The sequence below is a fragment of the Perognathus longimembris genome, chromosome 12, assembly GCF_023159225.1.
Source record: "Perognathus longimembris pacificus isolate PPM17 chromosome 12, ASM2315922v1, whole genome shotgun sequence".
NCBI lineage: Eukaryota > Metazoa > Chordata > Mammalia > Rodentia > Heteromyidae > Perognathus > Perognathus longimembris.
Window position 1 is genome coordinate 33624181 of NC_063172.1, and position 144179 is coordinate 33768359.

General features: G+C 37.3%; 3 protein-coding genes and 1 pseudogene across 14 annotated transcripts; 2 read left to right on the forward strand and 2 right to left on the reverse strand.

Annotated features, from left to right (window-relative positions):
* Window positions 1-1654: 1654 nt before the first annotated feature.
* Window positions 1655-47905, reverse strand: Tmem67 (transmembrane protein 67). 3 transcript variants are annotated; one of them, XM_048359185.1, is made up of 28 exons: window positions 47679-47905; window positions 46107-46195; window positions 44001-44094; window positions 42493-42592; window positions 41061-41130; window positions 40890-40964; window positions 37828-37890; window positions 36165-36319; window positions 35947-36055; window positions 34615-34701; window positions 34250-34315; window positions 32008-32164; window positions 30857-30980; window positions 28692-28797; window positions 27922-27978; window positions 25336-25434; window positions 22020-22118; window positions 21289-21375; window positions 19610-19709; window positions 19377-19516; window positions 16210-16350; window positions 12967-13047; window positions 12129-12245; window positions 8065-8181; window positions 7869-7970; window positions 6569-6671; window positions 2806-2948; window positions 1655-1974 (listed from the first exon to the last, which is right to left on the reverse strand). In XM_048359185.1, exons 1-28 carry the CDS (start codon window positions 47899-47901, stop codon window positions 1894-1896), a joined length of 2985 nt encoding a protein of 994 aa, XP_048215142.1. In that variant the 5' UTR covers window positions 47902-47905; the 3' UTR covers window positions 1655-1893. The 3 variants fall into 3 exon arrangements, with proteins under 3 accessions (XP_048215142.1, XP_048215143.1, XP_048215144.1); XM_048359186.1 differs by lacking the exon at window positions 12129-12245; XM_048359187.1 differs by lacking the exons at window positions 1655-1974; window positions 2806-2948 and having other exon boundaries at window positions 7865-7970.
* On the forward strand, window positions 13483-13780 carry LOC125360993 (annotated as a pseudogene).
* On the reverse strand, window positions 43606-85960 carry Cibar1 (CBY1 interacting BAR domain containing 1). 5 transcript variants are annotated; one of them, XR_007212858.1, is made up of 11 exons: window positions 85260-85399; window positions 84503-84737; window positions 81298-81366; window positions 80201-80302; window positions 77670-77675; window positions 75754-75858; window positions 71323-71436; window positions 66992-67111; window positions 64884-65687; window positions 64457-64471; window positions 43606-43610 (listed from the first exon to the last, which is right to left on the reverse strand). XR_007212858.1 is itself a non-coding variant. In XM_048359192.1 (9 exons), the coding sequence occupies exons 1-9, from the start codon at window positions 85883-85885 to the stop codon at window positions 65598-65600; spliced, it is 858 nt and encodes a 285-aa protein (XP_048215149.1). In that variant the 5' UTR covers window positions 85886-85960; the 3' UTR covers window positions 64743-65597. The 5 variants fall into 5 exon arrangements, 4 of the variants coding, with proteins under 4 accessions (XP_048215152.1, XP_048215151.1, XP_048215149.1 ...); XM_048359192.1 differs by lacking the exons at window positions 43606-43610; window positions 64457-64471; window positions 85260-85399 and adding an exon at window positions 85869-85960 and having other exon boundaries at window positions 64743-65687; XM_048359191.1 differs by lacking the exons at window positions 43606-43610; window positions 64457-64471 and having other exon boundaries at window positions 64744-65687.
* Window positions 53762-71705, forward strand: Rbm12b (RNA binding motif protein 12B). Of its 6 annotated transcripts, XM_048359189.1 has the most exons (6): window positions 53766-53923; window positions 54111-54182; window positions 56825-56874; window positions 57426-57818; window positions 57849-59189; window positions 59352-61610. In XM_048359189.1, the coding sequence occupies exons 4-6, from the start codon at window positions 57454-57456 to the stop codon at window positions 60208-60210; spliced, it is 2565 nt and encodes an 854-aa protein (XP_048215146.1). In that variant the 5' UTR covers window positions 53766-53923; window positions 54111-54182; window positions 56825-56874; window positions 57426-57453; the 3' UTR covers window positions 60211-61610. The 6 variants fall into 6 exon arrangements, 2 of the variants coding, with proteins under 2 accessions (XP_048215145.1, XP_048215146.1); XR_007212856.1 differs by lacking the exons at window positions 57426-57818; window positions 57849-59189; window positions 59352-61610 and adding exons at window positions 69988-70101; window positions 71659-71705 and having other exon boundaries at window positions 53762-53923; XR_007212855.1 differs by lacking the exons at window positions 56825-56874; window positions 57426-57818; window positions 57849-59189; window positions 59352-61610 and adding exons at window positions 69988-70101; window positions 71659-71705 and having other exon boundaries at window positions 53762-53923.
* Window positions 85961-144179: the final 58219 nt, after the last annotated feature.

The window sequence follows — 144179 nt, forward strand, 5'->3', positions numbered from 1 at the left end:
ACAAAGTAATAGTGTTCAAGACTAATTTAGAATGATTTTTGAATGTCTTCTCTGCTTCAGTATATCAGCAAATGGGCCACCTAATCCTGTACTTTGAAATTTTCTGGGCCAGGAGTTTGGCCTAGTGGTAGAGGGCTTGCCTAGCATGCATGAAGCCCGGGGTTCGATTCCTCAGTCACCACATACACAGAAAAGGCCAGAAGTGGTATAGTGGCTCAGGTGGTAGAGTTGCAAGTCTTGAGAAAAACGGACAATGGCTCGGCCCTGAGTTCAGGCTCAAGGACTAGAAAAAAAAAAGCCGTTTAATAACATTCATGCCAGGTGCCAGTAGCTTATGACTGTAATTCTACTCAGGAGGCTGAGATCTAAGGATTGAGGTTCAAAGCCAGTCCAGGCAGGATAGGCCACAAGACTCTCATCTCCAGTTAACCCTCAGAAAACTGGAAGTGGTGCTATGACTCAAGTGGTAGAGCCCTAGCCTTGAGCTGAAGAGCTCAGGGACAGCGCACAGGCCCAGAGTTCAAGTCCCATGACCAACCCTCCCTGCCCCCCCCCCCAATCACACTCATAGGAAATTGTCACATATGGAAAAAGAGCTAGATTTCACGCATGTACTTCTGAGTAGATGCTTGAAAAAAAAGACTGTGATGATATACTTATTTGTCTCTGCAGAAACAAACAGATCATGTTTGGGACCCTTCAGAAACTAGAGTTTCAAAGACTCTACTGCCTCTTCCTCATTGATGTTGAGGATCTGGGGTGCAGTGACAGCTTAGCTCTGGTAATGGCTGCAGACCTGCTCTATTCCTGAATGCTAACTCATTCCTCAAACACGAAACTGAAACACCCTATGTTTTATTATGCATTTTCAATTCCTAAATATAGACTGTATTTGTATTGCATTGATTTAAGTATTGATACAGCATCAATGTAGAAAGCAGTAAGAAATGTTTTGGGAGTTCATGACCATCTTGTTGAGGGCTTTCAAGTATACATGAGACCATGAAAAGAATTATTAAAGTATATGTTGAAGAAAAATGTGAAAAATTATTAGCTCTATGATAATCATATTTTGACCCAAATTTCTGTTTTCATATAAAAAAGGAAGCCTAATGCTTTAAGTTTCCTTGTCAACCTGACATGATAATTTAGTTATCTTTAAATGTAATCGAACAGCAAAACTTTGAAAGAATATTCTTAAAATATTAAGAAATTAAAATGTGTAAAAAATACTACACGTGGAAAAAATACTACAAATTCTAGCAGAATAAATGTGTGCCATATTAGATATGCAGACATGCTTCTTGGGATGAATGGGATGAATGGCACTGTTCCTGAGATATCTGACAGAGAATCTCAGCACCGCCCAATAGACCAATATGGTGAGCAGAAAGAACGAAGTAAACTGAGTCAGCAATAACACAATTCAAACGTTCAATGCAAATTGACAATATATTTATCAATATTTATTTAACCATAAATGTAAATGGGAAATATTGAACTGAAAGCTAGTCTTAAACATAGAATCAAATAATTTTGCCAGTCAGGAAATGTAGGCAACCACCGCTTTGAAATTATCTACAGAGACAAGCAATGAGGATGAGTTTGGTTATCATGAAGCATGTTTTGCTGAAAGTGATGTTTATTTCTTTGCTCCACTGTCAGTGGTAGTTTGTTATTTAGTGAAGTAAATGCCATACAGAATGTGAAAACAATATTTTATAACATGTCACATTATATTTTTCCCCTCCCTCAGATCATATATTTACAAACTATAAAAATACATCTTTTGGTTAAAAAAATTTGTATTAAAAGTTTAAAAAATATGACAAACTAACCTGATAAGACTTTTCTTGTCACCTTATAGAGTCCTTAATTTGCCTAATCAAAAAATTAAATCAGAAATCTTTGATCCACCAGTGTCTTGTTTGCCAAATTCTTTTGTCCTACTGTGTTACGAATAAATCTAAACACCTGGAAAATTAAAACAAGTGAGAATGAAATATTTATAAAGAAAATTAAATATGTACATCACTAAAATATCTAAATTAAAATTTTTAACTATTTCATGTATCAGACATCTAGAATTCCACAGTGACATATAAACTTATCTTAAGATCTTTCATTATAGACAATGTTTTTTATAATATCAAAAGCAATGTATGTTCTTCATTTAAAGATATTTTTGAGTTACTAAGGCAACTTTTTTGGTCTTTGCCAAAACATCTGGAAAGGCAATTTTCTTCTAATTCTGTAAGCTATAAAAGCATCAAAGGAATCTACTTGGTTGGGACAGAATATGTTCATAATTCTAAATCTTTAACAAGGCAAACAAATTACATGCTACTGACTTATACACGTCTTTGACATAGTGGAGAATATTTGGGTACATTTGCAATTCAAGCCCTGAGCTGTCTTCCTTAAAATATCCATTTCAGAGATTTGATGCCTAGTTACTTATTATCCACACAGGAGGGATATGTGAGATACAAGCTAAAGGGACTTTGCAATGCTGAACTGAGCTACAACTCCAGTGATTGCTTTATGGGTATGAATGGAACTCTCATTAGTGTTCATATCTGGTATGTAGGAGACTTGCAATTAAATATCTTTCTCCCAGATTTTGTTCACTGACCATGCAATTTATGCCCTCTTCCCTAGCATTTCACTGACCCAAAGGTCAGAGTCATATTTTAAACAAATTCTTACTGTAAGTCAGTGATGTTACTCTCTGGTAGGAAAATAAATACCTATTTCTCCAATATAGTTATTTCTAAGTAAACCCGGAAGAAAGTTTAAACTTACCTCTTGTTGTAGGTATGTAAGAAAGGCTGCTAAAATAAAATTTTGGCAAGCCAAATCCACAACACAGAAGAATAACACCTCAAAAATAAGAAGGGTGGCTTCATTTCCATAATACAGCATACTGCTAAAAGAATAACTTTCATCTGTTAAAAAATTAATTATATATTAGAAATTAAAGTACAGAAATTATAAATTGCTAGTAGTGTTAAGTATATAATCGGTATCTTCCAAAGAACAGTTAGTGAATATCCTTATTTTCTTTTGCTCCTTCTCCCCTCTTTCCCTCCTCTGCTCTCCCCTTCCTTTCTTCCTTTTCATTGTTTTTTCTTTTTTGGTGTGTGTGTAAGGCACTAGGGTGTAAAATCTGGACCTTGTACATGCTAGAAAGACAATATACCACTTGAGCTATGCCCAAATCCTTTTTGCCTTAGCTATTTTTCAATGAAGTCTTGCTTTTTGCCCTGACTGACCTGGACCATGATCCTCCTAGTTATGTTTCCTGTGTAGCTGGGATGACATGTATGTTCCACTACATCTAGCTTTCATTAGTTGAGATGGGGATATGGGGGTGTCTTATGAACTTTTTTGCCCATTCTGGCCTCCAACCATCATCCTCATGATCTCAATGACATGAGTACCTAGGATTACAGGTGTGAGCCACTGTGCCAGTATCTCTATTTCTTATTTTAACTAAAAGCTCAATGAATCTCAGATTTTCTAAGAGTTAGTTTTTTGAAAAATAGCAAGGCACAGGCTACTTATATCTCAAATAGTCTCTTTCAGTTTTGCTCCAAGTCCTCTTTTCACTTAAAAAGTGGATTTTGCTCTTTCTGAAAAATGGATGCCCTTTTAGAAAGATGCAATGAGTACTATAATCCCTTTTACTAGGGAGGATATACTTATTCCGTCAGCAAGTTCTGAAGGTCTGGATGTTGCCATGAATACCCAGTGAAGGCCCCCTGTTCTATTAGAGAAGAAATCTGTGCTAGTAATGTTCTTTCATGATCTGGATGCTAACCACAGGAATATGTAGCTTATTAAGACCACTGACCTGTCCAAAATAAACTAAAAAAATACACACTCACTATGCATGTAATAGAAGCATATGTTCCATATTCTCCTGGGTGATCTTTTTCTAGTATTAATTCAGAAAAGAAAATAGGAGGAGGAAAAAGAAGGTAAAAAGGAAGAAGAGGGGAGAATATATACAGAAAATGAAATCATGGAAAAGAGTAATAAGGGGTTGGGAATGCGGCTTGGTGGTAGAGTGCTTGCCTAGCATGCACGAAGCCCTGGGTTCATTTCCTTAGCACCACATAAACAGAAAAACAGGAAATGGTGCTGTGGCTCAAGTGGTAGACTGCTAACCTTGAGCAAAAAGAAGCCAGGGACAGTGCTTAGTCCCTGAGTCCAAGCCCCAGTACTGGCAAAAAAAAAAAAAAAAGAGTAATAATATCTCTTTCCTGAGTTCATACTCACAACCCTCATTTCAAGAATTATTCTAAGTTATTTGTACATAAGCCACCAAACATTTAGAAAGTCATCTAATTTTATAGAGAAGTCTTTTAAGTTAGATTAATCAATTTTCTTAAATTGATGAAGCTAGTAAATAGTAGAGGCAGTATTCAATACCAGAAGACTTTGAAAGCTATATTCTTAAGGATTAAACTCATCTATTTAACTCAAACTATACTGCACTATCAGAATAATCCATCCAATGTATAAATCAAAGTATATCAATGATATCCCCATTCACTGGCAGTGGTTATCAAATTTTTTAGATCATGCATCCTTATCAAAATAAACTGCAGAGTTTCTACTATCCTACTGGATACATTTTATTATCATCTCTTTTCATATTATAATTTGGGGGGGACGAGTACCAGTACTGGGGCTTAAACTCAGGGTTTTGAAGTCTTATTCAGCTTTCTGGCTCATGATTGATGCTCTACCATGTGAGGCTGCCTCCACTCTGGCATTTTGCTGATTATTTTGAAGATAGAGTCTCAGATTTTTCTGCTCTGGATGGCTTCTAACTATGATACTCAAGTCAAGTCTCAGCCTCCTGGGTAGCTAGCATTATAGGCACGTGTGTGCGTGTATGTGTGTGTGTGTGTGTGTCTATAATTGATACATATATTTATATATTAAGAATGACAGAATTAGGAATATACAAAGTTATTTTAATTTGTTCTTTTAATACTTCCATGGATCAACTTACACATCTGGTGGGGCAAAAATTTCATTTTTTAAAAAAATGACTGGTTTACAAGATAAAGAATAATTCCCTAACATGTCAACAAAATGTTTGGGATATGGTATCTGTCCTCTTTACCTTTGGAGCACTGTTCTCATGCTGTGTCCCACTTCAGAGTAAGCTACATAAAGTGATTTTAACAAGTTTTCCTTATGCAAGACGAATATTTTTAAAAAAATATTTAATATTGGGGCCGGGAATATGGCCTAGTGGCAAGAGTACTTGCCTCACATACATGAAGCCCTGGATTCGATTCCTCAGCACCACATATATAGAAAATGGCCAGAAGTGGCGCTGTGGCTCAAGTGGCAGAGTGCTAGCCTTGAGCAAAAAGCCAGGGGCAGTGCTCAGGCCCTGAGTCCAAGGCCCAGGACTGGCAAAAAAAAAAAAAAAAAAAAAAAAAAAAAAATATATATATATATATATATATATATACTTAATATTTCCCTTAACCCGCTTCTTTGATAAAATAGCTCTTTATTTTTTTTCTTTAAGACTCAGTTCAAAACGTATCCATTTTGCCTTTTGTCTGTCTGGCTTGATTTGTATTCTCCTTTCTGTTCATGGCATAATCTGTACCTGCAGCCGGCTATGTCAGCACACTTGGTGTATTAAACAAGACCAAACAATGAAGGGACTGTTGGCTTGTCTCTCTCAGGACTGGCTCATCTGCCATGAAAGGCACATGGACAAAGATACCGAGAAGCCAGGACACTGTACACTAGTGTCCTTCTTACCAACCCATACAACAGGTTGCTAGTCACACTACAACTGGCATATATACTACACCTTTCTGGTAATTATAAAACCAGGTTTAATCATTATTCCTGTCAGAAATACCAGTGCTTTTGGAGAATGAGAGAGAGTAAAAAATTACATGGGACAGTGCCCAAGTCCAGAAAAAAATCAGATATTTTAAATATTAAATTTGTGTGTGTATGTGCGCACACACCTGTGCACACATGCATGATGACCTTGGGACTTGAATTCAGGGCCTGGGCACTATCTCTGAGCTTTTTTGGTCAAAGGCTAGTGTCCCACCATTTGAGCCACAGCTCTGCTTCAACCTTTTTTGGTGGTAAATTGGAGATAGTCTTGTGGACTTTCTTGCCCTGAACTTTTTTGGCTCTGTATGTGATCCTCAGATCTCAGCCTCCTGAGTAGTTCATATTACAGGCATGAGCCCTGGTGTCCAGCATCAAATATTTTTTTTTCTTTAAATGTTTCCTATCTCTTACTGAATATACATTGCAGTAAAAATCTGAATTTTATGTTATTTTACTCTTTTTGAGGTCTACTGATCATGAAATTCAGCATTCTTGTTGAATTTTTTATATTTTTTCTCCTACCTGACACAATAAAATGGAACACAGAAAACTACTAATTCTATGAGGTTATATACAATATATATATTCTATGAGGTTTCATACAAAATTATAGAAATCACAGAAAAAATAACTATAGCACTTTTCCTTCCCAAACCCTGAAAATAGTATATAAGGATACCATTGTAAAAGATGCTTTTTTCCATTGGTTCCATGAACTCCATTCCAAGAATTCTTTCAAGAAGTAATTTATCTTTTATAAAGTAATCCATTTCCTTATGAACCTAAAATGAGAAGTGTCATGTAAGAAAATAGTAAGAGCTTTCCAACTAATGAAAAATCTGAAGTTGGAAATATTAAAGTACACAAGGAAAATCTATTCTGTAAAAGGAATTTACTATACTAGGACTTATAACAAAATCTGCTTTAGGACCATCTTAACATTTAATTGCCAGCAGCAGTATTTAGTTAGGACCTGATATGCTTAAAATCATTTATATATCACTTTTGTATGCCTTTCAGGTATACAAAAAATAATACAAGGAATACAACAATAAGCAATAAAGTTATTTTGAACAAATAATAATACAGGGAAGACAATAATGAGTAATAAAGTCAGCTATATCAGTCAAGATATACCACACTATCAAAATAATAAATCCAATTAAAAATAAAAACAAATCTGCTTAGCACACTTCAATGATATCCATGTCATTAGCTTGGTATCCTGCTACCAAAACTTTAATACAGACATATTTTAGGAGAATCATAATTTACTAATAAACACATACAATCTCATTTGTCTTGTTTTGTAGTTTTTTTGGCCAGTTCTGGGGCTTGAACTCAGGGCCTGAATACTGTCCCTGGTTTCTTTTTTTGCTCAAGGCTAGCACTCTGCCAACTTAAGCCACAGCGCCACTTCTGGCACACACGCACACACACACACACACACACACACACACATATACATGTAGTGCTGAGGAATCCAACCTAGGGCTTCATGTATACAAGGCAAGCACTCTTGCCTCTAGGCCATATTCCTAGCACCTCATTTGTCTTTCATATAACCTAACTTTATCCCTAAACTAAAACTGTGGATGACTATATTGTGTGTGTGTGTGTGTGTGTGTGTGTGTGTGTGTGTGTGAGAGCACGTGCGCGTGCGCCCTTCTCCTGGGCTGGAACTCAGGACCTGGTGCTGTTCTTGAGCTTTTTTGCTCAAGGCAAGTATGCTACCACTTCACACACAGCTCCACTTTCAGCTTTTTTGCTGGTTAGCTGAAGATGAGTCTCATGGACTTTCCTGCATGGGCTAGCTTCAACTGGTGATCTTCAGATCTCTACCTCCTGAATAGATAGGACTACAGACATGAGCCATTGGCACCCAAAAAGACTATATACATAAAAAATAAAATTCCCACTTAACTTTTTAAAAAAAGTACATTTGATCCTAGCTTAAATATAAATGTTGACATACATACATGATCGATGAAAGAGCCCAGAAATTTATTCATCATATGATATGCTTTTATACTTTGATCAAAAGTACTCGATGAACTCAATAATCTAGCAGGGCCATTTTTCTAATATAAAAAGAGAAACAAAAAATCATAACATGTCTTAAATTCTTGGTATTTAATACTGGCAAAATATGTCTGAAATGTACTTTATACAAACCCTCGTTAATATCTCATGAATTCTGTCATAGTGTTGTCTCATCTGGCTAGAAACTGCAATCTGGAAAGTTTGACCATCTGTGTTGGGCACCAAACCTCTCTGGCTACACAAATTTTCCTGAAAAGATAAAAAATTTAAATTAAAATAAAAATTTAAAAACTGCCTATCTCAAAAAGAAAATGTAACAGTTTTTAGTTGTATCAAACATTATAAGATTTATAAGCCTAGTAAAATTCGGTGACACTGCATTTGAAACAAAGAGAGTCTAATATTATCCAAGGATCCCATTTCTTCCAGATTTTACTAAGTTCTATTTTATTATAATACGTCCTTCTCTTTGGGTCTTTATATCATCTCCTTCACTCTGTTCTACTTAAAAAGGGGGGAAAAAACTAAGATCATTATATATTGATATTCTTGGCTTTATGATTAGCTTTATGATTAATAAATCACTCATGTATGCTCAAAAGTCTAGTTTTAGGATTAGCTAGCTTTTATAACTGTAAATGGCCATTTCATTTTCTAAACACTTGAGTTCCCTCCCCCCCAATCTCATATATAGTGATGTATGATTGAACAGTGAATATTGTGGATCAGATATCCATTTTGGGTTACCTTTAAATACTGACCACTGCATACACATACCATTTTGCTCTACCCTATCCAACCACCTAGCCTATTGTCACTGATGCTGAACCCCTCCTCTCATGCTTTCCAAAAAGCTTGATCACTTACTGAACAACTTAATAGTCTCCTTCTTTTCCTAAGTCTAATCTGTGCTTGATCTTCTTTTATTTTAAACAATAACTTTTTAATTTTATTTTAAATATTTTTATTTGGAATAATGACTTAAAAGGGTATATGGTACTGTGGAGAATTTATGAGTCTTGGAGAGCTACAAAAACAACTATAATTTCAACACTCAGAGCTACAGTTATTTTAAGGTATTTGAGTTCCTGTCTTTTTCCTAAGGCATACACATATGCACAGAATAAAAGAAATCAAACTGATTTTAATATATCCTATAAAACAAGATTTTAACATGTAGTAATGACTAATCAATTTATTTAAGGTTCTAGAATTTACATATTCTTCTACTTAAAAACAATCTCTGTGATAAAGATCTTAAATCCAATTGGCTAATCGTATGGCTAATTTTTCTTTAAGTTAAATTCATAAAATGAATAGATCATGTATTCCTTTTGCTCAAATGCTTTCCAAAGGTTTGTAAAATTTATCCTGACAGCAATTGTTTTGAGGGCACCCATGGTGTCCTAGGTGCTTTTAAGCATTAGACAGATTATTTTTGTAACTTTTTTGTTTGTTTTTTGCCAGTCCTGGGGCTTGAACTCAGGGCCTGAGCACTGTCCCTGGCTTCTTTTTGCTTAAGGCTAGCTAGCACTCTACCACTTGACCACAGTGCCACTTCTGGCTTTTTCTATATATGTGGTGCTGAGGAATGGAACCCAGGCTTCATGTATACGAGGCGAGCACTTTACCACTAGGCCATATTCCCAGCCCTGTTTTTGCAACTTCTATGAGTTAATATTTTTACATTTACTGGTTTCTTTTGTTTCAGTCTTTATTTCTTAAAATCTTTCAGTCACTTCTCCACTGATGTTTTAGCTTAGTGTTTTCTTATTTGCTTATTTTTAACATAGCTATCAATATCTGTCATATTTGTTATTGAATATTTTTCTAATTTTTATCTTTATAATTGATATGTATGCATACTATATTAATATAGTAAAAGACAGTTACTATTCCCTTCTTGGTGCTTTCTATTTTCTATACTTTTAACATCATTGCCCAATCTGAAATACTGTTTTCTACCTAGTTTTGATTTCAATTTTTATTATTTAACTCTTCAAGCCAGAGTAATTTTTAAGTTAACCAAGCGAAATAGTACAATGTATTAAATACATTCTCTAGGGTGTTATTATTATGTATAAAATTCTCATACATATGGTCCCTTAATCACTTAATACTCTCTCTCTCTCTCTCGCTCGCTTTCTCTCTCTTTTGGTACAGGTACTAGGGCTTGAACTCAGGCCTGGTTTCTGTCTCTTAGCTTTTTTACAGCCTTAGTGCTACACCACTCAAGCCACATTTCTGTTGCCAGCTTTTTGCTGGTGAATTAGAGATAATGAGTCTCGATGAGTTTTCTGTTTGAATTGGCTTTAATCCTCAATCTTCAGGTCTCAGCTTCCTGAGTAGCTAGCATTACAGTTAAGAGCCACCAGCACCTAACTCTCTTGGCTTTTGTTTTTAAGTGTAACTTGTTCTCTTAAATTTTTTACTACAGAAATTCTCAAATGCGATACAGAAATAGTAAACTATCACTCGGTTTCAATATTATAACAATTTTGTTTCATGTATTCTCCTGAGTATTTTAAGAGCATTTAATTTTCTTTAAGGGATTTTATTTTAGAGAAACAATCATAGCTCAGGCTATAGGTACCACTATGACCCAGTTTTTGGCATAATTTTGTGTATATGTAGAGATGGGGTTCAAACTTAGTGCTGCATACTAGCCAGACAGGCACTCTAGTATTTGAGCCATGCTCCTAACCCTTTATGTCCTATTTTTTTGAATAAGGTTTTACCAAAGCTGGCCTGGACCTCAATCCTCCTAATTATGTCTATTTAGCTGAGATGACAAGTGCATGCCACCATATACAACTTATTGGTTTAAAGGGAGTGTCTCCCTAACGTTTTGCCTGGGCTAACATAGGACTGTGATCTTCTCATTTCTGCCACTTGAGGAGATAGATTCTAGGTATGAGGCATTGCACCCAACCTTAGATTTCAAAGCAGACTCCAGATCATGCCATTTCATTTGTAAATTTCTAACTAATAAGGATCATAAAATAAAATGTTTAATAAAAGCCAATTTGTTTTAGTGTAAGTCCATTATATTTTTCAGATTTTTCTCCAAAGATGTTTGTTATAGGATCTGAATCAGGATCCAATTTCTGTACACTGTATTTAACTGTTTTGCTTCTTCAGTTCCTCTTAGTATATAATAGCTCTCCTACTCTCCTAACAGAACTATCACTCCTCTTTTCATGCCACCGATTTATCTGGAGACATTGAGCTACCTGTCATATAATGCATCTGATACTCGGGATTTAGCTAAATACTTCCTACCATGCTATCCTTATATTTTCCAGAAAATGGTGGCAATGTCTAGATATATTTAGGAGCAGTTTTTTTAGGCAAGAATACTTTATGGATGATGTTGTATAATTCTTACTTTATCATATCAGAGAGTGTATGTTTTCCTTATCTTTCCTTATTAAAAAAACTGAATCAGTGTATGTAGATTATATCAACCTGATTCTTCATAAGTTCCCTACTCTCTTGTTTTAGTATCCAGATGACCTACATTCACTAATCCACAAATCATTTCAAAATGGTAATTTTCTAATTTGTAATTCCTCTTACTTTCTATAATGAAGAAATTTCATGTATTATCTGTTTGTCTTAAAACATAGTTCATATAGAAACTACTGGACATTATTAGATTCCTGTCCTTTACCAATGTCCAAGCTAATGAATTTGTACCCTGATAATTTCCAAAAGTGACCTTTCAAAAGTGAACTTTACCAGTGTTCAGGGTAATGAGTTTGTATGCTGATAATTTTCAAAAATGAGAATTAAAAAATATTTACTTATTTATTGTCAAAGTGATATACAGAGAATTTTTAAAATACTATTATAACTCTTAGATTAAGAAAAGAGAGCATCTCTCAACAAAATAAAAAAGATAAAACATTCAAGCCAGGTGGTGGTGGCTTATGTTTGTATGTCACAGCTACTCAGGAGGCTGAGCTCTGTGATTCAAAGCCAGCAGGGGAAGGAAAGTCAGTGAGACCCTTATCTCCAATTAATCACCAAAAAGCTGGAAGCAAAGCAGTGATTTGAGTGGTAGAGTGCTAGCCTGGAGCAAAAGAGCTCAGAGACAGTACCCAGGCCCTGAATTTAAGCCTCATGACTAGCAAAAAAACAAAAAAAACAAAAAAAGAAGAAGAAAAGAAAGAAAAAGAAATGAGCATTCATACCGCTTCTCTTTTAAGATTCACATTCATTTCTTCCATGTTCGTATCTGCATGCCCATGTACAGATCTACCGTGAATGTAATAGCCAAAACATCTATGGGACAATAGAAACACTGATATCTATTTTTTAAAAAAGATGAAAAAGGAGCAATCAGAAACTCATTTATAAACCAATAAAAACAAGTTTTTCTTAAAATTGCTTCCTCTCACAAACTAATGAGAACTTTTGGGAAACATAAGAAAAGATAATAAGGGTTAAGAGAACAATAAGGTTACTTTTTAGAAGTAAATATAAGTTGGGCACCAGTAGCCCACACCTGTAATCTGAGTTATTCAGAAGGTTGTGATCTGAGGATCATGGTTTGAAGCCAGCCTGGGAAAAAATATACATGGGAGTTTTATCTCCAACTAACCATCAAAAAAGCCAGAAGTAGAGCTTTGTTTCAGAGTGCTAGCTTTGAGCAATAAAGCTCAGAGACTGTGCCTAGGCACTGAGTTCAAGCCTCAGGACTGGCATAAAACAAAAAGAAATGAAAGAATTATGTAAGGGAGATTGAAGATATTTTCTCAAGAAAGGAGGAAATTTTGATACATGAAAATTTTTCAAGAGTCATAAGACAAATAAACTATTTGGCAGCATAAGAAATTCAAAATTAAGAACTGCAAGTAAAGAAGTAAAAACTAATGCAGCTCATTATAATCAACTTTGGAATTAACAGTCAGTGGAAAATTAGACTAAAAATTCAATCACACCAAATCACTTTTAAACCTTTCTTAATGTACTCATTACCCTCAAAAGGGGAAAAATAATAGTTTCAAGGTAAATTCAGAAAGTACTTACATTACTCATAGAGCACAAATCAACGAACTGTCGAATTTTATCCTCTATGAATCTCTCATAAAAAGCAGCAAAGTATACAATCTGAAACATTAAGCCAAAATCATGCTAATTACCTTCCAGATTTCAATTTTCTTTTATAGCCATACTGTTATATTCTAAGAAGAAAGAAGTTCCAAATAAGAACAGGGTGTACTTAAATGTGGGAATTAATAAGTAAGTGCATTTATAGCGGCTGATTATTGAGGATGTTTTCCTAAACACTTTAGATACTGTGTGTGTGTGTGTGTGTGTGTGTGTATACGTGTGTGTACTGAGGCTTGAATTCGGGGCATGGCACTGAACTCAAAGCTGGTGCTCTACCACTTGAGCCACAGCTCCAGTTTTGGCTTTGTGCAGTGGCATTCAATGTTTAAAAATGAAAGAATATCACCAAGAAGCTGAAAATATTAAGGTTAATGGAAATAAAAAGAATGAATAAGCTGAGCTTGTGTGCGGTGGTGTTGAGAGTTTGGCGCGATGTCTCATACCATTTTGCTGGTGCAGCCTACCAAGAGGTCAGAAGGCAGAACTTATGTTGACTATGAATCTGTGAATGAATGTAAAAATGTATGAAGAACATCTGAAGAGAATGAATGATATCAGTCAGTTGTTTGAGTTTATCCATGATCTGGCAGATCTCAGCTGCCTTATTTACCATGCTGATACCGGGCCATGCCAGTCTTATAACAACGACTGGATCAAAGAGGTCTACATGCTCCTTTGCCAGCAGGCCCAACAGGCTGGGAAATAATTGAGTTGGAAGCATTAGAGTGCAGGGGTGGGCTTGGAACACAGGTGTGTACAATGTGCTACAGTGGGAGTTTGTATTACAGTGGTGCTGTTTCCATTTTGTTATACTCTGGCCAAGAGTGAACGTTCTAGATGAAATACATAGGGATATAGGGATCTTTTTTATTGAAAGCCCTCATTGTATTTTTTCCTTTTTCTTTTTACTTAAACATTTTTATAATAATTTAGATGGAAGTTGTTCATTGTCAGTTAATGTTGGTTCCAGTCCTTCAAACTGTTCTTATCTAATTTATAACATTTATACACCAACCCTTTAAGATGGGTTAGGATGGTAACAATTCAGTTATATACTCAGATAAAGTCTTAGTGCAAAGTAAATAAATGTTCTTTAGTTATATAAAAAAAGAATGAGGGCTGGGAATATGGCCTAGTGGTATAGTGCTTGCTTCGCATACATGAAGCTCTGGGTTCAATTCCTCAGTACCATATACATAGAAAAAGCAAGAAGTAGAACTGTGGCTCCATGGTAGAGCACTAGCCTTCAGCACAAAAACTCAGGGACTGTGCTCAGGCCCTGAGTTCAAGCCCCAGGACTGGCAAAAAAAAAAAAAAAAAGGAATAATGAATAAAGCCTGACTGAATATCACAATCTAGAAGAGGTTAGACAAGACTGTGCGAATATAACTGTTGGTGTTTCCTGACTTTTTGTTACCTGCTGTGAAATGTGCCTTTCTTTCTATTTTCCTGTAACTCCCTTGAGTTTGCCCTGGGCTAATTTGAATGTATAAATCATAGGTTGGAGGTATAGCTCAAGTGATAAAGTGCCTGCTTTGCAAGCAGAAAGCCCTGAATTCAAAGCCCACTACCACCACCACCAAAAAAAAAAAAAAAAAAAGCCAGCCTTGAATTTATAAATCTGAGTTAGGGGTAGAGAATTTCGGCTTAGGCATTCTTTGCTTGATGATGATATTGTATTATTACTTATTTAATATTAAAATTACTAAACACAAGATACTACTGCTTGAGCATTTCTTCATCCATTTCCCTGGGATCTGCTGGCTAGAAGAGGTGTACCCTTTTAAGTTTGAAATAAAGAATCTCATCAATTTGTAATATATAGGATTTTCAGGCTTTGGTTGTAGCTCAGTGGTACAGTTTGCTTAGCATGACCATGGCCCAGGGTTCCATCCAATCCTAGGGATAGTCCCATCTATACCTAGCGCAGACAGTGGGGAGGGGGGTGTCAAATGTCAGTCTGTAGAATAACACCTGGATGTAACTATCCAATTCTTCATGAACCAGCTCTTTTAAGGGGATACACTAAGTGCTGGTAGCTCACACCTGTAATCCTAGCTACTCAGGAATCTGAGATCTAAGAACTGCAGTTTGAAGCCAGCCTAGGCAAGAAAGTCCCTGAGACTCCTATTTCCAGTTAACTACCAAAAAGCCAGAAGTGGAACTGTGACTCCATGGTAAAGCACTAGCCTTGAGCACAAAAGCTCAGGGACTGTGCTCAGGTTCTGAGTTCAAGCCCCAGAACTGGTACCAAAAAAAAAAAAAAAAAGAAAGAAAGAAAGAAAGAAAAGATGCAAAAGGATGTTTTAGGTAGATATTTATCAGCAAGGATACAGAAATGAAGTCTGACTCTGTACAGGTTCCATCTTCAGAAGATGATTGTGAAATTTAAGAGGATTTTAAATCAAACAAATGGCTAAAAGCAAGAGAAAGATGTGCAGATATTAGAGATAAATGTTGTCACTTCTTTATCTTTTTTCCAATCTTTTTTTTTCTTTCCCACTGGGGAGTAAGGAGGAGTAAGGATAGACAAGACCCTCTGCTAGAGCCACAGAACCCTGAAGCTGACAGGACTCTTGATTTTAGTATCTCTCAATAGGAAATAGCAATTACAGTGAGACTTAATAATAAGCTACAGCTTAAAAAGAAAAGGAAAATACTCACAGTAGTATATCTGTCCCTATAGTCATATATATACATATTTATACATATATGTATAATATCATATATGTGGTATATATACTAGACAAGGGGCTAACAAGTGACTAGAAAGCTGCAGACTCTGAAAGCTCTTTCAGAGCACACATTACTGACAATGTAAATACTTAAATCAAACTTCCTGGGTTCAAATTCTAGTTCAGCCAATTACTAGCTACATGGTTATAAGCAATCATTTAACCTTCCTGAGGCTCAAGTTTTCTCACTTGTAGATGAGGATAAACCTATCTATAAGGGCCAATGTAAAAGATAAATAGCTAATATGTATAAAGTAAATGATTAACACAATGCCTGAATTTCATACATTGTAAGTAACTATTATTACTGTTTCGGACACAATTCTGCTATAGAAATCAGAAAATAGATCAACAGTTGAAGACAATTGGTATGCCACAGAATTATAGAGAGGTATTATTAATTAAAAATACAATTTCTTCTTACCTGAATAATTCCAATGACTAGCCAAAGAGCAGTAGACACTGCATATCTCAAAATGCGGCTGTAAGGAGCTAGGTAGTCTGATGAGTTTCTAGAAAGACTAGAGGATGAGTCCATTAATGCTAAATTCTTGAATCCCACAACCTGGAGTAAGAAGAAAATATAAATAGACATCAACAACAACAACAAAAAACCTTTCCAGGCTGCAAATGGAAAGCTCTACTCCTTTACCTTGAAAAAAACTAAAATACACAAGTTCACAAACAGTAGAAAAAGCTAGATAAAAATAAATATTGACTTGACTACATAGTATTTATTATAAAATATTCAATTTACTTGGCTTTCTTCTTGGCATGACTAAGGGTCAAATATAACCTTACTCTCTTCCACACTTAAAAATTTCTGTTTATAAGAAAAAAAATTTCATAAGCAAATTAACAATTAAACTAACAGCAGTTCATGAGTACTTACCATGAGCCAGGTGCTATACTACATACTTTTCACACTTTAAAACCATATTATGCCATTGTTTTATTGATGGATGTGTCAATTTATGTCTTCTGAAAAACTTACCTTCTTGGAGGAAAGAAAGCCCTAGGCAAGTAATTTGGTCAGTACTTTACTTTCACTGCCATGCCTCCCACTCTAGAATAAAGGCTTTGAGCAGTTTTACTGTAAGGTCTCAATATGATTTTACGGAATCTAATGTTTTATAAGCGTAATTGATTACAAAACTTCTTTTTCATGTAATACCTTTAAATACACCAGTCTTTAAAAATAATACTTCCCATATGATGTATGTCATTAGCTTGATTTAGCCATTCCACAGTGTATACAAATATTACCATAAAAAAAACTCTACTTCAACTGAAGTTTGAAGTATTTTAAATTATATTTGAAATCCTTAGGGACATGCTTTTACTAAAAACAGAAAGAGGAAAAAGAAAAAGAGAAAGGAAGATGGAGAAAAGAAAGAAGGCAGAATAAGAGTTAATAATTTACACAAAACCCTATTAAGGCAAGTAGTACGTTAACCTGTCACCAATGCAAATGGGCTTTTCCCCCATATTTTTCTCCTATTCAGTACTGAATATTATTCTGAATACTATTTTTATAGTTCAAATCATATTCATCAATTAACTGTAAACATAATGATGCTTTAGTACAGAACATAGTCCAAAGTAGGTGTTCAGTAAAAATTTCTTGAAAAATATCATCCTTCTATTGATTCTAACACGGGAAAGAAAACATGGATCCTGGGGGAGGGTGTGTTGTGAAAGATCAGACACAGTAGGGTTTGGCATTTGTGGGTTCATGGTTCCAAGGGGAACACCACTGAGGAAAGATCATGAATGTTTTTTTTTAATTGTTTACATTTGATTTATTTGTTTTGTTTTTTGTTGCCAGTCCTGGGGCGTGGACTCAGGGCCTGAGCACTGTCTCTGGCTTCTTTTTGCTCAAGGCTAGCACTCTGCCACTTGAGCCACAGCGCCACTTCTGGCCATTTTCTATATATGTGGTGCTGGGGAATCAAACCCAGGGCTTCATGTTTTCGAGTCAAGAACTCTTGCCACTAAGGCCATATTCCCAGCCCCAGATCATGAATGTTTTGAGTGCACAGAGCTCAGTATTGTACTGCAGATGCTTAATTCATTTTTCCCTTGCTGCTGCTCAAATCTCTAGTGATATACTGTCCTTAACAAATCTACAATCTTCACATTATCACTACAGTTAAGCACATTAAATTTCACCATGCTTTTGGGGGAGGCATACTGTGACAAAGTCAAGGGAAGGGAATATTCAGCAGACTACACAGAGATTTAAACACAACTGACTACATAGTGGGCTTCATGGCCTTGGGTGTATAATGTGAAGGTGGGGACTTACTACTTTTGGTGGGAGAGTGCTTGTCTAGCATGCATGAGGCCCTGGGTTCGATTCCTCAGGACCACATACACAGAAAAAGCCAGAACTGGTGGTGTGGCTCAAGTGGTAGAATGCTAGTCATGAGCAAAAAGAGATAGTGCCCATGCCTTGAATTCAAGCACCAAGACTGGATATGTGTATATATATATACACACACATACATATATATGTGTGTGCACACATAAATACACATATATACATATATGTATAGGTATACACACACATAGATATGTGTGTATATATACATATATATGTAAAATGTTTTGCCTATTCTGGATGAAAGCTGCATGCCATGAAATCAATGAATAAGGCAGGTTTACTGTACTTGGCTTTACCTCAAAGGTATAAAATCAAATATAATCTCTAAGGGAGATGAGCACAGATATTTTACATATGTTGCTGAGGAGATTCTGATACAAACCAGTGGTTTCAAAGATACTCCTTATACTTAAAGAGTAGTCAGATTGGTGGTAAGGAGAAGCTGGTGGTAGGAGAAAGGAACGGTATGAAGAGATGGAAGAGAATGGTAGTGAGAGTTCTACACAGCCATTCAAATGCACAGTTATACATTTAAAAGTAGTTAAGCGGGGCAGCTTTATGTTGTGTTTTACCATGACTTACTTGTAATCTTTTTTTGCCAATCCTGGGGCTTGAACTCAAGGCTAGCACTCTACCACTTGAGCCACAGCACCATTTTTGGCTTTTTCTATATATGTGGTACTGAGGAATTGAACCCAGGGCTTCATGTATATGAGGCAAGCAATCTACCACCAGGCCATATTCCCAGCCCCACTTGTAATTTTTTGTTTTTTTATTTTTGGGAAGGAGAAGAGGGTTGAAAAGAAGGGGCATTACAATTTCCTAAAGGCATTCCTTTTTAGTGTGTGTGTGTGTGCACGTGCGCAGGCGCACACTATTTCTGAGGCACAAGCAAAGAACCTAGGTGTTCTTGCTTATAATAGTTTTCTGCTCAAGGCTGGTGCTCTACCAATTGAGCCACCTTTTTGCTGATTAATTGGAAATATGAGCTTCACAGGCAATTTTTGCTTGGATTGACTTTGAACTGCAATCTCAGTCTCCTGAGTAGCTGGATTATAGGTGCGAGCCACTAGCACCTGGCCATTTTTACAGTTTTAGTAACAAATTTCAACCTGCAGAAAACTCTTCTATGAACACTGTTGTAATTCCATGAACATTTAAAAAGTACCAGTAAGTTCCATTCAATTTTGTAAAACAATTTATACCTCCAAAAAGAAGAGGACAGTAAGGACTTGAAAAAGTGGATTAATTTTTCTCACAGTCTGAATCTCATTCCATTCATTTGCTACAAAGTATGTTCTCCAAATGCTCACAGGAACAGTGGCACTCCGAACACCACCCTCACCTGGACAGAGAGATAAAATCAGTAAAATCTTTCTTCACTTTTGTTCTATAAGGGTAGAAAAGGAATTCTGGTACAAATGTTCATTTCAATTACCTTCAACAGCCTTAAGAACTTTTCCTTTAGGTCTCTCCCAATCAATAAAGAATATATCTATGGTAATCTGGGATATGAGTTTATGCAAAAATTGCAGAGCCTGAGAATGACATGCAATAAACAAAGTATTAGCATTAAGTCTGTTATGAAATCAGTATTGATTCTTTAAGAGAGACACAGTGATAACGAGAGCACATACATTTTACAAGTGACTTCAGATGGAATTCTAATGCCATTGGAGGACCACCAGATTCTCATTATATCATCCAGAATCACCAAACTTGTAAATGTCATATGCCCAGTAATTCACCTTCCCTTTTCTTTCATTAAAACATAGATTTAAAAAAAAACAAACAGGGGCTGGGGATATAGCCTAGTGGCAAGAGTGCCTGCCTCGAATACACGAGGCCCTAGGTTCGATTCCCCAGCACCGCATATAGAGAAAACGGCCAGAAGCGGCGCTGTGGCTCAAGTGGCAGAGTGCTAGCCTTGAGCAGGAAGAAGCCAGGGACAGTGCTCAGGCCCTGAGTCCAAAGCCCAGGACTGGCCAAAAAAACAAACAAACAAACAAACAAAAAAAAAAAAACAAACAGGAGACATTCTTCCTCCTCTTCCAATCCACCAAGTCTTCAAGAACTGACTCTTCCTCCCAAGGTTTTGTAGATTATCTCACTTATTTATAAGTAAAGGTATTTTAAGTGTAATTCACTAATTTTAATTAAGGTTTTATGATGCCCTCTCTTGATTTTTTTTATGTCTGGTACAGAGATTTCTAATCTTTTAAAGATGTTGCCAAATATATGCTTGCCATTTATAGGAACATGTTTAAACTGGGGCATGTTTCCTAGGTTTGCATTATTTTAGTTAAAGGAAAAAATATCTAAGTAGGGGTCAATAACTCTCTCCCAGGAACTCCTGTTTCAATGGGAAAAGCAGAAACCTATTCATTACTGTACATTGAGATCAAAGAGGCATGGGAAGAACTTCATCTACTAGGACAGAGAACAATGAAGCTGGGAAGGAGTTGCCAGAGGAATAAGACAATGAAAAGATTATGGAAACAAACAAAATTTCTAAGATTTTGGTACTTTACCTGGAGTGTTACCTTTTTACCCATGAAGAACAGAGAAAAATTGATGCCTGAAGGCATTTTGTCCCATTAAGAATGCATCATTACACTTTAAAGAAGAAAATTATATACTAAAGTATCTTTTTATCAAAGTAGCTACAATTCATGAAAGTTGGAACATGTCTACAGCTTCTCTGAAAAAAATTATTTCAGAATTTTTTTTTTTTTTTTTTGCCAGTTGTGGGCCTTGGATTCAGGGCCTAAGCACTGTCCCTGGCTTCTTTTTGCTCAAGACTAGCACTCTGCCACTTGAGCCACAACACCACTTCTGGCCATTTTCTATATATGTGGTGCTGGGGAATTGAACCCAGGGCTTCATGTATACAAGGCAAGCACTCTTGCCATTAGGTCATATTCCCAGCCCTCAGACAATTTTTTGAATAATATATGTAAGGACATATTTTCCCTTGTAAAGTACAATAATTCATGCTTTCTTTGAAAACTAAAGTTATATTTTGTCATAAAGATTTTAAAATATATTTTAATGTTAAATATTTAGTAGTTTATTAGCAGATCTTTTACATCTGGTAAACGTTCCTTTGAAACTTACTTTCAGAGCAAAAGCACATCCCACATAAGTAACAAAACGTTCTTCTTGAATTGATATTGGTAGCAAAACAGAGACAGACTTTTGTGCCTATAATAAAAAAGTACTTGGTTAATAAAACCACATGAGATTTTTGTTAAACACAATTTATAAACCAAAGAAAGTATAAAATAGGGAGCTGGTGAAGTACTTAATAAACGGCATGCTCAGGGAATGGTGAGTTTAGGATTTGCCTTGGAATCCTTGATCAGAATATAGCTCCAAATGAACAGTTTCCTTATACCCATGTTTTCTTTCTTATTTGGAAGTCAGAGCTAATTTGTCAATAAATATGAAAACACACAAGGTCATATGTATACACACACAAACATGTTGCCTAAAGTATGAATAATTACCTTACAGTTCAACAAAATGAATACGAGGAATCGGAGACAGGTGTTGTCTGGAAGGAGGGAAGGGACAAGGGGCAATGGGGGCAGATGAATGGAGAGAGAATGGGTGAGTGAACACAGTCATAATATTTGATGTATACATGTGAACACAGAACCAAATAACTAGAGAGGATGTGTGGGGTTGGAAGACATGGGGGAGAATGATGAAAGGGGTAATACTGATCAAGATGTACTACACTCCTAAGTTGATACGTTGAACTGAAAAAAAATAGTTCTGTCATAAGCAGAGCTTGCCAGTCATTCAGATATTGCCATTTAGATTAAATTCAGAAATTCACTCACTTTGAAGAAAATAAGCCAATAAAGTCCTGTTCCCACTGTGATGATAAAAAATACATTGGCCAGATCACCAGCATAGTATACCAAGAATTTCATGACTGCCTGCAATTTAAAAAGAATTGTAACTTTTAGAGATTCTATCCATGCACCACTTTTCCAGGTATATTATTACTTTTAATATTATACTGTCCACCAATTTTCTCAAGCCTGAAGCCTTCTTTTGTGTATTTATATGTCATAATTTACACAGATCAACTGAGTCCTCTCCTACACATACATTTTGGATCCTTACTTTTCACTCAGTTCCCAGTAATCTCCTTTCATCCTTATAATCTTTCACTAAGAAAGTGGAAACTGCTTTCAAATTTTCCCTTAGATATCTCCACCACAATCTATCTTTCATATTTGTACCAGACTTGGCTTTCTAAAATTTAAATTGGATTATGTCACTTCATTTCTTAAAATATACAAAGTTTCTCTTCATTAAAATATAAATTCTTCTGCCATGAGGTCCTTTATAACATGGAACAAAATTAGCTTTTAATTTAGCTCCTTCACTCATTCTGACCACTCAGTGACTAATCACTCTATACTTAAATCTCAAATACTTTGGGGATGAAATGAGTATTATTTTCCCCTTTCCATTTCTGGGAAACTCTCATGATCTCTGAGGGCATGGACCTCAGAGATGCTGTGTTTTCTTTCTAGCACAGTGGCTGATAGGGTAGCCAGTCCCTCAGACAGTAGGTCCTCAGTGACTATCTGGGAATAAACAGATAATTCAGCATAAATGTCTGTTGTTTGGCGAGCTTTTCCTCACTATTTCAAACAGTAAGTCAAGCCCTCCTGCTCCAATTCTTTAGCACAATGGCTTTGGAGTCAATATATCCTTGTTAAAGAAGGTACCATACAGCCTTTCTCATGATTCATATAGTAACTTTTGTTGAGTTGCAAAAGCTGGGTAGAAAATTTAACCTCTGTCTTATTTCAGCATGTATAAAATGGGAGTATAAGTAATACCTAGCTTCTCATAGCACTATTTGAGGATTAAATGAATTCTACACATAAAACTTTTATAAGTCCCTGGTACATGGTTAGGCATTTTTTTTTAATTTAAGAAGACTAAATGAGTTGGGCATGGTGGCACACACATGTAATTCTAAATACTCAGGAGAATTATGCTTTGAGGTTAGCTCAGATAAGACACTTTGTAAGATCCCATCTCAAGTAATAAAAAACTGGGCATGGGAGTGAGGAAAGTGGTGACATTGTCCCAAAAGTACTCTTTACCCGACTTATGTAACTGTAACCCCTCTGTACATCATCTTCATAGGAACAATAAAAAACATATTTAAAAAGGTAGTCATGGAAACAAGCACCTATTAGCATGTCATCCCATCATCCCAGCTGTGCAGGAAGTATAAATAGGAGGATCTCAATCTATGCCAGCAGAGTCAAAAAAGACAAAAAGAGAAAATTCTATTTGAAAAATAATAAAAGCAAAAAGGACTATGTGGGATGTGTCAGGTGGTAGAGAGCCCATCAAGAAGACATACAGCCTTGAGTTCAAACACCAATACTGTGTGAGAAACAAACAAAAGATTAAGTGAGAAGTGAAGCTATAAAGTCAATACAATAAACTTGGAATCTTTGAGGGGTGCTAAGATAGGAAAGTTTTCCTTAATAAGACAGTAAAATCATAGACCATAATATAAGAAAAAAAATTCAGATATAACAATATCAAAATTAAATGTCATAAACTTGTGACACAAATTTGAAATGTGACAATTATCAAAATTTATTCTGTTAATTAAAGGGCCACATGGATAATAGGTCATCAGAGAAAATAATACCTTGGAAAAAAATATCTAAAACCAAAAAGGATTAATATTTTAAAAATAAAAGTCTTTCATATAAATAAGAAAAACTATAAACCTAATTGAAAAAATTATAAACCTAAATAGGCACTTCACACAAAGAGAAACTCCAGTGATTAAAAGTATATGAAGGGGGCTGGGGATATAGCCTAGTGGCAAGAGTGCCTGCCTCGGATACACGAGGCCCTAGGTTCGATTCCCCAGCACCACATATACAGAAAACGGCCAGAAGCGGCGCTGTGGCTCAAGTGGCAGAGTGCTAGCCTTGAGCGGGAAGAAGCCAGGGACAGTGCTCAGGCCCTGAGTCCAAGGCCCAGGACTGGCAAAAAAAAAAAAAAAAAAAAAGTATATGAAGGGCTGGGGATATAGCCTAGTGGCAAGAGTGCCTGCCTCGGATACACGAGGCCCTAGGTTCGATTCCCCAGCACCACATATACAGAAAATGGCCAGAAGCGGCGCTGTGGCTCAAGTGGCAGAGTGCTAGCCTTGAGCGGGAAGAAGCCAGGGACAGTGCTCAGGCCCTGAGTCCAAGGCCCAGGACTGGCCAAAAAAAAAAAAAAAAAAAAAAAGTATATGAAGAAGCCAGGCACTGGTGGCTCACGCCTGCAATCCTAGCTACTCAGGAAGCTGAAATCTGAGTATGGTAGTTCAAAGCCAGTCCAGGCAGGAAAGGCTGTGAGACTCGTATCTCCAATTAACCACCAAAAAACCCGAAGTGGTGCTGTGGTTCAAAATGCTAGAGCACTAGCTCTTGACCAAAAGAGCTCAGGAACAGCACCCAGGCCTAGAGTTCAAGCCCCACTACCGACAAAAAAAAACCCAAAAAGTATGTGATGAACAGCTGGGTGGCAGTGGCTCATGCTTATAATTCTAGCACTCAGGATGCTGAGTGTGGAGAATTATGGTTCAAAGCCAGCCTGGGCAGGAAAGTGTGTAAGACTCTTACGTCCAATTAACCACCCAAAAGCTGAGAGCAGAGCTGTGGCTCAAGTGGTAGAGGGATAGCCTTGAGCAAAAATGCTCAGGGACAACACTCAGTCCCTGAGTTTAAGAGGCACCAAAAAACAGTGCCCCCCAAACAGGCACCAAACACACACACACACACACACACACACACACACACACACACACACTAAGAGAAAGTAAACAATGACATAATAATTACTAGACTGGGAAAAAATGAAAAGGCTGGCAAAACATCAAGTGTTAGGATGGACAAAAACTAAAATGTATGCCAGTGGGAATATAGATTGACATACAACACAACAGGAAGAAAATGAGGTGTGTATGTATGCATACCATGATCCAGCAATATCTATGCTAATTTATACCTCTAAGAAACTTAAGGCAACTTTCTTACTCATCATCTATATCTTTTGAAAAGGGTCCAAAGGAATTTTTAGAAAAATACAAGTGTATTTTTAAAATTCCTGAGATGATACCTGTAAATCAATGATGGGACTTCCAATGCGCCTCTTCCAGCCAGCTGTCTTCAAAAGAGATGATAACACAGCTAGCCCACCTAACACACCCAAAGCAATCTAGAAAAAGGAAAAAGAACATTTTAGAATTGGTATAATCCTTCTCATCAGTACTCAAAAACACTATAAATAAAAAGTAAGACGTGCTTGCCAGGTGCTGGTAGTTTATTCCTTTAATCCTACTCAGGAGGCTGAGATCTGAGGAGCACAGTTTGAAGCCAGCTGGGCTTGTTTTTTGTTTTTTGTTTTTTTTTTTTTTGGCCAGTCCTGGGCTGTGAACTCAGGGCCTGAGCACTGTCCCTGGCTTCTTTTTTGCTCAAGGCTAGCACTCTGCCACTTGAGCCACAGTGCCACTTCTGGCCATTTTCTGTATACGTGGTGCTGGGGAATCGAACTCAGGGCCTCATGTATACGAGGCAAGCACTCTTGCCACTAGGCCATATTCCCAGCCCCCCAGCTGGGCTTTTATCTCCAAATTAAGTAGCAAAAATCCAGAACTTCGGCTCAAGTAGCAGTGTACTAGCTTTGAGCAAAAAAGCTCAGAGACTGCACCTAGGCCCCGAGTTCAAGCACCAGTACCAGCACAAGAGAGAAAAAAAAGTGCTCAAAGAATAGCAAGGGTGAGGGGACAGTTGTAAGGACATAAGATCCATGACAGAGTTTCACTGGCCAAATCTGGGAAAATTTGAGCAAGAAAATAAACAGTAATTGATTATAATCACTTAAAATAAATATCTATGAGTGTACCTTAATTAAAATGACTGAATAAATAAATTAAGCGGACAATGGGAAGGCAATAAAATTTCAATTCATAAATATAGAAGGAATTAGGAAAATTAAAAAACTCATCATCAGGCAAATATCACATAATACTTTCTGCAGGTGGAAATAATTAATGGATGCTAAAATTAGAATGCAAAATAATGAGAAGCAGGATATTTGCATAATTTCAAAGTATCTCCTGAGATACTGGCTAATTACAAATGAAATAATATGTATAAGAACCTTGCAGAAACTATCTTAGCCATAGGAACAAAATTATCACCAGTAATAAATAATAACATCAACTGTCTCCTGATGATATGTCAAAATTATGTGAATGCAATTTAATACTGGGAAAATACTTGACAAACTTAAATAGAGGGCCAAAATAATGAACAAGTACTCTTCAAAAGTGTTATGGTCTTGAAAGACAATGTAATACTGAGAAACTGTTATAAACTGGATGGTACTAATTAGAGATGACAGTTAAACACAAATTAGAAGCAGATTAGTTAATAGAAGTACACTGAAATTTTTGTGTGTGTGCGCTTGCCAGTCTGAGGCTTGAAATCAGGGCCTTGATGCTGTCCCAGAGCTTTTTTTCCTCAACTTTAATGCTCTACCACTTGAGCCACGGCTCCACTTCTGGCTTTCTTGGGGAGTTAATTGGAGATAAAAGTCTCACAGACTTTCCTGCTTGGGTTGCCTTTGAAGTGTGGTCCTCAGGTCTCAGCCTCCTCAGTAGCTAGGATTACAAGAATAGGCCACCAGTGCCTGGCTCTTTTTTTGTGTGTTTGAACCCAGCCCCTTAGTTTCTCACCCAAGGACAGGGTTCCACCATTTGAACCATAGCTCTTCTTCGCATTTTTTGCTGGATAATTAGAGAGCTGCCTTCAAACCTCAACCTTCTGAGTAGTTAGGATTATAGGCATAAGCCACTGCTACCTGGAAATACTAATTTCTTGATTATAATCACTGTATGATTATCATACAGTGTGGTTATATGGCTATATAAGATGTTTGCATTAGAGTTGGTCAGGGCAAGAGTATATGGCAAATATATACTTTTTTTCAAATTTTTATTATCAAACTGATGTACAGAGAGGTTACAGTTTCATATGTTAGGCATTGGATACATTTCTTGTACTCTTTGTTACCTTGTCCCTCATACCCCCCTCCCCCCTCCCCCTTACCCCCCCCCCCAGGTGTTCAGTTCACTTACACCAAACAGTTTTGCAAGTATTGCTTTTGTAGTTGTTTGTCTTTTTTTACCCTGTGTCTCCCAATTTTGGTATTCCCTTTCAATTTCCTAGTTCCAATACCAGTATACACAGTTTCCAATATACTCAGATAAGATTACAGAGATAGTGTAGGTACAACCACAGGAAGGTGATACAAGAACATCATCAATAATAGAAGCTACAGATACACATGGGACGTTGAAAGTAGTTACAACTGTGATATAACAATTGTCTCCATAACATGGAGTTCATTTCACTTAGCATCATCTTAGGTGTTCATAAGGGTATAGCTATTGGGCCTTGTGATGCTCAGCTATGACTTGCCTAAACTGTACTAATTATTCCCAATAAGGGAGACCATAGAGTCCATGTTTCTTTGGGTCTGGCTCACTTCACTTAGTATAAGCAAATATATACTTTGACAACTTTCTGTATATTTAAAGTTATGTCTTTTTTATTAGCTTGCATTAGTTATATGGAATTATGTCTTTTAATGAAAAAATAATGTAAACGTTTAAAAAAATATATATATATATATACTCACATCTGTCTGGACATATGCTTCCCCTTGATTCATTTCATATTTGACTGAGAAAGAAAGCTGATATTTAAAAGAAAACAAATTATCCTTACTTAAATTATATAAACAAAACATACTTTTAATATAAAAAGTAAATGTGTAGATGGATGTCTTTCTTATTTACCCTTCCTCAAAGCAGGAATGCTCTATGGAACTTGTGGAATTGAGAGGAAGATCTAAGTGAGCATAGCTAAGCCTTTTCCAGGCTCATTCAGGATCAGCCTTCAGGAGGGACAAGGTTTCTCTTTGGGATATATATGCCCTCCCAGGCATGGAAGCCCTTCTACGTTGTAGTGAATTGAGGCTGCAAGTCCAAACTTTATTATCTTTATTTACTTTAACACTACTAATTATACAGCTTGTGATGTTAATCTCATTCTGACTGTGAAGCATATCCCTACTCAATGGGCTTAAGATTGGTGAACACACACATGCCCATTTATAAATCTTTTGTTTCTAGTTTACTTATGCAAGAAGACAAGAGGCAAAGTGTCCAGAAAGGACAAGAGCAGATGTTGCAATCTTATCATGCCCTGGTCCCTAATAGATGTTCAACTACTGTGACTACTGTGACTCTTCTACTGAAAAGCTTAATTCATGCTTGTATTTTCAAATAGGACTTAACCATAGGGTTTGCTAAAACCTTTAAAAAAAGATTTGTTTGTTGACTATTATGTAAACTACATCAGCATTATGTTCACACTTAGAAGGGCACTGATCAGAAAAGAACTCACCTTCACAGACTGGCTACTGGGATCTCTGATATCAATGTCATTGTAGGCAATGGTGATTAAGGGAGGGTATATGTTTCCACTTTTTGTATTGGGTACAAGGTAGATGCTATTTATAAGAAAATACATTTATAGTTATGAATGTATCTAGGCCTGTAAACATACATTTATCATTTATTTTACATTGTCATGATGATCTCAGAACTGAGTTCTCTGAATAAGAGATTAAATGTATTACTATCACCTAATGTTAACTTTAATATTGAAGCATATTCTCTGAAACCAATTAAAAACATGTTTAAAGAATGTGTTTAGCTTGATAATAAAGTATTTGTCCTTATCAAAGAAAAAATTTAAAAATCCCAAACAAAAAACAAAGAGAATTTTTGGGGGTTCAGGTTTTATGACATTTACAAATGAAATCACTGAAACACTGTGAATCATCCTTAAAGAGTGGTGGTACATGAAGCTTATAGAAAGGCAAATGATATCCTGATTTTCAAATAAGACTCTTGAAAAAAAGTGTCATATCTAGTACCATTTGAGGCACAAAGCAGGGTACATTTTACCAAATGCAATCCCCTAGTACCATATACTAAGTGGACTCAAAGTGGAAAGTACTAGCATGATTTTATCAAGAACAAGTCAAGCCTGACTAGATTTTATCTTATTTTTACTAGATTAACAGAGTGAGGGAATATTAAAACTACAGTACATTTGGATTTCAATGACACACACAATAAAGCTGTCATTCTCATCTCATAAGATCATTTGGAGTCCAAATAACAGTGAGAAAAAGAAAAGTGTCTACTGAAGTGCTTCAAAGTGCTACATATAGGGGCTGGGGATATGGCCTAGTGGCAAGAGTGCTTGCCTCGTGTACATGAGGCCCTGGGTTCAATTCCCCAGCACCACATATACAGAAAACGGCCAGAGGGGGCGCTGTGGCTCAAGTGGCAGAGTGCTAGCCTTGAGCAAAAAAGAAGCCAGGGACAGTGCTCAGGCCCAGAGTCCAAGGCCCAGGACTGGCAAAAAAAAAAAAAAAAAAGGGCTACATATATAGGAATTCTAAGTTGCTTTTCATAAGTGTTGAAAGTACACATCATAAAGTATTAGAGGGAGAGTCAGTTATGATCTTAGTGATAGAATCTTACACTGGAAAAGACAAAAGAAGCCTGGGCTGACTGGTCTACTCGAAGACAGCATCATAGGTAAGAGTATCCTAAGAAAGGACATCAGAGAAATTACTGAACTGCTCATTAACCTGGGTCAACCTAGAACAATAGCCATGAAAGGAAATGAGGATGGGAGACTGGACTGCTAAGAATCATTCAGAAGGTTCATATTAAAATATGCACTTCAGCTCACTGGTATTTACCTTCCCTTCCTTTTTTTTCTTTTTTCAACATCTTTGTTTTGTTTTTGGTACCAGTACTAAGGCTTGAACCCAGGGCCTAGATGCTGTCCTGGAGCTTTTGTGCTCAAGACTAGTGCTCTCTACCACGTAAACACAGCTCTACTTCCAGCCTTTTACGGCTAATTGGAGATAAGAGTCTCATGGAAAGGCAGGTGCCAGTGGCTCATGCCTCTAATTCGAGCTACTCAGGAGGCTGAGATCTGAGGATCATGGTTCAAAGCCAGCTTGGGCAGAAAAGTCCCCATTGAGTCTCTTATCTCCAATTAACTACCAGAAAACCAGAAGTAGAGCTGTGGCTTAAAATAGTAGAGCACTACCTTTGACCTGAAGAGCTCAGGCCCAGAGTTCAAGCCCCAGGACCGACCAAAAAAAAAAAAAAAAAGGCTCATAGACTTCCCTGTCCAGGCAGGCTTGGAACTATAATTCTCGGATCTCAGCTTCCTGAGGAGCTAGGATTACATGTGCGAGCCACTGGCACACAGCTTCTTCCTCTTTTAACCCATGCAGTTAGGTTTAGGTGAAGTATGACCAAACTCTTCATGTTTTTATGTCGTAACACCTGTCCTCCCCATTGGCCCTTCACCTTTATTGGTCTGTACCATTCTAGAAACACCTCAGACAACCTTATGTATTATTCCAATTCACTTGTCACTTCTTTCATCTGATAATTATTGGAAAACATTTTCCACTTCCATTTATGGCATTTTCCCATATACTTCAAACTTAATTTAGTCATTAGATATCAGTTTACCTCAGTGATATTTGGGTAGCAATTCGAACTACTTTTGGCTGACTTCCTAGGTCATTTTCTCGTCCACTCACTGTATCCACTAAGAAAATGCGCCGAGTAAGAAGCCACTTGTTCGGACTACTGTCTTTTATTATAAAAAGAGAAAAAAGAAGATTGCATTAAAAAATACTCTATAATTGTTCAAGATGGATCTCAAGAAGTTTTCTGAACACATTTCAGAGAAAAAAATAAAAAGCTACTGTTATATGACATTATGTTTCTTTACCTCACTTGAATGTCTTCTAAATGTTGGAATTTTTTTTTTTTTTGTGATGGGGTTTGAACTCTGGGCATAGGCACTGTCCCTGAGCTCTTCGGCTCAAGGCTAGCACTCTACTACTTCCTGTTTTCTGGTGGTTAATTAGAGATAAGAATCTTCCTGCTCAGGCTGGCTCTGTATTTCAATCCTCAGATATCAGCCTGTGAGTAGCTAGGATTACAGGTGTGAGCCACAGGCGCCCAGCTTAAATGTTTGAATTTTTTAATCAATCAGATTTTACAGCATGACTAGCAATGAAACAACTTGGTTAGCCCAAAAAGCAGATGAAGAACAGCTTGAAGAAAAAGCCTCATTTAACAGTTCTACTAATTTTCCTTATATGTACTATTAACAGTAGTGTAGTTCTTTTTTTTTTTTTTTTTGCCAGGCCTGGGCTTTGAACTCAGGGCCTAAGCACTGTCCTTGAGCTTCTTTTGCTCAAAGCTAGCACTCTACCACTTGAGCCACAGCACCACTTCTGGCTTTTTCTGTTTATGTGGTACTGAGGAATCAAACCCAGGATTTCATGCATGCTAGGCAAGTACTCTACCAACCACTAAGCCACATTCCCAGCCCAGTAGTATAGTTCTTAACAATATGTTTGACAATGAAATTATCTTTTTTAAATCCCTAAATACACCATCACTTTTACTGTCTTGCTTTTCTGCACACTGTTTAGGAATCTGCAACCTTTCCTATAGCTAGTCATTTATTAAATTATGCTAGGTGACTTTTTTTTTAAATTTCTTTATTGTTAAAGTGAAGTACAGAGGGGTTGCAGTTTCATATGTAATGCTAGGTCACTTATTAGTGATTTGTGATCAGGGAAGGAGTAGTATGTAAGATGTCTTACCTTGGTTCACAAACATTCTGTTGTATTTCAGATTCAGATTTAACACAGGCACAGCCCAAATATTTTGTTGTTGATTTTCATCAGTATATTCAAGGTAAATATCATAAAATATAGGAGTGGGAAAGTCAGCTAAGATCTTAGACATAGGAATCTCACACTGAAAAATAAAATAAAAAATAAAAGTATCACAAATTTTAAAAAGCATATTTATTATACTTGAAATTATTATTTCAGGTTTTCAAAACAAAGTATCTATCTCTCTGTATGACTTCTAAAACATGAATTCATAAATATGATTCTTCTGAAGAGAAAAAAATCCAACACCTCCAAACCTTAATAGTACAGAACTGCTACTGATCTTAACTCTCTAACACACATGGAGAAGCTACATCTTCATTCCCAATATTAAATGTACATCAGTGCAGAGGTTTAAAAACCATTATTGTCCCATGGAATAAAGTTTCAGTTCTTTGGGTGGACAATAATGTCAATGGCTTGATTCCCTTTAGCAGAGCTAAGCTATTCTCCACAGCTTTCTACAAGTCTACAGTCAGGTATTCATAGTAATCTACTGCAGTTCCTAATTATGCCATAGCATTCTTTCTCTGATGTTACAAATGCAACTTCTGCTTGACATTTCCTTCTAGCCTGAGTTCTGATCAACTCAGAACTCTTTTAATATTCATTATAGAAGCCCAAGGCTCACTAACAATATGAGCCTTTTTGTACTTCCCAAGAATTGATACCTTATACTTACCCATGGCACAAACTTTTTACTATTTTTTTTGCCAATACAGCTGTTTTGCCTACTGGGCTATGAACTACTTGAGTTGAGGCCAGGTTTCATGCAATAACCATGGTTTCAAACCTAACAGAATATTTACTTCACAATTTATCCGATGCAAGACTGTATGAATTATCTAATCTTACTGAGCACCATTACATTATCTGTGAAGAACAGATGAGAATTTCACATAAATATTTTATGAATCAAATGGGACAATATACCCAATATTGGGTACTTAACAAGTATTGATTCTCCTAGCCCGTCATAAACATACAGTAAGTTCTTTTATAAAACAAAACAGTAACATACAAGTTATTTCTACCAAAAAAGCAAATTCATTTTCATGACAGAAAATTTAGAAACTATAAAATACAAATCATGCTAAATAAAGCCACCCAAGATAACCACTGCTAAAAGTATTTATTTTCTTCAACCTGTTTTACATGATGAAATTTAGATTGTAGTTTTATTCTATGTATGTGTATCTAGCATTTATCAAGAAACACTTTTATTCACTACTACATGTCTTTCAGATATTAAATGGATAACAGTGTTTCTTTATATTTTAATTCCAAAATGAAAAGTCATGGCAGAAAGAAGAAAGGAAGGTATAGAGAGGGGGGAAACACAGGGGGAGAGAAAAGGATCCATTTTTATTTGTTATTGGGGATTACAGTGAAAATACTAAAAATAAAGTCATTTTTAATTTTTTTATTTTTGGCCAGTCCTGGGCCTTGGACTCAGGCCCTGAGCACTGTCCCTGGCTTCTTTTTTGCTCAAGGCTAGCACTCTGCCACTTGAGCCACAGTGCCACTTCTGGCCGTTTTCTGTATATGTGGTGCTGGGGAATCAAACCCAGGGCCTCTTGTACACGAGGCGAGCTCTCTTGCCACTAAGCCATATCCCCAGCCCCATAAAGTCATATTTTTAACTATTCAAAGTGTTCAAAAGTATCATTACTTTTCTTTTTTTTTTTTCTTTGGCAGTCCTGGGCCTTGGACTCAGGGCCTGAGCACTGTCCCTGGCTTCTTTTTGCTCAAGGCTACCACTCTGCCACTTGAGCCACAGCACCACTTCTTGGCCGTTTTCTATGTCTGTGGTGCTTGGGAATCAAACCCAGGACTTCATGTATACAAGGCAAGCACTCTTGCCACTAGGCCATATTCACAGCAACTTTTCAAGACCTGTAATACTAAGAAGAGTAGATAAATAATTGACTATGAGAACCTGAGGATGTTTAGGACCCTATAGATAACAAGAAATTCTCTTCTTCCTGATTAAATTACCATTTCCTGTGAACAAATAATAAAATCTAGTTTCTTCCCCACTGAGTTCACTGGAGTAATTAATCATTATTCCAATTCCAAAAATTCATATACCATTCTAATTCTTGCTGATGTGACATTTTTTAAAATAAAGACAAAGTGCAGAATGTCCGCTGTAGTATGAACTTACATTTTGTTGATAAGTTGTTCCAAAAGAATAGGCAGCATTTAGTCTTGTCTCTGTATCTGGACAAAGCTTCAGCAAAAAAATACAAGTGATAAATATCTCTCACAAACATTTCTTTGCCTAGAGTCAAGAGTTTCCTAGATCTTGCATGGATATATGCTCTAATAATTACGTAATGTATTAAGGCTATGGAAAGTTAAGGGAAATATCTGTGTTATATTGTAAAGTGAAAACTTTAAAAAAAAAGGTTTAAGAAATTCCTATTTAAAGGATCAGAAAAAAATCATCAGTGATTTGTAACTGAGATTCTAACAATTATCTAGTCTTTTCCCTTTATGTTTGCATCAGGCTAAATTAACCACACTTACCTGTAAAACACCTCCTTCTAAACTTTGCCACTCGAGAAAATTTCCTCTTATATCATAGGAAGCAGCAACAAACTTCAATTTTGTATTCTGATTAAAGGAAAACAACAATAAAACAGTCAATCTGAAGGCAACATTATGTAAGATACTTTTGTTGTTGTTTTTTTTAATTGAAAAAAATAAATTCAATTATTATCACACCTAAAAGAACTGTACTGGGAGCTGGGGATATGGCCTAGTGGCAAGAGTGCTTGCCTCCCATACATGAAGCCCTGGGTTCGATTCCCCAGCACCACATATACAGAAAACGGCCAGAAGTGGTGCTGTGGCTCAAGTAGCAGAGTGCTAGCCTTGAGCAAAAAAGAAGCCAGGGACAGTGCTCAGGCCCTGAGTCCAAGCCCCATGACTAGCAAAAAAAAAAAGGACTGCTTTTTTTTTTTTTTTTTTTTGGCCAGTCCTGGGCCTTGGACTCAGGGCCTGAGCACTGTCCCTGGCTTCTTCCCGCTCAAGGCTAGCACTCTGCCACTTGAGCCACAGCGCCGCTTCTGGCCGTTTTCTGTATATGTGGTGCTGGGGAATCGAACCTAGGGCCTCGTGTATCCGAGGCAGGCACTCTTGCCACTAGGCTATATCCCCAGCCCAAGGACTGCTTTTTTAACTTACAAATTATTATTTCAGAATTGAGAGGCAGCACTAGTGACAGAAATTTTCTTTCAAAGCTATTCTATGACGGGGTTTCAATGTGGGGGAAAATATCATTCCTGCATTCTGGAAAGTTAAAAGGGGCAGAGGTGGCGGCTGGGCATGGTGGCTTGTTGGGAGGTAGTGAGAGAGGAGGATCAATGTTTGAAGTCAACCAGGCCAAAGTTAGTGTGAGACTCTATCTCAGAATACATTGAAAAAGCAAAAGAGCTGAGGGCATGGATCAGTGGTAAAGTGTTCACTTAATGAGCACAGGTCCTGGGAACAATCCCCAGAGTAAAAGGTTGGAGGTGGGGTTATGGCCTGTAAAGTGATGGATAATATTTTAGAGCCCCATTCAATATTAGGAAATACTTCTTAAAATTAAGAATAGAGATAAATTTTTCTTTTGGTAGTGGAAGTTCTCATCTCTATCCCACAACTCCTACTTGCGGCTATAATCCTATGCCCTGAGGTAACTACACAGTTCAGAAAGATAGCTACTTTTTAATTCTTATAATCAGTTGATATCTCTAGTTTTGTCTCTAATTTTTAAAAAAATTCCTTAAAAACTTAAGAGCTATGATTAGTAACTGAGCTTTGGAAGTTACAAATCAAAATGTAGCTATCATTTACTGATTTAGAGACTTTTACCTGGTTTTGGTCTTTAAAACTGAAATTTTTAGGAAGAGGAGTAGTACTGAGTACTTGAGGTGCCAATCCTAGCTGGTCTCCATAAAACAGCCATGGCAGATTCTGTCTCCTAAAAACAATTATATTTGTTTTAATGAGAAATATTTCTTATTATCAATATTCATAAAAGAAACTACTGCATTTGATTCAAATGGCGTTTATCAACCAAATATCCTCACCAAAATGGAATCGAATGAACAGTACTCAGTCCAGCAGTATTTTCAAAGATATACTGAAACACTCGGCATGCATCAAACATGGAAGGGTCATAAGAATTCATGTTCATCACACAAATATTTCCAAGAGCTTGACAAGATGTTAGGTTGGCATACATCTACAAAACAACCATGGCAAAGAAACACAACATGATACTAATATGTTAGCAAGAGCTGATATGAAAAACAAGCTAATTTTATTCATTATATTAATTCTTTTGTTTTTTATTTTCTTGCTTTTAAATACTATTGCAGCAGATTTGGTAGAAAAGAAATGTTCCATATGGGTAAAAGGAATACGTATTTTAATTACAAATTTTTCGTCTAAAATACAAAGACAAGTAACTGAAAGAACTTAGTAAAAAATTATAGCATGATAGTTTAAGTAACTACTAGGTAGAATATTTGCATTTCAAAGGAAAATAGTATTTGCATATTTGATTTGACAGTTATAATCAAATACATTTTGTCTAAGTAGCATGTTTTATGAACAACCAAATAAGCTTGGTTGTGTTAACCTCTCAACTTCTCCCAATTTTCCCTAGCAGGAAAAGTCAACTGCATTTTTAATTATTCAAGTACAAAACTTTAGAGGAAACTAACTTCTTTCCTTCCTCTATCCAATTCATCCTCAAATCCTATTAGCTCCAGCACTTCACTCATTTCCATGGTGCCATTTTGTTTACAGTTCTACTCCCCCTCACTCAGAGTGCTAAAATACTATACTCAACAATGGAGACTTCTATGTCCACATGCCAACAAAATCTATTCTCCATGTATAATAATACTTTCCAACCTGAAGATCATGCCTTTCTTTGCACACAATATTTCTGTCTTCAGAGGAAAACCCTTAGATCCTCCCCAAAGCCACTTGCTCCACTTCTGCACTCATCCCTTTCCACTTTCCCTGCTCAGTCTGCTTCAGCAGCTTCCCTGTTTCTGAAATATGAACACGCCAGTGAACTCTTGATCTGTCACCTTTGCTCCTGCTGTGCTGTCTGCTTAGAATATTCTTCCCCAGCACATTTCCATTTAGGTCTTTGCTCATATATCACCAGATAAACATGCCTGTCCTGACCACCCTACCTAAAAGCACCATGCTTACATTTGGTTTTTTATGTTCTTTACCCTGATTTACTGTCCCAAGAACATAGTACAATTAACTACTAACTCTGTGTGGAATTCTTTTCTATTTTCTTCTTAAGTATCTAAGCTGATAGAAAAATAAGGCCTGCCATACACTAGGAATCAATAAATGTTTACTAATCGGTAAATGTTTACTAAATGAGTTTCCTTAAACTGTCAACTTCTGCACAGAAGCCTGAAGATGCCAATTTGTATAATATGGGATAATTGTTTCTTCACATATTCAGCCCACCAAAAAGGCTTCATTCTTCTTAGAAAATATATTACGTGAATACAATACATGTACTTAGAGAGAAAACTTTTAGGCTAGGAGTATTGCTCAAGTGGTAAAGCACGTGCTTTTTAAAAATTTCCAGGTCCTGGGTTCAATCTCCAGTACAAAAGAATAGAAAAGAAAATTAAGAAAACTTTTATCTGGGTAGAAAATGGCAGCACAATTCTTCAAAGTAAAATAAGAGTGTTTTTAAAAATTCAGACTTACTGAACATGCAGATGCTGTTGATTGCAAATATTTTGCAAACCATTCTGAATTTAAAGATATGCCCTGTAAAAAAAAAAAAAGTTTAAAGTGCAAAGGACGACTCGTTAACTCTACATTGCTTAGGTGACATTAATATATATATATATATATATATATATTGCTAAATGAAAAATGACTAACTGGGGTGGGGAATGTGGCTGAGTGGTAGAGTGCTTGCCTAGATGAAGCCCTGGGTTCAATTTCTCAGCACTACATATACAGAAAAATGACTAACAATGTTTTCTTAATGCAAGTACAAAAATAGAATCTAATAGAATCCTAAGAATTAAGTCTAATTAATGCCAGTTATTATAGACTACATGTGAAATGAGAAGAAAAAAATATGGTTATAATCCAAAACAACCACACGTACTCATTTCACTTATGGAAACTAAAGTGGCAAAAAAATGAAAAGAGTAAATCTTGACTGGGCTAATATTAGTTAACATTGAGCAAACATTCTGACTACAGTTACTATAAGTACTTAATAAGATGACACATGAAAACTCAGAGAAATGATTGCTAAGAAATAGGATACTTAAGACATACAGATATACATTTACAATCTTCCAAAAGGTGCTTCTCAACCAACAGAGGACATCAGAATCACTGCTGGACCATCCTTCATTCCAAAGTGAAATCCAACAGATTCTCCAAGATAAAGGCATACAGACCCGCAAACCCAGTTATGTGGGAGGTGAAGGTCTAAGGTAAAAAGCAGTTGTCTGAGGCTGCCACAGGCAAAAAGGAATGGCTCAAGTGGTAGAGCACTTGCTCAGCAAAACCAAGGCTTTGAGTAAAAATCTCAGTAACACACACACACACACACACACACACACACACACACACACACACAGAGCTGCAGATTCTCAGGCTAAGAATAACTGCTTTAATCGGTACATCTTACTAAAAATAAAAAAAAAAACCAAAAGACAAAAACAAAAAAATGAAACACACTAAGATGCACATTAAAGTAATTAGACATGAATAGAGACACAATCAAATGATATGTAACGCAGTACCACATCAAAGAAATATAAAATAAAATTTGGAGGCAGTATTTTTTTTTCTTTTTTTGCCAGTTCTAGGGCTTGAACTCCGAGCCTGAGCACTGTCCCTGGCTTCTTTTTGCTCAACGTTAGCACTCTACCACTTGAACCATAGCGCCACTTCTGGCTTTTTCTGTTTATGTGGTGCTGAGGAATCAAACCCAGGACTTCATGCATGCTAGGCAAAAACTGTACCACTAGGCTACATTCCCAGCCCCTGGAAGCACTATTTTCATCTCTCAAGGAAATATTTCCATCTTATAAAAAGGCTAATAAATGCAAAGAAGAAATCTTGAGGATACACATCTAAACAATGGTAAAAATGGAAAAGCAATGGCAAAAGGACTCATAAATGGGGCTGGGGATATAGCCTAGTGGCAAGAGTGCCTGCCTCGTATACACGAGGCCCTAGGTTCGATTCCCCAGCACCACATATACAGAAAACGGCCAGAAGCGGCGCTGTGGCTCAAGTGGCAGAGTGCTAGCCTTGAGCGGGAAGAAGCCAGGGACAGTGCTCAGGCCCTGAGTCCAAGGCCCAGGACTGGCCAAAAAAAAAAAAAAAAAAAATACAGTGTGACTCATAAATGTATGCAAAATGGAGGCACATAAAATGAGAGGGTTAAAGCTGCCCAATCATTTTATTTATACCATAAGCCTGGAATTTGTAAATACATGGGAAAAGTCTAAGACTAAGAATCTGTACCAGACTGGAAAAGACTAAAGGGGCTTCTAAATGACTGGGTATCTCAGACCAGATAGGAAAGTAGACATTGCAGGTATTCTGTGCAAAATGATTAAACTTCAATTATTTGAAAAAGAAAAAATGTAAATTAACGACTTTCAAGTTTGATAATCATACCCTAAGAACAGGGACAAGCATTTTATTACAAATGAGCCAATTTTCAGATGATTTCAGAGTTTCCTGTGTATGCTCCTGTTTTAGCATTTATTTTGTTTTTCTGCAATTATTTGGTACTTGCTTGTCACCTCCACAAGACTCCACTTTTTTTATTTATCAAGATCCAGATTCTACCCTCGAAGTATCCTCACACTCCTCCCAATCACTCCTACTTACTTACTGATGATATTACTACCCTAATGATTGCCCCAAGTTCTGCCTAGGATTTGTGGGCCCCTCAGTTCCCATATATTTACACCCTAGAACTAGGGTGTAGTTGAATGGTAGAATGCTTGCCTAACATGCACAAGGTTCTGGGTTCGATCACCAGCATCACAAAAAAGAAAGGAAGGAAGGAAGGAAGGAAGGAAGGAAGGAAGGAAGGAAAGATGAAAGGAAGGAAGGAAGGAGGAAAGGAGGGAGGAAGGGAAAAAGGAAGGAAGGAAGGAAGGAAGGAAGGAAGGAAAGGAAGGAAGGAAGGAAGGAAGGAAGGAAGGCAGGCAGGTAAGCAATTACCTAACTCAACCACTTTTTCTTTTTTGACCTAAATTTTGTTTGTTATCATCAGTGTTTGCTGAAAAAACTCTTAACAGTTCTCAGTGCTCTCGTCTATAAAAAAGGAAGTAGGATGGATAAATAGGAATGGTCACAGTTTCTTCTAGGTACCATGTATAGGTACTGGAGTGCAAGCAATTATAGTATCTGATTTACAGATAATAAACTCAAGTTTAGAAATGGTAAGTAGCCCACAGTCCAAGGACACAAGACAAATAACTGATAAATACAAGGTTCAACTCTAGAGTCTGTGGTACTCTTATCTATATTATACTGCAATTTTTTTATAGGACCTACATTGGACATTTTCAGTTTAAACATTGAAATTCACTGGAAAAACAAGGAGCATAGACAAGATAGCACTACACTTATAAATTATAAGGCTGATCTGGAGGATTAGTATTTCTTAGGTGAATTTTGTCTTAAAGTGATATACACAGAAATGCTTTGTACTTCAGCCTGAAATTAATCAAAGTAATGCAGAGTCTTCATGATTTAACAAAAGAGTAAAGCATACTTACAAGCGTTCCTTGACGTACTGTTGAGATTATACGTTGCTGAAAATTCCCTGCAGTGCTGAAACATAATCCCCCTGTCTTTATATGGAAGGAAAAAAAAAGATAAACCTATTTATGCAAAGTTATAAGTAACTGAATTGAGACTATATACTTTATCAATGTGATTATCCTTACTAGAATGTTCGGTCCTAAACATTCACAGGACTTGCTGGTATTGATGAATGTGGAATCACATCGGACACACCTGTTTGACATTAAAATAAAATGATTTTGAATGGGAGTGTGGCTTAAGTGGTACAGCAAGTGACTAGCAAGTGAGAGGCCGAGTTCAGTCCTCAGTACTACACAAAAATTTTTTTAAGTTAGTAAACTATAACAAACATAATGTGAGAACTACAGGTTTTCCTAAATGCCAATAAAACTGAGTCATTCACTATACTGTTACTTAAATAAACAAAATAACATGGACTTAAATACTTTCATATCATTCTTTGTGTTTTATAAAACAATAAAATTAATCAATAGTAGGATTATTTCCCCAGCTACATCCATGGGAATATATAAATAAATAATACTGAAGGATATAGATGGCATGGTCAATCAAGTAACAAAAGAGCCTAGTAATCTCATATAAACTAAATCAATTTTCACAGGTAGATACATCAAATAAACTTTTCATATTTTATCAGCCACCAAGTAAAAAGGTATCATAAGCTGAAAAAATGAGTGTTATTCTCTCTTGAAAGCTACTCTTAAATATATTAGGCTTTGGGAAGTATTACAAGGGGAAAACTTAGCAGTTTTGGATACTTTTATTCTGGTCAATCTGTTGATATGTAACAATATAGTGTTACAATGTTATATTATATAATTACTATTTCTATATAACATTATTACACAAAAAGGAAGGATTCAGTACCATATTTGGGACATGATTATATTTTAGGTTATATAAAAATTAAATAATAACAAACAAAAATAACTTTTACTGAGTGGTTAATATGTTACATTGTGCTTAAGAACTTTACCTTTTTTTTTTGCGGGTCCTAGGGCTTGACCTCTGTGCCTGGGCACTGTCCCTGAGCTTCTTTTGCTCAAGGTGAGCACTCTACCACTTGAGTCACAGCACCACTTCCAGCTTTTCTGAGTAGTTTATTGAAGGTAAGAGTCTCATGGAGTTTCCTGCCCCGGCTGGCTTCAAACCATGATCTTCAGATCTCAGCCTCTTGAGTAGCTAGCATTACAACTATGAGCCACTGGTGCCTGGTTACCCATTTAGTTTTAGTTATTACTCTTCATGAAGTGGGTGGAACATTCCCACAAAGGACTGGGATTTACTGAGCTACCTAATATCAAACAACTATAAACCTAACCGAGATTTGAACCTCATTCTCCCTTGTGTTCTGGGCCTCAGATTCTTCATATGTTAATATTTACCTCTATCTTCCTTTGAATTGTGAAAAACAAGTGCTATGATAGAATACTTTTCCAAAATGCAAAAAATTCATGATGCTATTAACAAATATCAATCAATATTAATATATTGCAATAAATTACACAAATGTAAGGTAATGCTAATAAAGCCAGTTCCTAGTGCATTACTAACCTGTTTTCTAAAGTGTTAGCTTCTGTGAAAGAGTTTTCACTTTTGTCACAAAGCTCACAAGTTGCTTGAGATAACAACGTTCCATTGACATTCCTTTCCACTAAAACAATTGAGAAGTAAAATTAAGATGTCACTCATAGTAAACAGATAAATTTCTATATACTCAGAAAATAGTAAACTCACTTGTAATTATTAAAACATTGTTTGCATACTAGGCATGTCAAGCAATCACTATAATAAAAGTATAGAAAGGTAAAGAAGTCCCATTACCACTTAAGGAAATACAGAAGCTAATTTGCCAACTCATCATAACAAATCAATTAACATTTTTTTCTCAAAAAATCTCCTACAGTCATGCTGGGATGGGGAAACAGTATTTGTAGGGACTGCTAAAACTGTTGAAGGGCTTCTGATAATGCCTACTGAAATCTTAAATTCAAATATTCTATACAGCCTTACAGTTTCCTTTTCAGACATAAAACCTACAGAAACACTTGTACATATGTATAAAGATATTCATTGAGGCATTATTTTGTTAGAAAAAAACCTGAATATCTAACAATATCTCCATGCTATGAAATACTGTGGAAAAGATTGAAAAGAATGATGTAGTCATAATTGGTAGCTCATGCCTGTATTCTTAGCAGTCAGGAGGCTGTGGCAGAAGGACTGAGAATTCAAGATTTGAGGTCATCCTGGGCTATATTGTCAGAACCTATTCAAGGTTTTTCCCACTCCTAGCCTTCTCCACTCAGTTCTTGACTCTGCAGGCAACACTGTTACTAGTTTCTTATGAATCCAGAAATAGGTATGCAAATATAAGCACACATGCATGTATAGTCTGTGTAAAGTATAAATGTGAGGAACATACATATAAGCAATGTTAACCAATTGCAAGTACTCAATAAGTATTGGTGAATGAAAGAATAAATAATCCTGTCTCTTCGTTTTCTATTCAGCATATTTTGGATTTCTTTTATAGCAAGATATGAGGGCTACCTCATTATTTTCCTATGGTTGCATTATACATAATGTGCACTGTATGCACATATCATACCTCCTCCTGGTAGATTGCAACACTGTTTATAATCTTTTTAGGAATAATACTGCAACAAAACCTATGCATATCCTTCTTCAGACATACAGTTAAATTTATTTGAACAAGAAATTTCTAGATGAGCAGTGACTGAATAAAGATGATCTGAATTTTAAATGTTGGCAAATGTTGCCAATATGTTCTCCAAAAAGGTTATACCAATTTACAATTGTTCAGTAATATGTAAATGACTACCTTTACAAAAACTTTTAATAAAAGCTGATAAGTTAAAATCTAATTTCCACCAGCTATGAGAGAAAAATGCTGAGAGTCCCTGAGTTCAAACCTCAGTAGAGACACAGGTTAAAAAATTAAATAATATTGCAAATCATCAAACTATTTAATGTTCATTATAAAACAAACTCAAGTAAAAAAAATCACCACCACTATTTTATGAAAAAGTAATTCTTACCTAAAATATGTCCAGGTGGACAGTGGCATTTTCCTTCTGCAGTTAAGCCACTAGGGCAAGAAATACAGTTCCAGCCATCTTGAGTAACACCTTTCTAAATTAAAAACAACAGAAAAGTCTCCTTAATTAACTTCGGGGGGCTTCTAGTCTTGCTTTACTGTTTTTTGATCAAAACTAGTGCTTTATTACTTGAGCCATTCCTCCATTTTCTCTCTTTACTGGTTAATTGGAGATAAAAATCTTGGATTTGTCTGTCCAGGCTGGCTTTGAATCAGCACCCTTACATCTCAGCCTTCTGAATAGTTAAGATTACAGGTATGAGCCACTGCACCTGACTTTTTTTGGGGGGGGGGGTGGATGCCAGTCCTAGGGCTTGAATTCATAGTCTGGGCACTGTACTTGAGCTTTTCTGCTCAAGGCTAGGGCTCTACCACCTGAGCCGCAACTCTACTTCCAGCGTTTATGGTGGTTAACTGGAGATATGTCTCAAAGTTTCCTGCCCAGGCTGGATTTCAATTAAGTTTCCAGAAAGGCTAGGAATAAGTGTGAACCATCAGCACTTGGCAATTTTTTTCTTACTATATCATGCAAGTTCAAAAAATTTTTTTCATTCAATTTTTCATTTACTAATATAATGCATAACAAAGTTCAACAGGATTTGGCCAACAGTCACTTAATAGTTTTGTCATATCTGTTCTGAAATACTTCATATTTTAAAATTTGAGTATATTAACTTTTAAGTTTTAAGTTATGATTCACAATGAGTGAACTTTATGACCTATAAATTATACAAAAATTTGTTAAAATCAAGCTGGGTGTTGGTGACTCACACCTGTAATCCTACCTATTCAGGAGGCTGAGATCTGAGGATAGCAGTTCAAGGGCAGCAAGGGCAGGAAAGTCTCACAGACTCTTATATCCAACTAACCACCAGAAAACTGGAAGTGGCACTGTGCCTCAAGTAGTAGAACACTAACCTTGAGCTGAAGAGCTTAGGGACAGCAACCAGGCCCAGAGTTCAAGCCCCATGAGAGAAATAAAAAGGTAAAAACAATTTATGAGACTCTTTCCTTTAGCCATAAGTAAATTACATATTAAGGAAGGATTGTGGTAAAGTTGGACATCCTCAAAAACTGGGCCCCTTATATTAGGTGGTTTAGGGAAAAACCTAGAATATTATTACAGAAGCTAAAAATATGTAACTAACACAATGGTAAACACAAAATAATGCCATAAATTATTTTAAATTTTGGTTGTGGGGGAAAAAAGTAGACATGAACTTTCTTGCCTGGGTTGGCTTTGAAGCAGTATCCTCATATCTCAGCTTCCTGAGTAGTTAGGATTACAGGCATAAGCCACTGGTGCCTGGCTAGGATCATTTGTTTTTTTATTGGTAGTTATTTTGACATGTTATTCAGCTCAGACTATTATTTCCAATAACATTAAAATGACAATCAGATATAGCAATAATGAAGAGCTTTAAATTAGTCCAAATGGTAACTTTCCATTAAATTTTCAGATTTATTTTATCATGATAATGAGAGGAAACATTACTACAAAAATCAGAACTATCACTCAGCATTTCTAAAAATGTATTTCAGCTGAGAGTTATCCTATATAGTAACCACCAACTTACTAATTTTCCTCAAATTATATGACATGCTAAACAAAACAATAAGACATTAATGATTTATTGATGCAGTTGGCATTACATGAACTTATTATGCATGCCATTATGAACATCATATAAAACTGTTTGCACAGTAAGTCTATCACACTGACTTAATCTGTACCAATGAACAACCTTAGTTGTTCTACATATGTGATATTTGTCTAGTTTTCTTTATAACTGAGTTACTCTATAAGGAAAAATTAAAAATACAAATTTTCAGGCCTTGTTTTGTTTTCAGATCAAACATTAACAAAATATATTTCTGTATATTTTTTCTAAGTTTACTAGAATTTCATTGATCTCTCAAAATACATTCTAGTAATATAAAGTTAGCTTAATTATTTTAAAGTATGTGGGAAATGGAGTAAACACTATGCTGAAGTTAGAGACATTTATTACTTCTCCCCAAAAAGTAATTTTAAATTCCTTCATACCATGTTTTCTGGGCACTTTTTACAAGTAATGGCAGGTCCTCCAAGATTAGAGATCATCTGAAATCCTGGTATGCACTCACATGAAGTTCCTAAAAGGAAAAGTCAATTTTGTACTTGAGAAATAAAAAGAAACTTCAACAGAGATAACTTTCTTTGTGTGTGCCAGTCCTGGGGCTTGAACTCAGGGTCTGGGTGCTGACACTGAGCATTTCTTTTTGTTCAATGCTAGTGCTCTACCACTTGGAGCCATAGTTCCACTTTTGGCTTTTTAGTGGTTAATTGGAGATAAAAGTCTCCTGGGCTTTCTTGCCCTGGCTGGGTTTGAAAGGCAACCCTCAGATACCAACATCCTGAGTAACAAGGATCACAGGTGTGAGCTACCAAATGCCCAGCAGAACTTTTAATAATTCTTAACATCTTGAGAAGTTGTAATATATATTGGTTAACACAATTTTACCCGGTTTCAAAATTCTAAAAATTAGATTTCTTGAGTTCTATTCTTAGTTACCCTACTTAGCTGTACCACACTGAACAAGCTACTGAGTTTCTTTCTCTGTGTCTGAAGAAAGTAACAGTACCTATCACATTGAACTCTGTATTATCTATAAAAGTTACATGCTCTACAATCTATGTATTCTATACATGCTATATAAAATTTATATCTTAGAGATATATCTGGCACATAGTATCACATTGCTACTATTTAAGTACGTCATTAAACCATAAACATATATTCAATTCAATTTAATTCAATCTTATTAGGAAACCTGACTTCTCTCAAATCAACCTGTTTCCAAAAGCAGTCCGTATGTAGCATAAGATAATTACTATTCTGCTAGACAGACAAGAACAGCATTCTCTAAGGAGCTGTTTAAGTGGAAACATTACCTATGAGACGCAATGTAGTACAATACATACAATTATCCCCATTCATAAATATGAAACTAATTGTCAGGCCTTATGTGTTAGAGATTGAAATGTTTTCTCATTCATATTTCCTTACCTGGACAGTCTAATGTGTACCACTTAATGACTTCAATGGGAGTATATGGGAGTATAAAGTTGAAAAAGGTTAATCCCATGGATGACTAAATTAAGACTGAAAATATCTTAAGACTTTTATATATGGGAAAAGACATATTTTGGGAAGTTTTACTGAGAACCAGGAACACATTTTAGGAGGAAAATAAGCCTGATCGAAAGAGATTTTAGGAGCAATCATAACGTAGCGCAATAAAAGGGATAGTACTAAGGAAACATAATGGTAATAGAAAAACTATATGCAGGAAATACATGAGTTGAGACTGTGAGGGTAGACAAGTGAGTTTTCCCATTTTCCAATTGAGATGACATCGAAGATGTCACAGCTTCTCTGGGCTCGTTTCATTAAACATACAGTCAAGAGACTGGACCAGTCCTATTTAAGAGGTTGTACATTTTGGACATCTGCAAAGCAAAGTGAAGGGATGCGAACGTTTACAAATGCTAATTCCCGTGTCTTCTAATCTTTCCTGTCACTCGCACCAAGGCAGGGTGTTACTTCTGTCAAGGTCCACCCCAGAATCCTCTCACCCTGGGCGTCTGGCCTCTGGTGGGCTCCACACGGGACACAGGAGAGCGCAGAGATATCGAAATACTGATCGTGGCCGCAGGACTCCGGCTTCCGGAAAGGGAGGGAGAAGGCCTGGCCCTGGGAGACACGACCGAGGACCACGAGGAAGAACGCGGTGACAGCCCTGGCGGATAAGACCGACCAGACCGCCATGGCGACCTCAGAGCCAGCGCGCGTCTCCATGGTACCCACAACGCAACTGCGCAGTCGCCAGGTTCCCGTCAGGCTCCGCGGCGACTCCGCCGAGCTGATTGGATAATTCCGGTGCCGAAAGTTTACGCTGACAGTTTGGTTGCTAGGCTACGGGACGCGCGGGAAGGTGCTGTGCTCTAGGGACCCAGGCAGGGTGCTGTTTTAATCTCTGGGGTAAAATCATTCAGTATGCCTTGCAGTCAGTGTAGTGGCTCAGAAAACAATACTACAGCAAAGGAAATATATGATTAGAACGACTAAACCCAGACTAAGAACGGTTGTCCAGGCTCGCCGGTGACTCATGCATATTGATCCCAGCCACTCCTTGAGGCTAGCTGTAGAAAGACAGCTCTACCAGCAAATTCCTGGAGAGTTTCAACTGCAACTAAATACGCAGACGCCCACGCACACGCCGGAAGTGGGAACGAAGGTGTGAGTCAAATGGAGGGCCGCCAGCCTTGAATAGCTGGGGGGGGGGGGGCGCGCAGCACTTAAGTACTGAGTTCAAGCCCCACTACAGGAACCAAATAAAAGTACTGTTTTTGAAACTGTTAAATAATATTCACGTCAGAATATATCCAGACTATGTAGTTTTCATGGGTAAGAAATGTATGTTGACAAATCTGGCATTTAGAAAGCAAAATAAAGATCTATCAATGTTTACAAATGCCAATTCCCATTTTCTCTCTAATCTCTCCTTGTCAATTGCTGTTGCTCTTTCATCTCAGTATTACTTTTATCTTCCGTAGCCCGGCTGTCTTGACACTTCCCTAAAAGCTATCGCTTACCCTTGAGAGGTTGAGGACTGGCACTAAGAAAAGGGAATTACTAGCAACTCTTTTTTTTGGGGGGGGGGAGGGGTGGGGCTTGAACTCAAGACCTGGGCACTGTCCCTGAGCTTTTTGGTCAAGACTAGCGCTCTACCACTTTGGGCCACAGTTCCATGTCCAGTTTTCTGGTGGTTAATTGGAGATCAGCATCTCAAGGACCTTCCTGCCCAGGCTGGCTTTGAACTGAGATCCTCAGAGCTCAGCCTCCTGAGCAGCATGGCTTACAATTTTTACAGACTTCACTAAGGGCTTAGGGTAGAATTATTACCTAGCATGAGCTAGATCCTCGGTTTGATCACTGACACCACAAAACATCTCATTGATTTAAATATGCAATGCTGTAATAGTACCATAACTTAAGAACTAGAAAAAACAACACACATTGAGACCTTTGTTTTTCTTCTTCTATTGTTTTGAACATAGAAAATCATGTGCTTAAAATGAAATCATTCTAATTGTTTTTGAAGTAAATCTACATGTACCAGGATGTTGTTTAAAGGAGGCAACCTGGGAGACTTGTAAATATTTGAAATTACCTTCATACCCAATTTATGAATCCTAAAAAATGTATTATTAGTATTTAAATCTCATTTATGTTTTTGTTGTATTTTGTTCAGATGATTGTTGTGCTTTAACTCTCACTTTCTCCCCCAATAAAATCACCTGGAATATTTTGAAAGCATATTATTTATCAATATTAACTTGACTTTGCTTTCCCAAGAAAGTGCAGATTTTGCAATAATCATCATTTGTCTCTCAAAGGATTATATCCTTTTATAATCTGTGTGTGTGTGTGTGTGCTTAATACATGTGGTAAGTGTATGTAGAGAAGTTAGATAATTTATTTACCATTCGGCCTTTCTTAAAAGACCAGCATACAGTAACCACTGCTATTTATAACACAGAGATATATGCTGTGAAATCTGTCCCTCAAAGAGAAATTCTAAAACATAAATGTTTTTGAGTAATTGCTGTGTTGTTGTTACAGTGAAAAATTTAAAGAGGAAAGCACTTACCTTTCTATATGAAAGCTGTGACTATACAAGTGTTAACGAAGACTAAAAAGGGATATGGTCCAAATAGGGAATAGTCTGTAAAAGCTTTCTATGGGTAAGTATTAAATCTAGTTTTCCTTGATAAAGTATATAATGTTATATGCTCCATGGCAGGATTTAGAGCAATAATCTTTTTTATTGCCTTCTGTGTAATTAACACAATAAAAAGTTACTATTCACCATTATTTTCTTTTAGTCCCATATTCTGCACATTGCTAGGCACTTGACAATGTTAGTCTTAATGCTTCAGAGGAACATTTTAAGAAAATGCTATTCCTAATTGAGAAAAACGGGCTATCAAAAAGTTAAGTTTTAGGAGATGATGAAACTAGAATTTACTTTTATTTGGTAGTCTAAATGTGTCATCTTTCCACTGCATTAAGAAGTTACTCTATGGAATGGATATAAAAAATAGACACACTCCACAAAGTGATACTGCCATTATAAACTATATACATGTGATGGTCTAAGCTCATTCGTCATTGCACTTAGTGAAACTGAGCATTTGTTTGTCTGTAGTTCAAGGACTTGAAATAGAGAACTACAGTTAAGTTGGAGAAAATGGCAGTTATTAAAGATTGATCTGTATACACTGTAAAGACAGCAGAAAAGAATGTTAGCAAAGACTAAGGCATAATTTTGAAACTCTATCATTAGGGATATTTTTGTTGCAAGTAACAGAACACTAGACAATTTAGGCTCTTTCATAAAAGCTTACGCAAAAACAAATCTAAGTTTGAAGGTAGATGGCTGCTGGTGTTTGTGCAGTAATGTCAGATCATCATCCCTGATGTTTTCTGGCTTTCCCTCTTACAACTGCAGTGTGACTGTCATTTGCCAGACATCAACATGCAAGAAAGACAGAAGCTGAGCCAAATATGCTTCCTTTGTTTCTTTAATGAGGAAAACAAATACTTGTGCTAAACTCCTTCCATGTATCATTTTAATCTGTTAACAACTCTAGGAGCAAGAACTACAAGTACTTAGAAACATGTCCAATATTACTTAAGATTCATTTGTAAGAGTGGAAGAGATTAGGAAATATAATTTAATGGCACTTTAGAAAGAAGCAGACCAAAGACAGTGAGAGAATGGATTTAAAGAGGGTAGCACAAGATTATTGAATACCTAGTAGGAAATAGGCACTGTACGATGACTTATTTACAATATCAAAATAAATCTACTCAACAAATATGTACTGTATTGCCACCTACCTTCTATGGATGATTAAATGAAGGCACAAATTGGGATTAAAATCTTAATACTCAGCTTACAATTTGCAGAAAAAAGTGGAATTCTGTTAGTTTAGTTATAGGAGCTGCTTAAATACAATGCTGTGCCTTCTCATACTATAAATACTGCAGTAAGATCAAAGAGCTAAAAATGGAGAAAAGTCTTTTTATTTGGGCAAATGGATGATCATTAGTTAACTGTTGAAGTGCAGTTTCACAGTAATGGTTGGGATAGAAGAAAGCCATAGAGCTGTGGTGACAAAAACCAAGCACCAGATTACAAAAATTCTAAAACTATATATTGTGCAAAAGGCAAAAGAAAGAACTAAGCAAGAGAATTTTTTAAGGATAAATATGTAAGTCAAGAGAAAATGCTCAATAAAAAGACAGTCAAAAGAAAAAATAAAAACAAAATGGAAAAAATAGATTTTTCTCTCATCAGGAAGGAGCCAAGGATTTATTTAGAAGATTCATCAGAGGACACTCAAAGGGAATATTATTTTTTCTCTCAAAGTCTGAAAGACAAGAAATGAGATGAGGGGCTGAGAATATGGTCTAGTGGTAAAGTGCTGTCTCGTATACTTGAAGCCCTAGGTTCGATTCCTCAGCACCACATATATAGAAAAAGCCGGAAGTGGCACTGTGGCTCAAGTGGCAGAGTGCTAGCCTTGACCAAAAAGAATCCAGGGACAGTGCTCAGGCCCTGAGTTCAAGCCCCAGGACTGGCAACAAAAACAAAAAAAAAAAGAGATGAGTAAAGCTGTAAATAGATCTTAGGGTGGAGAGCAGATAAGCCAAGCAGGATCAGTAGTGTATTAAAGAATATGATAAGAATAAGTAATATTTTGAAAAGACACAGTGGGTAATTAGAAGGGAAATCATTTGGAGATGCAAAAATTGCAATTAGTCTTTCCTGCAAGACTAAATCATGCTGAACACAGTTGAAAGAGTAAAATGAGATAATGCACAAGGCCTGGAACATTAGTTAATTTTCAATAAATGTTATCTTTTAAGGTTAGGTTCCTGAGCCTGAAAAGGTCAGGACCAAACCCTGGATTATCAAGGTAAACAATATCTAGTCAGTGAGTCTAGCTTCCCAGTGTGACATCCTGTGCTTTGTATGGATCAATCTGACATTTGAAACAAATCAGGAGTACATAAAGTCATCTCAGATATTTACATCATCATCAATTCTCTCAACTCTAAGAGATATTAGTATTATAACTCCCATTTCAGATGAGGAAACTGAGGCACAAGGAGGCTAACTCATTAGTCTTAGTAGAAGACGGTTTTCACTCTGGTAATCATATTTTAAATTGTTATTACAAAGGTGATATACACAGGAGTTACAGTTATATAAGTCAGGTAATGTATACATTTCTTTTCAGACAATGTGACCCCTTCCCTTACTCCCAGTTTTCCCCTCCTGTCCCCACCCACAAGTTGTATAGTTCATTTTCAATGTAGTGTCTATTGAGTAGCACTGCTGCATTTATTCACCCTTTCTCCCTTCATTTCTGTGCTCCCCTTTACCTTCCGAAAGACAGATAAATGAACCAACAAGACAAAAAGAAAACAAAAACAACAATGACAAAAACCTCGTTTCCATTTCTTGGAGTTCATTTAGATAAACATTTTTTATGTCAGAGGCACATAGGCATTGCATATTTGTGTTCCTCTTGTAAGAGTATCTAGGCATTATTTTATTCTTATTTAATTACTTCTTTATTCTCACAATCTATCACTTAAGAATAGGCATTTTGAGAGAGAGATTCAAAATTCATTTCTTTCATTTACATCAATATCTTCAAAATGTAATTGCTGTTTTCTTAGTGAACTTTTAATTTAACCATAAATGCACCATATAGTTACAACGTGGGATGGGCTGCTTCCTTATTTGAAAATAATAAAATACAACCAAGCACCAAGTTGATCACCAGCTACTACAGAGAAGGCATCACAAAACATACCTGTAGTTGTACTTGACATTTCTCAATTTTCTGTACTGGTCTACTCATGTGTTGGAATAAGATTTAAAAAGGTACACTGTAAGGTGATTAATGTCTATAAGGACTGTTTAAAAATGCATGTCTTAAGCTCTTCAGCATTGGTTTTGTGCAAGGCAAACATTTAAGGTAGTGGACCTTTTGGAATTTTCAAGAGCCTTTCAGAAAATGCTTACAAACCTGTGGTAACAGCAGCACAGAAAGACAGATCACCCACTTTTTTCTTTTACATTTTTTCCCTTACCTGCTGAAAAAATTGTTCTGTGTATTACAATCTGTGTATCTACCTCAGATTTTCTTGACACCTGCCAGTTGACTCTTCTTTTATTTATTTGCCAGTATCTGAACGCGTGGGTTTTGTACTCAAGACGGGCGCTCTACCACCTGAGCCACACCATCACTTCTGGCTTTTTGCTGGTTAATTGCAGATAAGACCCTCATGCAGTTCACGGTTCAAAAGCCAGCCAGATTAAGAAGTGAGCTCTAGCCACCGAGTGGCTAGGATTACAAGTATGAGTCACCACGTCCCACAATCTAACTTTTGTCTATTTATCTGGCCTGCGCGTTGGCTGGGAACTGAGCATGCTCAGCAGCCCCGCTATTTACCCTCAAGCACCGCCTCCCTTTCCCTTGACAACGGGAAAGCGTCGCGCCTGGCGTGTGCGCGTGCGCGTGCGCGTGCGCCGCGGGAGTCGCTGAGGAGGAAGCGGGTTACGCCGGGAGAGCGCGCATGGGCAGACAAACCGTACGTCCGTTTGTCCGAGCGCGAGGGGAGAGTGGGCGCCATCTTCCTTCCCGCCGGCTGGCTGAGGGCTTTTCCTGTTCGGCGGAGGCGGCTACGACAAGGAGCGCGTCAGCCCCGGCCAGGGGTGACGGACTGGGCCGCAGCGGTGTGTGTTGTTCCCGGCAGAGGGCTCCGCAGCGTCCCCGGGGCGCCGGAGAAGGGGGACCGGGTGGGGAGTGGAGCGGCCGGCGGGGCCGCGGCGGACGCGTAGGAGGGCGGGGTCGCGGGGCGTGCGGCGTCGGGGCGCCCCCATCCGCAACTCCGTTGTACCCCGACTCTCCCTCTCCCGTCAGCCTCCCGGCGGTGGTGTGTGCGCGCGCGCTTCCCGGGGAGCTTGACAGTGAAGATCTGGAAGGATCGCCTAGGTATTTTCTTTTCCATTGCTATGTCATGGTAGGTAGGGGTGGCTGGAGAGGCGCGGGAGGCCCGACTCCTCAGGCTCCAGGAGGGCGGGGGGAGGGGAGGTCAAAGGGCGTTTCTGGTAGAATTGGGGCCGGCTGGAACCCGTGGCCAGTGAGGGTGTAACGGTGCGCCCTCGGGGCGGCTGGAATGGCAAGGCGCGGAGGTTGGGCGGTCCTGGTTAATCGGAAGGCTGGATTGCGGCTGAAGGTCCGGCGACCCCATGGGATCCCGTCGTAGTACTTGGCCTGGTGCAAAAAGGGAAGAAAGAAAGCAAAAGAAAACAGCAGCACCTCTGACCCAGGGGAGTGCGGACAAAGGCTGTGAAATCGATACCTTCGGACGACGATGGAAGTTAACGGGAAATCCTGTGCCCTCGTGGATCGGCCTTCCCCGTACAGTGTTCCTGGGACCGGTGGCTATCAGTGGTCCTGCTTTCTTTGGTTTTTAATTTTAACCATCTACGTGTCAAAAGGCAGGTGATCAGAAAGAGAGATTGTGGACTGGGGGCAGATTATTATTATATTTTTTCTGCAGGGCAACTTCTCGTCTAGAATTTGAGTATGCCTCATCGTGACTGGGTTTAAGTAGTCGCCTGGTGAAGAGTGAAAAGTTTTTACTACCTCACGACGCCTGGAAAATGACTTTTATTTGCTAGTCACTAGTCAAGTGGATCTGACATAATGCCTGTGAAATTCAGTCCCTGTGGTCCTCACGGTCTTGATTAGAAGATGCACATTTCGTATTGTTTAGCTAAATTGGTGGTCGCATTGGGTAAAAATCAGCAGTTATTTAAAACGTGCTTCCCCTTACATGAGCTTATTGTGCTCCTAAATCACAACATAAAGTCACAAAAATACTTTTGCATTCATAATGAGAAAAAACTTAAGAGGTAGTGCGTGTGTCTATTTTTGTACAGTGTAATGTGCTAATAGAATTTCTGGAGGTTTTGCTCAAGGAACGTAGCATATTGGCACTGTAAGAGAAGTATTCATTTTTGAGAGGTCTTAGAGGTGGTTTAGATGTTTGTGGGAGGATACATGATAATGGTACATTACTATTGAAAGTCACAAGTTTAAGCATTAATTATATTTACCTGGCAAATTAAACTAGTCTCGAATTGGAATTCATGAGATTTGTGGTAATGAGACTAAAATAGTTTTAGTTAAGATAAAATTTAGTTAGGGTATATGTTACTGGAGGGTTTTTGAATTTGACATAATTGTTGAAATATCTGTTTATTTGTAGGTGATTTATTAGGGAATACAAAATGGCATGTTCATTGTGTTGCTTCCCCAAATATTTTAAGAGTTAAAAAATACAGTGTATGTAGGAATATTGGAATTTCATGTGGACAAGTTTTCAAGAGAGTGTTTTTGAAACTGTTTTTGAAACTAGGCTTATACTTTATTTTCTTTTCTAGTATTGTGCAGATATTTTAATAGTGATCCACACTGATTTTGGAGGTAGCACGTGCCAAGTAAATTGATATCTTTTAAGTTTGTAGCTCAAAAAGTTTATAGATCCTTCTTAAAGCTTTTCAGATCCTACTTTGTGTGATAGTGGTACTTAGGTGTAAGTGATGGAGTTTAGCAACATTTGATCTTTAAAGCCATTTTATTTATAATTATTAGTTTGGCAAGTCATAAGTCTTATTGGGTGAGACTTCATTAAGTCTTGTTAGTTTGGGTATACATGAAAGTGTTAGGTGCAAGTTTCCTTAAATTGAGTTGAGATGTTTTAGGAGTTCATACAGGTTATCTCTGTATTTCAAGTTAATTGTATTTTTAGTATGTTTCTATTTCTCTATGTTATTTAGGTTTCCCCAGTATTGTTCAGGATAGTTGAATCGCATTAATGTTATTGGCATAATAAAATTCCATAGTTATCTTAACATTTTGTTTTGTTTGAGATGACTTTAAATAGTTATTGCTTTAAGCATATCAGGTAAAGAGTGGTGCTGAGATTTTTTGACTTAGTATTTATCGTAGTTATTTTGGAATCATAAAATTTGGTTCTTTGAAAATCCATTGGTTTGGATTTAAGAACTGATTTTTGAATTTTAAGCTTTGCTATTTTACCATTTTAAATGGATGCTTTATTAATTTTGAGTTGGTCTTATGTTTTGTAAGGGAAGAGACTGGCAAGAGAGATGCACATAAACATGAACTGGATATTTGAATTTTCACTGGGGAGTGATAGAGAAGGACTTTTTAATGTTTGTGTTTTTACACTGATATTTTACTTGTAGAAAAGTTTTTAAAAGTGGATATAAAACTTATGTACATCAAAATGCATAGACCTTAAGATATACTTGGGTGAGCTTTGGTAGTTAATACACCCTTGTTAATACCATTGCTACTTCCAATTGTGTAGTTCAATTTTCAGCAAATTTTATTTTTCAGTGTTTGCAGATACCTACTTGGGTTTTGTACTTCCTTTTCACAGAGGATAACTAATTTTCCCTTGAAACAAAACTATTTTGTTATGTCCATAATTCTAATTCTGTTTTCACTTTTGGTAGGTTATTCTGCAATGGATATCCTACTCTGGCATTGAGACCGTTATAGGGTTCAGAGATTAATTATATTTCATTTTCTTTCCACAGTTAAGTTGCTTTTACAGAATTAACAGGTCTCCAAGAAATAAAAAGAAAAGGTAAGACATCAGAGTTTAAGGCTTTTCACAGAGACTTGACAAAAGTTAACTAGATTAATATGTCTGAGTACTCATGGCTTCTGTTGTTTATGTTCGGCCAGTGATACTAGTGGTAGGCAATTTAATATAATGGGCAGAAGTTATATATACTGACCATAGAGGGCTTCTCTAATTTGTAAAATTCTTTCTGGTTGGTAAAATACTTACTTGCTCTCACATTGCATTAGGAGATGTGTTTGAGAGTCTGAAAATAGTTTGGTCTTGTGAAGTAGCATTTTGCAGATTTACAAAGGAAGATGTAGTTTTGAAGTTCCTATTGTATAGGATAGGTGATGTGAAATACCTCAAGCTGGTTTATTTGTTTGTTTAGACAGGAGAGAGTGAATTCTTTGTTTTGTTAAAAATTAGATAAGAGCAATATTTTGTGAATATGTATCTTGTTTTCATTGATCAATGCTGAAGGAAGAAGGTACCAGGTAATATTAAGCTTACTTTGGGCTAAGGTACTTCAGAAATAAGACTTGCTATTATGTGTACCTTTTTGTCTGCAGGTCATTATTGCTCTGGTTTGAGCTCAGCATGGCTGTAGTCATCCGTTTACTGGGGCTTCCTTTTATTGCGGGGCCTGTGGATATTCGTCACTTCTTCAAGGGATTGACTATTCCTGATGGAGGAGTGCATATAATTGGAGGGGAAGTTGGGGAGGCTTTTATTATATTTGCAACAGATGAAGATGCAAGACGTGCTGTAAGTCGTTCAGGAGGGTTTATCAAGGATTCATCTGTAGAGCTTTTTCTTAGTAGCAAGGCAGAAATGCAGAAGACTATAGAAATGAAAAGAACTGATCGTATAGGAAGAGGGCGACGAGGATCTGGGGCATCAGGGGTTGGAAAACGGTCTAATTTTATTGAGACAATGAAGAAAGATGAAAATAATTCTAGATATGGCTCTTCAGTTAATCAAGATGCTGGATTTCATATGAATGGTACAGGACTTGATGATTTAAGGCCAAGAAAGACAAGACCATCAAAGGCTGAGAATCCTTATTTGTTTCTACGAGGTTTGCCTTACCTAGTTAATGAAGATGATGTACGTGTCTTTTTCTCCGGTCTGTGTGTGGATGGAGTAATTTTCTTAAAACATCATGATGGCCGAAATAATGGTGATGCTATAGTAAAATTTGCTTCATGTATTGATGCTTCAGGAGGCCTTAAATGCCATAGAAGTTTTATGGGCTCAAGGTTTATAGAAGTAATGCAGGGCTCAGAACAACAGTGGATTGAGCTTGGTGGTAAGGAAATTAAGGAAGGTGTTCCTGTGAGATCTGAAGAACATTCTCCAAGAAGAATTAATAATAGACATTTTCGAAAACGGTCTCATTCAAAATCTCCCAGAAGAACACGCTCTCGCTCCCCTCTTGGATTTTATGTTCACCTAAAAAATCTGTCCCTGAGTATTGATGAAAGAGATTTGAAAAATTTCTTTAGAGATACTGATCTGACTGATGAACAAATTAGGTTTTTATATAAAGATCAAAGAAGGTCACGATATGCCTTTGTGATGTTTAAGACTGTGAAAGACTATAATACAGCATTGAGTTTACATAAAACTGTTTTACAATATCGTCCAGTTCTTATTAACCCAGTTTCTAGGAAACAAATGCTGAGGTTCATTGAATATTATGAAAAGAAGAGACGAGGATCAGTAGAGAAAGAGAGAACTGGACATGCTTCACAAAAATACTTACAAGAGGGCTACACTGGCCAGAAACTCTGTATATATATAAGAAATTTTCCATTTGATGTTACTAAAGTTGAGGTGCAAAGGTTCTTTGCAGACTTTTCCCTTGCTGAGGATGAGATTTACTTGCTTTATGATGACAAAGGAGTTGGTCTGGGAGAAGCTTTGGTGAAATTTAAATCAGAAGAACAGGCTGTGAAAGCCGAACGTTTAAATCGTCGAAGATTCTTAGGAACAGAGGTATTACTAAGACTTATAACTGAGGCACAAATGCAGGAGTTTGGTATAAACTGTTCCTTCATGTCCAGAGACAAAATGCAAGCCTGTTCCCAGTCACATGATAGAGATGACCGTTGCCATTTATTTGGCTCAAAAGACTCATCAGTATACTCATATGGCCCTTCTGATGAACGTAGATACCAGGTGGAAGAATTGAGACAACCCAGTAACTTCAGGCATCCCCAGGGACATTTCCGACAGCCTAATAGGCACCCTCCAGAAAACTTCAGGCACTCTCCAGAGGACTTCAGGCACTCCCCGGAGGATAATAGGTACCTTCGGGAGGAGCACTTCAGGCGGCCTCCTGTGGAAAACTTCCGGCGACCACAAGAGGAAGACTGGAGACAGGAGGAAGACTGGAGAAGGCCTTTTGAGGAGGACTGGAGGGGGCCACCGGAGGAGGATTTCAGACAGCCCCCAGAAGAGGACTTCAGGCGGCCTCTAGAGGAGGATTTCAGGCGGCCTTGGGAGGAGGACGACTTGAGGTGCCCTCCGGAGGATGACTTCAGGTGCCATAGGGAGGAGGACTTCAGGAGGCCCTTTGAGGAAGATTTCAGACATTCCCCTGAGGAGGACTTTAGGCGGTCACCCCCCGATCACTTCAGACGACCACCCCAGGAGCATTTCAGGCGGCCTCCCCCAGAACACTTCAAGCGGCTGCCCCCGGAGCACTTCAGGAGACCACCCCAGGAACACTTCAGGAGGCCTTCCCAAGACTTTAGGCGGCTGCCCCAGGAGCACTTCCGGCGTTCCCAAGAGGAAGATTTCAGGCATATGCCGGATGAAGACTTCAGGGGCCCCCTGGAAGATGATCTGAGATGCCCTTCTGATGAAGACTTCAGGCAGCTCCCTGCGGAGGACCTCAGGGACCATCCAGAGGAGGATCCTAGACTTCCTGACAATTTTAGACTTCCTGGAGAAGATTTTAGGGGTGCACCTGAGGATTTCAGAAGCCATCGTCCTTTAGTGAATTTTGGTCGCCCAGAAGGTGGCAAGCTTGATTTTGTAAAGCGTAATATGGGTGGTTATCCTGAGGGGAGATTTATGCCTGACCCCAAGTTAAATTGTGGTACCAGTAGAGTGACTCCTATTAAGATAATGAATCTTCCATTTAAAGCTAATGTTAATGAAATTTTAGACTTTTTCCATGGTTATAGAATCATACCTGATTCAGTCTCAATACAGTATAATGAGCAAGGATTGCCTACAGGAGAAGCCATTGTTGCTTTGATAAACTATAATGAAGCTATGGCTGCTATTAAAGATCTAAATGATAGGCCAGTTGGGCCTCGCAAAGTGAAGCTAATTTTGCTTTAGAGTGCATTTCTAAATTGTTTCCTTCCCACAGTATTGATGCAGTAAAAATGAAGTTTTTAACATAAAGTTTAAAAATTATCTAGTGAAACATTTTAATTTTGACCTGTGAACATAAAAAATGTAAATAGTGTGAATCTGGTTTTGTTTTATTTGCACATTACCGCTTTTTTTCCTAACTTATAATTACATATGCCTTACATTCTCTGATGAGATTTCCTGAGTTTTTTTTTCCATGTTATGGATAGAGTTGTATAAAATAGAAGAAAAATTTTATATTTGCTTTTATTCTGTAGCAACGTCTTTTATCAATCTGTATCCAAGGAAATGGTCAGTGACTGTTCAGGTTTGGCATTTTATTACCTGTCTGAAGAATTAATAACTTCTTGTCTGAGATATTAAATATGCTAGGTCTCCTTTTAATTATAAATAGTTCAAAATGAACAGACTGTGAACTTGAAATTTACTTATGTTAAAGAGCTTAGGAGATTCTTAAAAGTTTGTGTTCATAACCTTGCAGTTTTTTAAAAATAAAAAAATTGCAACTGAAATAGACTAATTAACTTGTATTTGTATAAAAGGGAAAAATAATTGGAGCTGGGTATTATAAAGTTTTCTACAAGTATATTAAGCTGCATTTATGATGAGAGGGACCCAATAGTTTTATGGTTTCTTGAATATTTTAATTTTAGGCCTCAGCCTTAGGAGTAGGGAATCTTATTAAATAAGATTAACACAAAATAGTCAAAAGATAATGAGAGCGGCTTATGCTTGGAAGGGTTTGATAAATGGGTATATTTTTTTCTGGGAAGAATTTGCTCAGGATTCATATACCTGTGTGTTGGTTTTCACTTTTTATGTTTGTCTCAATATAAGATTTGTGAATTTTAATTTTAATATTCAACATTCAATGTAGGCAGTTTGCAAATACTGGGTTAGATTTTTTTATCCAAGCAATATAAATGCCTGACATTTGTGGAGTACCTAATATGTACTAGGCACTGACTTTATATGCATGATCTCAATACCTATTATATAATTGTCCCACAAGTTTAATATGAAGCTAGAGAGGTTAACCTACTTGAAGCCAGTTACCCAGTCATGGAGCCAATTTCAACATAGACAGACCACAGATTCCAGTTAATGCTTAAAAGCTTTTGCTATCTCATTTTATGAAATGGCGTTTTGTTTTTTTTACTGTATTGACCATACTAAAAATATTTTCAGGGCTCAATGGTATTTTCTTACCTCTTGTTGCTTTAAAATAGTGCTAAAGATAAAAATAAAATGATCAAACATTCTTAGTAAAAGAGAAAGTGACTTTTAAGACTCTCTGATCTACGGCTGGGAATGTGGCTTAGTGATAGAGTGCTTGCCTATCACTCATGAAGCTCTGGGTTTGATTTCTCAGTACCACATAAACAGAAAAAGCCAGAAGTGGCACTGTGGCTCAAGTGGTAGAGTGCTAGTCCTGAGCAAAAGCTCAGGGATAGTGCCCATGCCCCGAGTTAAAGCCCCAGGACTGGCCAAAAAAAAGTCTGTGTTTCTAGGGGTTTCTCTTGGGATACTCCTGTTACATACTGGCGTCTATCTAAAATTGATCATTCTATCCAACATGATTTGATTGACCTAATAGATTACATAAAACATATAATATTCCTCAATTCTTTTATTCAGAGGCTTTCTATAGTGAGAATAAAATTTTTATTGATGGCTTCATTATCTAATAAGATATTACAAAAGTAGTTATTAACTGGATGACTTGATAATAGGATTAGTTTATTGCCTATTACTTGGTCAATTAGTAGTTTTAAGTATGTTGAGTTTCAGGATTTTTTTTTTTTGCCAGACCGGAGGCTTGAACTCTGGGCCTGGATGCTGTCCCAAAGTTTTATGCTCAAAGCTAGTAGTGCTCTAACCACTTGAGCCCACAGCTCCACTTCTGGCCTTTTGTAGTAAGAGTCTCATGGTTTCCCTGCTTCTGCTGGCTTTTAACTATGATCCTTAGACTGTTTCAGCCTCCTGGCTAGCTAGGATTACAGGTTCGAGCCACTGGCACTTGACAACTTTGATTAAAAAAAATCTTAAGCTTATTGAAGTTTCTATCATTATTTTTATAGTGAATGTCCTAATTACTAGTAGAATTAATATTGGTAAGTTTGGTTGAAAAAAAGCACCTTGATTTAAAGGATCTCTGTAAACTATAGAGATGTTTTAAATAATGAACAAAATAGGAAGAAATGGTATCTGGCTTCAAGATTACATAGATGGTTCATCTGATCAAACCTGGAGGAAGACTTTCAAAAAACACTTTTTAGATAGAGTGATAAAGGTAAGATGAAGCTTAAAGTACAGGATCACTGAATATGTGATTGCTTTTTACCTTGATAACAGGCTTAGTGTACTAAGTACATGCTTTGTGTTTTGACTTTAAGTAGTATGAATATTTCATCTCTGCATTTAGGTGGTATCCATCTCCTAAAATCTATGTGTCTCTATCTATCTATCTATCTATCTATCTATCTATCTATCTATCTATCTATCTATCTATCTATGTTGTTAACTGGGACTGTTATTGGGGCCTGAATTTAGGGTTTTGCAGTCTGGCTTGACTTTCACTCAAGAAATAAACTGCTTGTGCCATACCTCCATTTTTGCCTTTTTGTTGGTTCAATGGAGAAACAAGTCTCTGGGATTTTTCTGCTCAGTCTGACTCCAAACTCAGATCCTGTTTTCCCAGCTAGCCAAATAGGATTATACATGTGAGTTTAGGATTTAATATTTTTTAACTTCATTATAAAATTTTATTATAGAATATTGACCTGATTGGGAGATACTTTGCACATATCTTTCTAACTCTGACTTCATTTGGTAATTTGGTCATGGTTAAGAGTATACCATGGACATTACTTTCCCTTTGCCACTCCAGAGGACCAATTTACTAATACACCAGAATCTCAAAACACGAGAAGAATGTACTAATTAGCTTTATACACTCATATATTTTAACGTACTATCTCTTTGTACTAATTACTTTTACTCATCATGGACTTCAGTGATAATCACCTCAGAATTTGTTTTTCCTCTCAAGCCCACTGATGTATTATGTACATTGAAATGCCACTTTATACCCAGTGACATTTTGTCTTGAGGGTGTCAAAAATATTAGATCATTTTTAGAAAGTGAATCCTCTAATCAAAACATAGGTAAGAATCATAGTAGGGCTTCTCTAATGTCACTGATCTAAATTAAGCTGTGACTCTGCTCCCTTTTTCTAGGCATTAAATACTTAATTCTGAAATCCTAATGTATTCCTAGTTTGGACATAAATGAAGGCCCATATGCCATGCGTTTTTTTTGGTCAGTTGTGGGGCTTGAACTCCAGGCTTGGTGCTATCCACTTCCAGATTTCCGGTTAATTGGAGATAAGAGTCTCTGGGACTTTCCTGCTCTGGCTGGCTTTGGACCGCAATCCTCAGATCTCAGCCTCCTGAGTAGGTGTGAGCCACCAGCACCCGGCAGTGTTGTGTTGTTTTTAATAACACAAGTTATGGGGCTGGGGATATAGCCTAGCGGCAAGAGTGCTTGCCTCGTATACATGAGGCCCTGGGTTCAATTCCCCAGCACCACATATACAGAAAAAAATGGCCAGAAGTGGCGCTGTGGCTCAAGTGGCAGAGTGCTAGCCTTGAGCAAGAAGAAGCCAGGGACAGTGCTCAGGCCCTGAGTCCAAGACCCAGGACTGGCCAAAAAAAAAAAGAATAAGTTACGTTTACGTTTTTTACATTTTTTACATTTTTAAGTGTAGTTCCATCTTGCATGGTTTAGTAAGTACCCATATAATATCCTTGATTTTGCCTCGACCCCAGAGTATGTGAAATATTTGCTTTAACCTAAGTGTAGATTAAATAACAAAACTTAATGTTACATTGGTGAAATTATTTTTTTGTGTGAAATATTTCTTTGAAGTAGGAAGACCCTGTTTAGAAATATCTGTTGATTATGAATTAGGTACTATTTGAATTTTACAGGTGAGACACTGATGGTCCAGAAAGTTACTATTTAGTGAGTAACCAGAGAATTACTGTTCTTCCCTTGAACTACAATTCCAGACTTAAGTACTGGGAAAACACTCTCCTAAGCCCATTCATAGACTCAGCTTCTTTAAAATACTGATTAGAAATTGTTTTTGAATATTTTATTAAAGAATACTGAAATACTTTTATTAGTGTTCTCTGGGAGCTGTACTTTGTTAAAAAAAAACTATGACAAGTCAAAAGCTTTTTAGAAAGTCTTTATTTTTCCATGGTGAATAATTTTTTCCAGTGATCCCTTAAAATTTTAATTTTAATAATTTTTTTGTTTTTTGCCAGTTCTGGGGCTTGAACTCATGGCCCGAGCACTGTCCCTGGCTTCTTTTTGCTCAAGGCTAGCACTCTACCTCTGAGCCATAGCGCCACTTCTGGCCTTTTCTATATACGTGGTGCTGAGGAATCGAACCCAGGGCTTCATGTGTACGAGGTGAGCACTTTACCACTAGGCAATATTCTCAGCCCTGAGTTTAATAATTTTTACATGCCTAATTGGGATCTATGATAAAGTATTCCTCACCAAAAGAAAGAAAAGCATCAGATACGAAAAATCTGGCTTTTTCTTTTTTCTTCTAATAAAGTACCCATTATCTTAAGTAGATAATGTCCTGGGCATTTTTCTTTTTTAGTTTTTAATGTCCCATGATGAACATTCCAAATACTTGCCTGCCAAGTTACATTATCACATATAATGACAGCAGTTGTGTTTTAAAAAACCAGTGTCAGGTTGGATGTACTTTAGAAAGCAAAAATTAAGCTTTGTGTATATTTGTAAGACTTGATATGGTGTGTCCCATTATCCTGTTGGATTTTATTCTTGTTAAAAACAGTAGCAAATGATGTAGCATAAAGTTTTACCAAAAGTATAAAAGTAAAAGCTCTTAAGGATTAGTGGAGTAGAATTTGTTGTGTAACCAAATCTTGTGTTCAAAACATGGAATTAATTATAACCTAAAAGAAGCTAATAGGAATTATTAGATCTTTTGTTACATAACTGTTGCAACTCTAGGTATAATGAATTAATTTGAAATGTTTTGAAATTTTCTTTAAAGTGGAGCTTATACCAAAACGAAACAAAATTATCACAACTTGCCTAGGTAGGATGTTCAGATGATTGGTGTATAATATTTTTTAAAAAACATTTTGGTCATAAAGTTTCCTTTAATTGATTTTCTCATTTGTTAAGGATTTCATTTTAAGGTTTAACCCGTTAAGTGAGTTGAAGGTTTTATAATTTGGTAATACTGGATTTCAAGTCATTTTCAAGATGAAAATGGGAATGTAAAGTTTACTTAATATTAATTTTCATCTTCTGTAATATCTAAGTCTTCATCATCCTTATCATCATCATCTGCTTGTTGATCCTTTTTTAGTCGACAGGTAGATATCTGTTAAAAATAAGCACATTAAAATACTAAAGTATGTTTCATCTTGGTAAATAACTTCACATTTACTTACAAGAAAAGGCACAGAGAACAAATATTTCAAAAAAAGTCCACATGTAATAGTTTTTAATAAGTGAATTCTTGCTATGAACTAATATATCTTAAAGTGGAAAAGGTCTTCATTCATGTATCATATGTGAAATTAATTGATTCCAGTTAGCCACACTAAGTACTTCAACTAAAATTATGTATTTTTTGAATATATACAGTAATACTACAAAGTTAAAAATAAGCCAAACAATTCTGGGGCTACAAAAACAGTGCTTCAAGAATCAAAATAAATGGCCAAAAAAAAAGATCTTTCATGTTGTGGGATAGAAATAGAAATAGAAAGAAGTATGGTGGTTTAAATGGAATGGGATCAGGATCTGAATACATCAGCTGTATCTACTGACTTCACTTGGGAAATCTTGTTCAGGTCCTCTCCAAGAGTGAGCATAATCTATCGCCTTGAAGACATTTGTCAGTGCTCAGAGACCCTGGTGATCATCACCATTGTGAACGTGTTTGAGCTAGGGGCACCTTGTGGGTAGGGTCTAAGAATACTATTCAATAACTTTTACAGGATAGTACCCCAGGCTACCTGAAAAAAAAGTCAATAGAGCTAAGGTTGAAAACTCCTAAAAGAATGCATTACAAATTTCTATTATTGATAGCCAACTCAACATAATCAAAACTTCACATGTACTGTATTACTAAATTAATGGAGTCTATGAGCTTGGTACTTTGATTATGGGGAAGAAATACCTAAATATAAAGCAGAAAATGCTAATGAAAATAGGTTTTGAGCCACATTTATTTAAAAAACTTTTGAAAGTATTTTTTTACTTTAAAATTTGAAGGCTAGATATGAAGAGCTAAGTCATAGCTCTTTAGACCAGAGTTTGGTGTGAAATGGAAAAGTCCTGATCCATTTGAGGCCTGCTTACAGGAGAAATGAGGACATTTGTGCTCCAAAAAGCTGTGTTTCTGGATCTGCAATCCAGTTTTAGTATAATTTCTAGATAGCTGTTTGACTTCAGAACTTAATGTTGTTCATATTGAGATAAATCTACATTAGCATTCTTGTCTACCTGTTTTAAATGTTCTTTCTGTTCTGAGTAATGTGTGATTATAGTGTAAAAGAAATAACGAAGTGCATCATTCTACAGAAAATTATCAGGTTATATGACTGAAAGTCATGAAGTTAAGGATATTAAAAGTTTCAAAAGCAGCAGCACAAAATCCTTTAACAGAGTTTAGCTCACCTGACCTGTTCCAGATACACACTTAGCTGACAGTGATCTCTGAAGAGGTGACTTTGAATTTGCTCTTACAATATCTAAACGAGATGAGTAATCTGGTGGATACAGAGAATTTCGGAAAACCTATTTCAATGATAAAACAATGTTACAGATAAGACAGATAACCAAATCAGGTTCTTTTTAGTTAAGATATCTAAGTACCACCTCAAGGGTAAAATTTGAACTTATTAAGTAACTTTGAGGAAAAAAAATTAAAAATGTTCTTAAGTTAAAAAGTGAAGGCTAAAATTCTATTTCAGCCACGTAAGATGAAGAGATATGAAAGCAGTAATTAGTCATAGAAGAAACGCTTGTGCTTTTTCCAGGGAATTGTAAAAGTCCTGGTCCTCAAAGTGTACAAGTTAGAATGGCAGCAATGGTTCATACTTTTCGTTCTTTTTTGTTTTGTTAACACCAACTCTTATGAATGTAATGTCATTGCATTACTGCGAAGGAGAAAATACCTAAGATTACACTGGACTCAACTACAGTTCATAAATTCCAACCTCATTAGGACTAGACTGCCATGATTTGTTATTTCATTTTCTGGAAAATGACACTTTCAAATCTTACTGTCTTAGGCTTCCCTGTTTCTCTTGCATTTCTTTAATAGGTAAGAGTGTCAGATATAAATTTATTCAGTTCCTTCTTAAACTTTCACTCTGTTTTTAAAAGCATCATTCTAATTCTTTCCAATGTCCCATTTTTTTCCTTCAGCTGTAGCATCAAATGTGGAAAACTTTTTCCCAGTTTCCTTCCTTTTAGAAAACAAGTATGAGTTTGGTCATTTTTGTTTTTATTCTATTAGATGTAACTAAAAAACATCTCAAGCTTTCTACTTCATCTCCATTCAACTGTAATTGACATTTCACCCTCCTCTAAAATTGTTTTTGCCCATATCTATTTTGTCTTAATCTTCCCCAACCCCCATCCTAAACCTTTATTTTTCCATGCCATCACTAAAAAAGCTTGCATTGTGCTAGCTTACACTTTAATATTTTGTTAAATGTTTTTTTTTTTTTTTTGGCCAGTCCTGGGCCTTGGACTCAGGGCCTGAGCACTGTCCCTGGCTTCTTCCTGCTCAAGGCTAGCACTCTGCCACTTGAGCCACAGCGCCGCTTCTGGCCGTTTTCTGTATATGTGGTGTTGGGGAATCGAACCTAGGGCCTCGTATATCCGAGGCAGGCACTCTTGCCACTAGGCTATATCCCCAGCCCTTGTTAAATGTTTTTAAGGCTTTCCCCCTTAAGTCATTTTAAAATAATGACCCTTTAGTGAGCTAGTTCTGTGTATATTTCATACATTCTTCAGACAGCCATATTCATGCTCCCAAGCCACCTTTTATTTTAGACCAGCACTGTCCAATTGAAAGTTTTGCGATGATGGTAATGTTTGATGTCCCTTATTGTCCGAAAAGCTACTAGTCCTGTACTAAGGATCTGAAATGTGATTCACGTGGATAGGAAACTGAATAACCTTAAATAGCTATATATGCCTAATATCTCTTATGTTGGACAGTGCAGCTTTAAATTTAATAACTGTATTATAAAATTAGGCATTATCCCTAAATTTTTTTGCCTGAGGTACTTCTGTTTGAATATACTGATGATTACTTATCCAAATGCTTTAGGGGATTTAAGCCTTAAGGCCACGCAAGTTTATTTATCAGTCTTCACTTCTAGCCTACATGCAGATACTGTTATATTGTTTTTGTAGTGCCAGTTCCTTAGCTTGGGATACCAGCAAACTTATTCAAGAGCCAAGTCAAGTGATATCTTTTGCTTTACTCTGTTCTCCAGTCAGTAGTCCTCTTGTTGGTACCCTCAAGGACAGTTATATATCACATAGTTTGGGGGCAATGCTGGGATTTTGAACCTGGCCTCTCATGCTTGCTAGGCAAGCCTTTACCACTTCAGCTGGGCCCCAAACCATTTTTGAGATTGGATCTTGTGTTTTCCCTTGGGCTAGCCTGAACTTTAGTCCTTCTATTCATGCTTCCTGAATAGCTGAGATGCAAAGGTGCCACTGCACCCAATTTATTGAGATGGAGTTCTGATGGGCTGGCCTGAACTACAATCCTCCTGAGCTTGATCTCCACCTCCCAAGTAACTGGTTGCAAGCTTGAACCACCCTATCATTGTTTTTAATTAATTACCTGTCTCCAACAATGAATCTTGAGTACCTCTAGTGCAAGGAACCCTGCATCATCTTTGCAACTTCTAAATTGATGGTGTTAGATGCACTTTTGCAAAATTAATGGCACTACTATGAATTTAATTCCCATGTCGTGGAGGTGGGTGTAGGTAAAGGAGACCCAGACTAAGAGATGGCTCCATATACACAGTCCTTTAAACTTAAGAGAACTGAAGACACAAAAGGAATCAAAGGATGAGGTAAAACTTGTAATTTAGGGCAATTTAGATGTTAGGTTACTGAAGGAAGACCATTTATTCATGTATGTTTGTGAGCCTATATTAGAGTTTGCACTCAAGACCTCATACTTGGCTTGGCTTGCTTGCTGGGGTGGTGCTATACCACTTGAACCATGCCTCTAGCCCAATTTTTTGGTGCTTATTTTGGAGGTGAAGTCTCATGGACTTTTCTGCCTGGGCTGGCAATGAATGGTAAGCCTCCAGATCTCAGACTCTTGAGTAGCCAGGATTACAAGCATGAGCCACTGCCTTCTGGCTCAAATTCTGTTTTGAAGCCAGTGTCTTGGAATGCGGCATCTAGATGTGATATAAAAACTGGATGACTCAGTAAGCAACTACTATTTAGAAAGGATTCTATTTTTGTTTGAACATCCCTTTTTAACTTTTCTAGCAAAGATGAAATAAGTAGAAAACAGATTATACAGAGCCCTTGGGATACAAATTTAAGTTTGTTGGGTATTTCCAAAAATTTAAAAAAATTACAGAAAGAATTTATTGGCAATAATGCATTTCCAAAAACGATCTAAGATCTCTTCTAGGACTGAATGTCACGATATGGATATCTCTGAAATGACTGCACAGAATTGATTTTTGAAGGGGAAAATGGGCCTGACAATACTTTTATGTGAAGAACAAAATAAGGTAAGATGGTTTATAATTATAACTAGAGTGCTTTAACTGCACAGAGTTCACTATTGCTGGAATAAATTTTAGCATGTATTACCTAAAAGGAAGGCAAGTTATTTCTCTGTCCCTCTCAGATTATTTTCTCTTAATGTTTCCAAGAAAACTGTCCATAAGATCCTTCCTACTTTTGTGACCTCTTGAATACAATGTTACTTCCTCTGATCACACAACTTTACACTGCTCTCCTTTCTTCACTTGCTGGATGACATAGTAATAGTTTAGGTCTATTGTTGCTCAACAATTGCTTGTTCTGTATTATGACATTGCTCTTTTATTCACAACAGCCTGCCTCAGAACCTTTGTGTATCTATGCTGTCAACCTCAAAAGTTCTCCATTTCTCTTAAGCTTCTTTGATTTGAAGGATATTTGAGACCTTCCACACAAACTGGTTGCATTAAAAAATTAAAAAAAAAGAGTATTTCTAAAATATCTAAGCCCTTGATAGATTTTAAATTCCTGCTTTGACAACATGGACTACTTTCTCCATTATAATTCTGAGAACTTGAAGGAACTTATATATCATGTAACAAGTGGCACATCAAGGTGTTAGAAACGGGAGAAAGGAAATACTTGTAAAAGTGATCACTTTGTAGATTATTTAAACTTGTGCCCCAGTGCACTGGCGTTTCTTGCAAGAAACAGTCCTTACCATTTACCTAGAACTATATTTCAGGTAGTTTTATGTAGCGAGCTTTAAATACATTGTAGTCTGGAGTGGACTCCCAGAGATTACTTAATTAGCTATAGGACCTTCTGGGATATTTTTAATTTCACTGTGCTTCAGTTTTCTCACCCATAGAAATAAGGACAGTAAGTGCTTATCAATGCTACTAGGAGGATTAAAATAAGTTACAATTTATAGATGAGCTCAAGGAAATCACTATATAAGTGTTCGGTATTATACAATCAACATACAAAGGCTTGACAATCTATTTTTAAAAACATGAAAAGGAGTGAAAATTAAGAAATTTAGCTGACGTTTTTGGGGGCTAGTTATAGTAAGTTAAACTGACAAAATATAAAGGAGAAATTAGAAAAGTTCAGCTATTTGGATTTGCACACAATAATGTAAAACATTGCAGTGTTCCGGTTAAAGGTATTTTTATCCATACAGACTAAACTCTCTTAAATATTCTCCATACTAGCAGAAGAACTGAGTTTAGATATGGTCCTACCTCTAAATCTTCATCCTCATCAATCTTTTGTATATTTTGGTAGGCAGCAGTGTAGACCTCTAAAGCCTTGCCATGAAATAACATTTCGATAGTGATAAATTCGGAAAATATATTCTAAAAAAACAAAGATTTGAGTTTAAAAAATCATTTAAATCATTTTATGAGTTTAGTAAATTTATTCCCCCCCCCATAGTCTTGGTGTTTTGTGAAAAACCAAAGTAAATGTTTTTCTTTAAGACAAATGATAACTAAAATAAAAATAGTTGTAAAGATCTTTTGCAGTGAATCCTTAAAATTATATGCTAAGTGTATCTTTTTCACTTTTTTTTTTGTCAGTCAGGGCCTGGACGCTGTCCCTGAGCTCTTTTGCTCAAGGCAAGTGCTCTGTCACTTTGAGCTACAGTGCCACTTCCAGTTTTCTGGTGGTTAACTGGAGTCTCAAAGACTTTTCTGCCTAGGCTGCTTTGAACCATGATCCTCAGATCTCAGCCTCCTGAGTAGCTGGGATTATAAGTGTGAACCACCAGCAAGTCAGTTCTCTTAATACCTGGTAATTAACATTTGTGATAAAAAAATTTTGACTCAGTTATTTGGTACTATGCACTCTGATTCCACAAGTCTTATAAGTGTTTTATATAAAGTGTTTTAGTTAAATTCTGAAATTAATAACTCCCAACTGATGTGAGAGAATACTAGGCTCTGAGAGTCATATAACTATGAGCAGTAACCATACCGTCATTTGTATACATCAGAGGTATACAGTATACTGGGTTAGCACTATTCTAAAACAGAATATCAGATTTTTGTATTTGGAATCTCCAAAACACAGGATACCTTATAGTTTGAATTTTATCCCTAGAATTTTATCCCTAAGACAGTTCCTGAAGGAAAGAAATCAGGTACCCTCAAAGAGTGTGGAAGCTGTTAGTCACAAAAGTTTTTCTAGAGAAATGCTATGTAATGATAGTGGTAGAATTTGCTGCATTTGAAAAACACAACTTCCAGATAATTGTATAACTCCTTAAATATAATAAGAACTACTGATTGCATTGTTTACTTTGAAGGGCTACATTTTAGGGTATATGAATTATATCTTGAAGATATTGAAAAAATATAATCATAACAGAAATGTGTTTATAACTTTTCTTTTTTATGCCCATTAAGCCTCTGGCTCAGCTTTTTTGTTCACATTTGGTGCTCTATAACTTGGGCCATGCCTGTAGTTCTGGCTGTTGGCTGGTTAACTGGCAAAATGGTCTCTTGGATTTTTCTGCATGTGGTAGCTCCAAACCTCAATTCTCATATCTTAGTCTCCTGAACATAAAGATTATAGGTGTGAGCCACTGTTGCCTGTCTACCATATTTCTTTTGAAAGCACAATGTTTTAAAACAATATAGAACAAATACTGAGAGAAAATATGAGCAAATATTTATATATTCTTGGGTATGAAAAAAACTTGTCTGCCATAACACCAAGGTAGAAAAACAAAAAGAGGGGCAGGAATGTGGCTTGGTGGTAGAGTGCTTGCCTTACAGTATGAATGAAGCCCTGGGTTTGATTCCTTAGTACCGCATAACAGAAAAAGCTGGAAGTGGCACTGTGGCTGAAGTGGTAGAGTGTTAACCTTGAGTACAGACAGCCTAGGCTCTGAGTTCGAGCCCCAGGACTGGCAAACAACAATAACAACCAAAAAACAAATAGACCAAGCCAGGTACCAGTGGCTCAGGCCTGTAATCCTAGCTACTCAGGAGACTGAAATCTGAGGATCACAGTTCAAAGCCAGCCCAGGCAGGAAAGTCCGTGAGACTCTTATCTCCAATTAACCACCAGAAAAGTGGAAGTGGCATTGTGGCTCAAGTGGTAGAGTGCTAGCCTTGATGAGCTGAAGAGCTCAAGGATAGCACCCGGGCCCAGAGTTCAAGCCCTATATCCAACAAAATATAAATCAGTCATATAGACCAACAGATTTGGAACAAAAACAAAGCCTTAAGGGAGCAAAAAATAACACCTGCAGTATTTATACACGATTCTTTCTGTTAATATAATCACTATACATATTAGTATTATAAATTGTGTATTATGCAATTATTTAAAATATGCAACAAGCCTGTTAATTATATCATGTATTTATATAGTAATACATAATATATACGAACTCATATAAACTATATATTATTTGCAACATACCTTCTCTTAATCAAAAAGGTAATCTCAATATAAAGAATTAGGAGAAATGAGAAAAATTTTAATAACCAAGTAGAAGTGTTGGACCAAGAAATAAAATGTATCACTAGTTATATGAAACAATACTTATCCTTAACAGTACTGACAACAAAATTTGTGAAAAGAAATGTTTTTTACCCAAGAAATTGGCTGTTACTATTTATCACTGTTACACTTCCACTCGTGAAAGGACCAGTAGAGGCATACACTGGCTCATCCATTGTAGACAGAAGTTTCTAAAGCAGGTATTATAAATTGAAGTCTGTGATTTCTGAACTTAGGAATGCCTACTTATTCCAAGAGAATCACTAGATCAGCACAAATGCAAAAATAATCAAGTATGTTTAGTGACAGAATCATCTATAGATGTAAAACCACCTAAATTTCCACCAATCAAGACTTGTTACATATGTTGTGAAATATTGTGAGGATACCAAAAAGGATGATATAGCTTTTATTTCTCAATATGAATATGTTTATGTCATTAAATTTTTAAGAAATGAAACAGAGTCCTATTTATTTAAAACTATGGGCTAACAGTTATGTTTTCCTAATAGGGTGAGTGCACACAATGCACAGTCCATGCTTGAGAATATGTTTCTTACTATCACAGCTCCATGTATGTGCATAGGAAAAAGTTTGGAAGATAAGCTAAAAAGTAACATTTTTGAGTGAGGAGAGTACTGGATTTTTCTCTGTAATTTTATGAAACACTTGTATGTATAATAAAAATGAAGCAACTAAAATTAATGTTTCTTGCTCATGTCACCCAAGTTCACCTACTGAAAACCCAAACCAAAAATACTATTTAAACTTAGGTATTTCTTTCTTTTCATGGTGGTGTGAGTGGAGTTGTTTCCCTGATTTCTTTTTCAGTCATTTCATTGTTGGTGCATAGAAAAGCTACTAGTTTTTAAATGTTCAACAGACAAAGGATAGCTATAATATAAAAAATAATATATAAGATACAAAGAGCTCAAAACATTGATAAAAGAAAAACCCAATTAATAAATGGGCAAAGTGAGCAAACAGTTCGTAGAGAAGAAATAAAAAATGCTCATAGATACATGAAGAAATGTTCAATATCCTTAGCCATAAAGGAAATGCAAATCACAACTACACTATTCCATTTTGCCCTAGTGAGAATGGCAATTATTGGGAAAACAATAACAAATGCCCTGAGAATATGGGGGCTGGGAGGGAGAAGGAACCCTCTTAACACTGATGATGGGAATGTAACTAGTATAACCACCTAGGAAATCAATGAATTTCCTCAAAGAACTAAAAATAGATCTACCTATGACCCTGCTATACCACTCAATGGCATAGACTTGAGGGAAACTAAAAGAATATACAAGAAAGATACCTGAATACCTGTATTTATTGCAGCTCTGTACACAATAAAAATTCTGTAAGATGGCCACAATATTTCAGATCTTTCAAGGTGCTTAAAAATAAAATTCACGGGCTGGGAATATGGCCTAGTGGCAAGAGTGCTTGCCTCCAACACATGAAGCTCTCGGTTCGATTCCCCAGCACCACATATATGGAAAACGGCCAGGAGGGGCGTTATGGCTCAGGTGGCAGAGTGCTAGCCTTGAGCGGGAAGAAGCCAGGGACAGTGCTCAGGCCCTGAGTCCAAGGCCCAGGACGGCCAAAAAAAAAAAAAAAGAAAAAAAAAATAATAAAATAAAATAAAATTCACTTAAGACCTATGAAATTCTCTGATCATGAAAAAAAATCTCAAAGCTATTGATATAAGAAAATAAGGCAATTAACTAATTTTGTTGACTAAAGTACCTTATTGTGGTTGCAAATTATTATGGTTGGCTATTATGATCTTATTAATTTGATAAAACAGATATTAAAAACACAGATATTAGTGATATTGTATTATAATGGACAGCACAGATGAAAAATACTGGCTTATAGAACATTTCTGGCTGTGATACTCTGGGTAACACTATCACTTCCATGGGGTTGCTGTGACAGTTGAATGATAAAAACCTAATATAATAGTATTGATGATAAAAGTCTGGCATCTGGTTGAGAATATAGCCTCTTTACATACTATTGTGTTCACAGGAAAATAACATTGATATATTTTTCACTTGTATCTTTATCATAAGGATTATAGACTAAATCAGAAAATTAAAAATTTCAAATTTAAATAAAAGGTTAAAAAACATGTCTTCACAGTTACTTACCTTGATATCCTTTATTTTCTGCTTTTCAAAATTGTCAATAGTTTCCTCTAAATGACGAGTGGTTCGGGTAGCATCCATTGTAGCTCTCTGTAATTCAGTTTCTGCCTACAAAAGTATTCCCCAACCAAAGATAAAGTCAAATCAGTTTATTGGTAAATGTTCACATTCCTGGCTTTTTGGCATAACTGTAAATTACTGAACACTGTATTTTACCAGATAGAATAAAATGATCCATAGAATAAATGATGTGATTAATGATCTAAAAGAAAATAAAATCTTTCCCTTTCTATAAAAATATTTTTTCCTATCTCATAGTAAAGCCATTTTTTTATTCGCTGTCCTTTATCATAATTTTTATTCTATCTCCCCTTTTCCCTCATTCTCCTCCAAAGAAAGGGATTATGATTTATTAACCATTATTTTAATGATCTCAACTATCCCAATCTATAAAATACAATAAAGTTTATCCCATAGGAAAAAAGTTTATATCTTAATATGTGGATTAAACAAAATCTTTGTGGATTCAGAAGAGCAGACAGAAGAAAGACGTACAGTGATCCTAGTTTTCATAACTAAAAATTGCTTTTTTTTTTTTTTTTTCTGGCCATGGGGCTTGAACTCTGGCCTGGGCATTGTCCCTGTGCTTTTCAGCTCAAGGCTAGCAAGCACTCTATCACTTGAGCCACAGCGCCACTTCCAGTTTTCTGGTGGCTAAATGGAGTCTCACACACTTTTCTGCCTGGGGTGGCTTTGAACTATGATCCTCAGATCTCAGCCTCCTTGAGTAGTGAGGACTACAGGCGTGAGCCACTGGCACCCAGCTGAAGATTACTTTTTTAAGTCATTACAACACTGAAGTACGTTAGGCTAGCAAATATATAACTGAAGTCACTTCCTTTTAATATTTCAAAAGCATAGAAAATTTTAATGCATCTAAATTGGCTGGCCTTGAACTCAACAACTGTAATGCTTCCATCTCCTGAATGCTGGGATCACAAGAGTGTACCATCACATCTGGCTGCATTTATTCTTACCAAGTAGAGTTATATGTTACAAATATTTCAGCATGACATTCTACTTTAGATTCTTACAAGTCAACAATAATATACATTATTTGGTTTATGGTATACATACATACATACTCAAGTTTTTATTTACACATACTAACATACTTATCTAGATCTGTGCTGTGCAATCTATACAGTAGCCACTAATCACACATGGATATTTACATTTAAATTGTTAGAAAAAAAGTAAAAAACTGGTTCATAGGTTACTCTAATTGAATCTCAAGAAATAAACAGCTGTATACAGTAGCTATAAAACTGTTTAGTGCAGAACATTTCCCATTTACTCATATATATATATCTCCTTTTAGAACAGTAGTTGCACTAAACATTAGAATGCTTTCTTAAGCAGTAACATAGATTGTAAAAGACAGCCCAATTTTCTAATAAAATTCATTCCAAAAAATGTTTTGTTCTTTAAGCTATTATATTTGGTCAAAAATGTCATGTCTATCATTCAGTAACTAACCATGGGGAAGATTACATCATCAAAGTTCTGCAACAGGGTTGGGAATGTGGCTTAGTGGTAGAGTGCTTGCCTAGCATGCACGAAGCCCTGGGTTTGATTCCTCAGCACCACATAAGCAGAAAAAGCCAGAAGTGGTGCTGTGGCTCAAGAGGTAGAATGCTAGCCTTCAGCAAAAAGGAGCCAGGGACAGTGCTCACGCCCTCAGTCCAAGCCCCAGGACTGGCAAAAAAAAACAACCCAAACCCCAAACAAAAAGTTCTGCAACATGCAATATTCTAGCATTTGGCTACTGCTTTCTTTTTCAAGGAATATAAACGTTGAAACAAGTAAAAGGGTTTACTATTAGGATCCATGTCTTGACACTCCACGTTATTGCCCACCTGTGACTGAAATTTTTCATGAAGGAAAAGATACATTTCAAATAAAATGACTTTTTCAATAAATTAAAATCCTGTTATAGAATTATATAGTCTTACAATTAGCTTAAGCACCCAATTTCAAGATATTGAACACAAAAATATATTTTATTGTATCTACTTTTATAGGCTTGGGGTTCTTCATATCTTATAAGGAATCCAAATATAAGAGTTTGTTTCTATGTTTATTGTGAAAAAATTCCTACCAATTATCTGATGTCTGTTTACCTTTTGCAGAGACAATTGCCTATTTCTTTTTGACTCTTGTCTTCCCTCATTTATTCTCTCATTTAATATTAAACGTGTAAGCACACACAAAGTTGGCTTAAGTAGTAAAGCCTGGGGAGGCACAAGCTACAGTTGGGGATCTATGTATCTTAACCTTCGAATACCTTCCAGCAACTTTATTTCTGAAAGCTTAAAATCCCTTTGTGTAAGCATAGCAGTTGAGCCACAGTCACTCAGCTAGTTTCAGCAAAGAGCATGTGAATTTCTAATATTCCTTTTACTGAAAATTCTTCAAAATTTTAGAATGCACCAATCTAAGTAACAAATGGTATTAAAATATTAAGATATACCTCCATGAATGTAGTTATCAGTATATTCAGTGGAATTAAGAGCTTCAAATGAGTTACAAAATGGGGAACAAAACTGATTCTAGAAAACAAGAAAGCAAGGGAAGGCGTGACATCCAAAGGATGCCTGACTTATATAACTATAACCCCTAGGATTTTAGCATTTTCAAAAAGACTGGTCCTTTTCACACTGTTACAAGAAGCTTGTTCAGCAGTCACCTCTGCCCTCCTTAGGGGTGAGTAGGTAGAACCCTGAGATTCCTTTTCTTCAAGCACAGGGACTCTTTAATAAAGTTTGTCTATTGAACTTTAACATACTTTTGAATCAGTCAGTTGAATTTTAAGGGTCTGTCTTGGTAAAAATACATCCTATAGTCTCTGGTTGTCAGAACCCACAAATTGTAGACATCTTGACTAAGTGAGCAAGTCAAGTGATCTTTAACTATAGTCTCTTTGGTTGTTGCATTTATTTCCCCCTAATGAGTCCAGACCAGTTCCATACACGTTATAACACTATCTCCTCCTCCATAGCACTGTTTATAACAGAGCATCTCAGAAGTCTTTGGCTTATCAATACCTTTATTTCTGTGTTGTGTCAAAATGAACAGTCAGTCACCAACTGCTTAAGATTCCAGATGTTATGTTCTACCTGTCTTCATATACCTTTGTCCCCAGAAAAACAAACACACACTTTTTATCTCTGGCTTTTTTTTTTTTTTTTTTTTGGTTGGTCATGGGACTTTAACTCTTGGCCTGGTGCTGTCTCTGAGCTCTGTAGTTCAAGGCTAGTGCTCTACCACCTTGAGCCACAGTGCCACTTCCGATTTTCTGGTGGTTAACTGGAGATGGAGATAAGAGTCTTCATGGACTTTCCTGCCCTGGCTGGCTCTGAAGTACGTCCTCAAATCTCAGCCTCCTGAGTAATTAGGATTATAGGCCGGAGCTACTGGCCCTGCTTCTGGCTTAATTCTTAATTAATTCTCCTTTGGCTACCTCAAGATTTCTGTGTCAGTCATAAATTTTCTGGCATTCTCTGGTTTGTCTTTTATAAAAACAGACTGTAATTTCCAGTCTGAGGTTTAAAACCTCAATAATTGGCTACATAGTCATGCTGGGCCTTATAGATACCCATTTTTGTTTAGTACAAGATTGGGCTTATGTACCATTGGTCCACAGGAAGAAGGACCTGATGCAGCCCCAAAATCACTGCTCAAAGGCTCACTTCAGGAATGGAGGTGTGCTGGAACCTCAAATGTCCCCAAAGAGCAACTCCTCATATGTGGTTTCTGGCTGAACTGGGTAGTTAACAACCTTGGAAGTAGGAAGGAGATACATGTAAGGAAGAGAAAAAAAAAGAGGTAGCAGAGATGTTAGTGCTTTCTATGCAGTTGTACCTATCCTAGTTGCAATTATTCTATATTGTTAGCCATGAACAAGGCACATTCTTGTTTAAGAACTTGTGTTTAACAAAAGAACCTTATTATAGTAGATATTCCAATTTGGTCCCTTTGTGCTCTGGACTTCCTTATATTCTTAAGGATTCTATCCTTGAGGGTCTTTTTAGCCCCAAATTATAATTATGCTTTCATGTGAGTTTCCTTTAAGGTATGAAGGGAATTATTGTGAGACTTATTTCCTTTTCTCAAAAATAGAGCAGTAGACATTGATACATTAGTACTAATGGAAGGTCCTTAATTTTATAATTAATATTTGGTTAGCTACCATGAAAAAAACCCTCAATTTTGAACTGTGCAAATGTCTATTTATGGGTGGACTTTTGGGGGTAAGTTTATTGGAAAAAGAATATAAGGACATTGTGTTACATAGGATAATCACTTTACGATTACCTAACTTCCATAGTAAGGATTCCTATATATTGCATACCTTAACCTTTCTTTTAGACAAAAATTCAAAGGATACAATTACATGACGATCAGATGGGTTTCGCTGACGTGTTCTTTCTAACTGAGTTAACTGCTTAGCTTCTCGATTCCTTGCTGTTAATGTTGCTTTGAGGTCCTCCTGAAAATAGCATTTTGAAAAATAAAATGTCTGATTTAAGAAATGAAATATAATCTGTTTTAAGAATGGAAGAAAATTTCTGTTTTGATTTCTTGATTTCTCTTTTGAGTTGTCAAAGTTTAAATTTAGTTAGTGTTGCTGATCTCTCAAACTGTATGGCTGGCCTTTCCTTTTTTTTAAAATCTAGAATTATACAGTTTAAACATTTTTTGTGTAATTAAGTATAGCATCATTATGAATATCGTGTGTATGTGCTCATGTGTACGTGCATGTGCATGGGAGAGTATTACTTTAGCATTCTCTCAAATGATACCATTTCAATGTCAAACTACAACCATAAAAATATGCAGACATAGTTTTGATGATGGTGATGGTTCATTCAGATTTTTTTCCCTGAGATAGGGCCTCACTTGTAGTTCAGGCTGGTGAACTCTAAATCTGTTTCAGCCTCCTAAATACAAAAATAATAAGCAAATGCTACTATACTTATTAATAAAGATGATTTAAAAAACAAGACTTTGTCATACTCATTTAAAAATAGGTGCTTTAGAATGAAAATATGTAGACATATTCATATAACAAGATAACTTGTCTACTATAAATATTAAATATTTAAAATTTAAATAGGAATGTCCTTGCTGCTACAGAAATATACGTCTACTAAAATATGTCATTATTCTTGGGGCTTGCCTAGCATGCATGAAGCCCTGGGTTTGATTCCTCAGTACCACATAAACAGAAAAAGCCAGAAGTGGAGCTGTGGCTCAAGTGGTAGAGTGCTAGCCTTGAGCAAAAATGGAAGCTCTGGAACAGTGCCTGACCCTGAGTTCAAGCCCCAGGACTGGAAAAAAAAAAAAAATTCCATTCTCAGTGATCCAAGAAATTAAAAAAAAAAAGTATTATATGTTACTTTATAATTTTTACTGAAACTGTGGTTGAAATACTCTCAATCAACCAGAATACCTAATAATGGGATAAGAAATGGGTTTACTTACTCGTTTCATTTTTACAATGGTTCCATAAGCTTTCAAAGGTTCAACTACTTTGGCTTCAAGTCTTTCAACCTATTGGAAATTATTACAAAATATAACTGAAAAGAAACAAAGATATCAAAACTTAAAATACTGAAATAAAACCTATGCTGTTTAACATAAAATAATTACTACCCATATTACTACCCATAGCTTAGTGGTAGAGTGCTTGACTAGCATGCATGAAGCCCTGGGCTGGATTCCTCAGTACCACATAAATAGAAAAGTCCAGAAGTGGTACTGTGGCTCAAGTGGTAGAGTGCTAGCCTTGAGCAAAAGAAGCTTAGGGATAGTGTTCAGGATGTGAGTTCAAGCTCCAGGACTGGCAAACAAACAAAAAACAGAAAAGAAAGCTGGACAATGATAATACCTTATACTCAGAAGGCGGAGATTTGAAGGATTGCAGTTTGAAGCCAGCCTGGGCAAGTTTGAGAGACTCCTATCTCCAATTAACCAGAAAAATGGTTGGTGGCTAGAGTGCCAGCTAAGCAAGCAAGCAGCCCAGATACAAACCCTGGTTTCAACAGCAAAAAAGTATTTGGTATACAATATGATAAAATGCTTGAGGTTTCTGAGGAGCTCATCCTTGCTACACAATTCACATTAAACTCAAAGTATTCATTTTTTAGTAAGTTTTAAGACAAATTTTAAGGGAGGCTCAACTTTCAACATGTTTAGCACAGTGTCAGATAGTGTGTCTGAATTGTAATAGCTCAACTTTCTAGAAAAATTAAAGCTGAATGATCCAGCATACTGGAAACATAAAACAAAACAAACAACAACAACAACAACAAAAAAAACTACCACAAAACAGTCTCCAAAAGCAAAAAACAGGGCTGGGAATGTGGCTTAGTGGTAGAGTGCTTGCTTAGCATGCATGAAGTTCTGAGTTCGATTCTCAGTACCACATAAACAGAAAAAGCCAGAAGTAGTGCTGTGACTCAAGGGAGAGTACCCAGGCCCTGAGTTCAAGCCCCAAGACTGGAAAAAAAAAAAAAAGCAGAAAAGCTTCAGATTGTTGATCTCTCAAACTATATGGCTGACCTTTCCTTTTTTTAAACCTAGAATTAAGCAGTTTAAACTTGTGTGTGTGTGTGTGTGTGTGTGTGTGTGTGTGTGTGTGTGTATATGCCAGTAGTATAGCTTGGACTCAGCCTCAAATTCTTGCCTTCGTTGCTTGCCCACAACTGGCGCTCTACCACTTGAGCCATGCCTCCAATGCCTAGCTTTTTTGCTGGTTATTTTAGAGATGGAGTTTCAGGGACACTTCTGCCTGGGCTGGCTTTGAATCACAATCCTCCAAGTCTCAGTTTCCTGAGTAGGTAGGATTATTTATGTGTATGAGCCACCAACACCCAGTTTAAATAGTTTTTCTTAAGCATAATTTTTATCACAAAGTAATTAATAAAGTATCATAGAAGGCACTGAAGAAGAGCTTTTTAGACAAGTATATATTTATAGCCTAAGGAAAACAGCTGTAGATATTAACATTTTTTTCTGCCAGGATAAGTAATAAATATGAAGATGTATTGCTTAAGATAGCTAGGTGGTATTTTTATGGCAAGAAAAAGACTTTAAATGATATGTGCTTATATAGTCAATACATTTCACTTCATACTAGTTTTTAGTTTTTGTAAAAAAAACCAACGTTTCATTTTAAAAGGTTTTAGGACTATGAACAAAAATCAGGTTCACATCAAATACAAAGTAGTTGGAAGCCTAAAGTCAAAACTATAAATATCCAGTACAGTGTAGTCTGTATATAATCCATATGCCCACTTTCAGCTTAAGGGTTATTCGAAGCTGTTTTCAGTTCTCCCTTTCATTGCCTACCTTTTGTCATTGTTCATTAGCACCTCCACCATTTGGTAAGCAAGAGAAATAAAAGGAGAACAAAAAATGTAAATCAAGTCAGTTTGCTATTTGATAAATAGCATAAAAGTTTTCTAAAGGAGGGCATGGTTTGGAGGCATAGCTTAAGTTCAAAACCCAGTGCTGCCAATAAAAAAAGTGTTCTAGAAAGGATAAATCATTTGACTGAAATTGTAGAATTATCTGTGACTATAAATTAGTTTTGGAACCCTCCAGTTTTATATAGATAGATATATATATATCTATATATATATCTGAGAACTGTGTAATCAAGTGTGATAAATGCTCATAGCAGTGATAGTTTCAAAGATTAATATTCTCATTTTACATTTTGATAGCATTTGTTTTAGGCCTTAATAAAAGAACCTAAAGTCCAGAAGATTAAAGTACAAAAAGAGTAATGGAATTTTAAATGGTGTAATGCTTTAGCTGGGTGTGGTAGTACAGGCCTGTCATCCCAGTATTCTGGAAGGCTGGGGCAGGATGATGGCACGTTTGACACCACCTTAAGGTTACATGATGAGACCCTAACTCAAAACAAACCCCAAAACTGGTATCTCAAACTACAAAATAAATGTAAATGAAATTATGTAAGGGAGCCAGAGAAAAGTTAAACTTTTAGAAAGAAAACCACAAGTCCCTCCTCACACAAAACAAAAAGCACAACTCAACCTTACCTCATGGGGCCTCACTAGTAGTTTCCCTCAAGATATAAATCAGCTTCTCCATTGGTCAATTTTCCAAAGTATGACTATCTTGCCCATTTATTAATTGATTCAAAATACTGCCATTCTTAACGTTTTTCATCTGTTACACAGACCCATGCAAAGCTCACGCCATGCTTCTGTAAAGAACAGGTGTTCTTGCCAATAGGTGTTAATGCCAAATGAAGGCGGTAAGTTGGGCCCTAAGTTGGGCCCCATGTCTCACATCTGTTCTCCTAGCTACTCAGGAGGCTGAGATCTGAGGATCTTGGTTTAAAGGCAGCCCTGTGACTTATTTCCAATAAATTCTGAAAAATCCGGAAATGGCCCTGTGTGAGCAAAAGAAGTCCAATGATAGAGCCCAGGCTCAGAGTTCAAGCCCCAGGACAGGCAAAAACAACAACAACAGAAACACAAACAAAAAGAACGCCCTAAAGTTTAGTTTAGAAAGGCAAGATAAACCAGGAACGGTTTCCCTTTAAGATTGGAAAATGCCAAGTTTATTACTGTGGATTAACCCCTATGGTTTGGTAGGTTCAGCCCACTACTTCCAAGGCTGATTTATAAGTGATGTGTCCTCACTCCGTACGTACCTCAGCTTGGCGATAATCCTGAAGCTTGGCAAACTCATCAGCAAAGTTTTTCAGGCCCTGCTTTAGGTTCGGTGTCTCTGTAGAGGCATACACGTTGATCTCATTCACTAGGAGGTCTGCTTTGTCTCGCAGTCTGGCAGTTTTCCGCACATAAGCAGCAAAGATTTGGCACAGCTCTCCAAAATGCTTCTCCACATTTGTGACAGCATCTTGCAGTTGTCTGGTTTGAGCATCCCTAGAGAAAAAGGTGACACAAAAAGCAGAACATTCTCCTTAGGGTTGGGATGGCTGCACGCTAAATCTGGTAGGCAAGCAAACATTCTCAGAGTATCTCATGCAACCTCCTAAAGATCCGATCTCCAGGAGAGGGAACTGCTCTCCTCCAGGACCCCATCTAGGCCTGGTCTCGCGATGCGGGCTCAGCAGGCCCAGAACAAGGCCCACCTTGGGCCTCACCAAGGCGGATGGCGGCTGCTGGAAGCCGCCAGCCCCCTGTGTCTGCTACCTCCAGACTTCTGGGGCGCCCCGGGCAGCGTGGGTGGGGGCAGTCGGCCGGGCCCGGGCTCTCCCGGACGCGGCACTCGCTGCACCGGGGGAGGTAGGCCCCAGAGCGCTGTGGGCACCGAGCAGCCTCCAGCCCAGGGTCGGAAGCGGGTGCTGCGGCCTAGGGAAAGAGGGGAATAGAGGCTCCGCTTCGCCTACCCCAGCCCTCGCCTCACGTGTGGGCGGCCCTGGGCAGCTAGGCCCCGGCTGTTACCGGCTTTCCAGGCTGCGCCTCAACATCTTGCCTCGCGCACCGCCGGGGACCCTGGGGCTAGAGCCTAACCACTGGGGCTCGGAGACGACCAGGCGCGCGCTAGGGCGCGACCCGCCGCCGCCACCGCCGCCGCCGCCGCCGCCGCCGCTGCCGCCGGGAGCTGGGGAGCCCGCCGCGCGCGCGCGCGCGCCGCCGCGGTGTTCGCCCGGGCGTTTCTATGGAGACGCGGCGCGCGCTCCCGCAGCCCTGGCGCGTGCCCTGCCAGCGCGCGGCTAGGGCGGCGAGGCAAAGGTGGCTACGCGGCCCTCCATCCCTGCAGCAGCGCCGGCTCGCCGGCTCGCCGGCACGTCAGGGGAGCTCTTGGGCTTTCCACCCTCCGCTCCCGCTGTCCGAAGCCGGATGCCCCGTCGCTGGGCCTTCCTGGTGTCCGTGAGCAAAGCGGGGAAAGCCAGTCTGTCAGCCGGGAGGCGGAGGACGCCCGCCACTCCGCAAGTGAAGCGCTATCCTCTCCTCGCTTGCCGGTCCGCTGCCCTGGATTAAGCCGCCAAATGCGGGCTCTGGAAGTCGCCTTAAAAAGAAACCTTGGAACACGCAAGCGGTGCTTCCCACCTCATGGTTTCCTTCATCTAGCCGTCATTTATTTTGTGGGCACCGGGAATGATAGGCCCGAAGCGGGTTTCCTGTCCTGCCGGGCCGGGGGTGTGAGCACAGGGGCGCTTCAGGCGCGGCCACGCGTGAGGTCACAAGCCCGAGGCCAGCCCGGTTGCCTTGGAACACCCGTGCCCTTGACACTAGTGCACACTGCGCCTCCAAGTCATCTTGAGTTCGAAAGGCAGGCTTTGTCGGTCCCCGAGACGCCCTCGTGGGCCCCTCGCAAGCTGGGCCCGTCCAGGGAGCGCAGGAGTCCTTCCCTCACTGGGACTGGACTCTGCTCCTTTCCTGTGGCTCTTCACTTTGAGCTCTTTCAAGCCGAGGATGTGTGATGTGGGCGCATTCTTCAATGCCTCGTGCAAACCCAGGAAAGTTTATTTTGCTTAAATGTATGTCCTTTGTTACTTCTGTTTTCTGTACATGAGAGAAAATGTAATTCGTCGCTGTCTGCTTATTTCATTTCACATGATTTCTAGTTCCATCCATTTGCCTGCAAGTGACATAATTTCAGTCGTCTTTATGGCTGAATAATAATACTATATATACATACACATATGGACCTATGTATGTATAAATCACATTTTCTTTATCCACTCATCTGTTGATCGACACCCAAGCTAATCCTATAGTTTAGAAATGGCTTGGTTTTTTTTAAAATTTTATTTATTTATTTATTTATTTATCTATCTATTTATTTATTTATTTTTTAGAGCGTTCTTGCTATGTAGCCTAGGCTGGTACTTGCTGGGTAGCTCAGGCTGGCCACAAACTCTTTGTTTTTGTTTTGTTTTTTTGGCCAGTCCTGGGTTTGGACTCAGGGCCTGAGCACTGTCCCTGGCTTCTTCCCGCTCAAGGCTAGCACTCTGCCACTTGAGCCACAGCGCCACTTCTGGCCATTTTCTGTATATGTGGTGCTGGAATTGAACCTAGGACCTCCTGTATACGAGGCGAGCACTCTTGCCACTAGGCCATATCCCCAGCCCAAAGAAGACCATTTTTTTTTTTTTTTTTGGCCAGTCCTGGGCCTTGGACTCAGGGCCTGAGCCTGGACTCAGGGCCTCATGTATATGAGGCAGGCACTCTTGCCACTAGGCCATATCCCCTGGGTAGCTCAGGCTGGCCACAAACTCTTGATCCTCCTGTCTCAGCCTCCTGAGTGCTGGGGAGCCAAGGGAGAGCTCAGGTTTCTGTGAATGAGCTGGTATTCAGCTGGGCTCTTTCCTTCCTTTCTGGTTAGTGGATGCGTCTGCTGCTGGCTGGATTGTTTTGGGTGGTGGTATGGTTTGAATGTATACCCCGAGGGTTTGAGAGTTGTAGGACTGGTCCTCAGTGTGGTAGTGGGAGGTGATAGGCCTTTAAGATGTGGAACCCAGGGGGAGGACCTTGCATCACTGTTGATGCAAGGGGTGTTGCTCTTGGAAAGGGGTTAGGGATTAGAGATACTGGTTAGTTCTCTAGAAGGTTGTTACAAAACTTGAGTGTGGTCCCACTCACATAGGAGCTTTTCCTCCCTCTAGTCTACTGCTCTTGATATCATCTGCCATGAGGATCTTACTAGAGCTGAGCCAATGTTAGTACTATGCCTTCAAATTTCCAGAACTGCGAACTAAATAAACCTCTGTTTTGATTCAGTTATCCTGCCTTGGTCATTTCATTATAGCATTGCAAAGCAGACAAGTACAAATAGCCCCACATCTATGTCTTGAGATAGGCATCCTGTCACATCTATGTCTTGAGATAGGCATCCTGTCAGCAGAAGCAGCATGTTTTTTATTCTTCAGCAGATCAACTAGGCTTCTTTGTGTAGCTTGAGAGTTTCCAAACTGCAAGACTACCATGCAGTGCCTTTCAAATCTCCATTTGTGTCATGTCTGTTGATATTCTACTGGTTGATGCAAGTCATATGGACCAGACCAGAGTCAGGTAGGGGAGGTTGGTAAAGGATTAGTGACTAGTTTTGCAATCTGGTCCAGGTACTATGGGAAACTACACAGTACCAAGAGAGCACATACTTAACACAGCTTGATTTCAAGAACTTGTTCATTGAGGAAATGCCATTTGAACCAAGAGTCAAAGAATGGAAGAGTTAACTAGGCAAAGAAGGAATGACAAAAATCCAGTGAGAGGGAGCTGAGGCAACTTGTCTTCTTCATGTCCAGTTCCTTTGTCAACCCGAGTTCCATATTTCAGAAAATAACACTACCTTCTAGCTGATTATTGAAGTAAAAGCCGAGGAGTTATCTTTTCTTCTCCACCACACTGGCAGTTCCCATCTATCTGTTCTATCTTTGAAATGTGAACCAGTCAGTCCTTCCTCATTTCTTGCATATCCCTCAAACCAACCTACCTTTATTATTCAAGCTTATTGCAACCTCCCAGCCCCACTGGTCTTTCTGTGCCTGTGTTACACAGGGCAATGCATAACCAAGCATGCAAAGCAGATCATGTCAACTTGCCAAAGCTTCCAATAATCTTATAGTTTTAGATCCTTATTCCCGTTAGTAAGGCTGTATCTCCTTCCTGCACCATTTACCTTCTCTTGCCACTCCAGTCTGCATTGCCACACTCAACTCCTAGCTTATGGACCTTTCAGAGTCTATCCTATGCTTGTCATCTTCTGCCTGGAATGCTCCTCTTTCAGGTCATAATGAGGATAGTGCCCTTCTATTGTGATTAAAAAACACCTGCAGGATGAGGGTTTCTGGGATCAACAAGATACTTTCATGTCATCCCTTGAAGCTCATATCACTCTCTGCAGTTAGCCTGTTTGTGTCTATGCTATGTCTTTCTCCGATGACTAGAATATATTCCCCATGAAATTATCCTTTTATCCTGTACACATTACATACCTAGCACTACTGCTGACACATAGTAGCTACTCAGTAATTAGTTGAATTTATCAATTAATAAGTAAGTAAGTGAATGAAAACACCATGACTCAAGGAGGCTTCCCGGGTAGGGAAATGGAAGGGAGCCAGTGAAGTAGAGGAAGTAGCTATGGGATGTAGTAGGAGGGAAGGTAGAGGCCATGTCATGTAGAGCATTTTGGCCATCCTATAGAACCTGGAATTTGGTTCTTGTGTGATGTGAGAGCCCTAAAAGTCAAGTTGTGAGACATGAAAGAATTGGGAGTCTGGAAGTCGGTTCTCTCAGTCAACTCAGAACACCAGAACACTGAGGTTCCCTGGAGAGGTCAATTAGTTCTGGCTTTACAGGAATTCAGATTTCTATCCTGGGTGTGGGCTAATTTGACCCTAAACTGCCTGGGTACCTGGGAGTAGACTAAGGTTTATGCAGATTGTAAACTTGTTTACTATTCAGCTCCAGTTCCCTGGATAAGGAAGTCACTTACCACTTATATACAAAATATTGTCACATGTTGATGTTTATACCTTACTTTCTGCACATATTCCCTGTATGAAATGCAATAAGAAACTCGATGAACAGAACCTTGGGATCTCAAGCTGGTGGAGAGTTTCAGTTCCTCTGGCACCCCAGACTTCAATTCCACAGTCCTGTCTCCATTGCTGCCTTGTCCAAGGTCGTGGTTGGGTGTGGCAACCACAATGGGTTGTGACAGTGTGAGTTAGGGTTCTTCAGGGAAATAGAACCAATAGGAGTGTGTGTGTGTAATACAATATGCAGTTGTGTTGAAAGGAGTTTCCTCAAGTGATTAAGGAATCTGAGAAATCCCAAAATCTACAGTCCATAAGCTAGAGATATAGAAGAGTCAGTGTGTGTCATCTCAGTGTAAGCTTTAAAGACTTAAGAACCAAACTAGCTCTCAATGTATATGCCATTATGGAAGATGACAAGCCCTAGACACAAGAAGAGCCTAAGTTTTGTCCTATTCAGAAGGCCAGAAAAGACTAATGTCCCAGCTTAAGCCAGCAGAGCAGTTCTTCTTACTTAGACATTTTGTTTTATTCAGATTTTTAATTGATTAGATAAGGACTATTCACATTGTAGAGGGCAATTTGTTTACCTAGCCTATAGATTCAAGTCTTTATCTCATCCAGAAACACTCTCACAATCATATTTATAATGTTTAACCAAACATCAGCATCAGTGGCCCAGTCAAGTTGATTTGTAAAGGTAGCCATCACATTCCTCTTATTATTAGTGTGAAGGGATTAACATGTTAGAGGAAGGACTTATTCATCATGTAACATAAAGCTTTTAACAAGTGCCTCATGTACAGTATGCCCCACAGTATGTTGAACAAATACACATTGAATCACACTTCTTTACCCTCTGTTCATTGAGTGAATGTGCTCTAGGAATACTCCTGAGATATGGGCTCTTTAATCTTAGGCTCCTGTCGGCAGATATTTCAAGATATGCATCAGCAAAATTGTTCTCAAGTTTTTACAACTCAGAAATTCTTTCTTATAAGCTATACTTTCTCCTCGGACATATCATCTCTTTGAAGAGGAACCAGGGACCTGAACTCAAGTGCTTCAGTCAAGGTTACATGATTTGATAGTAGGAGAACGGAAATTGTTTTCTTTCTCCATTGCATTTTCTGTGGTACTTGGATACCACCACCCACCCTTTGCTCAAAATCTTCATCCCTGCCTTCCTGCCTCCCTGCCTCCCTGCTTCCTTCCCTGTCTCCCTCCCTCCTTTCTTTTCCTCCCTCCTTCCTTTTGCAAAATGCTTTTAACAAGGGTAGGCATTTCAGTGTCATGCTATCTTTGGAAGAAAGGATCAAAGGATCATCATGGAGTGTAGCATTTTAAAATCTCTCAGAATTATGATTCTGAGTTACAAGTAGTATAGATACTAACTTTTTTTTTTTTGCCGGTCCTGGGTCTTGAACTCAGGGCCTGAGCAGTGTCCCTGGCTTCTTTTCCTCAAGCCTAGCACTCAATCACTTGAGCCACCGAGTCACTTCTCACTTTTTCTATGTATGTGGTGCTGAGGAATCAAACCCAGGGCTTCATGTATGTGAGGCAAGCACTCTACCACTAGGCCATATTCCCAGCCCAGAAATTAAGTTAAAAAATTATTAGTGAGTGGTACTTGCATATAAGGAAGGTAGAGCAGTATTTTTATTTATTTATTGCCAGTTCTAGGGATTGAACTCAGGATTTCATACTCTTGTTTATTTTGTTTGCTCATGGCTACCATTTGAATCATGTCCCTAGCCTCACTTTTTGTTAGTTAATTGGAGGTGGAGTCTCTTGGACTTTTCTGCTCAGCTGGCTTCTAAGTTTGATCTTCCAGATCTCAGTCTCCTGAGTAGCTAGGATTATAGGTGTGAGCCACTGATATTCGGCTTACACTACTATTTTGTATAATACTTAATAAATTCCAATTTCTGTAGCATGCCTTAATAAAGGTGTACTGGAGGCAAAAGCTCCACTAACTTTTCATACCATGTACTCAGTATTAGTTATTGAGAACTTGTTATATACCAGGTGCTAGATACTCTACTCCTGAACTTATGTGCTCCATAGTGAAAAGAGACACCAGGCACACAATTGAATGAGTGAAAATGTTATTTTCCAGTTTTACTTCTTTGGGACTTTAGAGCTGACAGTATGGTTTAAATTAGATTCCTTTTTACTTAAAGGTTGTTATTATTTTGCTAATTTGAACTGATGTGCTGCCTGCTGCCCTAATAAGGATCTGGTTCCTAGTCCCATTTTAGAAATGAATATAAAATAGGAGCTTGGAGTGAAGGTCAGTGGTGGAGATACATATAAGGTCTTGAGTTCCATCCACAGAATCACACCAACTTAAGAAAAAGAAAAAAAGAAGCAAGAGATGATATTAAATGGATAATCATAATATATTGCATTCATTTGCTAACATGCCTAAAAATATGGCCTCAGTGCAACTGATACATGATGTTAGACAGATTAAAGCAATTGTCCTACTAAATTTTTTTTCTAACAAAAAATTTAAATATTTTGGTTGGTTTTATTTTGGTTGATCTCATTCACTCTTGGCTTTTTAAAGATTCAGTTTATGAGAGAATGTAAGGATGCCCTCTAGTGGTGAATTGCATAAATTTACTTAGACCAGTGATGGGTAGAGAATGAAACTGCCATAGACAAGTCTTTTATGATGAGTTCTTAAATATAAATCACCTATGACTGGTTTATTCTTAGTATAACACAGGCAATATTAATAGGCAATTAATTAATTAATCGCATGGGATTTGATGGGCTTTGATGTCTAGTACAAGGATTTATAGTCTGGCACCAACACTCCCAAACATTATTATGTATCAGGATCACCGGGAAGAATTAAAAAAAAATTATCTTCAAGTAGTTGTGCAGAGGTTATTCACTTTATCTTGATCATTATCACCCATTTCATAATTCTCCCCCACTCTCTCTCAGTCTCTCAGTTTTCCTAGTTCAATTTTCACCTATATACTTCAAATATTATGATTCAAATGTTATGCATTCATACACCTTGGAAGGAATCTTACAACATAGTTTTCCACGTCTCAGACTCAGAATTTCTGGTTCAGGACCTTTGGAGTAAGGACCAAGAACGTGCATTTATTGCACTTTCTTAGGTGTACTGATTTCTGGTTCAGGAACATACTTTGAGAATCATTGTCCTAGATCCTAGTGTGGTCAACCTAAGCCTTATTTTTCTCAAAGTTTGGCCACAAGATTGTTATGAAGAATAAATTGAATACTAGGAGCTAAATGCTTTAGCATTCTATCTGGCATAGAAAATGTTATTCAAAGGCTAGTTCCTATTAACATAATAGGTTTGTCAATGTTTTCCTAATTTGAAAAAAATAAAAATATAATGTAGAAAATTTTAAAGTAATTTATGTTAGATCCAGTCATTGTACAGATATATTTTTGTGTAGTGTAGAATTTTTAAAATAATGTTGGTTGAGCCAATATTGTTAGCAAAGTCATATCAGCAACTTTGCTTATCATTAATGTCTATGTTTGGCACTGCATAACCATTATTAACCTATTAACATTTCTTTGTGCATTAGTTTTGCATATTGATTTGAAAAATGGATTTGAAAACACATAGAGGTGATATTTCAAAGGAAGCAGGACAAAAATGACAACAATTTAGTTAACAATAAAGTAATAATAGATTATAACTTAAGATAAAGGTAAATATCACTAGTCCATACTGAGATAAATCATTGACTGAATACAGAAATAAAAGAAAATAGAACTGGGAATGTGGCTTGGTGGTAGAGTGCTTGCCTACCATGCATGAAGGCCTGGATTCAATTCCTCAGTACCACATAAACATAAAAAGCCAGAAGTAGCACTGTGGCTCAAGAGGTAGAGTGCTAGCCTTGAGCAAAAGAAGCCAGGGACAGTGCTCAGGCCCTGAGTTCAAGCCCCAGGACTGGCAAAAATAATTAATCCAAAAATATACATATTTAACTTCTCAAAATGTGAGAATTCCTAATACAATATAGAAAGAAAATAAATGGAGAAGAAATAACAAAATTTTCCATGAATATTCTAAATGTTTTATGTGGATACACTGGCCTGGTGTAGTAAAACAGCCCTTGAATGTGTACAAAAGTATGAAAAGAGGAAAAAAAGACTAGATTTTCAGTGCAGAAACATCACAAGCATTACCCAAGTCAGATGATCTAGGTCAATACTGACAGAAATAAGTAGTGATACTAGTATGTAACATCTGTGACCTTTGTATAACCTCATAAAAACATCTTATACCTACCTTCTTTCTCCTATCCCCTAGCCTCAGTATAATCATGATAGTCATCAAATAAATCCCAGGAATAGTGTACAAAATCTTTGACCAGTACAGAAAACCTGTCAAGGTCATCAAAAATAAAGAATGTTTGAAAGATTATAATGGCCAAGGGGATCCTAAGGAGACATGAAAAATAAATGTAATGTGAGGTGCTGGGAATATGGCCTAGTGGCAAGAGTGCTTGCCTCGTATCCATGAAGCCCTGGGTTTGATTTCTCAGCACCACATATATAGAAAAGGCCAGGGGTGGCACTGTGGCTCAAGTGGCAAAGCGCTAGACTTGAGCAAAAAGAAGCCAGGGACAGTGCTCAGGCCCTGAGTCCAAATCCCCGGACTGGCCAAAAAAAAAAAAAAAAAAAAAGTGGTGTTCTGGCTGAGATTCTGAAAAAGAAAATGCACATTAGGCTAAACCTAAGGAAATGTTAACTTAGTGTGAACAGAAGCAAAGTTCTTTGACCCTTAGAAAAAAATGGAGAGAGATCCATTATTGGAAATTCAATTAATATTTAGAGATAAAGAAAAAATGTATCATAACAAAACATATTAATACTAAGTTAATGTTCTTCTGCATTTATCTATTTTTATCTGTCTGTTGATCTCTCTATCAACCTTTTTTCTACTATGTATGTCTGTTTCTCTATCTGGGAATTGGAGGCAGAGATGCACATACACACACACACACACACACACACACACACACACACACACACACAGAGCCAACATAGCTACAGTGTTATAGAAACAGAAATTTTATGTTTCTTTTTAAATTTTCTTAGATCATTCTATACTTTTTAATATGAAATACTAAAACATATAAAATAAAATTAGCAGACATCTATATGTGAAGTGGGTAGATTTTATTATATTTTATTTCAGATATTAATAATCACAAGTGCCAGATAATCTAAAACCCAATCTATTTTTTTCTCCTGTTAAACTTACATTACACGATCATACCTATCTCCAAGGTGTATGCACTCTTTACTTGTTACTTACTTTTTATACTATAATGCTTATATATTATATAAACTATATATGCTAGTGCATACATGTGTCCTAGTGAAACTTTTTTCTAAAAAACCTTTTAAACTGGTATAATATTTTACCTTTAGAAATTTACTTCTTTTTTTTTGTGTGTGCCTGTCCTGGGACTTGAACTCAGGGCTTAGGCATTGTCCTTAAGTTTTTTTTTTTTTCCTCTACCACTTCTGGATTTGTTTTTGGTGGTTAATTGGAAATAAAAGTCTCGTAGGCTTTCCTGCCTGGGCTGGTTTTGAGCTATGACCCTCAAATCTCAGCCCCTTTAATAGCTAAGATTACAGGTATAAGCCACTAGCACCTGGCTTAGTATTGTATTAATCTATCAATTTTGTCTACCCACCTAATGAGTCCTTGGTACATTCTATGGTAACATCCTTAATTTAATTATCTATCTCTTTAGTTCTCTTTGATATGGAAAATTTCCACAACATTTCTTTTTGTCTTTCATGTAATTGATATTTTCTACTTTATATTTTGTAGTTTCCATGTTCCTTGCCCGACTTTTAGTAAAATGTTCATTGTTTGGTACTTTTCTGATGTTTTCTCATAATATATTGGCTAATATATGCATGGTTGCTGCTTTGTCAAATTCAGAATACCATGTCTATATGTTTGTTGATCACTTCTCCCTCATTAGTGGTGGCAATGTTCATATACCAAGTCTTCAATGAACTTCTTTCTATATGGCAGACATATATTAAATACTAGGTTCAAAGATGAATGAGGTAATTCCTTCATGAAGGAGATCATAGTCAAGATAGGAAGGAAAAGTACAAACAGATAAATGACAACAAACAATGAAGTAATTGAATCTATGTTCAGGAATAAATGGTCAAAGAAGTTGGGGGACGTTGCTCAAGAACAGAGGTTCATACTTATAGATATTATGGATGCTCCTGAATAACATCTTGCCTTATAGTCACAAATCAATTAAAAAATCTATGCATTTCAAAATAAAACATACATCAAAATGTGGTACATAGATGTGCTTAATTTTATGGTTTTGTGTTAGAATCATTTGGCTACAGAATTGTATGGTCCTGTATGTCTTAGATGCTGAGGAAATATACCTCCATATTAAGAAAACATGTTCCTCATAGATTATGTACAAACATGTAGTATAGTAAGTATCTAGTTAAAGTCTTCAACTAATATACCCAGTTAGAAACCTCAACCCCACAAAATTAAAATACACACAGAATCACAGATTTTAATACAAAAAGGATCTCAGAAATGTATCCATTTCATTCCCTTCTCTTTAGGCAGAAGACAGTTTTACAGTTGAAGCCAGTTCAAGCAATTTTAATGTTACCAAAAGGTCCAGGTTATATTGCTATAACACTGACACCATGCCAACCACATTCCTGGCAACAATAGCAATTTAATCCACATTTTCAGAATGAATAGTATTCTTTCCTTCTAGTACGTGCTGTTTCCCATTATTCCCTGTGGATTTTTAGGAAGTTCAACAATCACAGTTTCTATTTGTGATTTCTAAGACTCACAGTTAACCCTTCAAGGCACATAACAAGGTTACAAGTTCTGTTGGTATGAACCATTTAAAATAGCTCTTGTCTGATAAAAAATATATGACATAAGCCATGTTGGTAATTATAAGTTTTGTAGTAGCCACATTTAAAAGGAAAATGAGTGAAATTAATTTTGGTAACTTTTATTTGACAAGCCTATCTAAAATGTTAGCATTCCAAGCTGTAAATAATGTAAAAACTATTGGGATAGCTTACATTCTTTTTTCATTATATCTTAGTTCATCTTAATTTCAACTATTCAATTTCAAGTAGGCAACAGATACATGTGTCTCTATCAAGTACTTTAGTGCTCACAATTACATTATGTATGTATGACACTGAAGATTTAGAATGACCTCCATAATCTACTTTCATGTTTTTTTTTAAAAAAATTATTTCTTTTCAGTTGCCTAGGGCAAATACTTCAGAGAAGAGTTACTTCTCTCCATTAGACTTGACTTTGACCTAACCTTGGGTTGTGGGTCCACATGTTTATGATATGTTTATTAGTTAAAACAGCCTATAAAATGATTAGAAACTACCACATCCAGACATACCAATTTGCATATTTCCATTGCAGAATTGCAGAATCTTGAGGTAAATGAAAGTATAAGCACTTTTATAAAACCCCATACATACAAATAATTACTTGTTACTCAAGCTTATAGTATCAACACCTAATTGTGATGTTTTCAAAACATCAGGGATTAATGTGTTTACTTATATTTATCTCCCAAGCTCTCTTATAGATTAGTATAAAGCAAAATAACAATAAAATTGCTTTCTCTTAGGTTTGAATCAAGAGAAAGATAGATTTCTTTGATGAAAAATAACATTCAGATTCTAATTTTTTAATTTGATATGTCAATAGGGAACATTTTACTTGGCTGCTATTAATGGCAGAAGGTTTTAATAAAATAACATTTCAAATTAGTGGAAAAAGATAATGTAATAAATTATCTTAGGACAACTGAGCTCCCATCTGTGGAACTATAAAATAATAAGATTGGATCTCAAATTTACTCCTATACTAATATAATGCCATGTGGAGCTAGGACATTTTGTTTCAGATATGGGTAGTGGGGTACAAAATTGGAGGACAATTTGTCAATGTCATTTTTAATTTCTGTGTATTCCACATATTTATTCAGTGCACAAAAATAAGTAAATGTACCATTTTAATGAGTATCATAGTGAAAAGTTAGAAAACAACCAAAATATTATAGGCTTAGCTAATGTCCTAACATGATTTTATTCTAGCATACACTGGTAAGAGATACAAACAAAATTACAGTGTTGAGATCAAGTTCACAAACAGTTGAGCTTACTTCCATTTTTTTTAACAAGCAAAATTTTATTGGAATACAGCTTCTCCTGTTTGTTTATATGGACTATTTTTATACAAAACCTATGGCATTTTTTGTACTATAATAACAGAGTTGAATACTTTCTACAGAGACAGATGAACTGAAAAGCAGAAAGCAGAAAGAGAAATTGTGCTGAGCCCTGCATGGTAATATGTTTATTAGTTAAAACAGCCTAGAAAATGATCAGAAACTACCATGTCCATATATACCAGTTTGCAGTTGTAACCTGAAAATATTCTCAATAATAAACTTGTTTGAAATTCTTTGTCTTTAAGGAGGTTGAAAAATAATTATCAAGGATTATGATTTTTAACCATGTGATTTTTTAAAACTATGACCAATTTTATTTCTCTATGAGTGACACTCTATATTATAGCATGAAAAATGGCCAACATGGAAAAACTCCACAAACGAATTCATTACTTTGTATACAAAATAGATTGAAAATTTTTTTCTTACTAAGCTCATTGTAACAACCATATTGCCTGAAGGAAAGGTAGCAGAGTAGTAAGAGTTATTCATGAGAGTATAACTCACACTCCAAGTTCTTAGAGCCAGAAGAGCAGACCATTCCAAGATGAGGAAGCCCTGGGCAGTTCTAGCATTCTATGAGTGAAGAAGCCAAAGCTTCTGTTGCTGTGTTGTCATCAGGCTCACCTGGCTTTAATGCATCATCTGGCCTTTGAAGCAGGTGGTGTAACCTGGCAGGGATAGCATATTTAGAGTTTGCTGGTTTGTCCTCTTTGGACACTAAGGATAGTGACTGGGATTCAAGTTCACGTTTTTTCAATTCTAGGAAACAGTTTTAACTTGAAATTTATTTGTGGAAAAGAATGGCAAACACACTGTGAATGAATTGTACTTAGATGTACATATCTCACTCATAGTGTCCCATCATGTGCAGTGGAAAGATTCTGGATTAATGTGGAACCCTCAATCAATGGGGTTGTTCTTGTGAGGCTGCTAAGTGATGACGCTCTTCTCTGGCTGAGGGCTGAATGTTTTTCTTCTCTGCCATCCCACCTCTGGCTAGTCTCTCCATATCTGTTGTGGGTTGTTCTGACACACTGACCAGTAAAAAATTTAGCAAAAAAACCTTTATGATACTTTGAATTCACCCCGAGAAAAGCTACAGTTATCTCCTTCACATCTTCTCCTGGATTCCCTTTCACTCTTTTTCTGTATTCACCACTTCCTTGCTTGAATTGTTTGATGATATCTGGGACTCTGGCATTAGCACTTTTTAATGTACTACTTTTCAGTGCCTAGCCATGCCTGGTTTAAATCATACACAGCAAACCTAACCAAAGAATACTTGTTAAAACTTATAACCACAGCCTGGCTCTCGCATATCTACAGGTACCACCTCCAGTAATTACGGTAATCATTCTCATAGCATGTCCCTCAGATATTCTTTCATGGTTCTGTTTCAAACTGTTCCTGTACTTTAATGTAACTTGCATTTCTGTTCAGAAAATACCTCATCCTACCTCATTTGTCTCTGAATCCCTGGAAGTATTTATATTGTCCATTTTCAGTCCCCAACTTCCTTTACTCCATTATATTATTCACTTTCTTCTATTCTTTCCTCCTTTCCTTCTCCCCTTCTCCCCTCCAATCTTCCTATTCTCCCCTCCCTCCCTCTCTCCTTCCCTCCCTCCCTCTCTCCCTTCTTTCCTTCTCTCCTTCCTTGCTTCCCTTCTGTACTGGAGCTTGAATTTAGGACCTGGCACTGGTGAGGCAAATGTCATACCCTAGTTCTTTTTGCTTTTACTTTTCAGGCAGGATCTTGTACTTATTGATTAGAGCTGACCTCAAATTTTAATACTTCTACTTCTGCCTCCCACCTAGGCTAGGATTACAGGTGTGTACCATCACATTCATCTTGTTTATGATGATGATGATGTAGTGTACAAAGAGGTTTCAATTCCATAAGGTTATGAGCATAATGTATTTTGATCAATGTCACTCCTTCTACCTTGTTCTCTCTCTCTCTCTCTCTCTCTCTCTCTCTCTCTCTCTCTCTCTCTCTCTCTCTCTCTCTGTTTGTGTACAGGTCTTGAACTCAGGGCCTGTGCTTTCCTGCCCTAGCTAGCTTTGAACTGTGATCCTCAGATCTCAGCCTTCTGAGTAGTTAGGCTTATAGGCATGAGCCACCTGTACCCAGGTTCATGACACCCCCCCCCCCCACTGGTCCTGGAGCTTGAATTTAGGGCCTGGGCTCTGTCCCTGAGCCTCTCTGTGCTCAAGGCTAGCACTCTCACTTAAGCCATAGTGCTATTTCTGGCTTTTTTGAGTAGTTTACATTGGAGATAAGAGTCTTGCCAACTTTCCTGTCTGGGCTGCTAGCTTTCCTGCCTAGGCTGGCTTTGAGCTGTGACCCTCAGATCTCAGCCTGCTGAATAGTTAGGACTACAGGCATGAGCCACGAACACCCTTCATCATGTTTTTTTTTCAGGTAGTGTCTTGCTAATGTTTTTGCCTGGCTGGCCACAAACTGTGATCCTTCTATTTACAGCTACTTCCCGATTAGTCGAGGTTATAGGAATATGCCACCACACTCGACTCCTTCATTACTGTTTATTATATTTAAATGATTTTTGTTTTTTACTTGCTCCTTGATTAAAACTGAGCATTAGGTATTTTGTATATCATGCACATAAAACAGGGTAAGTTTACACAAAAGGTTTTTGAATGCCCGTATTGATCTTCAAAACTCCTGATACCCTTAAGAGCTTAAGGTTCCATGACTATCATGGAAATTATAGTAGAATTCATTCATCAACAATTATTGATAAGTACTCATTCTGTGATAAAGTGTCATATTGCTTGGGCATATATCAGTAAGCAAAAGAAGGATCTTTGTACTCTTCATGGTAATGAGATACAGACAAAGAATCACAGACACAATAACACATTCTTACAGTATGTTGGAGAGAGACCAGGAATTCTGATGTCATGATGGACACCCTGTTTCTTTTAAGGATGTGATCCATTAGTATTTGACATTTGAGGGATGCAGTCTGAGTGCTTTAAGGGCTTAAAGACCAGTCACAGGAGATGGGTATTCTTTTTCTTTTCTTTTCTTTTTTTTGCCATTCCTGAGGCTTGAACTCAGGGTCTGGGCACTGTCCCTGAGCTTCTTTTGCTCAAGGCTTGCCCTCTACCACTTGAGCCACAGCACCACTTCCAGCCTTTTCTGTTTATGTGGTACTGAGGAACAGAACCCAGGGCTTCATTCATACTAGGCAAGCACTCTACCACTAAGTCACATTCCCAGCCCCGAGGTGGGTATTATTCTTATAAGGAATGGAGATAAACAGGGTTCAGTTAAGTTGACTAAATTAACAGGTCACATGGCTGGTATATAGTAAGGCTTGGATTGAACTCAGATAGGTTGATCTAAATGCTCAGGTATCTTGTTATTTATGGGAGGTGATAAATTTACCAGAGCCTCTACTTCACATTTAAAAGACAGTTTTACTGAAGATAAGAAATCTTTATACAGCCAGGGGGCAGCAAATGATTGCTTTTGAAACATAGAGTAAATGAAAAAACAAATTCAGATAGCTTTTCTAAATGTTTCATTTTAGTCAGTGTCCCCTAAAACATGATGCTAGAAAAATTCTCCAACCTTTTCTTTATTCTTTTAGAATAAAATAACATTAAAAACGCTGATTTAAAATAGTAAATATATACACAGAATCATGTTATCCTCTCATTCTGAGTATTGATCTAAAATACCAAAATACTGATCAAAATATCAATGCAACTAGGATTTTTCATTTTTCTTTTATCTTTTAAGATGTTTATTCTTTACAAATATTTGGAATCCTGTTTATACAACTTAGAAAAATGTTTTGTATTTATGCTATGTATTAGTAATGGAATTTAAACAATTCATGCATATGAGATTTTTTTAAATATTAAAGAAAGAAAAACCATTAGATGGTTATTTTTCATTTCCTAAGCTATAAAAAACTATATTGGCTACATAATGTAATTAGAAATTTAGAGGCTATCTTTAGAGCTTTTTTTTTTTTTTTTTTGCAGTATTGGAAATTGAGCTCAGGGCTTGATTCCAAGCACTCTACCACTTGAGTCATACCTTTATAGCTTTAATTATTTTTCAGGTGGCACCTTACTTCTGCCTGGGTGAACCTCAAACATGATAGACTTAATTTAATTTAATTATCATTTTTTTGTGCTACTCCTGGGGCTTAAACTCAGGGCCTGGACAGTGTTCCTGAGCTTTTTTTGCTCAAGGCTAGTGCTCAACCATTTGAGCTACAGCTTCACTTCTGGCTCTTTTGGTGGTTAATTGGAGAAGAGAGTTTCATCTACCTTTCTGCTCGAGCTGACTTTGAACCGCCTCTGGCCCCTGGGTTGATCCTCCTATTTTAAAGGGATAATAGAATAGCAGAAGGGGGCATCCAGTCTTTAAGAAATTTTAATAGATAGCAAATCATTAATTCTTGCTTAACATGATGAGAAAACTGGGGTGTAAGTCTAATTTCCATATATCAAATGCAAAGAATTGGCATTTTATCACATTTAATGACTGTGTTAACTAAAGGTTAGGAGACTCATCCAAGGTCAGGACACTTGTCCAAAGTGAGGAATGTTAAACATTACACTCTGAAAAGAGTAGGGGTATCTGAGCTGGGGTAGCCAGAGCTTAGGGGAGGTAGACAGAGCTGGAGTGAATTGTTCAGTGGATTTGCTGACTGGGGAGTTGGGAGAAGTCTAGGCTCCTGCCTAGCACTTCTTACCTACTGTGCAGGCTTAACAAACTGGCCTCATCTCAGCCCGAGGTTCTCATAGTACCTCCCTGGAGATCCTGCTCAAAGTACCTCCTCTCACAAGCCACCACCTGGGCCATTTCTTTTATTAAGAACAAAGATTCCATAAGCTATTTCTTCATGGTTTACTCACAACCCTTTAAAATCAGGAAACATGTGAAATACCAAGAAGGAAGTGAAGGGCTGGGGATATAGCCTAGTGGCAAGAGTGCCTGCCTCATATACACGAGGCCCTAGGTTCGATTCCCCAGCACCACATATACAGAAAATGGCCAGAAGCGGCGCTGTGGCTCAAGTGGCAGAGTGCTAGCCTTGAGCGGGAAGAAGCCAGGGACAGTTCTCAGGCCCTGAGTCCAAGGCCCAGGACTGGCCAAAAAAAAAAAAAAAAAAAAAAAGAAGGAAGTGAAGATATTCTTTACTATCCAAGTTATGTGGGAAGTTCCCTAACATGTTAACTTGCCTCACAGAAGATGACCTCCAAATAGCCAAGGAAACAAAAGGAGGAAGGGCAAGAGGGAGAGGAAGAAAAAGGACGAGGGAAGAGAAGGAGAGGGAGAAAAGGAGAGAGGAGAAGAAGAAGAAGAGGAGGAGGAGGAGGAGCAAAGAAAAGAAGAAAGAGAAAAATATTACAGAGAGGGAGATATACTTGAAAGAATACCTTTATGTCCTTTATACTACAGATCATTATCACTGCTTTAAGATAATGTATGATTTTCTTGAAGCTTCTTCACAATAGGGAAGATGTAGCCTTCCCTAGTGAGCTCATTCTCTGGGTCTTAGTTCATGTCCCTTCCTCTTGGGCCCTTCCCTTTCCAGTCTGATCCTGCAGTCCTGTGGGTGATAACTATCATTCATTGCCTTATCTTTTTTTCATATTCTATAGTAATTGCCTGCTTACTTTTCTTGGCTCCATATGAGGTAAGGATATGTAGTGTTCATAGTTGAATCCCCTAGATCCAGGGCTCATGCCAGAACGGGTTGACTGACAGAAAGAAACAGAGTCCGTGAGGTAGAGAGTTGGAGAGCTGCTTGCCTGGTGAGGGCAGGAAGGCAGAGATTCCGGGGTTAAAAAAGTGTGACTGGCAAATGTAGAGGCCTAGAGCTGCGAAGGGATGTTATGTTATGCTATTGTGTCATGTTATTGCTCAAGGGTTGTCTTTTGCCAAAGTGAGAGCAAATAATTATCTGACTCTTCTGGGTAGTAAATAAACAGTTGGTGACATTTCCTAATCCCCCTGACCATTTGTGGGGCTTTACATTTGACAAAGAATTTCCTATTTCTTTTTTTCAACTAACAAATATAAGAGGAAGCCCATAAATTATATAGTAAAGAGAGTTCCATGCACAGGGAAGTATTTCTGTATTGACTTATGTATGTAAATCTATACACTTTATATAGTATAAACATAATAACATGACATCTGCTATACATGTAATAAATGTGTAATATACATTCATTTATCTGAATGCTTCTGCAAGAGATTTGATATTTACATGGCTTTCCCTCTTTGATCCTAACTCTGGTGGGTCCACTGGCCTTACTGCATTGATACACATGCTTTTGAAAGTGGATTTTTAGAGCTGAGGTCCTCTTTCTGCCTGCTGAGTCTTCCCATATTCTCACACTGTATTATTGCTTTCTTTACTGAAATGCTAGGAATCGTGTTTGTATCCTTCTTCCAGCTCTTAGAACCATCTCTTTGCTAATCAGAATACATCTGTATTCTGAGCATCTCTACTGATTATAAGATATTTGAGCTTATGTGGCTTAATACCCCTACATGCTGAGCTTTGTGTGTTGCTGGGTTCCTGCCTTAGATTTCTCATCTTGCTGTAAAATAGAAAGTTTTAAGAAGGTTCAATGAGTGAGGATTTCGTACTTCCTGGACTTTCCTTTTTTTCCAGAAGTGTCCCCCCCACCTTCAAATATCTATCTGCATGACTAGCTCCCTCAGTTTTACTTAAAAAAAAAAGTTTCTTGGTGTCTGAACTCCTCTTCCTACTGCATAGCATTTCAGATTTCCTTTTCTTCCTTTATGTGTTTATTCCCCTTAGCACAAAATACATGTTGCTTTTCATTATAATTTTTGTTCATTTGGTTTATTTATTTTCTGTCTGGATTACAAGTTCAATGAGGACAGAGATTTTTATGTTTTGTTCACAACTGTATCCTTAGTGCATAGCACACAGTAGGAGACCAATATGTATTTAATAAGTTAGGAAGTAAATAGATGGAAGCATTCAATAAACACAGAAAAAAATGAATCCTAGTACATAGGCATTGGATCTGAGCCTAGAACTTATGTCAAGGGAAATGAGTCTTTTTTCTCCTAGCATATGTAGAAAGACATTAAGTAAATTAATTCATATTTACCTGGATCTATTAGGGTTATGAAAAGATACCTAATAGTTCATTAGTATTTATGATCTTTTTTTTAAAAATAAAGAGTGGGCATATTGAGATTTCTAACCTATTTCCACATACTAAAGGGTATCTGTCTCCTGGATTGCTGGAGAAATGATTATGCTTGGAAGACATCTGTTCAGCTCATCATTTTTGTTTTCTCCTGTGGTTTATACAGTTGATCCCACTGGTATATATTTGTTTACATAATGTGGCATATGGTATTGGTCAGTTTTGTCCATAGAAATATCCTGAAGATTTGCGGTAGCACTGGGCCTCACAATGTGTTTTTTTGTCATTGAGAACTTAGATTTCTTTTCTGGTAAACAACCAAGTACTAAGGATATCGATAGGAATTTTCATTTAGGTTTTTTTTTTTTTTTTCATCCTACCATCAGATAATGAGTTTTAGGAAGATTTTGTTAAGTAAGCATGGAAGAAGTAGTTCCTTCATTCACTCAAAGTATGTTTGGATCTCTGGAAATCTGGGAAATCTGATATGTCATGATAAAATGTGCAAAATGCTGGTACTTTTGGTAAAGTTTGAAAAAGTATAAAAAATATAAAATTGTTTCTCATTCATTTGAATGAATGAAGTTATTTTTAAGTGAAGGAAAAAATGGAAGAAATAAGAATACTCTTAGGAAAATCATATGATTTGCTTTTAGAACAAGAAGACTTTAACTGTTTTGTTCTATTTTATTGTAGTCAATTTCCCTCTACTTTAATTAGAATTTTGGGTTTTGTTAAATTAAAAAATTTTGACTTAGTAGGAAGAAAGTTTACTCAAAAGGATTATTCACAAGTGGGATAAGAGACTATTGAAATATGAAGAACAAAGTCTTATCAAAGTTCTCTAGACTAGGAGACTGCAGCAAGCCATTTTGAAGAAACAAAGGGTTGAATGACTTCATTTAACTTTTAATGTCCTGGAGCACAGGGCTCAGATCAAATTCCTTACTACTGGTTCCCAAAATAAGGATGGATTTTGGAAAATTCTCTGGTCTTATTTCTGTTATAAAAGGATTCAAATGAAAACTACCTGATGGTTGTTCATTCAAAATTTTCTCTCCAGGGTGTTTCTGGAAAAAGAAAAGACAATGTATAAAGTATTTAAATAAAATAAAGTGGAGCTAAAAAGATGTTTTTGGAGCTTTATATTGGCAGTAAAGTGCATATTTGAGGTTGGTATAGGGTGATTTATCTGGGAGCTGACACCCAGAGACATTACATTTTGAAACAAAATAAGAATACTAAGTGTAGGAGAAAATCATTAAAAATACTGATTAATGAAAATGTCTATTTAGAAGATAAAGTAAGTAAATCCTAAGCTGCTTGCTTCACATCCAAAGTAAAGACTTAATTGCTGGTCTTCTCAGCAATGTGACTCCATAGCAATAATTTTTTTATGGCACAAAGTTGAATACAAATGTAAAGAATTAAAATGTTACATGCTTCACTTGTAATGTTTAAAAGGACCATGGAATTTAAAATGCATATTACTGCACTTTATTCTCTACAGAAATATTGTTATTGGGTGTCTACTTAGAAATGATTGTTGATTTTACTTTGTCTTCTAACCCCATGTTCACATTAAATTCTAACTTCCCTCAAAATATCTAAATATGGAGGAAAAGGTATAATTTTATTAAAGCTTCTGAATTTTCAAACACATGCAAAAGGGACACTGATTCGGGTTTGGGATTCTTTTAGGGGTGTTTTTTTCCTGGCAGGAAAATATATTCTTACTGAATTTAGTCTGTAAGGAAACCTACTATCCCGTTTGGGTTTTGTCTTTACAGGCTGCGTGATCCCATTTGTCACCTCAATTTTCCTATCTTCAGCGTCCTCCTCTATTAAATATGGAATAGAGGGATTATGAGGACCAGTCTAGCTTCTTGGAGCCAGAAATCCCTGGGTTCCTGAGGGAATTAAAAGTACTGGGTCATGAACAATGGCAGATTGCATACAGACAGAAAAGAGTATTTCCACATTTGTAGATTTTCAGTTTAGAAATGTTTATAGGAGCTCAAAATAAGGAGGATGATGAGATGGGAAGAGACTACAAAGATATAAAGCAAACACATAGGAGAGATTTCCTCTGAGAAGATCGAAGTGCTTAGTATCTTGTCTTCCTCCTTCTCTGCCTGGTGTCTGTTTTCTTCTCTTTCTCTTCTTCTCTGTCTCTACAGAGCACTCAGCTTCTCATCAGGCAAGCTTTGGTCTAGTTTCCAGTCTTAGCCATGCCTGTGATAACTCATCCCCCTCTTTTTTTTTTCCCCAGAAAGAGGGTTTGAAATGGCTTCCATTTGCTATATCTTCTCCAGACAGTAGATGTTGCTGGTTTACTGCTTTAAAGGGCTTCCTGGCATTCTGTTTATCAGTGTTCCTGGCTCTCATATATCAAATTCTGTGTTGAATCACCTTAGAGTTAGAAACATTTGATTTTTACTTGTCTGTAATCACATCTTCTAGGCAGTAATTTTGCAAATTTATGTAAAATACACAAACAGTGCCTCCCCATTTTAGGTATTTCTGCAGAAGAGTTATTTTCTGATTTTGATGTCACAGGGAACACCAGCTTAGAGAGTTTCATTAAATCATGCTGTCTTCCTTGAGGTACTGAGTTCCCACCTTTTAGAAATGAGATGAAAAACAAACAAATTTGCATACTTGACAATATCTTCTAGCTTTGGGATTCTAATGGTAGCATATTTTAAAGAAACTTGTATCACTCATTTGATTTTTACATTTTTTTGGTATATATTTCCCTTTCTCTTTAAGCCAGAGACATTCTTTGATCCTCAAGAATGCAACTGAGATTCGGTTTTCTGGAAAGCTTTTGCCCCTTTGTCCTAATGCTGTGGCAATAAGCCAAAGGGAACATTGTATATCAGATACACACATTTCCATGAGAGGCCATTGGAGATATCTGCCTATGTTTTGTAAAATTTTCAAGCTTTCTTGGATGGTGTTTCTAGGATTTTCATGGAAAAATATTATAGAGAATTTGAAGAAAAATAAATTGATAAATTTTGTAACAATTTTTATAACTAGTTCCCAATATGTAATTCTATTTGTTTTACTAAATGTCTATGTTAAAATATAAGTTGTTTTTTGGCCAGTGGGGTAGGGACCATATTTGGCCAAATGTATTTAAACTGAAAAGCCTAAAAGTATAAATAGCAATGAATAGTTTTAGCTTTCATTAAAGAGTTTTTAATGAGGCTGGATGCTGGTGGCTCACGCCTGTAATCCTAGCTATTCAGGAGACTGAGATCTGAGAATCTAGGTTCAAAGGTATCCCAGGAAGGCAAACCTGAGAGATTTTAAAAAAAATCTCCAATTAACTAGAAAAATGCGGAAGTAGAGATGTGCTTTAAGTGTTACTATACCAGCCTTCAATGAAAAAGCTAAATGAGAGCTCAAGTCCTTGAGTTCAAGCCCCAGTATTGGCACATATGCAAAAATGGTCTTCAAAACAAATAGTTTTCATAAAACCACGAGTCACATTAGCTTTTTCTTGAAAATGTGTTTAACTTGAAAAAAAACCCCACCCAAACAAATTCAATCAGTCTTGGGAGCTGTTTTTATTTTGGAGGGCTGTTATTTAAGAAGTTAATCTACATATGATTTAGGAGTTAGGTTAAATTTTTAAAGAGTTCTATGATTAGTGTTAAAAACACTTAAAAACCTCTCCTATATCCTCAGACCTGGTGATTTTGTGCAGGTTATAACCTAGAAATGATTTCTCACATCTTCCCACAGGAGGGTCCTGTCATTTCAGTGTCCTCCTTTTTCTCCAATTACCCGAATGTCTTGGCACTGAGCACAATGCCTCCCTGACTTGGTGATGGATTTGTGTAGCTGTCAATCTTAGATTTATTGCTATGGTTGGGAATGAGCTGTTTCAGTAGCACATGCCCTGCAGATCTTTCAGAGCTAGCGAAAAAACCCACAAACCCCCCCAGAAACCTGTACATTTGAGGCAAAGTATTAGGGTACATCTTACATGTTTGCAATCATGAGATTTTTCTCTTTAAATAAAGTTAAAGTTTCAAAATGACAACACAAATTTCTTAACTTCCTCCTAGCTCTGCTATATTACTGTCTGGCAACAGCCACAGCTAAACCCATGATTTTTATTTCAAACTTAGTAAGTGAGAAATCATCTTTGTGAGCCAGAATACACAAAGCAGCAGTTACAACAATATCCTCCTACAACACATGTTAGAAAGAACATCACAAACACATTGCCAAAATTATTAATTTTCTAGAAGAAAAACACATGAAGCAAATCTTTCTGTGGAACTAATACTACATGCCTTGAAAATTACTCTAACTCGCAATAACATATTGCTGTTGAATTATATGTTCAAGGCATCGGAATTCTTGTTAATTCATACTTTAACTGTTGCATAGCTCAATTTTCCTCAAAGAATCCAGACCTCTTTAAATGCTGAGGTTCTGAGCATGCAGAAATATTTTTTGGGAGCCAGACTCAATTTCTCATACCTTAGAATGAAACAAGGAAATGTGTAAGTAATAGTTCTTCTTTCTCATTTTCCCCTTACTGCTTTTCATAATCAGAACAATTTTGCTTAGATATTTTGTCTCCAGTTTCAATATCTTAGATATAAATCAATCTTCTTTCTTTCAAGCTGTGTGGCTTTTAATATCCTTATTTCTGTTTTCTTCCTTCAAGCTAAAGTGTTAGTGGCCATTTGGGATCTTTTCTTCCGTTGTGCCTCTTTTAAACCTCAACTGTTGATAAATTCTTTCTCCAAAGTGTTTATCTTTTTTTTGCATCATTAAACTGAATGCTGTAACTCTCTTTTTCCTAACATCAGCTTTGACAAGTCAACTTCAAACGAGTCTATCTACAACACTGCTTTCGCTCTCTTTTGTTTTGTTTTGTCTAGAACTTAAGAGTTTAGACCCAATTGCTACTAAAAGCAAATAACAGGCTTTGCTGGTAGGTTTTTAAAAACCTGACCCTGCTGGCATGGTAGTTCCTATAATGACAGTTCTGCTCCAGGCACTACATTCCTCAGGGTTCCCACCTCTTGGCCTTTCTTCCTGGTATCTTATGATATCTCTGTTTCTATTTACTTTGTGCATGTTCAAATCAGTATATTCTTCACTCTGTGTCATTGTGCCAGCTCCAAATGCAGCCATGTTTCTCAAAGTGTACCCAAGTGGTTGAGAGTTCTTTGTTGTCCCCTTTCCAGTACATTTTGTGACTTGCTTTGTTTTTTTTTTTTTGGCCGGTTTTGAGGCTTGAACTCCGGGCCTGGCTGCTGTCCCTGAGCCTCTTGGTGCTCAAGGCTGGCTCTCTACCATTTGAGCCATAGCGTGACTTACGTCTTTTTTCTGAGTAGCTTATTGGAGATAAGAATCTCACGGACCTTCCTGTCTGGGCTGGCTTCAAACCATGATCCTCAGCCTCCTGAGTAGCTAGGCTTATAGGCCTCAGCCACTAGTACCTAGCCTTAAAAATATTATCTTTTAGTAGTTGTACAAGGGAGGTGTCATTTAACAGAGCACTATATGATTATAATGCATCTTGATCTGTGCCACCCCCTTCTAGAGTCTCATCCCCCCTCTCGACCCACCCCTTTTCTTGACTGCCTCCTCCTTTCACTTCTTCCCTTCATTGTTTACTCCTCTCCTTTTGCACTCCCCCAATTTGCAAGTACCCATTTCTCAGTTCTTATTTTGCTGGACTTTGACTTAGTCTTTCTAAGGAATTGCGCTATTTGAGCTCTTCAAAGTGTCTATTATAATTCAGTTAGTTCCTTTGGAATTGCTTGCATGCCACCCAGAATGTTTACTTATAGATATATAGGCACATTAAAAATTTTTTTTTCTTATTTATTGTCAAGGTGATGTACAGAGAGGTTACAGTTTCATACATTAGGTCTTGGGTACATTTCTTGTACTATTTGTTACCTCCTCCCTCATTCTCCCCTCCCCCCTCCCCTTTTCCCTCTTCCCTCATGAGTTGTTCAGTTGGTTTACACCAAATGGTTTTGCAAGTATTGCTTTTGGAGTCGTTTGTCTTTTTATCCTTTGTCTCTCGATTTTGATATTCTCTTTCACTTTCCTAGTTCTAATACCAGTATATACAGTTTCCAATGTACCAGATAAGATACAGTGACACAACCACAGGAAGGGAATACAAGAGGATCATCAACAATAGAAGCTACAGTTTCACATGGCATGTTGAAAGTATTTACAACAGGGATGTAGGAACATTCTATCTATCACTAATGAAAGAAACTATGCAACTTTTGTTTCTCTGGGTCTAGTTTGCTTAATATAGAATACTCTCTAAGTCTTTCCATTTCCTTAGGAATGGTACAATATCATTCTTTCTAAAAAGTGTGACATATATACATAATGGAATTTTACTCATTCATTAGAAAGAATAATATTGCCTTGTGTTCATACTTTCAGGGTCTCATATGACTAACTACTATTTTTCAAACTCCAGAAGGATAAGGAGAGTATTGATCCTCTTTTGCCCATTACTCCCTATGTTTTAATTGTTGTTGCTGTTGATGACATTTGTTGTGTAAGAACTGTGGAGACTGCTCCCTGCCCTGCTGCTTGTATATGACACCATGGAGGTTATGCATCTGAAGGCTCTTTTTTTTTTTTCCTTCAGAGAAAGACTGGCATGTCTTTGAAACAAATGTCTTTGAATATTGTTTCTGCAAATTACCTTTATTGGCATTGTTGACATATCCTATAAGCAGAACTACTATTTTATTTCCATCACCTCTCAAAGGAGTATCATACCAATTTTCCATCATTCCACCATTGGCTGGCACTTTTTAACACCAAGATTTTAAAGGAGTGAATGTTTTTGAACATCTCTTTAAAGGTACAGCCATTGAGTTACATCAGGTAGGAAAACTATGCCTCCCTTGTCTCTATGATTTGCTGGCCCCCACAAAAACAAAGAAAGAGTAGAAAAAGAGAACTCATAGTTCAAGAAAAATTAAAATGAAAGAAATTAAAGTATTTATAGGTTGGCAAGGAAGTAAAGGAAGAATATGAAATAGTTATAGCAGAGCTGACATAAATCACCAGATAGTTTTCTATGTAAACATCAGATCCTCTAGGAGAAGTTATTTCCTTCCAAACTATCTTGGGGTTTTAAATTATAGATGCCAATAACTGTTTTACAAAATATCCACTTGATTTGTTTTTAACTTTAATATTTAGAAGACCTGCAATCATCATTTTTTTCTGTAATTATTCTGAGGTCTGTCTTACTCTGTTTTCAGTTGTTAATAACACAATCCCACAGACTGGGTAATTTAAGGAGAAAAGAGGCTTATTTTGGCTTATTATTCAGATCAAGAATCTGCATTTGGTGGTGGCTATCTTTCTGGCAGAATCCCAAGAATGCACAGGGCAACAGAGAGAGAGAGAGAGGGAGGAGAGAGAGAGAAAGAGAGAGGGAGAGAGAAAGAGAGAGAGGAAGAAAGAGAGAAAAGAGAAAGCAAGAGAGAGTGCATTAATTTGTTCTATATCTTCCTGTTTTTATAAAGCCACTAGTATTTAATCATGAAGACTCCATTCTGATGTCCTGAGCTAACCCTAATCATTTCTCAAAGGCCCCACCTCTAAACACTATAGTTGTAATATTATGTTTCTAAGTTCTTTCTACTGCTCAATGTGGATTAAGCTTTAACATGATTTTTGGATATTTAAATTATAAAAGATTTGTTTTCAACATTTCACCAAATTATTGAAACAGAAAGGGATAAACATGACTTTCTTCTTAATAGCATAAGCATGCTTTGTAGTTTGGTTGGTATATGAATGTGATAGATGATATATAATTTTTTTTTTCTGCCAGTCCTGGGGCTTGAACTGAGGGCTTGGACACTGACTCTAAGCTTCTTTTGTTCAAGGCTAGCACTCTACCACTTGTGCCAAAGCACCACTTCTGGCTTTTTCTGTTTATGTGGTACTGAGGAATCGAGCCCAGGGCTTTGTGCAGGCTAGCTAGACAAGCATTCTACCATTAAGCCACATTCTTAGCCTGATCTATAATTTTACCTACAAACTTTGAGGTGGATTTTCAGTTTCAAAATTATCATGATTTATGAAGTTGTATAGGGGTGCATACCATTACTTGGACTTAGAGGGTGTGTAGGGAGGAGGGAAACAAGCTTGTCTGTTACCACTTCCCCTCATGGGAAATTGAATGAGGTCAGGCACTGTTCCTGTGGATAAAAGTGGGTGCTTTGACTCCTTTCCTCAGTGTTCCAGGTCCTCTACTGCTGGGGCTGCCAGTGCCAGAGGCCTTTGACAGCAGCAGACCTTACTCCAACAGTGCTTGAAGAAATGTTTACTTTTTTCCTACTGCCACTATCTCCATTGTCAGAGTGTTCACAGAGTGGGTACACTACAACTACTGCTGTGTGCAATATATCCATGTAGTCATCTCTACTCCTATGTGATCATCAGAGACAGTGGAACTCTGATCCCAATGTGGTATGTGTTGTGCCCAAAGACAAGGAAGCTAAGGAAGAAATTAGGATAGTACATTATAGTATCTAACTGGAAGAAAACCACAGAATTGCATCCAAGACATATCTTCATATAGAAGTCACCTCATAAAAGTGATAGAGAAAATTGGACAATAGATGTGCAAATTTTAATGTAAGATCACAAGAATCATGGAAAGATAAAGTAACATGATCTTTGAAAGAACTCAATAACTCTATTGCAACAGAAACCAAAGAGAATGACAAAATGTCTGGTATAAATTTAAAATAATAATTATAAAGAAGATCAGTGAGATTCAAGAGAATGTATACAACTGAAAACAGGAAAACAATGCATAGTATGAATGAAAAATTCAACATAGAATTAGAGATCTTGGAAAAGAACCAAATAAAAGTCTTGTAGATGAAGTCAGAAAGTCTAATAAAAAACACATAAAAGTCTTAACAACTTACTTAGATGAAGCCAAAGAAATAAATAAGAAATTCAAAAACAGGTCTTGAAATATTCCGGTTAGTTTTTTTTAATTTTAAAGAAGAAAGAAAAATATTAAAGAATAAAGACAACTTCTGGAACCTTTGTGGAAAAATGCTCAATTTCACTAGCTGTCAGGTAAATGCAAGTCAAAGTCACAGTAAAATGCCATCTAACTCCAAATGACAAACGATAGTGAATGCTACCAAGGACACAGAGAAAAGGGAACTCTCATACATTTAAATTTTTTAAAATGTAAATTTGTATAGCCATTATGGAAAACAGTATGGAAGTGGTGTTTTGTTTTTTTTTCTTCCCCCTAGTCCTAGGGCTTTAAGTCAGGGCCTGGGCACTGTCTCTGACCTTTGTTTTGCTCAAGGCTAGCACTTTTCTGTTTGAGCCACAGACCCACTTCCAGCTTTTTCTGCTTATGTGGTACTGAAGAATTGAACCCTGGGCTTCATGCATGCTAGGCAAGCACTCTACCACTAAGCCACATTCCCAGCCCAGTATGGAAGCTCTTTAAGAAAGTAAAATTTTAGCTACTGTATGATCCATTACTATCCCATTACAGGGAATATATAAAAAACAAATGATATCAGCATATCTAAGACTACATGCACTTGTTTGTTGTTACACTAATTCACAGCATCTAGGATATTGAATTAACCTAGATTCCATGAACAAGTACATGCATAAAGAAAATGTGGTATAAATGCCCAATGGACTATTATTGTACCATAAAAGAGTATCATTTATAATAAAATGGATGGTACTGGGAGATGTTAAGTGAAACAAATCAGATACAAGACAAATTCCACATGTTCTCTTTTATATGCAGGTGATAAAGTTGACTGGAATGTTTAATAGTGATTTCCAGAGAATGGGAATCCTGATAAGGGCACCTAGATACCATCAGTAACTGTGTAAGTTATAGTGTTCTACACAACTCTAGGGGTAACTGCAAGAGAGGAGCTTGAAGGCTCTAAACACAAAGTAATGATATGGAAGTTACAACATAAATTACTTTGGTTTGATCAGTACATCTTGTATACCTGTATTGAAATATCTCATTGTACCTCATAAATATGTACAATTATTAATTGCTAATAAACAACCTAAATGTTTAAAGACATGGAATTGTTAATTAACCCAAGCAACCATTATAATCTGTATACATATATTGAATTATTCCATAAATTTGTGCAATTAAAATAATTTTAAAACTAAAATAAAGATAGTTAATGCAAGTTGTTATGCATATTGTTCTAGAATTTTTTTAAAAATTAAATTTTATTATTATCGTTATTACTATTTTATTGTCAAGGTGATGTACAGAGGGGTTACAGTTACATACATAAGGTAGTGAGTACATTTCTTGTCAAACTTGTTACTTCCTCCTTCATTTTTCTCCCACCTTCCCTCCTCCTCAGTACCCCCCCCTTGAATTGTACAGTTAGTTTACCACATATTGTCTTGTAAGTATTGCTGTTGCACTGGTTCACCTTTTACCCTTTGTCTCGCCATTTTGATGTTCCCCTTCCCGTCTCTAATTCAGACAAACATATATACAATATCCAGAGTACCAGAAACAAGTACAGTGAAAACCGGGGCTAATCAAAGGGAAGATAGACAGAAGAAAGAAGAAATAATTTCACATAGTACATAAAAAATAACAACATCAGTGATAAACCACTTGTTTCCATATTTTGGAGCTCATTTTGCCTTCTTGATACTGAATTGAAACTTTTTAGTAATTTTTTTTGTCCACCTCCCTCCCTCCTTCTTCCATCCCTTCCCTCCCTTCCTCTTCCCTCCTTTCTTCCTTTTATTTTTTATTTTTTTTTTAATTTTTTTTATTATCAAACATGTACAGAGAGGTTACAGTTTCATACGTTAGGCATTGGATACATTTCTTGTACTGTTTGTTACCTCGTCCCTCATTCCACCCTCCCCCTTATTTCTTCCCTTTAGCTGTCAAACAGCACTTGCTTATCATCTTGTTAAGAGCTGAGGATGAAATAAGTCTTTCCCAGCCCACGAGGGACCTGTGAATGGGAGTTAGTGCCCATGGCTTGTGGAATTCAGTCTAGTTGGGGATAGACTCAGTAAATCAGTAAGTGAAAGAAACAAACTTGATCACTGTACATTGGAATGACTCATGTGCAGAAACTGAACAGAGCACAATGAAAGACAATAATGCTGGGGTGAAAAATGACAGTGTTTTGGAGAGGACATCAAAGTTCAAAGTGGAGATAAGGCCAGCCAAAGTCAAGGAAGAACATGAGTTTGGCCTTGAGGTTTGAACTCTTCATGATGTAAAGGAGCTTTTCAAGACAATAAAGAAAATTATTTTCTATGCACTTGGAGCTTTTTGTAAGGGAGAGAGTGTCACAAACTAGAAGGATAAATATGTGCCTATCAGATTATTCTAGGTAAAGTAAGGAGTTTTTTGTTTTTGCTTTGAAATATCATAGGAAGCTGTGCAAGAAGATTAGATAGGTGAGAAATAAGGCTAATTTATATTTTGAAAAGGATGCTGGGGCTGAAGTAGAAGGCACAGATAGAGATATGCATAAGATGGAGGTAGGCTGAAGAAGCAGCAAGGAGAATGAGAGAAAGGCTCCCATGTTGGTCTCAGTAAAAGCACAAAGGTTTGTGTCAGGGGTTATAGAAGAGGGACAAGCAAACAGCTGATAAGTAGAGATGGGGCAGATTGTATCCCAGGAAAGGCTAGATATGGGAGCTGTTTGGGCTTGTCCTCTCACCTCTAAAGATCCCTCTACTCTGGGAACACAATTATCCATGGAAGATTAAAAAAAGAATTGGGCTGAAAAGTTCAGACATTAACAATATTTGACTGAATTATCCATATTACCTAGGACTGGACTTGTATTTCCCTTAAGTTATGGTTCTACTTTATCATATTTAAAAGTTACTAGACAGTGTTTGATGATGAAAATGTGTTCATTCAGGTATATGAAAACTGTTGATCACATGTTTTATTTAAAGCATTCTGTGGAGAGAATGGTTTCTAAATCCTTGACTTTTACTTGCATGATTGACATCTCCTGATTGAAAGAGAAGATTGAGGGGACAGCATCAACAAGGCAAAAGGCCATAAGGAAAAAAACGAAAATGCAGGTTGGATAGAGCCGATGATTTAATGGCACAAAAATGAAGCTAAATCACATAGTCTGCTTGATCTCAATCTTTTAAAAAACTCTATCCCTTATTTCAATGAACAGTATTTGGAAGGTTAAGATGATGGCTTTGTGCTTTTCAGGGCCTTAGGCAGGGTGTGCTTCTGTATTTAATTTTGCTGCAGTAACACATGCCCTGATGGAGCCCAGGCTTGATTATTGTAATTCTCTTTTAGTAGGACTTCCAGCAGGGCTTTTCTGTCACTTGCTGCTCATGCAGAATGCAGCAGCACATCTGTTGGCTGATTTGAGAATGGGCAATCATATTACCCCATCCTGTATAATTTGATATGCGTGGGTCACTGAGGACTCTGGCAATGTTTCTTTGTCTCTCTCCCCTTCCCTCTCTTACTTTAAAGGATGAAAATTACATTTCCTCTGTATCCACGCCTATCTGTTTTTCATAATCATTTATCTTTTCTTAGAATTGTGAGGGGTTTTACCTATGGTCAAGTCACATGTGATTTTAGGCTGAAGGTATCTATGCTATTTGTTGAATGACAAAGAAAAAAAAGAGAAAATATGGTTAAGCCTATGAGGCATTGTTTTAATAGATTTTATTCTATTTAATAAAAAAAGGCTTATACCCCAAAGTTTTGTTCTGATTGCTGATTTTTAAATCTAGCAGAAGCTTTCCAGGTAGAGACAAATGATCTTAGTGTACAACTTTGTGGTTTGTAATGGAGCTTTTAACCCAAATGGTCAGTGAACGTTGGAAAGTTGTGGATGCAGAAGTAAAGAAGTCAGGAACCATGACCCTCCAGGTGTCTTTCTGGACCTCCAGATGGGTATTGTGACTATGTTTTCCTTCACTGACCAATGTATTGAGGTTAAATCAAGCATGGAGGATAAGGAAGAGACTGGAAAGGGAGACAGATAGCTCAGGTGGAGCTATTGTAGCCACTTCAGCACCTCAGGAGATAGAGGAGAGCTGATACTAGAGAGACTATTATAAAGACCTTTACTCATAATGAATTATTTCCTAATTACAATCTTTTCTTATGGTTGCCTATAACAATTACTCCATTTGTTCGTTGGATACTTTTAGTCATTACACCTGTGATAGTTTGACTTTTTGAAACAAAGAACCAAATAATAGGAAGGACATAGAATCCACGAGGAAATTGCAATTTTCATTACAGCCAATAGTGTAATCTACTTAAGATGATGACTCAAGATGATGATAAATTATCCTAAAAACAACCTAGATAGAGGCTGAGGTAAAATCCCTGCCTTTTAACCTTAATTGGTTCCTCAAATTCTCGTTAGTGTCTTTTATTTTATTTTATTTTATTTTTTTTACTATATTTTTTATTGTCAAACTGATATACAGAGTGGTTACAGTTTCATACTTTAGGCATTGGATACATTTCTTATACTGTTTGTTACCTCTCCCTCATTCTCTCCTTCCCCCTCTCCCTTTCCGTTTCCCCCCATGAGTTGTTCAGTTGATTTAGACCAAACAGTTTTGCAAGTATGGCTTTTGTAGTCATTTGTCTTTTTTACCCTGTGTCTCTCGATTTTGGTATTCCCTTACAGTTTCCTAGTTCTAATACCTGTATACACGGTTTCCAATGTACTCAGATAAGATACAGAAATAGTGAAGGTATGATCACAGGAAGGGCATACAAGAGGATCATCAATAATAGATTCTACAGTTTCACATGGCATGTTGAATGTAATTACAACAGTGATATAACAGTCGTTTCCATAACATGGAGTTCATTTCACTTAGCATCATCTTATGTGTTCATAAGGGCATAGCTATTGGGCTCTTATGATCCTCTGCTTTGACTAGCCTAAACCTGTGCTAATTATTCCCTGTGAGGGAGACCACAGAGATCATGTTTCTTTGGATCTGGCTCACTTCACTTAGTGTAATTTTTCCCAAGTCCTTCCATTTCCTTACAAATGGGGAAATGCCATTCTTTCTGATAGAGGCATAAAATTCCATTGTGTATGTGTACCAAATTTTCCTGATCCATTCGTCTACTGAGGGGTATCTGGGTTGGTTCCAAATTCTAGCTATGACAATTGTGCTGCGATGAACATTGTTGTGCTGGTGGCTTTAGTGTGTTCTTTTTTTTTTTTTTCAAATTTTTATTATCAAACTGATGTACATAGAGGTTACAGTTTCATACATTAGGCACTGGATACATTTCTTGTACTGTTTGTTACCTCGTCCCTCCCCCTTTCCCCCCATGAGTTTTTCAGTTCATTTACACCAAACAGTTTTGCAAGTATTGCTTTTGTAGTTGTTTGTATTTTTTTTTACCCTATATACCACTGTTTACCAGTATACATGGTTTCCAATATACTCAGATAAGATACAGAGATAGTGTAGGTACAACCACAGGAAGGGGATACAAGAGAATCATCAATAATGGAAGCTACAGTTACACATAGCACGTTGACAGTAGTTACAACAGTGATATAACAATTGTTTTGATAACGTGGAGTTCATTTCACTCAGCATAATCTTATGTGTTCATAAGAGTATAGCTATTGGGCTCTTGTCATCCTCTGCTGTGACTTGCCTAAACCTGTGCTAATTATTCCCTATGAGGGAGACCATAGAGTCCATGTTTCTTTGGGTCTGGCTCACTTCACTTAGTATAATTTTTTCCAAGTCCTTCCATTTCCTTACAAATGGGGCAATGTCATCCTTTCTGATAGAGGCATAAAATTCCATTGTGTATATGTACCACATTTTCCTGATCCATTCATCTACCGAGGGGCATCTGGGTTGGTTCCAGATTCTAGCTATGACAAATTGTGCTGCGATGAACATTGTTGTGCTGGTGGCTTTAGTATGATTTTGTTTATGGTCTTTTGGATAGATGCCCAAAAGTGGAGCTGCTGGGTCATAAGGGAGCTCTATGTTTAGCCTTCTGAGGAATCTCCATACTGCTTTCCAGAGTGGCTGAACCAGTTTACATTCCCACTAACAAGGAAGTAGAGTTCCCTTTTGGCCACATCCCCTCCAACATTTGTCATTGTTAGTTTTCTTGATATAGGACATTCTTACTGGGGTGAGATGGAATCTCACTGTTGTTTTGATTTGCATTTCTTTTATGGCCAGTGATGTAGAGCACTTTTTCATATGTCTCTTGGCCATTCTCATTTCCTCATCAGAGAAGTCTCTTTTTAAGTCTTTAGCCCACTTTTTGATGGGGCTATTGGTTCTTTGCGGTTTTGTTTTAGAGGAATGTTTGTTAGTGTCTTTATAGGCTGGATTTCCTATCTTTGGTTTCTTCATGTGAACAATCTGGATAGCCATATGAGCCTCAGTGTTATAAGGATTTTAAAGTTATAATTTTATATATAAAGTTATAATGTTATAAAGTAGTTGTAAAGCTCCTGCTGGCACTTTTTTTCCTGCTTCCTTCAAGACTGATCTTGAGGTCTATCTACTTTGGAAAGTTCTTGACCAACCAAACCCACAGTTTGCTGCATATTCATTGTATTTTTCTATATACTAGTTCAGTATATAGTTTATATTATTAACTAGTCTAGAGAGTTTCTAAATTCTTTGACATATAACATATAAGTTGTGTTTCTTTGTATATGTAGGCTACTGAAACCAGTATGGTGGACTATACACGAATTATCCTTAAAGTACATTTGTCCTTGATAACAAGAGTGGCTTGATAACCTTATAAGTTGAGTAACTTCCAGACATAAAACACTGTGTACTATCTTTGTTTATTCTCTACAAGACTCAGTAGTTCTCTTGGAGAATTTACCTGTCTCAAAAGAGGGTAACCAGGAACAGGAAGCTATGGTAAAGAATTTCCTTTGAAGATTATCCTCATACACTACTTCTTTTGGTAGTTTAACCTCTAAATGTACTATAACTTGATAATTACAGTGACACTGGTAGTAGGAACAGTAACGGTGATGGTGATGGGTGGAACTTAAAATCCTCACTACATGGCAGCAATGGGCTAAACAATTGACACACATTGTCTCATATGATCATCATAAGAGCTCTGTTAACTAGGAATAACTACAATCCATTAATAGATGAGGAAATTGACGTTTGGAGTCATTAAGTTATTGCTCAGTCACACAGTGAGTGGTATGTATGAAGTAAAAAGCAGAACTCCAGTGCTTTTGCTTGAATTGTGCTTATGCTTAGGAAGCACACTGGAAAGTTTGTGTGTATGCATACACGTGTGTATACATATTTGCTCATACATACATATATATGTATATCTTTAGTGTACAGTTAAAATGCAATAAGCTAGGTGGAAAGAAACTGCTTGTTAAATTTTGCTGTATTTAATTTTATCCGTAGAATAATTTTTTAACTCAGTAGAATTGCCTCATATACTTGTTGGTCCTGGAGCTTGAACTAGGGGCCTGGGTGCTTTCTCTGAGTCTCTTTGTGCTCAAGGCTAGTACTCTATCACTTAAGCTACTGTGCCACTGGCTTTTTTTTTTTTACCAGTCCTGGGGCTTGGACTCGGGGCCTGAGCACTGTCCCTGGCTTCTTTTTGCTCAAGGCTAGCACTCTGCCACTTGAGCCACAGTGCCACCTCTGGCCTTTTCTATGTGAGGAATCGAACCCAAGGCTTCATGTATATGAGGCAAGCACTCTTGCCACTAGGCCATATTTCCAGCCCCTTTTGGCTCTTTTGAGTAGTTTTTTTGGAGCTAAGTGTCTCATAGACTTTCCTGTCTGGGCAGGCTCCTAATCGTGATCTTCAGATCTTAGCTCCCTGAGTAGCTAGGATCGTAGATGTGAGCCACTGGCACCCGGCTGCCTTTTCTATTTTTTTGAGTTTGGCTTTTATCTTTTGTGACATCTTTTTGTCTAAAAAATTATTTTATGAAAGCAGGATCTTCTTTCTTTTCTTCTAATAAATAATCAAAGCAGGGAGGCACAAAGGCATTCTGTTTAATTGGTGCAGAGAACAAATTAGTGATATGTGGTTCAGGTAAAATAGCAAAGTTCTTTGAGAATGCTGTGAAATAGGTTCACTTTAACACTGGTTTGTCGTTTAAAATGTAAGACACTATATCTGAAGATGTATACAAATACAGTGAAAGCAATGTGATAGAGACTGAAGCATTATTCATTATAGTAAGTTTTAAGAGAATCCGAAGATGAAGGAATCAAAGACATAAGCATTTAAAAAGATATATAGTCCCATTGTGGTCAGATTGGCTCACAGAATGATGCAGGAGAGCTGTAATTAGTGCTAGATGCAAATAGTTAAAAACAAAGTAGTCTTAGGTCACACAGTAACAAAAGCATCCTTGCTATGCAAATAGGATCATTTCTGCTTAAATAAACCATACAGTATCAGTCTCAGGTTGATAATTAGAGGACATAATTCTTGGGATACTCCTAAACAAGGATTACTAAACCTCTTGAGATAGTGTGATTGTCTAAGGCTCCCTTTGGCTTTACAAACTTACAAGACTGTATTTCTGGGCTGTGTTAAGTAGTAAAATTGGTTATTGGATTTTTGGAGGGATTGCTGTTTTAAGTTTGGGACCTCAAAGTCCAGATGGGACTCTTCCCACACTGTTGATTAAAAAAATTAAAAGGCTCCATTGTCATAGCTAAAAGGACCAGGGAGCCTGTCACTGAAGACATTCACTTATGGATGATGGCCATTTGACAATACGATTTCTTAAACAGATGAAACTGCCCATGATTTATATTTGGAAATAGGAAATAAAATAAAATAAAATAAAATAAAATAAAAGACATGTACTAGACACAGCCACTTCAGTGAAAAATGATATGTACAGTTCTCCAGTCTGTAGCTTTTTCAGGACCTGTCCAGGGAGGATTCTTCATAGACTCTAATATATGTTGACTTGGATAAAGAGGATCTTTTCCCAACATCAACCTTGAAGACAAGGTTGAGGCTGAGTGCCAGTGGCTCACACTTGTAATTCAGGCAGGCAAGTCCATGCCCTGAATTCAAGCCTCAGGTTGGCACACAAACAAAAACCCAAAAATACTGTGAATGGTGGAACTTGAGGCAATTGCTTTCTCTTTGGGTTCTGGAAAGGAGAGATTAGAGAATTGAAAGGAAGGATGAGCTTAGAGGAATCCTACATGCTTCTAAATGGTTAGGAATAACAGACTCACCACTTTTCCTTTTCCTTTCTTTTTAAAAAGTAAACATTACTCCTGAGTATTTCCCAGGGAAGTTACAAAGATAACATAGTTGGAGGATTCTTATAAATTATGTTCTAACTCTTGATATTCTAGATTGCTCAACCCCAGATATGTCAATGGCTTAGAACTTTCTAGAAATCAATTCATAACATAGTTTTGAGAATTTATGAGCACTTTTATGAAATATGGATAATTAATTTTATTTTCCACCTTTTTTTTTTTAACAGTATGAGTGTGTTTTCATTTAGGGAAATAACAAAAGACCTTATTGAAATACAAAAGGTATAAGAGGGTTTGTATTTGAGTTTAGCTTTGACCTAGTCTTTTTATGACTGTGGGCAAGTTATTTCATAACTTTGGTCCTTAAGTACTTCATTTGTAGAATGAGAGAACTGCTTGTATTTGTCTGCATATGCACATAGACTTTATACTGAGTTGTATAAATATGCATTTAATGTACACAGACTACCATTTTTCTTTATTACATCATTTATGAGGTAGATATTTGTTCAGGGGAGTGGAACACAAGTGTGGATCAGGAATGAAGGGGACATATAATAGAGGAATAAGGATAATAAGGAAGAATAGAATAATAAGGAAGCACCTTATTGTCTGAGAACAGTAGCACACGATGAAGGAGGAGTATTATGAACTCAGCTCTTCCATCTGTGGCCAAATAATTTTTAACAAAAAGAAACAGCAAAAGAGACCTGGACCAAGCAATCTGGACCAGTATTTTAAATCTCATCAACTAGTAATAATTTCTCAACAATTTTTAAGAATTGACAAGTTGTATTTAGTGAGAACATTAAAAAAAATCTAGTATGTTTATTTTTACGAGGCAAGCTCTCTTGCCACTAGGCCATATTCCCAGCCAGTATGTTTATATTTATAAATCAAATAGCATTCAAATACATAAAGTAGGAGGAGTATATATTATTAAAAGAGGATTTTTTATATCCAATATATTTGTCTTTTGAAATATGCACCACATTATTATTATATTTCTCATTTTTCTTGGGTTAAGAATATCTCCCCAGTCCTAGAACTGGCATTTAGAGGCACTTAGGAAGCAGTGAGCATTTATTTTCCAGAATTACAGTTTATGAATTTTGTTTGTACTGTCTGAGAAGGAACTTTTAAATGACTGCTCTTCTAGACTTGTTTAAAATCATGAGAGTCTAATGTTTACTGGTACTTAATCCAGAGGCAGGCAGGGAAGAATAAGTCTTTGTTGTCTTTTGAGCAGGGTAGGGGCTCTGTTCTGTGTGGATGAAGGGAATGCCTCTATGAGCACATGTGTCTTTGGAAACAGTGGGGAGGCGCTGAGATGGAACCTTTGTAATCCTGCTGGGAATATCATCTTTAGATCGAGTTTTACAATTAGAATGGTATGAATAACATAAATAAACTGGTGGTGATTTACCTTGCTTTTTTTATTTCATTTCCTGGAGTTTTATGACTTGAGTTTCATGAAAATCTCTATTATCAGTCGGCGGGTAGTCCACCCATCTAAAATTATTTGTTGATTGTCTGAGGAAAAATTTCTCTCCAAGGAAGTCCAGCAATGACATAGTGCTGATTTAATTGTTAAACAATTCTGCATATATTTTCCTAGCTCTTTGACCATGGGTAGCCTTTCTGTGTTGTGAGAATGCTTGATAGCATTGGACCAGGACTGCCTGTGTGAATCAGTCTATACAAGAGTGTGAAATCCTGCTTTCTGGCATTTGGTTTTCTTCTTTGTGTTTGGGAGGATAACAGTCAGACAATTACCTCCTTCCTGGAGGGAGAGATAAGTGTTTCCTTCTTTCTTATCATGGTTTTGTTATGTAACTGGGCTTACTACCAATGTATATTTACAGTATGAACTTCCATTAGTCTAAACTATATTTTATGCAAGTTGTGGTCATGATAAAAAATATATGCCTCTTATACGAAATCTGGAAAACACCTTGGCTGATTTCTTTTAGACTTATGAATCCTCTAAGCTTTCAACTTATTCTGGTTAGTTCATTTAGCCAGGCAAAAGGCCAAAGTTAGTCTTGGCCCAAAGGCGTACCACAGCAGGGAAAAGCTGGGTAAGGGACATGTCTTTCCATGTTTAAAGTCACAGAGGGACCTTAAAGACAGCTTTCTAATATATATTCCAGGTAATTCTTTCCCTCAAAGAAGGATGTTAAGTTCATTAAGTGGAAATTTCATTCTATTTATTTCCATTTGGATATTGTATAAAATTGAACTTGTCTTTTTTTTTTTTTTTTAAAGAAGTTCTGTCCTGGAAATTTAAAAAAAACCAAACATGGGCAAATAGTCTCATTGTTTTATGAAGACAGGAAAACAAAAGAAAGGAGCATACAAAAGATCAAGGTAACAGCCTAAAGAATGATGTGAATTTGTTCAGTCAGGACTTCCACCCTCTTGTTCTGTCCTTCCCTTTTCCTATAAACTAAGGCTTAGATTCACTTGGATCAGAATTCTGCCTAGTAACCACCTTGATTTTAACAATCCCTCCATCTCAATCAATGCAGCCACAAACTTCATCCATTTGCAACAAAAATTTTAATCCATTTCAAATATCTCTGTGTTCTTGACTTTTCACATTCAATAATTTACTAAGTGTAGGATGCTTTCTTTCTAAATATACATATTTCCATTCTAACATTAATTACTTAATCCAGATCCCTATAATTTCCTACCTGGACTCTGATATGGTCCTCTTAGCTTGCTTTCTTGACCTCAGTCTCTTAGGCTTCCAGTCCATTTTGTGTTCTTGGACTTACTTTTCCTCAATCTCCATTCATGTCATCATCGTCACAGACTTGAGAAGAATGTAGTACATCAGGTCTCAACTTTACTACTCAGATCCTCCGTGATTAATCTCCTTTACATGTATTTATTGTGCATGAACAAAGCAACTGGCATGTAGTACTACGGCTTGGATATAAGGAAAATATAGCAGCTCAATCTTGATGACCATCACTCCTTTTTTTTTTTAAAAAAAATTAATTTTATTGTCAAGATGATATACAGAGGGGTTACAGTTACATATGATATATAAGGTAGAGAGCACATTTCTTGTCAAACTTGTTACCTCCTCCCTTATTTTTCTCCTGCCTTCCCTCCTCCCAAATTCCCCTTGCTCCCAAGTTGTACAGTTACTTTACAACATATAGTCTTGTAAGTATTGCATTGGTTCACTCTTTGTCCTTTGTCTTTCCATTTTGATGTTCTCCTTCCCTTCCTGACCATCACTTCTTATGGAGAAGAGATATTTATCGCATAGAGTAGGTTTTGGAGCTGAGGTGGGCTTTATAAAGGTGGTAACCTTAGAATCTAGTTTTGAGGAAATGAAATTTGACAGATAAATGGGATTGCCAAGAAAAAGGAAGCATGTAAGGATATGAAAGAGCATTTTTGAGAATTGGCATTCATTTGTAACCTAGCTAGTGGTAGCTGCTACAAGTGAGACTTGTTGGTCAGGAAAAAGAGAGACTACAGTTCCCAGCTCTCCAGCATAATGCCTTGCTCTGACCAGGCACACCTCTTGCCATCTTGTTTCTTTTTTATACCTGGGCACTCATGTTTCTCTCAAAAAGAATATTTCATTTCTCCAGATTGTCTAGTCTTTTAATTCTCATGCAATATTCATTTAGGAGCCTTTCTAGCCATTTTTTCTCTTCACAGTGTCCTATGTTTCTGAAATTTTTGTGCTTGTCCCTGGCAACTGCTATTCTATTTTTTTTTTTTTTTTTTTTTTTTTTTTTGGCCAGTCCTGGGCCTTGGACTCAGGGCCTGAGCACTGTCCCTGGCTTCTTCCGGCTCAAGGCTAGCACTCTGCCACTTGAGCCACAGCGCCACTTCTGGCCATTTTCTGTATATGTGGTGCTGGGGAATCGAACCTAGGGCCTCGTGTATCCGAGGCAGGCACTCTTGCCACTAGGCTATATCCCCAGCCCTATATTTTTTGATATTATGAATTTGACTAAGTACCTCCTCTAGGTAGACTCACAATATTTTTCTTTTTGTGACAGGATTCATTTTTTTCTTTTTTAAAATTGTTACTGTAATGGTGATTAATCGAGGGCTTACAGCTATGTAAGTAAGGTAATGAGTACATTTTTTTTGAACAGTGTCACCTCTTCCCTTATTTTCTCCTGAACTCCCTCCCCCACAAGTTGTATAGTTTATTTTCAACATAGTGTTTAGTGAGAATCACTGCTAGATTTGTTCACCATACCTTTGTCTCACCATACCTGAGCTTCCTCTTTCCCTTCCCCAAACAGATTAACTTACATACAAGACAAAAGGTAAAGAAAACAAAAACAGCAACAAAGGAGAAAAGAAAAGAAGAAAAATAACATAAACTCTCTTGGTTCCATTTTTTGGAGTTCATTTCAATAAGCATCATTTTATGTGTTCATATGCTCATTGCTATTGAGCCTTTGTGATTCTACCCTAAGAATATCTCCTTGGGTCTCACTGTGTGAATGTCTAGAGTTTTTGTGACAGCATTCTTTTACTTAGTGTAGTGTCTTCAATGTTCATTCATGTAGCATTGTTAGATTTCCCTTTCTTTTTAGGGTCAGGTTATCCATTATATGTATTTGCATATGTTGACTTATGCATTCATAAATTAATGAATGCATGAGTTGCTTCTACCCTTTGGCTTTTGTTAATAATATCGTCATGAACAGATACAAATATCTGTTCAAGTTACCAGCTTCACTTACATGAGTGTTTATCAGCTTAAAAAATTATATGTATGTATATATGTATATATATGTATATATATACATATATGTATACACACACACACACACACACACACACACACACACACATATATTGGCCAGTCCTGGGCGTTGGACTCAGGGCCTGAGCACTGTCCCTGGCTTCTTTTTGCTCAAGGCTAGCACTCTGCCACTTGAGCCACAGCAACACTTCTGGCCTTTTTCTGTATATGTGGTGCTGGGGAATTGAACTCAGGGCTTCATGTATATGAGGCAAGCACTCTTGCCACTAGGCCATATTCCCAGCCCCCCAGCTTAAAATATATTATTTTAGTCTGTGTTATACAATTTTGGATGAAATGATTTATTGTCTTATTTATTGAAGATACTATTTAATATTTACAAAGTGACATGGGATAAGTGATTTAGGTAGAGCAACAACTAGCATTCACTAAGCACTGACTACATAGAAGGCACTATATGTCACAATAAAGAAAGTATTCTATACAGTGACATATTAAATTCTCAGATTGATCTCATGAGAAGAACATTTGCTCCTTTCATTTACAGATGAGGAAATGAAGCAATGTGCCAGTGGGCCACTTATCAGAGGCCATACAGTTGGTAAGAAATAGAGATTATTAACTCTCCTACAACCCACAAAAGCAGATACTATCTTTTTATTTATTCAGTTGAGAAAATTATTGGCATGCCTAACACACAGTGAAGAATTAAGCTTTAACTTGGATTTACCTGATTCCTTGCTTGTCCTGACTTGTTTTATTTTTATTTATTTTTTTTAAATGCACATTTTTTTTGAGAGAAGAAGAGTTCCTTCTGGTTATTGTCATTTCTAAGCACACAGTCCATGGTCACTAAACATTTGATTTCTTATAGCCATATCCCAAAAGTAAATGAATAAATCTCATTCTGTGTAGAATAATAAATCTCATTCTGTGTAGAAAAGATGCACATCTTTAATGGAGACTAGAAGAGTCTGAGGACAGGGGATGGGAATAAATTATTTAAAAAATATTAAGCATGATGAGGTGGCAATGGTCATTAGGTTGAGGCCAGATTTCAAGTTCAAGGCCAGTCTAGGCTACAAAGTGAGACCTTATCTCAAAATAACTATAACCACAACTATATATACATATACATACAGACATACATGCATACATATTTATTTATTTATTCTGGTCTTAGATTCAATCTCTGACTCCATACTTACTAGCTTTGTGAACTTGAGAAAATTGCATAACTTTTCTGAACTTCAGTGTCCTCTCTATAAAATTAGATATGACTCTCTAATAGTTTTGTGGGATTACTGGGTATAAAAAGCCTAGAACAATATTTGTATGGTGGGCACTGAAAAAAGGATGTTATTATTATTTCTAGTGACATCTTTCTATGTTCTTTCTTTTTTTCTTCTTAATATTACCTTTGTTCTTTCTCTTCCTGTTTTTCTTCTTCCCCTTCCTATTGTCTTCTGTCTGCCTGTCTTAATCTTCTTTAGGAGATGATAAGGATAGATCAAAGATGGTTGAAATGGGGACAAAGGTGAAGAACAAATTTCTAGGGAAGTTAATAGAAAAGGAGATGGGTGAGATACATCAACAGTATATTTCTGTAATTGTACCTTTTGGAGAAGTTGAGGTGAGAGGATTTTGGAATGGAGGCAATCCAGACACCATAGTGATACTCAGTCTCAGAAAACAAACAAAACCCAAAACAAGCCCCCCCCCCCCGAAAAAAAAGCCCCACAAACAAATGACAACAAATTAGTGCCTTCTTACAGTTATAGTTTAGAATCTGAATGTCATCACACATGGAACACAGTTTTAAATGTGTTGCATTTTATGCAAAATATTATTGGTTATACACCAGAATGACACTGCTCAAGTGAATTATTAAAATTTGCTAATGAGTTGAAAAGCAACCCTAAACTACCATTAGGCTGCCCTCCCTGCCCCTACCACGGAGAGATCTTTTATGATAAGAAGGGGGAGAACATGGGAGGAAGGAAAATTAGGTGGGGAAGGGGATGGCTGACAGGAAGCTACAGTGTTTGGATGGACGGCTCCACTGGGAGGAGGGCATGCATGAATTGAGAAGTAGGATCCATCCATTATATAAAAATAAACAATAAGCAACTTTTGAATCACAGTGTTGTATTTCCTTCTGGGATTCAAATGACTACACAAACCACTTGAGCTTCGTTTTTATGGTTTATGAAGCTCCAGGGAATTATGCTCATAATTTATAGTTGCTGGTTCCACATAGTGTTTATGGCTCCGTATGCTATGTATGATGGTATCGTGTGCATGCCTGTACACAGGGCTTAATTAATGACCTAGAGATTATCCTTGGCCTGCTTATTGATGTCTCTGTGTTGGGAAATATGTGCTCACAGGCTGAAAAGTAAGAGTGGATCAGGGATGTGAGCCTTGGCATTTGAAGTGAGTTTCACAACACCTCACGGTTATGCCAATTGCAGATTTGGTCTTTGGGATTCTGCATGTGCTGTGCACTTTCCATCTCATCCTCTGTGCTTTTGGAGTATAACTGAAGCAATTAAAAGCTAAATTAGATTTTGAATCCCTTTGATTCAATTTCTTTCCTATATTTTGGAGCATTCAATTGATTTTTTTTTTTTTTGGTTACTCTTTCTTTCAAAAGCAATTAGCCTTCCTCATTTCCTGTTAGGGGTGGGTCCAATTGTGGACACAGGCAAGAATCGTTTGGGACGTGAAGATAAGGGGGACACAAGTCAGGGACAGAGGTTGCAACTTCTAAAAACGTATTTATCTTTAGTTCTTGCTAGAAGTAGATTTTAGAACACTAAGCTGGAAAGTGACTTAATTAGATTGAGTTCAGTAGTTTTCAACCTTTAAAAACACATAAGATATTTTCTAGAAAGGCACATGGAAAAGCCAACAGATTAGTTGCCCAATGCCTTGCCCAGCTATTCGGTAGTGTGGAAGAGACGTTAAAATGTTGGACTTTCATGCTAAACTGCTTGAATTCAAATTCCAAATTTCTCCTACTTAGTAGGCAGGTCAGTTACTTAACCACTCTTTTTCTTTTTCTTTTTCTTTTCTTTTCTTTTCTTTTTCTTTTTTTTACCAGTCCTGGCGCTTGGATTCAGGGCCTGAGCACTGTACCTGGCTTCTTCTTTTTAAAATTTATTTATTTATTGTCAAAGTGATGTGCAGAGGAGTTACAGTTTTATATGTAAGTCAGTGAGTACATTTCTTATAAACTTGTTACCTTGTATCTCATTTTTCTTCCACTTCCCCCTCCCCAACTTCCTCCCCCACCCTTGCGAGTTGTATAGTTGGTTTGCAGCATATTGTCTTATAAGTATTGCTGTTGCATTGTTTGCCTTTTACCCTTTGTATTTCCATTTGATGTTCCCCTTCCCTTCACTACTGTGATAAGTGTATATAATACTCAGGGTACCAAAATCAGTTACAGTGACATCAGGGGTAAAACCAGGAGGAAGAAAGAAAAAAAATTGGAATCCTTCACAAATTTGCCTGTCACCCTTCCTGGCTTCTTTTTGCTCAAGGCTAGCACTCTACTTCTTGAGCCACAGCACCACTTCTGGCTTTTTCTGTTTATGTGGTACTGAGGAATCAATTCCAGGGTTTGATGCATGCTAGGCAAGGACTCTACCCTAAGCCACATTCCCAGGCCACTTAACCACTTCTGGCCTGAGTTTCTTCATTTATAAAACAAAGATGATGAGAACAGACCTCACCTTATGGATTATTGTGAGGATTAAATAAATGATTTATTGATAGTTAAGCACTTAGGATGTTTCCTTGCATGTGATAGCTTTTATTTTTAAATGTATTGGGTATCAAACCTAGGGCCTTGCACTATTTTTATTTATTTAAAAAATTATTATCTTTAAGAAGTTGTACAAGGGAATTTTCATGCAACAAAACTGTTTATAAATAAATACATCTTAATCAATATCACCTCTTTCAACATTCTCACCCATCCTTCCCCTACCCACCTCTTCCTTCACTCTTCTTAATTTTGTATGATACATATTGGATTCTTGACTGCATTCTTCCCCTCCTCTCCTCTTCATTCATCTACCCCTTTCCTCTTGACCCCATTCCACTCTGTTCGAGTACCTGCTTCCTGGTGTTTTATTTTGCTGAACTTTAATTTTGCCTTTCTAAAGAAGTACACTATTTGAGATCTCCCTTGATTCTATTATATTTCAGTTTATACATTTTTATACTTACCACCCAACATATTTACTTATAAGTTTATAAGATACAGCTAACTTTCACCTGAACCTGTCTTACTTCACTTCATATAATTTTATTACAGGTATTTTCATTTCTTTACAAATGGTACAACATCATTCTTTCTAATGGATGAGTAAAATCCATTGTGTATTTATACCACATTTTCTTGACTCAATCATCTATTGAGGGGCATCTGGGCTGGTACTGTAACTTGACTATGGTGAATAGTAAACATGGTTGTACTGATGGTTTTACTGTGTCCTGGTTTATAATCTTTTGGGTTAATTACCCAGAGTGGAACTGCTGCTTCATAGAGTATTCTGTTTAACTTTTTAAGGAACCTCTATGCTGCTTTCCAGAGTGTTTGAACAGGTTTATATTCCCACCAACAGTGTATTAGGGTTCCCTTTGGCTGCATCTTTGCCAGAATTTGTGCTTGTTTTCTTGATAATGGCCTTTCTAATGGGGGTGAGGGGGAAATCTCAGCATTATTCTGATTTACATTTTCTTTATGGATAGAGATGTTGAACATTTCTTTGTGTTTGAAATTAGGTTTCATTAGCTTTGTCCAGAATGGCTTCAAACTTGAGATTGTTTTGCCTTTACTTCCTGAATGTCTGGGATTACAGGTGTACCCTACTATGCCTGATGTGATACTTACTGGTACATGCTGCAATTATTATTTGACCTATTCAAGTAGTCACTGAAATAGTTTGAAAATCTCCTAGCTACTCAAATATTTTTTTGAATTCTTACTATGTGACAGACAGAGTGGTATGTGCTGGGGAGATGATGATGGGTAAAATAATATCTGCTTTTCTGCTTTTTGTATTTTGGTGGTCGAGCTCAGAGGCTGGTAAGCCCCCCCCCTTTTTTTTTTTGACAAAGGCCAGATAGTAAGTATTTTCTGCTTTCTGGTTACCCTTGAGAATGGAGGGCTGAAACAGAATTGTTGGGAGCCCATAGCATTGATTCCAGGTGAAGGATGATGTTGGTTCTGGCCATGAGCCATGTCAGTAATAGTGATTTTTCAAGGGAGTGAGAGAATCTCAGATCCTGGATATGTATATTTTGATGATGGCATCAATGAACTGGAGGTGAAGTAGAAAGAATGAGAAGAGTTAAGGATGACTTTTTGTTCACGGAAAGGAAAAATCCTTTGATTTTTCACTTTAAGTTACATCTGTTAAACAGTAACTCATCAGGTAGTAAGTAAGGCATTTGATATTACTCTCTTTTTTACTTTCTCTTGGTTTCTCAACAGATCTTCTTGGGAAGGGGGTACACAAGTTCAGAGTGTCTTGAAACTCTGCCAGGAATGTAGCACAGTTACTGCCTGGTGTGTGATATTTGAGCCTGTAGAGTGCAGCTGGATAATGCAGGTTTACTCAGGCCCATAGCATAAAGCCTCTATCGAGACACAGGCCTCTCTTTTGCCATTACCCTTGATTGAATATGCACCACAAAAGCACCAGGTGTCAACAATCTAGGCAGCCATGCCCTGACTAAACTCTGGGTGAGGATGCACCTGCTGGAAGTGTCCTGTAGACTGCTAGTCACTGATGCTACAAAGCCTTGTAAGCTCTGCTTTTAGCTAAATTATTGCCGTAAGTCCTGCAAACCACAAAAAGACAGAATCAGGCTCCACACAGAGTGGATAAAACATCTATTACTTACAGTGACCTGGGGGTATTTTTTATTCTTTTCCCTTGCATGTTATTTTTTGAAGAATATGTAAGTCTTTTTAAGAAGCCAAAATAGATTGTTGTCATATTTTTTGCTTTATGACCTATTGATTACAGCTTCTGTCTTCTGAATTCAATCATAAAATGACAGACATTACGTAGCCTGGAATTGAGTTGAATATTCTATATGCAGTCTTTCATTTCTTCTCCCAACAGTCTTGTGATAGGTGCTAAATATCACTCCAGTTTCACAGATAAGGAATGAAGTTAAGTAAATGAACTGTGATAGTTAATTTTATGTGTTAACTTTTATGTGCTAAGTGATTTACTTAGCTGGTGAAACATCATTTCTGAGTGTTTTTCTATGTTCACTCTTATGACTTGCTGTAACAACAGAAACAAAATCCAATGTCCCATTCTGGCCTCTTCCTCTTCCTAGTGTTACTCCATGTAGCCTCTCGCCACAGAAGCTCTATGTTCTTCATTGTTCTCCAGCCAGGAATATTTCTTTCCATGTATATCCATGACTGATCATCCTTAGGTTTCATGTCTCTGTTCAAATTATTTTTTTTATCTTTGTGTGTCTATATTATTTTATTTTATTTTTATTGTCAAGGTAATGTACAGAGGAGTTACAGTTACATATGTAAGGCGATGAGTATATTTCTTATCAAACTTGTTTACCTCCTCCTTCATTTTTCTACTACCCTCTCTCCTTCCTGATTGCCTCCTCACCCTCCCCTGAGAAGCATATTGCCTTGTAAGTATTGCTATTGTTTTGGTTCACCTTTTACCCTTTGTCTCTCCATTTTGGTGTTCCTCTTCCCTAGTTCCAATAAATGTACATATAATACCCAGTGGACCAAAGTCAGTTACAGTAACATCAGGGTTGTAAAACTATGGGCAAGAAAGACAAAAGAAAAAGGCATAATTTCATATGGTACACTGGAAATAACAACAACAAAGATATTGTCTCCTCAGAAAGGTAACTGCTTCATTCCTTAATTTCCCTATCTCTATTCTTCTTCAAAACACCGGTCTATGTCTTTCTTTCACTGTATATTTGTCTAGCTTTCTGGTCCCTCTCTAGAATATATGCTGGACTGCATCAGGGATTTAGTAACTGGGAAAATACCTGGACCATATTAAGGAATTGTTAAATATGTGGAAAAATTATCACAGAATTTTTTAATTTGCATTTTTGTTTTCGTGCCAGTAGTAGAGTTTGAATTCAGGGTCTGTCTGGGTGCTGTCCCTGGACTTCTTTGCTCAAGGCTATTTGAGCCACAGTTCCACATCTGGCGTTTTGGTAGTTAATTGGAGATAAGAATTTCATGAACTTTCCTGCCTCTACTGGCTTTGAGCTGTGATCTCAGCCTCTTGAGTAGCTAGGATGACAGGTGTGAGCCAGTGATGCCCAGCTAATGCAGTAGTTATTGAAGAACTGAGAATGAATATGGGAGAAGTTAGAGTTGGGTATTTCTAAAATGGCTTCTAGTGAGGGAGGAGTAAAAAGCAGCAGGCAATGTGTGTGGATTTGATTTCTTCCCCTGGTAGCAATGGGAATTTCCCTCTCTCCAGGAACACAGTAAGCCAGAGTTGGGGGAGCTGTTCCCACCTCTTTCTGTTTTCCATACCTGTTGCCTGACAGAGCAATTCCCTAATCCTGTAGGTTGCAGTCTTAGGCAGGCAGCTCATTTGCCATTTCTGAACAGAACATCTGTGCTTTTCTGCATGTCCCCTGTGCTTGGGGGCCTCTCTGGGAATGGGAAGCTTGGTGCACAGGATATTCTTTGCTCCCTGGGAGGTCTTCAGAGGTACTGGGAGCCTATTTGTCCACTCAGGAGAAGAGTCTCTCAGGAGAAGCTTAGCACTTTGGCTGAATAGCAGAGCCTTTCTCAGAGAGAAGCTCTCTAAGGAATTTCTGCTCAGGCCTTTCAGGGTACAGCAGTGATTTGTAGCAGTTTTAGGTCTCTTTATATTCTACTTTCATCTCTCCCCATTGATTTTGCCATTTGCGGCTTATAATGGAAATGAGGATGACTGGTACAGATGGAGCAGTTACTAGACACTTCTCCCTGTCTTCTAGCCAGGGTACTCCTGGGGAATCAGCTGAATGGGTATTTGCTTTTCTAACTCTTCTCTGGGCTTCACCAAGTTGGGGTTGTCTGGAAGATGGTCATCAATTCTGTGTACTGGAACATATTACCTGGTGTGAAAACAGACAAAAGAATTAGGAACACTTTCCAAAATAAAAGCTTGAGAGAAAATATAAGTTTATAACTTCTGATTATATATGCTAATTTTGGGGATACACTTTGCTAATACAAGATAATAAACATGCTAGGACAGATTCTTTCCAGCCAGTTCATAGGAGAGCAATGCTTATTAATTTTTCTGAAGTTTGATTTTGAGGCCTCTGTCATAAGGAATGCTGACATTTATTTTACTTTAAGGAACCCTCAAATATCTACAATAGCACCCATGCCCAAAAGTCAGTCTGCAACATGGCTTTGTGCTGCAAAAACAGCAGCGAGGAAACTCAATGCCTCTGCAAAAAAGCCAGCTCTTTAGCACTACCTCACATCTCCACTGATTTCCATTTACTATTCTCTTTTCATTTCCAAGCCCAGAGTAGCTAAGAAGCAGCAAACGGAAAGAGGGCAGAGGAGGTTGCAAGTCAAGTCATAATGATAGAAGTGAGAAATGATGACTGACAGCATGAGAGCCAGGGAGGTGACAACAAAGCTAAACCAGACACACAGGAGTGCTGCCACTAGCTGGGAATTGTGGGGCTTCGTCTTCAAGGCCAGGCAGACTCAGTGGGGGGAGTATCTGCAGTTGTGATACCCAACAAGGGGACACTGGAGGGAATATCTGAACAGGAAGATGTGAACCGCCAAAAGTTGTTTATAACTTTTCCAACTCAGAGAGATGTGACTGGGGAGGAATCTATGATAGGAAATTGAACATATATTGCTTGGTTCAAGACAGATGCTGGGAGACTAGGAAAGATGATTTCCAAGGTAGGTGGACATGAATGCTAATAAATAGTCAGAGAACAGGGTGCATGTGGGTGGTTTAGTTGTTCAGAAATTAAATTAGTTTGGTTTGGATTTTTGTGGCCAGGGTTCTTTTGTTTAGCTATTTAAAAATCTGGTGTAGAGCTGTTCTTTTAGTATTGAGAATGGCTATTCTATGAAGGGATCTCTGGATATATGATGTGCATAATAGATGATTGCTTTTTTTGTTTTTGTTTTTTGTTTTTTTGGCCAGTCCTGGGACTTGGACTCAGGGCCTGAGCACTGTCCCTGGCTTCCTTTTTTTTTTTTTTTGCTCAAGGCTAGCACTCTGACACTTGAGCCACAGCGCCACTTCTGGCCGTTTTCTGTATATGTGGTGCTGGGGAATCGAACCCAGGGCCTCATGTATACGAGGCAAGCTCTCTTGCCACTAGGCCATATCTCCAGCCCCAGATGATTGCTTTTTTTTTTTGGCCAGTCCTAGGCCGTGAACTCAGGGCCTGAGCACTGTCCCTGGCTTCTTTTTTGCTCAAGGCTAGCACTCTGCCACTTGAGCCACAGCGCCACTTCTGGCCATTTTCTGTATATGTGGTGCTGAGGAATCGAACCCAGGGCCTCCTGTATATGAGGCAAGCACTCTTGCCACTAGGCCATATTCCCAGCCCCAGATGATTGCTTTTTTAAAAATCAAAATGCTGAAAGAATTTAAGCTTTCATTAAATAAAGATCGACAGAAGTATTTGTGTGATATATGTACATATATTTGTGAGCGTGCTCAAATCAAGAACAAAATAAAATAGAAATAAACTACAAACAGAATAATGTGGCTGTATCAGTGTATGACTTTTTCCAATTTCCTATTAAAGCATCATCTGCAAATTTATAAGTGCTCATAGCCTTTTCGTTTTTCTCTTTTGGATACAGAAAGTATGTCTTTCAATGGAAGGAGTGGACTCACTCCTACCTGTGCTCAGGGCCCCAGTCCCACCAGTTACTTTTGGGGTGTGTGTGTGTGCAGGTCCTGGGGCTTGAACTGGGGGCCTGGTTACTGTCCCTTAGCTTTTTTTTCACTCAAGGCTAGTAAGCCACAGCTCTACTTTGGTGTGTGTGTGTGTGTGTGTGTGTGTGTGTGTGTGTGGTTAATTGGAGATAAAAGCCTTAAAGATTTTCCTGCCTGGGCTGGCTTCAAATTAGATTCTCAGATCTCAGCCTCCCTGAGTAGCTAGGATTATTGGTGTGAGCCATGGCACTAGGCTTCCACCAGTTAGTTTTTTTTTTTTTTTTTTTTTTTTTGGCCAGTCCTGGGCCTTGGACTCAGGGCCTGAGCACTGTCCCTGGCTTCTTTTTGCTCAAGGCTAGCACTCTGCCACTTGAGCCACAGCGCCGCTTCTGGCCGTTTTCTGTATATGTGGTGCTGGGGAATCGAACCTAGGGCCTCGTGTATCCGAGGCAGGCACTCTTGCCACTAGGCCATATCCCCAGCCCCCACCAGTTAGTTTTGAAACCTTACTTCACAAATGTGTTTTTTAATGCTCCTCTAATGAATTGTTTTACAAGTCTTCTATCTTAACAGAAATAATTCTCCAACTGCAGCTCTCTATCCTAAAACTGTTGTCTTTGCTCTGCATCATACTCTGTCCCTGACAGGGAGAAACCCAAGCTCCCAAACAGACTCTTCTCTGTCCCTGCAATCTGAGTTATTCCCTAATATTCCATGGACTTCCAGGTTCTCTGGCTTTAAATACCCGGCTCTAATAGCCAACAGTCGCCAGATACCAAAACCATACTGCATTTTTTTCTTATTTATTGTCAAAGTGATGTACAGAGAGGTTACAGTTTCATACGTTAGACCTTGGGTACATTTCTTGTACTGTTCCTCCCTCATTCCCCCCTCCCCTCTCCCCCTTTCCCTCTCCCCCCATGAGTTGTTCAGTTGGTTTACAGCAAATGGTTTTGCAAGTACTGCTTTTGTGGTCGTTTGTCTTTTTATCCTTTGTTTCTCGATTTTGATATTCCATTTCACTTTCCTAGTTCTAATACCAGTATATACAGTTTCCAATATACTCAGATAAGATTCACTGATGGTGCGGTACAACCACAGGAATCATCAGCAGAGAATCATTAACAAAGAAGCTATGGTTTCACATGGCATGTTGAAAGTAATTACAACAGTTATTTTTTTAAACCATTTGTTGTAGTTGACTTCTCTTTGGTACCTTGAACATTTCTTCTTTTTGTATGCCAACTTTCAGTTCATTTGTATTTGTTAATACTTACGAAATAGACCTACCTTGGAAATTATCTCTTTTGGATAAAAAAATGCAGAACATCTTTACGCTGAATTTAAACTGGCTCCTCCAACCATGTTTCTTACCTTGATGAATGCTGGACTTATCAGATATATCTTCTAAGAGTCAGGCCCAACTCTTTCTACTAATGAGCCAAAGGCATTTTTCATTCCTGTTACTGTGTTTTTGATTCTAGTCTTTCTTTCTTTCCTTGCTTCCTTCTTTCTTGCCTGCCTGCCTTCTTACTTCTTTCTTTCCTCCCTCCCTCCCCCCACTTCCTTCCTTCCTTCCTTCCTTCCTTCCTTCCTTCCTTCCTTCCTTCCTTCCTTCCTTCCTCCTTCCTTCCTTCCTTCCTTCCTTCCTTCCTTCCTTCCATCCTCCCTTCCTCCCTTCCTCCCTCCCTCCCTCCCTCCCTCCCTCCCACCCATCCTTTTTCTTTTTGGTGCAGGTCCTGGGCCTAGAACTCAGGGTATGTGTGCTGTCTCTGAGTTTTGTTTTGTTCCAGGCTAGTGCTCTACCACTTATGCCATAGCTCCACTTCTGGCTTTTTTGGTAGTTAATTGAAGACAAGAGTCTAATGGACTTTCTTGCCTGGGATGACTTTGAACCTCAATCCCTAGATCTCAGTATCCTGAGCTAGGATTACAGGTGTGAGCCACTGGCGCCCGGCAGTATATTTTCTTTTGATTCTTAGAGTGTTCATTTCTCCATGTATAATGCCCATGGTTTCCTACTTGTTATCCATCTACTTTTTCCATCTCACCTTACAAATCCGACATATCTGAGTCTGATTTTGATGATAGTTTTTCTTTTCAATTTCTCTCTCTCTTTCACCTTTTGGCATGCTTTGTGATTTTCTGTTGAAAGTAGATCTGTTTTATTGAGTTGTAGGAACGTGAGAAAATAAATCTTTAATATATTTATATTGAATGCCTGGGAATTGGGCTGTACTTAATACTTATTTTAACTATCAGTGTCAGAGGCTTCAATACCATTCCCCTCACCCTCCACTTTGTTTTGAGGCTTTTCTCCACTTTGCTAATTTGAGACTGTTTGGATCTCTTACTTCCTTTACCTGTTTTCAAATGTTATTACATCAAGGCTTGTTGGTGTACAGAGAAACAGAGAGGGGGTATTCTATAATCTTTTAATTAAGTTCAGTCTTTTAGGGAGCCTGCGACTTTAGGCTGTGGCAGCCACATGTGTTTCTATGCCTCCTCTAGAGGTATAGTCTTTTCTGTCTTGTCACCTGTCAATCCCTCCTTGTAGGACTTTTAAATATGCTCATTGTGAGAAAGGAAAGCCTGGAAAAATGTGCCCCTGGGACTGTCCCTTGTCAGGCATATCTCACCCTTTACTAGATTACACTCAGTCTTCAGCAATTCATCAAAACTACTAGTTAGCTATTCTTACCAGTTTATGGAGCTTATACAGTTTCTGCTTAAGGAATCTTGGCTGTTGTATCTTTTGGTATGTGCTTATTTTTTCAAATTTCAAGGAGGCAGTTTGTCTTGCCACTTTAATCCAATAATGAGTCAAAAAATGAATTTTAAGTTTGTCTAGCCTTTGCACATTGTAGGAATATGAGGAATGTCTTTCAAGATATTTGCATATGAGTTGACATAAAAATCTAAAGCACCTCCTAGTCCCTCATCTTCCATATACAAATCACACTATCTGCCTTTCCAAAAAGAACATCTGGAGCTTTAGTCTAGCCATTGTGCATTGTGACAAAACTTCCTTCCTTCTTTCCTTCCTTCCTTCCTTCCTTCACCTCCCCTCCCTTCCCTTTTTCACTCCTCCCCCCTTCTTCTCCTCTCCCCTCCCTTCCTCTTCCTGACTCAGTGTTTTAAGTGGTGGAACTACAGATATGTATCACCATACTTGGTCATCACAATTTTTGGGTAACTTCTGTGGTCTCCTGACAACTCTCTTATCTTTCAGAACAGTGCATACTTCTGCTGCCACTGACTTATAGTCCTTTGTAATCTAGTAAAAAAGACCAATCTTTTTGGGTCTAGAGCCAAGGATCTGGGTATATATTTAATAAGAAATTTAAAATCAGTCCTCTCATTTCCATTGATTTAATCAAATGTCTTTAAAAAACTAGGACACATTCAAAGAAGCAAAAAAAAAAAAAAAACAACAACAACAACAAAAAAACCCCAACCTACCAAAGGAAAATAAAAGTGAGACAGAATAAATCTAAATATAATATATGACATTTCTATTTGCTGATATAAAATGACTAACATATTTATGAACTTTGGCACTTGAGCAGAGGAAGGGACAGGATTGAAATGTTATTTATTTATTTATTTATTTATTTGTATTTTGGACAGAACTGCAATAACATTCTGAGGGCTATGACAAGACATACATTCTGCTAGGACATATGTATGTGAGAGTGAACACAGGTAAGGCCCATACCATATCTGACCTATTTTCGACCTCAGATGTTCCTAATCCACTTCTAAAGACCAAATGAAGTGATAACCTTAACATGTCAACAGTCCAGAATTTAGCTGGCTCTGGAGACATTGCATTAGTGTCCTCTGGGCAAAATCTAAATGAGATGACGGTCAGGTATGTACACAGGAGTGGTCATTACTGTGGGCAGATGTGCACAGCTAATGGCTGGTGGTGGGGATTGCTGCAGGGGGAATTCCATGATAAAAATGACTTAAAATGAAACAATGGATTATCCAGAAGGGTGCTTTTCCACAGACTACACTTTCATTGGTGAAGGCAGTCAAAGAAAAAAAAAATGAGCCATTAAAAATGAGAGCTGCTATACTGTATTTATTTAATGCCATGGATGTAGCACACAACTGTATGCATATGGATAGATTTTTTTCTTCCTCTTGGTCTGAGTAAACTAGATGAAATAACATTGCTTTGATTTTTTTTCCTCAAATAAATGTAGATGGAAGGCTAGGGCTTTAAGACAATGTAGGTACCTAATGTACAGGGACAGAGGGACTACTTATAAAGGAGTTAAGTCTTTATGCACATAAGCCAAACTGCCCATGATCTCATTATACCACAGAGAGCTTGCAAGCATTGCTCCCTAATCACAAAGAAAAATCAGTGCACAAGTGACCTATGTATTTGCATCTCTGCAAATCTCAGACAGGGGCTGGGATTTATATACGTTTTACACACCCCTCAGGAAATACACATTTTATATCACTCATAGGCCAGATGTATTTTCTTCTGTGAAATGTGATCAGAATGTAATTACAGAAAATATACTATGTTTTCAGAAAGCAAATAGACAGTATTCATTGAAACTCCTCAGTAATATAAATTGTGCAGAAATATTAAATTAGATGAGATATATGGAAGGGCTATTATTGTGTGACTGGGCCTGTGTCATTGCTAAAGTGGTTGATTGTGTGAAAAAACCCTTTTTATCTGAATAATATTACTAATGTGGTAAATGTCTCATAGTAGATAGTGTGATTCCTCAAAAATGCCATCCTCCCAGCCTATTTTATATGAAAGGAAAAAGAAAAAGATGGAGTTTGGAGAAAATAAATAAAGTTCCAATAGAACTTGCTACCACAATCGTACAGGAAGTATTATTCTACTGCATCTGTGCATTTTACGGTATCAAAGTGATTAATATACCTCAAATTTGAACTTAGTGGGCACCACTAGTTTAGTGTAGTATCATCAAAGTATACAAATCCCTAATTCATCTAATTTCTACGTAGTCCCAAGTAGTGTAAAATTATAGGTGTATTTATAATGTTTAGGCATTTGAATGGATTGCATGACAGTGTGGACAATTATATACAAGAACATCAATAAAACATTCAAATGCATAAACAAGGCAGACACAGGTCAAAACAAAAGATGAACATTTTTTCTTTTTTTCCCCTCTATACTACAGAGTATAATATTTTATATGAACATATCTGGGGAGAGGGCATAATTTATAATCAATGTACTACAAGGATTTTAAGACTAGTTTTATGTGAATAAAAAAGACAAGCAAAACCTTGTCAATGTTCCTAAACCTTTTTGCAGAGATCTGGAGAGAGGATGTATTGAGACAATAGGTTTTACCATAGTATTAACAAGGGCTATTTACAACAAAAGGTATTAGAGATCAACTTTACAAAGTAGAGTATTCTCATAAGATTTGAGTATCATCTAAGAATACTGATGGGTTCTAGGTAGCCAGTAGCTCATATACTTGTCTGTCTTTTGTCAAAACCTTACAAATATAAAAAAATCTAGAGAAAAGCTAAGTTCATAGGTTCATATTAGAAATGGAAACAAGACATTTAGTGGTTTAAAAATATGACCTCAAATTTTCTGGTAATACTCCTATGGAACAGAGTCTATGTACCTTTTTCTTAATTCTAAATTCTTCTTCAACTCCTAGAATGCAGCTGTGGAAAAGCCAGATGAGCCTGAGGCTGGGCTAGAAAGGCCAGGTAAATTCCACCCAGTGCTCTTGGAATGCTCTCTAGAAAAATGGAAACCATGTATACTGGTATTAGAACTAGGAAATTGAAAGGGAATACCAAAATTGAGAGACACAGGGTAAAAAAAGAAAAACAATTACAAAAGCAATACTTGCAAAACTGTTTGGTGTAAGTGAACTGAACACCTCATGGGGGGCAAGGGAAAGGGGGAGGAGGGTGGGGGGGTACGAGGGATGAGGTAACAAACAGTACAAGTAATGTATCCACTACCTAATGTATGAAACTGTAACCTCTCTGTACATCAGATTGATAATAAAAATTTGAAAAAAAAAGAAAATAGTTAGCTTCTTTATAAAGGGCCACTGTGAATCACCACCGAGATTACCAGGCTAGAGTGGCCTCATATAGGTCATATGGCTGGTAGGCAGTGGCAAGTGGGAAACCCACCTCAGATATGGATATCTAAGACTTCAAGGCATTGAGTAACACAGGTAAATCACCCTCCCCTTTCCATACCCTAATTTCTGTCTCATAGGACTGTGAGAATAATAAAGTTGTTATTTCACACTACTAAATTTTATGTACCTCGATTTTTAGCAGTAGAAACTGGGACAAGCTAG

Coding starts and splice junctions, on each gene's coding strand:
- Tmem67 (XM_048359185.1), bottom strand. CDS start 47,901: ATGGAGACGCGCGCTGGCTCTGAGGTCGCCATGGCGGTCTGGTCGGTC. Junction 44,095..46,106: donor AAAAGTGCCCAGAAAACATG/GTATGAAGGAAT, acceptor TTTTTAATTTAG/AAAGGTGTTACTCAAGATGG. Junction 42,593..44,000: donor TCCACCTGGACATATTTTAG/GTAAGAATTACT, acceptor CAATTGTTTTAG/TGGAAAGGAATGTCAATGGA.
- Rbm12b (XM_048359188.1), top strand. CDS start 57,454: ATGGCTGTAGTCATCCGTTTACTGGGGCTTCCTTTTATTGCGGGGCCT.
- Cibar1 (XM_048359191.1), bottom strand. CDS start 85,285: ATGTTGAGGCGCAGCCTGGAAAGCCG. Junction 84,738..85,259: donor AGGCGCAGCCTGGAAAGCCG/GTAACAGCCGGG, acceptor CTTTTTCTCTAG/GGATGCTCAAACCAGACAAC. Junction 67,112..71,322: donor ATGAGGATGAAGATTTAGAG/GTAGGACCATAT, acceptor TCATTGAAATAG/GTTTTCCGAAATTCTCTGTA.